Below are 143,624 nucleotides of genomic sequence, written 5' to 3'. Positions count from 1 at the left end.
AGAAAAAAGAAAAGAAAAAACGCAAACACCAAATAGAGAATTAAAAAAAAAGAAAAAGAACATAAAAACCAAAACTTCTTCTCTCTCATTTTAAAATTTAATTACCTCCTTCAACCAAAGAAAAGAATACAGCTTTTTGTTTTTCGCCTCAGAATTTTATTTCAAAGGATTATGTTTTCCATCAAGTTTCAAACAAAAGATCGGTAATTAGCCCTCAGGATTCTCCGGGAAAAAAAAAAAGAAGAACAAAATAATAATAATGGAAAAAATTGCTCATTAACTCGGAAATATTATTTCTCAAGTCGAAAAATCTCGAATTTACGGTTTCAAGGGTACTTAACGCAATAGCGTCGCCGTAAAAGCTGCGCTATAGCATTGGGCGCGTGTCGAAATTAGGGAACGGGAGGAGAATAACTTGAGAAAGAGAGAGAGAGAGAGCGAGTCCGTTATGAGATGAATTTATAAAAAAAATGAATTTTTAAAATAAAAAATAAAAAATTAGAAGGAGCCATCAAGAGCTCAAATAGCGTTGAAAAACATGCAAGCGTTCACCACACACATACAGAAAAAAAAGAATAATAAGTAAGAACAAGAGAAAAAAAAATGTTTTGTTTGAACTCATAAAAGCGGCCAAATTTGGTTGTTAAATACTTAAGCAAAAACGTCATCAAGCAAATCTCCTTCTTCTATTTTTGTATATTATTTTTATTTATTTTGATTTTTTTTTTAAGTTCTTAATTTGAAAAAAAAAAATTCTTTTAGCTTTTGTTTGTAAGCATTTGACGAGAAGAAAAGAACCTTTAGGGTATGAGAATAACTTGAGGATGAAAAAGAGGATCTTATAATTAAAGAATTAAAAATAAAATTTCAACGAAACCAAGAAGAAAAAAAAAATTAGAAAAATTATATTTTTCCTTCAACGATCATCAATATCGATTTGGTCTTTAGTCGTTGTTGTTTGTCTTCTTTTGAAAAAAGAAGAAGAATTATGTCGTAAAAACTTGATCAGGCAGTTTCAAGAATGTACTTATTTATTTGCTTATATATTTTTTTTATATTTGAGAGAGAGAGAGAGAGAAAAAAAAGTTTTAGTCGCGTTGAAGTTTTCGTTCGAAAGTCAAGATGTTTTCAACGAAGAAAAAAAATGTATATAATAATGATTATCACGTACTACAAAGTAATTTTTTTTTCTCAAAAATTAATTAGTGGTTCGAGTTTTAAAAATTTCGAGTAAATGAATCCTCTCAAAAGCAAGGACTCAGAAAAAAGAAAGAAAAAAAAGTGATAATTGAGACAAAATGGAAATAACTTTTTTTAATGTAAATTAAAGGACGTTAATTTCTTTTGTTCTGTCGATTATGCTCCAGGCAAAAATTGCAGCGAATCTTGAGAATTATTCGACGATGCTCAGGAGCGATTGTGCGTGTCATGATGACCATCGTCATCGTCGTTTGAGGTTATTTGAACATTCATTATAATTTCATTTCGGGATGGCTATAAAGAATTTTTTTTCTAAAAATCCCTTTTTTAAAATATTTTTTATACTTCTCCGAATTTCTCAATTATGCGACTATACATATGGGGGAGCAGGCGGGTCTGGTGCCCCGGGCGCTGAACCGGAAGGGGGCGCCAAACTCACCCTTTAACTACTTCTTCTACATTACAAGGGGTGCCGAAACTTGCCTCGGATGACGAAATGTCTATTTGCGGCTCTGAAACCCGATATGATTTAAATTAAGAGTTCTAAGATGTAGTTCGTAAGTAAAGCCAAGCTTACAGGCATTTTATGGGTTCTCACAAAATAATCATACAAAACTTCTATAAAGAGGAGGCTGATAATGAATCTAGCCTAGAGGACCCGGCATTATTCTTATTTTTTTTTAAATAATTTTGCTCTGCATATACAGTTTATACAGGATTAAAAGTTTAGTTTGAGTCTATCACAAACCTTGGCCTAGTTAGGAGATCCCTGTCTCTGTGTATGTTAATTGGTGTAACACATATTTTTTTACATTCTGTATAATATACAAGGTGCATATATCCTTTTCGCTCCAGAGGTACATGCATGTGTACCTTCATTTTTAACGGTTTTAAATGGCTTTAATGATTCTTTTTTTCAAGACCTGAGACATAACTCAAAAGTTCCTAGTAAAGACATCGACCTAAATATCGATAATTAATTAATTGATTCTTTATTGTTTTTAAAGGGCATTTGATATACAATAAATACAAATCAATCAATTTTTTTTTTGGCTCAGGTTTGTAGAAGTTATCAGGGAATAACTCGTGAACCGTTCATCCTAGAAGCATATTTCCTATTGGAAAAGCATCCAAATGACGCGTAGACCTCAGTATACGTCATTCATATTGGAAGGAGTTGTATAGTAATTAAAAAACAACCTTTTTATATTGTCACCGTGTCCCAAAAAAACCGAATTAGAAAGTTTTGCCCTGTATCTCCTTACTTCTAAAAATTCCGTTTCTAATTGCAGTATTAGATGAGGTATTTCAATTCGAAAATCACTGAAAACGAAGGAAAGAACAGTATAGGGAGTGCGGAATGAGCTTGTCCGGTAGTTTACACGTGGTTAGTGTTGTATGTGGTTCTTTCCTTCATTTCCAGCGCTTCTCGATTTTAAATATATAAACAAATATCTCACTTAAAAACTGATTTTTTTTCTCTTTTTTTCTTTTTGTTTAGCTCGACAAATATAGGGCAACAACTTTCTAATCGAGTTTTTAGGACAGACCACACACAAATAATAAAAAGTTAATTTTTATATTTTATAACTATGCAACACCTAGCTACATGAATGATGTATCTTCGGATACTTTTTCCAATCGGAAGTATGCCTCTAGCACCGATGATTCGCAAGTTATTACAGTTGTTCCTATGAACCCAGTTCTTATGAACACTGTTATATAATCAATAAATTGTTATAATTTTTAGCTTTTAAAGTATTTGAAGTCAAAATGAAATAAAGTTTAATGATGGTGAGTTAAAGGAGAAACTTAGATTGGGTCTAGTTCGAGGATTCTCGAAAAATTCTCAACTGATTTCTTATAAAGCAATATATGGTAAATCATTACTGTATAATAATTAGAAAAATATGTAGGTTTTTCGTATGGAATAGATCACCTCTTCGACATGACTTTCACATTTTTATCGCTCAAACAGAACTATGTAAATAAGATCTAAAACGTGTGAATATTATATGAAATGGCACCGTTAATTTTCCATGGAATAGTCGTAAACACTCGTCATCCGAAGGAAAAAGTGAGTATGATTACTTTTATGAGAAGATTCATCTGACATGAATATCTGTGCAGTTGTTGATCGAAGGTTTATTCACGATTCTTGAACGCCAGGCATATGTAATGTAGAAGTATATTGCGTGACTGAGACAATAATTTTCCGAATAATAACGAGTTGAGACGATAAGTGACTCGACAAGCATTAGAAGAGATGTGGGGTAGATATAATCATGCTCAGATCATACATTCTCAACCCATGGTTCGTGGGCTAAAGTGACCCTCGGAGTCATCTGATGTGGTCCGTGAACCTAAATTTTGGGAAATTAGGTTTGCAAGATGCACAATTCTAGCACATTTCTTGACCCGCGGTGAAGTTTTACATCACATGTGTGGCTTGCGGCCCATTACAGATCACTAGCGTGACTAGCGGCATATTCCACATTGCTTCATCGCTTGAGTGACTAACGGCATATGTACAGATCAATTGAGTGACCTGTGACACGGTTTCAGATTACCTAATCGATCGGTGCTTCAATTCCAGATCAGTTAGATGACTCGTGGCACATTTATACATCATCGCATAGCAGTTCCAGAGCATTTGAGTGACCTGCGACACATTTTCATATCACTCACGAAACCGGCGTTGCAGTTTCAGATCTTTTAAATAACCAGCGCTGCAGCTCCAGAGCACTTAAGTGATCCGCGGCATATTTACATACCACCTAAGTGACCCGCGCCACATTTACATATCACTTACGTAACCAGCGGTGCTATTCCAGATCACTGAATTAAGTGGCCCGCACTTTCCTAAAGGCTGAGCAAATTTCTGCAGTTCTTTTTACATTTCGAATAACAGAGGCATGTACGAACAACGTAATTCGATTGAATGGTTTTCGAATGATCATTTCAGAAATATATTTATGAAAGAAAAGTGTCTTCAGATAGAATATCTATCGATAATATCATTATATCTAGCTTGTGTAATGACCGCGAGAGGTAAAAATCAATGGCTACTCAAGTCACTCGGAGAACTCGAAAATACTTAAATGGAGTGATGCTCCTTTGATATCTCAATCTGCGATGTGAGGCGGGCGCAATTGGTTGTTAGTCCCCGTTTTGATAAAAGCCCGCAATTTATCCGCCTTTTCCTCATTTTTTCGTATTTTCTGTTGTTTTCTTTTTTTTTACACTTTCCGAAGCGTGTGTGCGATAATAAAAGAAAGTGCGAGAGAGAGAGAAAGAAAAAAAAAGAGAGGCAAATAAAACTTTAATTTTTTTTTTGCTCATTAAATGAGTAAATGATATGAGTGTGCACCCCTTATCTGAGCCCATGAGGTTAGGGTTGCATGCGATATATTTCTCGCCAAGAAATACCGAGATAACCGGCCAAGTATCCTATAAAACGAAAAATATTCAGTTTTATGAGTATACGGATTTCAACGTAAATTCACCGCTGCAATGATTTATTTCCGTCTCCGGTATATTTTACTTCCATTTTATTCCATAAAAACGGTTTTTCATGAAAAATAAACACGCAGATTTTTAAGTATTTTTGACGGTTTTGAACTTCTATGCAAAGCTGCAGCGAAGCTTCAAGGCATAAAAATCGAACGACAATTTAATCAAACTTAATTAGGTGGAATCACAGGGAAAATTTTGAATTAATCTTATAGCAGATGTTATCAATTTTCAGCGAAAAATGTTCAACTGTATAAATAAGTGTTTCTCAACCTTTTTCAGCCCTTGGTCCCTTTTGGACCATATTTTATTTCTTGGCTCGCCTGTGTCTTATCTAGGACCAGAGCAAGAGTGAGACCATTTCTATTTATGGAATTGAATTTAATCAAAACAAAACTTTTTATGGGCAAAAATTGTATAAGTAAGATCGATCGATAGGAGGGGGGGGGGCACGATAGCGAAGCTAGAAGGGACATGATGATGATGATGATGACGCCAATTCATATATACGCATATACCGGCTCTCTCATTGCCGCTGGGGGGGAGGCAGTATCTATACCCATGGATCGAGAAGGGTGGGTGAATTACGGGCCAGGCAAGGATCTAGAAGGTGGGTGATCATCCTTCACAAGAGCCGAATTATATGGGGAAAAATAGGCTTGCGTAAAATACGGTACAATGCAACGAACATACACAAAAAATCAAATCTCCAGACACATCACCCTGGGTCCGCGCCTACCCTGGGCTGGAAGTAACAGCTTAAATATTAACATACATTTGAAAATCATAATACTAGATCTCATTGTGTAGGCCCCGGGTCATGCCCACATGGGCCCATAGGTTGAGACGGCTCTGCTTCTACGCACTTCTGCTGGACTCCGAAAGTAGTCACGATTTTTCCCACCACATTTCCCTTGAAAGCTTTATTTCTCAGAGCACTCTGTGGCCCCTTTCACTACTTATCGTATTATTACCCTTTTATCATATTTTTATCCCCCCCCCAGAATACTCCAGGATCATTAGGAGGCCATAGGACCCCAGGTTGAGAACAACTAGACAATGTTGAATATGAAGAATACGAAATCAACGCACATTCAATTCATTCTCTATCAATATATACAATAAATAAATGAATGTATTGACATTATTTATTATCAAGAAAAAAAATATAAATAAATGAACGTTTAAAAAAAACTTGTGAGAAAATTTTCAGAACGAAAAAAAGAAAGAAATCGCTAATAAATTATAGATATTTTTTACCGCATCACAAACATATTGAAGATTAAAAATATCGGATAAAAAGAAAATACAATAATGAAAGCTATAATAACAAATGCGGCAGAGAAATAAATGGGAAAAAAATCAATTCGCATGATCCTCGAGAAATTCCTAATGATAATATTAAGAAAAGAAAAGATAAGGAGAAAAAACACAGAAAAGCCACCATTTTTCCAACTTTCAACTTCTCGAAAATAATTAAAGCTTTCTCTCTCTCTCTCACACACACACACATACGGCAGATATTTGTTGAAAATTTCATTTGTATCTCTCTCTCTCTCTCTCTTTTGTGCTGATTTCTAATAGTGTCTGAGAAGTTTTCCGCAGACTCAGAGGCGAAAGAAGAAAAAAAAAAAAAGAAAAATAAATAAATAAATAAAGGATATATCAGCAGGCGTCGTCACCCAATGAGGGAAAGCAAAAGGACGCCAAGCGATTTTCGTCACTTCGACCACCACCATCTCCCATTGTTCCTTGCCTATTTCCACGTCGAGCCTTGGCGTTTCCTCACAAAAATAATTAAATTGTAACGCTCCTTATTTGTAGCCTTGCCCTTGATTACGATCCCAACCTCCCTCTTCCTTCACGGAAAAGAATGAGAACAAGAAATACTGACGTAAAAAAAAAGAAAAGGAGGCGAAACACACGCGGAAAGGAAAAAGAACAATAATACAGAAAAAAAAAAGAATGCCTTTGGTGCAAAGGGAAGGCTTTCAGCTTGAAAAGGTGCCTGCCCGGCCCCGCTTTGCCGCGGAGCCCATTAGAGAAATTGAAATTTATCTATTGACAGAGGCGTTATTAAGGAAATTGGCGGCCAGCTCCGTAATTGAACAACGTTGTAACCCAAATGAATGTTCGTTCTAGGTACGTGCGGAAAAGAGAAGCCCTTCCAATGAGGGGCTCGTCTCCAAAAGATTGTGACGTTAATTCGTAGGGTCATTTGCATACGTATCCCATTCATTTATGCGTTCGTAGTGCGTCGTTCATTGAATAACAGAGCTGAAAAAAATGATACCATCAGAAAAGCCGAACAGTGATTCGGTTCGTAACTAGCGGAAGGTATTTTTAGGATTATCCGTAGTGGCGATTTGGTTCTGGTGATACTAAAATTTTAGGTGTGTGTGGTTAATGATAGAATATGAATGTATCTGACGAACGGGTAGCCTGAGCCTTTTTGACATTATCTGAAGACGCGTATAGAGGTAAAGAGACATGCAATTCAATACAGTGTTTGTCTTTTTAAAAGAAAAAGTTATTGTGATGTATAGTACTTCAAGATTGAAGAAAAGATAACTTTATTGAGAGGTTTCATGCATTTAATACGTTATACGTTTATACGTTGTACCAGTGGTTCTCAAACTTTTGTCAGCCACGATTCCTTTACCCAATTCATGGTTCATCTGTGACTCCCCCAGAATATGGTCGACTATGCCGAAAAAGCCCCAAATAAGAACCACATAAAAGCATAAATAGGTACACAAATCAATATTTCCTGCTCACCACAACGTCTCTGACAAAGGTTGGCGACGCGCACTTTGAGAAATATTTTTAACGTTTATATTTAAATATTAAACCGTTTTACATTTATATGTCATACGTTTACGTTTATACGTTTAATTTCAGTTATATTTGACATCCGCATTTTTTATGGGCATCTTTTGCCAGCCACCTCGTTGGGCAACTTGCCTGTTGTGCCTCCTTTGTGTTTGTATTTGTATTGCTGTTCAAAGAGTCGCAATTTATATTGTTGCTTTCGATCCTTAAATCCCGATCGTGTGTCAAGAATGCCTTATATTTGTCAAAACCTTAATGCCTTTGGCTACAGAAACAGACTAACTACTATTTTTCACTGAATTTCTGAATTTTTGAAGTTCACTATCTTGAAATCAATAGTTAATTAATTATTGTACCTTTCAATATAATTAAAGAAACTAATATACAGTATTTCTCAAGTTTTTTAAATCCAGTATAAATATCACATATATATATAATTATATAATATCAGTATCGGAGGTAAAAATATTTTACAGAGTTTATTTTTGAATGGCTCTGGAGCATCTGATTTCTACGAAAAAACGAAAGAAATTATATTCACCAATATCGAATGTCCAACACTTTTTGGCAAAATTAAGAAAAAAAAACAACCCAATGAATTGGCTGAAAAAAGGATAATACTGCAGAATGAAATAATAATAATGCAATTCATTGCAATATCAAACTCGCTGCTTATAATGGTATTAATGAGACCGCGAAGTTATGTTATGTATAACAAGATATCGTTAAAATGGAGGTTTTTAAGAAATTAGTATGAAATAAATATTGTTACGAAAATTACGTAAATAATCATTATTTATCATTATTATGTCATCTTTCATCTGCAAATAGTCTCATTTACACATTTCTCTGTAAATCTCTCTAAACTGACGGCAAACTTGGTGAATTTAGCGACACCTCCCCGATGATTTGGCGATGTGATAACGCCAAAAGATCTCTTTCCAGTAGCTTCCCGACTTTTCTCTGCCTAAACAAAAGCGCCAAGAGCTATGGAGAGTTTGAACTCTCCCATAGAGAAGAACTATGGAGAGTTTGTTGAGTTTTTGAATACGAGATCTCTGGTCTGCTACAGAAGCCGCTTTTACGAGGCTATCTGTTTAGCGTGCATTGTCAAATCGCTGTTTGTGAATACGTGTAGCTGTTCTGCGAAATAAATTTGTGTTATTCTTCAGATTGCTTCGTGTTTTTCCATCTCTAGTGCTTGTCAGAGACATTATTCGGAACAATATCGAAGTAGCTAATTTGACCTCTAATATAAATAAGGCAGAAATAAGGGAAGCTTGCACAACCTTCAGTTGCGATCATTGCATGCATAGAGGCAGAACACACCAGAAGACCATGAGTCATTTCACCATGGCCGATCAATGTGTGTGCACTCAATATTCCAGAAGTCCCTTACAAACAATGAATATATATGAATTAAGTGAAGCTTAGGATCCCGATTCCTGGAAGATACTATTTGCAGCATTTTCCTGTAGACACAGGCGAACCTTCAATACCATACTTACATAACATAAATATGCAGTCATTTGTCTTTTTCACTTGAAAATATTGAAGGCATATGTCAGCACCAGTATAACGCGAAACAAGCATAACTCTGACAACATAATACGCTAAGAGAGGCAGGGGTTCTGAAGCTGTGCACCGTGGAGCGGTGGCTCTTACAAAGGTTTTTTGAAAAGAGTCTTTGTTAAATTGCTTTAGGGAGCAGCGGATAAACGTTGATTAGGAAACGGGTGCGCGGAGAGAAAAAGTTTGAGAACCCCTGAACTAGGGCCACACGTATATACACACATGCACCACGTGTGGTTAAGTAGAAGGTATAACATTTCTATGGGCACGCACGTATACCAATAGAAATCTGAAGCCTCTAATAACTCAGCCAATGTTTCGAACGAATGGAAACTGAATAATCAGAGAGAATCGTGCAATGAGTGATATCATAGGCAGTTTATCAGTAGAAAAAGCGAGAAAAAAATTCATGAATTCCGTTAGCCAAAATTCTAAGAATTCACTGAAGAAACACCACAAAAATAAAAGCCGAAAGGCTGAAAATTTTTCTGTTATATCCGAGGTCGTTGCATTTCGTTGACATTAAAAGCAAGGCTCATTAGCATAATTCTATAAGGGAATCGGCGAGCACCGAGGGTTCTTTGATGTTATATAGCAGGTATCGCAACAACCGAGGTCGTTTGTGAGCCGAATTAGCCGTGTGGTAAAAAAAATAATTAAAGTGAAAATGGTATAATTCAACAAAAGCGAATATTACACCCGGAATTTGCACTGCACGATGTATATCATATGTATGCTTCTCGAATGAAATTATATTTTAACCCGTGTGAATACGTATTGTAATTTGCAAATGAGACATGATCAACAAAAGATTACAAGGTATTAAGTGAAATCTCCTACGCTTGATTGTTCAGTTGTTAAGCAGAAATCACCTATTTCTTTTCTGCACGATGCAGAGAACAATATATTAAGAAAGAAATACAACATAGTAAAATAAATAAATTGGGGAATTTCCATCAAATTTGAAACAATAGATATTCTTTTTTCATTTCGCCCATACAGTAATGCGTAAAAAGCATTGGAAGTATTAAACACAATAACTAGTACACTCTGTTCAGATATTTTGATAAAATTCTTAAATTTCCTGGCTTGATTCCTCAATAAATAAAAAAATAAAACTTATAAAAATAATCTCAAAATACCACATTGAATTCTCAGCAGGGGAAAAAGAATCTCTTCCTGCTTCTCATAATACTATAACTGTGATGAAAAAGTGAATTTTCTTGAAAAAGTATTTTTGTTTTTCATGAATATTAACCTTTTTTACATATATTCTTATTATTTATGATAAAATATAGCACTTAACAACTTCACAGAGAACGAGTTCGATTATTTCAAAAATAATATTAAAATTTAATGATTCAAGTGCAGTAATGTGATAAAGCAAAAACAATAAAAAATTAAAAGGGGAAAAACTTCGATTCAGAAATATTTCGATAAAAAAAAATACTTTAACAAATAATGAGCAACATCTGAGAAAAAAGATACACTCGCAAAATGGAATTTTATTTACATTAATTAAATCTAAATAAAAGAGAGATAATTAAAAGCAGCGTTTTCAACAAATTAAAATACAAATGCATGATTCAATTAAGAATTTTTATGTTTCCAATTTCTTTTATCTCTTCGAACTTCTATTTGATCACAAGCTGCTCGTGGCTTTTTTTTCACGTGTTTTAATTTCGGAGCATAATTAAGATTTTGAATCACTATTTGAATTCGATTTTTCTCGTTTGCCATTAATTAGAAAAAAAACAAAAACAAATAGGGCAATAATATAGAGTTGTATGATGATGCGCCCTCAAATTGAATTTGTGCATCGGAATGAAACTTTTAACCATTCTTAAATTTTTCATCTTTGAATAGCAATTACATAGAAAATACAGCAGTTATCAAATGTTTGCTAATCCCATGGGCTCTTAAGTCCCGTGACACACTGCCTGGCCAAAATACAAATCGCAAACTCGAATACTGTGTTGGATTACTTTTATGTAACCAATATATAATTTTAACCTAGCCTTCAGATGCTGCACACGCGTTCACCGTGGCCGTGCAATATCTGAACGCTCATTTCTAGCTATAGATTTGAATTGATTTCTCACTAAAATCCCAAAAAGAGGTGAATGATTCCGGAGACACCTCAGTAAAAGTTCCGTACGCTATCGGTTGAAATTAAGAGGCAGAATTTGACCAGGGTAACAAGTAGAAACGAAAATTCGCTATCATACATAATTTTTGAACTGAAAAATTGTAAATTCAGCGTCCTTGGTCCGGCTCGTTGGACGCCAGCCCCCTCTGCTCCCCTCTGACTTACACTATGATAATCCACCGCTGTGCGGCCGTGTTAGCATCGTGCGGGACTCTCATCATGAGTATTCAACGGGGTTCGAACTCCTTTTGGCGACCCAATAGTGGACGGCTTTTGTCTACTGCGGTTTTCCAATTTCAAGGCAAGAATGCGAGCCGGCCTCCCATTTGAAAAAAGTATCTGGTAGAGCTTCAACACGTTATACTTATATTGACTAAAAATTCAGTCATTTGTCATTTCACTTAAGAATATGGAAGCCAGATGGCAGCCCCAGTATAACATGAACAATATGACGTTATTATACTCATCATATATAATAACGGACAATGTATAATCATATGATATCAATTATAGTTTAAACGCCGCGCGAAAAAGAAAGCTCAATTAAATTGATTCTGAAAAGTCTAAAAATCTTAATTACCTCCATATAATTACTATATAAAATATACTGAACCTGAACAACCAAATATGCTCAGCTTCCAATGACTTACACAATTTCGAACCTTTCGAAGGATGGATGCAACTGGAAATCAGTCTCAGCAACATATACTACAATTCAGCATATAATTAGCTCGTTTAATTATTCTGACCGATAAGCTCTAATAATCCAATAAGTGTTTATGTCAGTTTGAGATATTAGAACTCCCCCCCCCCCCTATGTTTTATTTGTATTGACACTCTTGCATGTGTTTATACACTTACATAAATACGTTAATAGCTGCCACGAAAGATTAGAATATTCTCCTTGACATTGGAGAAATTCTCAGAACCCACTGGATGCCTTCCTAAGAAATAAGGCGGAATCGATGGTTCCGATAGGAGTGTAAAATTCACAGATATATAGAGAGTGAAGCGCTTGACATTAATTCGAGGTCGCCGTGGAACCGCATTTCCGATATGAATGAGATGGAGCGTTGGGAGGAAACCGCCCGAGGGGCGATAGAGATTTAGGCATCATCTGCAATGGTCACGCATTTAGGCGGTAAATAATTAAGTGGCCATATAATTACTGCTCCCTTAATCAAAGTGGTTCTTTTGTGAATCGTATGAACACACGTGAGGCCGTTTAATTAATTCTATGCATTTGCAATAAAGCTGAGCGGGGGAGAAATGCAGATTGAATGCCGAGAGAGAGAGGAGGAGATACAGCGAGATGAGGCGAATCTTCTCTCGGCTGTGGACATTCTATGCGTGCGTGTGAGAACAGAAAGAGACTTTTGCGACTCCTTTCGCCGCTTCTTCTATAAAATCTGATGCTTTCGGACGTCAAAGAGACTTTTCTCCGAAATTAGTGAAAGCTCCCTTGTGAGAAAATCTCTCTGTCTGTGTCTGAAAGCAATGCGCGTGTTGAAGCAGTAGTGTTGTTGGACGACTTCTAGTCCATGAATGCCGAGGGAAAAGCCAGAACCGTATCGGTCCGGGAATCTAAATTAACGCCGCTTCCTTTTCAGGAGAAGAGTTTCGGGACCATCGCGGACGAATGGGAAAAGACAGCTCGCCCTGGAGTAGGCGGAAGGGGTCGTCGAATACGAAATGCTCGAAAAATTTTAGGACCAGTGGTGGACAGAACCTTTATGCGTGTGTGTGTGTGTGTTATAAACTTGTAAATTTGAATTCCCCCATTCTTGAAATTATTTCGAGCATTAAGATGTTAGAGAGAATCAAAATTTCGAATCTCATTTCATCACCAACATTATAAAACTGTATTCTCATCTGGCTGTACGGGTTTTGATTTAGATCTTGGTTCGGCATAAAATGTATTATAACTGACAAACTATTCCCTGAGCCTACCTCGTAAATATTTAACACAAATTCACACATTTTATGATTTTATAACATATTCCGAACGTTTTCTCTTTTGTCTAAGACGCTTCGTTCAAAAAGGTGCGCGAAACTAATTACTTCTGTGAAATTTATATCCCAATTCGACATGTCTACGAGTTTTCTGATAACTTTAGCATAAAATTTTATTTCCAATAGACAAACTTTATCAAAATATTAACCAGTTAATCGACCTTAATATGTCTGACTGAAAGCTGGTTTTCACCGAATTTCTGAGGTTTAAAATCCATCTAAATCATGGAAAGTAGCATACTCAACAGTTCTGATATCTCATTTGGCATAAAAATGCACATATTTTTCGAGAATTCCAAAAAACGAATACTCGGGTCTGAAAGAGGTGTACATCAAAACTTTTCAGCTAATCGGAAAGTTTTTTTAAGCACAGTTTTTTCAGTCATTCGGAAACGTATTCGAGCGGTAAGTTGTGGTCCGGCGGTCTCTTAGACCTGGGAGAGACAATAATAAAATCATCACATAACCCATGTGTATAACAGGGAATCCCAAAAATAGGAAGAGACGGTTTAAAAAAAATGACTTTTCTGCAAAGAAAAACACTTTCAAATCACTCGTTATAGTGAGATTTTCGTTATAAGCTGTACTCGTTATAGCGGACTTTTACTGTATATGGAATTCAATACAAGACACCAAAAAGTTTTTGATTACTGATTAAAACTGTTAAAATGTTTGTGATGGTTTTTTCTTTATCGGTAATTAGGTTCATTATGAAACGAGATCAGGAATATCGCATATTTTTATGTGAATTTATTTAGCTTCCGCAATTTTCACTAATTACGGACATTCCCAAATTACTGAATATTACTTTCATTTAACCAATCTGAATTTTTCATGTATATTTTTTGTTCATCTTTTTACATCTCTGTGCATTCCAAGTGTTGGCGTGTTTATTTTGATAAAGAGTTTTCTCTAATAAAATACATAAAATCGGGAGCATGAGGGAGGGCACCCCCAAAAAAAATTTTAAGCCCATTTCCGTGAATTCCTTGAAGCAGTAGGAATTACGGTAAATAATGAAAAACCGTTTTTGATCGAGGCGAAAAATCTGTAACACTTTCCTTATCCATGGAAAAGAACGTGCATTGGGAGATTATTCAGCATTTCATAGTCGAAATTTTTTCCATCGTATTTTGTGGACGGATCCCCCGGTTTTTGTTCCATTTCTCCATCTTCGGCGGCGCTGTCCGCGGGGCGGCAAAGCCTTTTCCGGACTGTACGAAGGCCCGCTAAAAGCTACAAGGCAATTTCTCGCTTCAAGAAGTCCACGCCAAAAGAGGACCCCGTGTTCCTCTAATGGACAACGGACGGCAATTTCCGAGAGCGCCCTTCTCGATGTGCCCCCCCCCCCACTTTTTTTCCTTACTATATATATATTTTTTCTTTCTTTTTTTCGGATTTAGGTGGGCTCTTTCTGGTAGTAGTAGTATAAGGTTGCGGGGGTGCGTACGGGATGAGAAAGCAAGAGAGAGGAAAAGGTTTTTGATGGTATGGAATGGCAATAGGAGAAGGCAGGTCAGCAGCACACAACGGACAGCACAGAGAGAGAGAGAGAGAAGAGGAGACCTTACCTTGGCATGCAATCTGTTAGAAAGGCTGGAGGTAGAAGGTGGATAACTCGGATAGAAAGGTGGGCGGAAAAGCCGCAGCCAGAATTGATGAGATGTGAGAGCCCCTTTCAGCGGGGACATTGCATTGGCATCCAGAGCTGATGCCACGGGCGTTTTTCTAAGGGTACCAGAGACTTCGCGTACTATGAAGAGAAAGCCAAGAAATAATGTTGGAATAAAACGAAGCAATATAGGTCTCTTTCTCTCTCCGGCTCTTTTTCTTTTACTAGTTTTATATCCCCCCCCCCCTCCCAACCTCTTTCATCTTTTATGCCCACAAAATAATGCAACGTTAGACACAGAGAAGGGAGAAGAGCAGAAATTCTCTTTCAAAAAAAATGACCTAATGATTACATTTGCTTTTATGGGGCTTTATTTGGATTAACTTGTTCATTTGAAGAGTGCGGCAGTTTTTATTCCTCAAAACATATATATTTTTTCTTTTCTACTGAATCCTTTAAAACATAGATTCAATTAAGAATTTTCCTCTCCCTTCCATTGCAGTTAATTCATAAAAATGGATATGCAAGTAGGATAGAAATGAATTTGTGAAATGCTTTTAATCGTGTGTTTGCCCTGTTGTTATAAAGCGCACTTGAAGTAATCAATTTCCTTGGAAGTAGGATCGGAATACACCGATCCCAGCATTTTTGTAATTTTTCGGAAGCTTTCTGAAATGTTGCATGCAGCCCTAGGACATTTCTTGATTCCTTTCCAAGTCCCGAATCCACACTCGTTTCATTGCAATAAATGTCGGAAAAGTTAATTTTTGGTTATGACTTATAACACGAATGCGAAGTAACTACGTACGGAATGGTGGCAATATTGTCTCTTCTAAGAAACTGCAGACATTGAGGACTTAATGTATTCCATCTTCCCGAAGAGGCACCCAGTTTTTGCGCCCACGGCTGAGGATATTTTTGTCTCATCCGATCTCGTACACTAGTGATTTTAGGAGTGGGGGAAAAAAGGTGTGCGGTCATAATTAATTATAAACTATTTATTATAAAACATTTCTGTACTATTTGATTAAAATCTGCGGTGGGCCGGATAGTGAGAACTGGATAGTGAACCTCTAAGTGAGGCGTAGTTTGCCAATAACTGCCATAGACAATCAAGTACATATGTGATGGTAGCCTAGACGGATCTGAAACTCATACCCTCCATTTCCAGAAGGACTGAACCTGTTCCCTGATTTTCCAGACATTTTCGGGTGTTTGTACTCGTCGCAGTGATCCAACTATTCTTGGTATTCTAGGCTTTCAAAGCTGCTTTTAAAAGAAATATACCACTTAATTTAAACAGCACGTTTCTTTCAAAGCCTTTCTCAACGTTTCAAAATCTCCAACTGGGTTGCTTGATATAAAACTCTCACCCGCGCATCATCCGCATCATCATCATTTGGGCGTATAAGCGGCACCAGTAAAACGATCCGGAAAAATTGCAGATACGCCATGCGTAATATTGAGAAAGGGCAACACACAGGCAATTAAGTCGTTAAAGCTGTTATTCTGGGCTTATATCCCCTCCCCCACTTACGAGCACATATTAAATTTACTTGTGTTTCTAGCTGGAGAAACCGCGAGACGTCCAGGCTTTGTTGCAAGAAGCAATGTAAGCACTTCGCATCCCTCTCCTCCCCGCGGGCATCTCCGGCAAAACCATAATTTATTGATACGTTAAAGATTACATACAGTGCATTATAATTAAAATTATATAAATCGAAGAATAAAATGAATCAAGTGAAAGTCAAAGTGTCTGTGTGTGCGTGTACAACGGGCACCGATAATAAACAATTATACAAAGTTGTATAAAATCATATTGCAAAAGGCGCAATCGGAAGTTTGATCGATCAAAGATTGTATGACAGAAGGGCCGAGCACCCCATTCCGCTCGGACAGTTCAATCCCCCCAGTCTAATTCACTCTTGGGCACTGTTGTGTTTCCTGCTAAATATGCGATGAATCAGAAATCATAGTTTTCACTCTGCATTTATTCCATCGAATACAGTGGTTTCCAAAGTGTGGGTTGCTACCCTCCTCTCCTTCCCGGGAAGTCTCGTTAATGATTAATGAACTGGGGGGGGGGGTCACGAGAGATTCTCCAAAATGAAAACGTCTGAGAGAAAGGATTTTTTTTCGCAACGTAAGCGAAAAATGTGGCAAAGCTAAAGAAATGCCTCAACTCAGACGAACAGATACTTACCATCATATAATGTAATTTTATCAAATCGTACATTTACAATAAATCAAGTACAAATAGATCAAGTTAATATTTTTACAGGTTGGGGGGGGGAGAGGATTCAAAAAGAATCAACCGATTTTAAAACATTTTTATAAATTAAATACACAAAATGAATGAGTAATATGCGAATGTATAGAGAAGATGTCAACATTTTATATTATGAGCAATTAATAACTCTAGTGTGTCGTTTACGAAGCTCTTTTGATGAAGAAGTAAAGTCATTGAAAATATTGGGACGACTCAAAAAGAGGGCTCGACGTGCAAGATAGACATTCCGTCCTAACTTGCGGCTCTCTTGATGACAACTTTCGTAGAATTCAAAGCTAAGACACGTGTGGGTAGTTTGAAAATTCATAATAAAACTGTTCTGCTAACTATATATCGAAAAATAATTTGATTTTATTCATCACTCATTACGGAAATTAGTACACATGCACTAACAAAAAAGAAGAGAAATTAAGAATGTCCTGGAAAAACTGGACATATGGTCATGGATGGGGATCGCCGATATAATTCTTGTCAAAAGGGAGTCGCACTTCAAAAAGTTTGGGAATCACTAATCTAATACTGTACATTCATAGTTAGAATTTTTTACATAGAAAATATTTTTTCTAAATTTTTCTTCAATCATTTCTTTTCCTAACCCCTTGATTTTATGCCTCTCCTACAGCGGCAACCCTTTTGGCCGCACGGTGCTAGAGACACCTCAGATATTCAGTCAAGTTTTTTTGTAAAGTTTTTATTCATTTCGAAAGAATGGCAACACTTTCTCCTTCATAGATTTCCACAGAAATCAGCCGTATTACTCACAAGGGCATTGGTAAACTTATATTCCATCTTAACTCAACCCCTGTATTTTTTCCTTTTTAAATTAAAACCGTGATCCTCAGGTATTACCAAGGGATCAGCATGATCCTTCTAGGGAATTTGTAAGTGTTAGTAGACATCTGTGCCGGAACCGGGATCTGAACCCAGACCTGCATTGCGAGAGGCTAGCTCCCTAACCACTCGACTGGCAGTCCGCGGTTAGTTCGTGAGAGCAATTTAGGAAATTTTTAGACCTCATATTTTTTTTTGTATTGATAGTTCCACCGTATAACTTACTTTATAGAGCCAGATAATAGACGAAAATTTACCGGGATTTAGATAAGTTGAACATTTATATGAATCAAATGTTCAAATTGAATGATATCACGTAATTTATGATTTAGAGTTTAATTTGTCTTTCAATCTGAGCTAACTGTAACAAATTGCATCGAAATAAATATGGGATTTCAGTAGGGATTGTAATTACAGCCAATTTTTCGGAATAACAAAATTTTTACCTATATATTAACATTAATTTATGAAATATGGAAAATTATTTCTCTGAAAACGACTTTGGAAAAAGGTACGTAGCTACTAAGCTACTTCGTTTTAGGGGGACTTGATTGTTTCCAAATTTCTCAAAAAATTGTCAATAATTTTTTTCGTTCTTAAAACTAATTTGTCTATTCTACATAAATTACACTAATTACATTATAAATGCTAAATCAATATCTAAATTGAATAAAAACAGCGTTTTAAAATGCAAACGAAGTGAATTGCTTTTTTAAAAAAAAAGGCTTATTGGAAAAATTTTCCCCTAACTTGCGCAATAATGCGTATGGGTCAAATAAATTCATGGGGGCCAGTTTTTGGCTTTTTAAAATTCACGTCGCTCCGTTGGTGTCATTAAAAGAGCATTTTTCGGCTCGGCCTGCTGTCCAAGAATAAATTAGCGTCTCTTCTTTTATTAGAGACATCATTTTATGAGAGAGAGAAGAAAGAAAAAAGTGAAATTAACTCGAGTAATTTATTTATTTACGCCATGCACGGCCGGCTTTATGTTATATGGAAAGAGAAGCCCGTATGCATGCATGCACATTATTTATCGACGAGTTTTCAAATTCCGGAGTGGCAACAGTCTACGAAGAAAAGGCGTTATACATATTTGTGCATATGAATATGTTTTTTTTCACTGGAAATCTTTCCAGTGTTTGGTGTTTGACAATCGCTGTCTAGTTAAATAATAATTAGACAACGTCGTCTTTTATTCATTAGGGGGAAAAAAATTGGATCTTTTAAGATTAATTACCTCATCAGAAAATGATCAGACTTCGCTTCTGAAGGCATTACCCGTGCTCACACTATTTGTTTATTTATTCCCCAATATTTTTGCTGGTAAGTAATAACATATTAATTGGATAAGCAATAATTACAGTTTGATCTGTTTTGCTTCTCGTAAACATTACGCCGCCCCTATCTGAAAACTGTTTTTAAATACTTCTTCTTCTCAACTCCGACCCTTGTCTCTGTAATTCTTTTTTTCTTATTCAACCGGTTGTGATCGACGGCGGAAAATATGAAATATGTTGCTTTTTGGGTTTCCATTTTTCCTATTTCATGATTTAATAATTTTGCCAGGAAAAATGACGCTGTTACTGGATTTTTGAAAAGCCATCAAAATTCAATCTACTAAATTGTTAATTTTCTTTTTGCAATACTACTGAAAAAAATGAAAAACAATGCCATAATATATGAGATCCCTCACAAAAAAAAAACAAAAAAAAAAAACGGTAGAACTATTATGAATATGGAATCACATATGAAATCTTAAACATGAATTTTATTTATTTATTCAGTTTATCCAATAATTTAGTGTATCGATATCCATAAAATTTCTTTTCATATTTGGAAATTACACATTTACAAGTACGCATTTTAACGTGAAAAAAAGGCAAGATGTTTGTCAAAAATTGGTGCCCAAAAGTAGGGGGAGGTTTCTTACGCACACACACACAGTATTATAGATATTAACAAACTACTCAATTCTTTTCAATTTACGATGAGAGTGACTCTGATGATGATAATAAACTAGCTGATTGTGATGTATCAGATGAGAGTGATAAGGGGCTTAATGGTTTCTATGACGAATAAAAAATATGTTTTTTATACCTTAAAAAATATCTGAAATGAAAACTTTCTTTTTTTCGAAATTTTAAGCTGAAAAAATAGGGGGGAGGAGAAAGGGGGGGGGTTGGATATACACGTTAAAATGCGGTAATTAAGTTCTCGCACTTGTTTTATCAATTTTCTGGTTACTTACTGAGTTATACACACTCAGGGAAAGACTTAGGCATTTAGGCAAAAAAAAAAACAAAAAACATAAGTCCGGCTATGCAAATATTGTACGCTATTACTCAAGCTTTCTTCCTTTCAAACTATCCGCAATTCCGGTCAATCGCCATTAAGGCACTTTGCTACCGTTCTTAACTTGAAGAGGTGAGTTATGTCGGAATCATGTGTACTTACACTCCTACAGCGTTGTGTACGTAACGATATACTTACAAGGTGACTACTTAATTCTCACTTTCCGCAATTTACTGGCGAACCGTTGATTCTAGAGGCATACTTCTAACTGGATACTCTCAGATACGTTAAATTTACTCAGATACAAATACAAATACAACGCCACAACAGGCAAAATGCCCAACGAGGTGGCTGATAAAAAGATGCCAGATAAAAAGATGATAAAAAAAAGGTCATTCATGTTGCAAGGGATTGTCTAGCTATTGAAATACAGAAATTAACTTTTTATAAGGGCACCTTGTCCTAAAAACCCAATTGGAAAGCTCTATCTCGCCTGAGGTGGTGATAAAAATTCCACGTTTCTAAGTGAAATATTCGCAGAAGAATTTGAATTCAAGAATCGGGGGAAAGGTGGGAAAGAACAGCATAAATGAGGGGAAAGAAGCGTTGGCGGTTGGTTTTAGTTGTTCTTTCTCAACTTTTCTCTCGATTCAATTTTTTAATTCAAATGCCTATCTCTGCGAATATTTCACTTAGAAACTTGGAATTTTTTTGTTGACCTAAGGAGAGACAGAGCAGTAACTTTCTAATTGGGTTTTTGAGGACAAGGTCAATTTTTGTATTTTAATATGTATACAATTCTTTGCAACACGAATGACATATCTGAGGACTAGACGTTATTTCGATACTTTTTCCAATTAGAAGTTTGCCTCTAGGATCAACGGTTCGTTAGTAAAATGCTTCAAGGCGGAATTAAGTAATCATATGAGTGTTTTTTTGGTCATCAGTCATAAAAATAGACTTGTAGTGTATATGAATGTATATATGAATTGAGGGTCTGGTGCTCAATGTGGTGAGAATTTTCGAATGGGAAGTCGGTTCGCATTTGTAGTTGAGAACCCCAGAAAACCTATTCAGCACACCGGATGGTGTGCAACACGTGTTCACATGTGAAGTGATACTCGTTCACGTGCCCGAACACTGGATCACAAATTTTTGTGTGGTCAGGGGAAGTTCTTGCAGTGACACTATCCATCGGGGGTCACCTCAAGTTCAATATTAAAAGAACATTTCTCGCCATCGGGATCGAACATGTGGACCTTAAGGAAGCCTCCACGAGCATCTCAACATTTTTCCATTCGCCCTCCCCCCCCCCCACCAACTACTTAGCCGTTCATGCACCTTGTACACTTTCCCTTGCGAATTTCTAACTAATTGGTACAAACAGGAATATGTTGTGCGTGTTGATAAATCTGTTGTGTTATACATAATACCGGTTATTATGCAGACTCAACAATTGCCCTGGTAAGTTTGATAAATTTATCACTTTTACCGGCGAACATTCATGATGCCCAAGGTTGGTAAATTTTATAAATATTAAAAAAAAATTATCACTTTTACCGGAGATTATGTATAATAACAAAGTGTCGTTGGTAAATTTGATATATAATTGAAATTCATCGCATTTATCTGTGATTATACACAATACCCTAGTGTATTTGGTAAATTTCATAAATTTGAAAGAAATTCCAAAGAGTCTGCTATGTGTGATGAATCCAGACGGACCTCGAAATAATGATACAATGCATGTATGTATCAAGTGTGGTACATAATACGATCTATCATGTTTACCAACGACGCGACGCTTGCATATTATGCATAATGACCGGTAAAAGTAAATTTTTTTAGTACTTGTTGAATTATCCAATGACGCTTGGGTACTATGCATAATCTCAGGTGTAAGTGATGCACTGTAGTGGTCGAATGGTCATAGTGACGAGGATCCGGGTTCAGACCCCACCGTCGCCGCAGTGGTGGCCGGCTGAAGTTGGTTTTCTGCGGTTCCCAACTTCGAGACGCGAATGCGAAAAGTTAAAAAGTCTCACCACAGAGAGCAACTGGCCTACAACATTACACAATTATTCATACGTTATACTTCACTAACTACGAGTTGAGAAAAAAGGCATAGTTTAAAAAATTGATTGCAGATGACAGCACTACACATAACAAGCGTTACACAAAAACAAACTTCACGGAAGGTTCACTATACACACACACATTCCAACATGTACCAATTCATTAGTAGTTCCGCAGAGCAATATGGACGAGGTGCATGTCTGGTTTAGTAGTAGGTATAAGTGATTAATTTGGTGAAATTTATAAAAATTAACCAACAACGCTTGAGTAATATCCATAATCGCCGGTAAAAGTGATAAATTTAGGGAAATTCATCAAGCTTACCAAAATGTTTGTGGATAATGCATAATAACCGGATTTATCACATTTACCGTAATATATACATATACGAGTAGCCTTAACGTATTAAAGCTGTCAGAGTTTTGCTAGTTTCGTATAATACTGGTGCTGCCAGCTATCTTTTATGTTTTGAACTGAAAATACAAAATTACCAAGCTTTTATATTATGTAATTCCCATGCCATTAACTAACTGTGTAATTTTTTTTTGCAAACATCAGAACTGCTCGCAGTCGCATCTTGAAGTGGGAAAACCGCAGAAAATCAATATCAGCCGGCAATAAGTCCGACTTCCGACTCTGCAAAAACAAAACTACGTAAAAGATTTCCTAAGCCACATGTGGTGTGAAATTTTTTATTTCTAAATATTCAGACAGTCTTCCATTTTTCACGAGGTGTGTGTCCGTCATTGATAGCTTTCCGTTCTTTTTTTTCGAAAATCAGCGAAATCCTTGAAGCAAATAACAATAGTCTACAGTGTTTTCCTAACATGGAAAAGTTATCTGTTGTTGATTAATTTTTTGTAGGTGATTCTCCAGTTTTGACCTTAAAAAATGGCCATCATACCTAGTTTTTTTTTGTTATATGGTATTTAATTTTGAATATCTTTCAAAATTTACATATTAAGGCTGCACGTGTGAAATGCAGTGAAAAATCATATTTCTATTTTTTTGCTATCTAAAACTTGGGAAATGGCAATACTGATTCTATTCCTAATTGCAACTGGATATTCTCTGTCTTCTTTCATAATTTTTTTTTATAATTATTAATTGAAAGAGGAGAGAGAACACACGCGCTTTATGTTATGTACAACTTTTAGTCAAGAGAATGGAGAAATCAATGTCGCAGATGCATTAATGTTCCCAATAAGTTTTGCTACCATCATTTCACATCATATTAAATTTGGGCTGATCAGAGGTGTACACAGGGATGGAGGCTGGGGGGGGGGTGTTGTATGAGGGCTTGTCTTGTGCCTCTTCCAAGATGATCAAAAATCAAAAATATTGTGTAATATTTTTGAAAAAAATAAAATATAGAAAGACTAATAAAATACATTTATTAGTTATTTTATTCAATTTTTGTTAACGTAAATGTTCTCTGTAGGTTGATAACTAAAAATTTGTCTGGAAGAAAATCCTTGTAAATCCCCCCTCCAAAAACCTTTTGCGACCTCTCCTAAGTCGATTCTGAGTACTACCTGGGGCTGATAGAAAAAATTGTGAAGGCTATGGGCAAATTTGGCCCTGGTTTCTCACACCTAAAAGAAAAATTTTGCGAAACTAAACGAGACAAAACTAAAAGAAGGTAGGTCGTGAAATAAGAAAACTATCGAGTGATTTCGTTTTCACATAGAACTCGTTGCATGGCAATCATTAAATCTGCAATGAAGGGGTTTTTATGAAACCACTGGTCTGTTCGTACAAAATCTTGGATATTGAATGACCCCAGAAAGCCATTTTGATTTTTTCCCTGATAATCTGGGATCAGTCAGTGATAAACAAGGAGAAAAATTCCACCAAGACATTCGAACTATGGAGGAGGCAGGTGGGACTCTTCAATGATGAGTGATTACTCCTGTTGGATTTTGCAGAAAGAAGACAGCACGATACATAAGAGAAAGAAAAATGTATTATTTGTATAAAATACTGGAAAAATGCGCATAAATTTCGTTTTGAGTATATACTTGTATACTCCATGGATATTATATATATGTGAATGTGGAGAAAAAAATTTTTTCTTATTCCATATATAACGATGCATGAATACGATCAAATAACTATCGTAATTAATGTTTTATAAATTGTTATCAAGAATACGCCAATTATCTCCATTTTGAAGATGTGTAATATTTTCATAGTGTATATGTATTTCAAAAAATGCCCATCATATATACAAAAAAAACTGTACATGATGAAGATTTTTCACAGTCATTTAAATTCAGAATCTTAAATTATTCCAAAAAAAAACATATTTCACTCATGTTATTAAAAAAAAAAGTTAAGAATTGTTGACCAGTGTAATTGGAGTGACACTGAAGACACAACTATGGCAATAGCCTCTATTCTTATCAGTGTAACCGAAACACATGTATATTCTTCGGTATTGTGTTTTGAATAACGTTCCACAAAATGCATTGAAAATAATAGTCTAAAATCACTTTAAGGAAGTAAATGCCGGAACATGATAGCAAGTTGGAAGAATCAAATATCAAAGTATCGTTATCGTATTAAACAAAATAAAAATAGCAGGAAAGAAAAACGGAGAGTTCCATCTTTATTCTCCGCTTGGATGACTACGGCACTATGAGATCGGCAAACGTTGATAATAGTTCCATGCTCAATTACCTTGAGCACAAAATATACCGAAATACAATCCGAATTCTGCGAATCTCACAGGAAAAAAAATAATAACTGCATTCTAACGACCATTTTAATCATAATATCTTTTGGCTTAGTGATGCATGAGTTTCTTAAGGGCCGTATCCAGTTTCTTCTTGGAATTTCCATGGGTGGGCCCGGGTCCCACTCCCTTTCCTAGGTAACTTATTAGATTTCAAGAAAGACTACGGTATGCAGATATCGGATATTTTAAAAACTCCCTTGTAATTTTTCCTACAAATTTTTCTAAAAATGTAGATAAAAAATAAAATGCATTTTTATGTCTTATCAAAGAATATTATAACTAAGCGTCGAGTCTCACTGATCGATCTGAGCGATTCAGGTAACGCAGTCCCTGAAACTGCAGGTCCGTGACGGCATTTTTTTTTTATTCTCTCTCTGCAACCAAACAAAGAATCAAAAGTGAATGTGGCAGTGATAGTGGGGTATATAAGACACTTATACTTTGTTGGTTTTGTTTTTGAAACAACGGGCAGAAAAGAAAAATCGAAACCAAGTGACCGAAGAAAGAACCGCCGAATCCCATTGACAAAATAGCCTTCGTTGTGGAAGGCGTTACGTGCCATTTGGCCCGTAGCTTATGAGGGTAACAGCAAATGGCCACGGCCCGAAATTGCCTGTTCAACTCCTACAATTGGTGAGATTCAAACTGTACTATCTTTCTCTGGCACCTTTTATTCCTTCTCTTTTGTTTTGGCTTTGCGTTGTTCCTTTATTTCTTTCTACTGAGTGGTTCTCTGGAATCTTCACACCTTTTTTTTCCTTTTCGATTTCATCTTCTCTATTAAAGTTAGGTTTTTATATTTTTTATTTGTTCTCTTTCTTTTTCCGGCGCGAAATCACGCGAGAAGTCTCCTACAGAAAAATCTTTACTTATCCTACCAACTATTTTTACTTCAACACTCGGGGCCTCGAATTTTTCCTTTGATTTGGTTCATTTCTCAAGAATGAAACTGATTGTGTGTGTTTTCTCGTTGGAAAATTCAACGAGACAACGGTATACTTTTGAAAAAAAAAAAAAAAAATCTCTCAAAAATATTCTACCTCAAGAAATACAGTGTGTGTCAGAAAGAAATAAAAATTTTATGGTTGGATTCAAGATTAAAAAGTAAAATATGGAAAAATATCAGCATAGCTTAACCCTTTCTGACACATTGATCACAACCGATTTTGTCTTTCTCAGCCCATTCTTTGTGGGAAATGATACCAATTAGCATTGCATATAGCAGTTTCATTCTTTTCGGCTGAAGTTAGTTTTCTGTGGTTTACACTTTCGAGGCGCGAATGCGAACCTGTCTCCCCGTTGAAGGGTCTCGCTACACAGAGAAACACGTCCACAACGGTACAAATATCCAATCATTACACTTCACTCATAGTTCGAAACAGATGGCAGACAGAAGCACTATAGCAAGCATTACACAGAAACAAACTTCATGTTAGGTTCACAACACATACACACACATTCCAACATGTACATTCGCTAGAAATTGCATAGAGGAATATGGACGAGGTGCATGCATGGTGTAATAGTAGTAGTAGTAGTAGTTTCATTCTTTGCCGATAGATATATCAGTGGTTTACTGTTCTATTCAGATTGGTTGAGTGAGCTTCGATTTCTTTGATGATATGCACATTATCGTTCAGATTTCTGAATAAAACTTTCGAAAATTAGACATGTATTTATTGTGTATTTGAATGATAAAAATATATTTATTATTGTTTCTCATATGATCAGGGAGTGATACACATAAATTTTATTTCTGAATTTAAAATTATATAAGCTGAATATTTAGCTTAAAAATGTCAAATCTTGCCGATTGGAATCATTTCAGAATTTTACCACTGAAATGTGAATTTCAGTTTGACATTCATGTTTCATTGTACCAAAGGATAAAATAAACTGGCAGAAAAAAGACGTTTTCAACTGTTCAAAACAATTCAAGTCGGAAAGAGTAACCGTGATAGTTTGACTCTTGCAATATGATTACTAAGGAAATTTTACAAATTTTAAATATTCATGCTTTAAAAAAATAAAAAACCATCAATTAGTAATGTTTATGAGTCTCTGTATTGTACCGAAATAAATTTTCCCTGTAAAATTTGAATAAAAATTTGTTGATAGTTAAAATTATTAACTTTTTTTTTGGATAATTTTTGAGACTTTAATCATCAATATTTCAACAAAAATTGCCTTCAAGCGTTACAAGATAATTCTTTATTTCGTTAAAAGAGAGGGAGTGAAAGCTCTATACGAATTGAAATTTACTTTTTTTAAAGATACTACACATAAAAAATTTTGTTATTAAAATATTTCCTCAAATTATCATCTTTTTTGCGAGAAAAACTATCACGGCCCAATATATCCTCTTTTTATTAATTTTGGAATCAATCATAGTCTTTATTCTCCCGGATACTCGTTGTGACTACATTCGGAATGAGACTGAGCATATCTAAGTGATGAAAGGAAAAAATCCGACCGGGGTTTTGAGTCCATACATGGGCATCAATGATTTTAATAAAATATTTTTGGTGAGGAACAAACATCAACTTTTGTTTAAGAATATATATTTTTGAAAAAAAAATCTCTGATCAAACGTTTCCAAACTTATATACCATAGTATTTCGAATAATTTAAAATCTACCTAATAATTCGAGGAAACGTTTGAAGTTGAAACGATTTGCTTTTTCAAACCACCCAAATATTTATGATTTTTTCTATAATATCAATTACTAAAATATTTTTTTCTCCCCTTTCCTCTTTTTAATTTTCCTCATATTATTATTTTTCCCTTGGTAAATTGATTATTATTTTTCAAGTTATAATTCCATAAACGTTTTTGCACATTTCTGGACATTTATCATTATTATTAAGCCTTTACATATATATTTTTGTTTTTCGAGCAAACAACGATCACAGTTTTTTTTGTAAATGTAATTATTATCGTGAAGAGTAATAACAAATGGCGGCAGTGGCTGATTGATAGATCGTGATCTAGAATCTAGATAACGTTATATAATTTTATTTTGGATTTAATATTATGTAAAGTTTCCTCTTTTTTCTCTTTTTATTTCTCGGTGTGCGTACGTTGTTCGATAAATATCTATTATATGTGAATCCAGTATACAACACCATCATTTTCACGAGATGCTTCTATTTTTTTTGTTATTTTACTCTCGCTCTCTCTCTCTCTCTCATCGTTCGACCCGATTGGTCTTCTTCTCTTGTGATCACAGCTGACATCAATTTTTCACATTTCAGCGAATTTTTTTCTCTCTCTCTTTTATTATTATTCTTTTTCTCCCCCGATACACGGAATTGCTCAGTTTCTGGATTGTTCTCATTGTATTGTCACGCGATTTCTCCGAATGTGCTATTTATTTATTTTACTTTATTTTTTGTAGCTTCTAACCTTATTTCATCGTAGTTTTTTTTATGTTTTTGTCCTATCATCATCTCCCTCGTCTGTGTGTGTACTAGTGAGACTGATGTGAGCTTTGCCCAAATAACTTTTTGGGAACTTTTCGCATCCATCTCTTCCAACAGTAATGCTATTTTCGGTTGATAGTTTTCCAGGGAATACTCCTTCCTATAAAAAAAGTTCCTGATTTTTTTTAAAGGCAATCATCTGTAGAAGAACCATCTTATAAACAATAGCAGTTTGACATGTAGCGTGATGGAGGCAAATGAAAAATGGTAATAAAATAATAGCTACAGGTACTTCAGCTAATACAAATGTTTGAATGGTCTTTTTGAGGGTACGTTTTTTGTAGACATTGTTTAACTAATTTACTTTCAGGATAAATTAAAATAAACTTCGTGGCGTTGCCCGGACAGTTTGTCAACATTGACGCTCATTATTGTGTAATTTTTCGGTCTCGTAGAAAAGGTTTTTCTATTATATGCTTCTGTATTTCACTTTTATGCAAGTAAACTTATTCTTAAAAGGATGGTTACATTTTATCGATGTGCAATCCATGTTAAAACATTGAAATCACTATTTAAAAACATTGAAATCACTATTTAAAAACATTGAAATCACTATTTAAAAACATTGAAATCACTGTTTAAAAACATTAAAATTTCTTTATTTAGAAACTTGACAAAATTAATATTTTCAACGGATGCTTAGATTGCTTGCTATGGAAATAAAAATTCTGACATAAAATACGGATAATATGGTCCAATAGGGGTAATATAGTTCCAGACAGCAGTATATTAAGATTGTAATCGGTTTCCAAAATCTGTGTCTGACCTAAAATAATGGATTTTCGGAAAAGTGACCAAATTCAAGTAGAAAATATTCCAGATCTTACAAATTAGTTGAGCATATAAAATTGTTTTTTTCTGATTGTCTTCATTTTTAATTTATATTTGTAATTATTTATACATTCCGCAAAGAGGTGCAAGGGGAAAAAATATATATGTAAAGGTTTTTTTTCAACAGCTGGCTGATGCGAAGATATATTTTCGAAAGAGGGAAAATTGAACTGCCCCTGCGGGAAATCGAAACCATGTCCTTTCACTTTCCGGGTGAACGCCCTAGAACACTAGACTACAGAGATAACAAATATCGCAATCTTTCCTTGGATCTCGTGAGGGTACGCAGGATCGATCTTTGGAGGTGGGCGCAAAAAGCCCAAAGATTTTCTTCCGGGGAAATTTTGCGTCGCTGACCTTCAAAAAGCATTTCAATTAACAGAAATGATTAAAATCGCATATAAGAGGAATTTTATTTCAATATTTTTATTTTACGAAAATATTAATTTTTGTTTTTAAATTTTTATTCGGCTGGGGAGGGACACGAACCCTCTTCATCCCCCCCTCCCCAGTACGCTTCCGACAATGATTACCGATTGGTTTTTCCCAGCATTCCAGGGTGTCGTTAGGTGCCTCGCAATCGGTCAAGAATGACCGAGGTATTTGAAACTCCTATCTCATTCACAGGGGGTGTCGCAAATGCAAAATGTATATACTCTGATCACGGTCCCCCGCTGTGGGAGGCTGATAAGGTTATACGAAGTACGAAAGCCTGAATAATCAAGCGGAGATAAACATGAAGTTCGGAAAGAAAATTCATTCCTCGGTGTGGAGTCAAATCACAAACCTCTCAATGACCGGGTGCTCTACAGTTGAGCACCGGGTATTTTTAGCCATTGCCTCGGATGAGGGCAGGGAGTGTCAGTTGTTGTATTATGCATATAAAAATTACAATGCACCACAATAAAATACATTAAAAAATGTTACAAATAGTAAAAATTCACAATATCAATTAAAGAAGAAAAAGCATAATGTAAAATATAGGCTATAATTATACACAAATTGTGTAATTGCTGCAATAAAACGAAATACCCAGATTTTAGAAATCCAACGTGAATCACGTGCTCTATTAGATCTCTGTGAAATCCTCGAGAGTCATTTCACGGAGTCATTCCAATAATTTCTTCCAATGTTCCTCCCTGACAGTACAAACGGCACGTAGTGCTGCTCCCAGTTCGGTAACCACCCAGAATTCCAGCCGTACAAGAAGACATTAGAATTGAAATATGTCTAGGTACATAGAAATGCCTTGAAGAGCAGATGCCTGAGATGGATGATACTTTATCTTCAGTGTCTTAAGCTAAACGTATGATCTCATAAATTGAGAAAATTGTCGTTTATCCATTTGTCAGGGAAGAAAATCAAGTCACTCTCTCGTCGAATGTTGAATTTCAGACTGTAGTTCTTCACGGGGGGGGGGGGGGGGGGTTAACTTTTTTCATTTTTCAGCCGCGACCAGAACTCGACGGAGGGATAAGCTTCGCTACCCATGGAACTATTTGTTTTTGGAAGTCCGTAAAGCTAGTGACGCTATAAGTGAATTTGTAACATCATTGTAAGTGGATTTGTTACGAGCTTACACGAAACAAGCGCAACTCGACAACATAAATACGTTAGGGATCATTCAAGTATTTCGTCAGCATCGGGGGTGGGGGGGTTCGGATTTACTGACTTTTGATGACAAGGGGGGGGAGGGTTTGAAAGTTGCTTACGTCATCAACCACCCCTTTTTGAAGATATGAAATATTCTAAGCTGCTTACGAAATTTTGCTGACAGGGGGGAAGGGGATCAATGTTTTGCTGACTTTTGCTGACGGGGGGGGGGTTAAAAATGGCTGAAAATCTGCTTACGTAATACTTGAATGACCCCTTAGGGCCGCTCATACATTAGAACACACGTTCCGGCATATGCAGATTCATTAGAAATTCCGTAGAGGAATGTGTACGAGGTGCATGTTCGATAAAATACTAGTAGTACGATTCATCTTGCAAGCCCCTGAGAATGAAATTTATGTTGTGGCCCATAGCTCTCTCAAGAGCCCTTGTCTGTAAGTGGATTTGTACGACCAATTCCGGAAGCCTTGGCAAATCAAGCTTGGTCCATGGCCCATAGATCAACAATTATGGCTGCTGTGGTGGTCGATTGGTCATAGTCACGAACTCGCACCGCGGGGACCGTTTTTGAGCTCCACCGTCACCACAGTGGTGGTCGGCTGAAGTTTCGAGGTAGAAATGTGAGCTGACCTCCCCGTAAAACAGTCTCGCCACAGAGAGCAACAGGCCTACAAGCAGTACAAATATTTAATCATTACACTTCACTTCTGAAATATAGATGGCAGACCTGAAACATCAGACGCAATACGCGCTCAGGCTTCCTGCACAACTCACTAAATAGTAAATTGCTCATGGCGATAGACTTGAGTTGTGCTCGGTTTGAAAGAAAGATCAAGAATTCCTGGCTGTAAGTGGATTTATATGAACCTCTTCGGAAGCTCCTGTGAATCAAATTTGTGTTGTGACCCTTACCTCGAGAATCCCTAGCTGTAAGTGGGTTTGTACGACCCTTCTCGGAAGCCTGTGTGAATCAAGTTCAGCTCATGACCCATACATCGAAAATCCCTAGCTGTAAGTGGATTGGAACGAGCCATCTCGGGAGCCCTTGTGACCAAAGTCAGGGTCGCGACCCGTTCGTAAGAAGCCCCTGCTATAGTTTTGAGAAAGCCTTTTTTCTCGTGCGCGTTCGTTCTCTTCCGTTTTTTCCGCTGTTTTATCCAGTTGCTTTGCCTTTAGCTCGACTATCTTCTTCCGTTCGGAACTCTATTTCAAGTTGAGAAACCACTCCACCAACTATAACTGCACCCTAGGGAGTAGAGACCGAATTCACAATCCTGATTACGAAGGCGCTTTATTTGCGGACCGACCCCCTTTACCTTCCAAAATAAATAAAAAAAAAGGAAGACTTTCCTAGAGACAACCGAAAAGAAAAGCAGGAAAAATAATAAGGATGAGAGTAATAGGAAAGAGAAGATAACAAAAAAAAGTGCATGTGAAAGGAAAAAAAAAAATAGCAATTTTTTTTTTTTGGTTCGGTAGGATGCGGCAATTTATTTTGATCCTAATGCTGCTTTATGGGGCAGTTTTAATGAGAAAATGGTGCCGGGATTGAAGCTGGAATTGGTGCTGGAATGTTTTTTATGGTGTGTTTGTCAATGGCCATGGTTTTGTCTCTTCGATGTCCCGGTGTAACATTTTTTTTCTCTCTTTTTTCTCTCTCGTTTTTTTTTTTTTTTACCTTCCTTTATCTTTATTCGAGTGTTGGAAGAGCTAAATTTTTAAGGCATTAACTTCATCTTTATTTATTACTAGCACGTCAATGTGGCCATTAGTCCAAGATAATTACATTATACATAAATTTCGACTTACTGACGCAAGCTGTTTTCATCATTTTGGGGATGAGGAACAGAAAAAAAAAATTCTTTCCTTTACTACATTATATATATATATATAGATAGATAAATATAAAGGTTTAATTTAGAGATCCAGTAATGGATTTTTTTAGACGTAAAATCCGTTTTTTTGGGAGCAAATAACTAGTACCTGCAACGAAAAAAAAAAAGAAAAAAAAAACTAACAAACCGCTTCAACGTTGCGAGTGTTTCGAATTAGATCTTGATGAGAAATTCCAAAAATAGTTTCGAATACTTACACTCATAGACCTTTCTGATCATGAAAATTAGGATTCAACATCGAAGATTGAGTTAATGACCACGGAGGCCATTCCAAACGGATAAAAAAAAAGCAAATTATGATCATTTAACTTTCATTACATGTCATCATCCTCATATCACGTTTTAAAAATGAATCTCAATTTCTTTTCAAATCGCATGTATCTACGAAGGAAAATATCTGAGCAAAACGAAACATGAAAGACGTTTAAAGGGCTCCCCATATACATATATGCACAAAAAAGAAAAACGAAAATAAAAGAAAAAAAATTTCTACATGTAATAACTATAAAAATCAAATGCCTACATATCTCTAAATTGAAATATCTATGGAGTGCAAGATGATGAAAAATATTTATAGCACCGTAATCCGGGGCTTCCAACACAAGCAATATTAGTTTTTGATATTTTTATATTCAATTTATTCTTTGTTATTTAAACGATTCACCCTTAAAAATAAATGCCAGAACGTGAATTAAACATTTCATTCCGCAAATATTAAATCATTGCATTCGCAGCTAGAAATTCGACTGAATGTAATTTTTCAAATACTGTAATGAAGGGATACTTTGCACCTACAGGGGTAATTTTGCACCACCCCTGAAAGAAGGATTTAACTAACGTGACTTACAGTGTCTATTCTAATGAAGATTTCCAAACAGTTTCGCTTCTGCTCGATAGGAGACGCTATCCTGTCGAGCAGTGTACTTTACTCTTCTATGTTATTGTCAACTCACGTTTTTGTGTTATTGATGCATCCACCCATTTGGATATCTTGTGCCAAACAAATTTGTGCTGCTTGATTTCAGCTGGAACTTTTGTTAAGGAAAATAAAAATTATCAGTTACACAAAATATCGAATGTACCAGTAACTGAAATATATGAGTTCACTGATAATGTCTCTCTTGTTAAGCGGAATCAAAACCATTTGGAACTATTCATTAGAATAGCCACTCTCTAGGTTACGTTGAATCCTTTTTCCAAGAAATGGAACAAAATCACCCCCTATAGGAGCAAAGTAGCTTTGGATTCGATGTTTGAAAAATTATATTCAGTAGAATTTCTAGCTGCGAATACATTTTGTAATATTTTCGGAATGCGATGTTAATTTCACGTTCTGACATTTATTCCTACATATAAGATTGAATCGCTTACTAAATAAATTTAACTAAATATACGTCCCGGTACTAACGCAGCCTTTACACCTGTCCAAGTCCAACTTAGACTCAATGCTATTGGAGAGCAGTTATTTCTGCTAGGTTACGATTTGTAAATACGAGAATTTATTTTTCGAAACAGTAATTAATTGAAAATTTTAATCTTAAAAAGCCATTATCAGACAAAATATGGTGCGTTGGAAGACGGATACAGTATTAAGGAATCTATTAGGTTCCTAAAAAAAATGGGACAAACATGTTCATGCGAGATGTAATTCCTTTGAAGTATGTATTCCTCTTGTTTGCATGTGAATATGAGCATTCACGAAGTGCGTAGTAAGAGAAGCTCGAAATGCAAATGAGTTTTGGTGAAGCAGCCAGAGAATGATAATGAACTTATTTTTTCCCGCTCTCTCTCTCTCGCTCTCATCAGCCTTACAAACGAAGATTTCGGTGTCGCCAACTCAAGCAACCAAACACATGAATATTTCTCAACCGAAGCAGCAGTTGAGGTAGACTTAAAAGCATTTACTGCGGATTAGAACTCATATACATTACAATAATCACAGGGAGCAGAAAAGAAATCCCCAAAGGTACGTCGTCGACAAGGCATCACGGTACAGCAAGCGTTACTGATTATTCCTTTAAAAGCACGTAAAAAAATAAAATAAAATAATGCTAAGTAGGCGTATAATTGCGGCATGAATCTACCAAAACGGAAACCATCACGAAAAGCGAAGCCATAACAATTACGATAATGAATACGAAGAACCAAATTCCAAGAGATTTATAGACTTCGCGTGATTCTCGCGGCGTGACACTGTATAACATAACAGCCAGAGAGAGAGAGAGAGAGAGAGACACACACACACACTCACAAAAAAGGTCTTTACATTAATTAGGCCTTAGTCCCGAATGAGTTACACAGCGTCAAGCCCTTCAAGAAGAAGAAGGAAATTATAAGATTAGGAGAAATGAGGAAACGAAGATGTAAGACCTAAAGCGAGAGTTTCTTCTTCTTCTTCTTATTATTATTATTACAACAACACAGAAAAGAAGCCAAAAACTCTCAAGAACGGAAGGAAGGTGTCGGGTAAGAAAAAAAAAAGGAAGTTGAAAAATAAAGAGGCGAGATCATAGCGCAGAGAAGAAAAGACGTTTAGGGGTTCTCCATGTACATATAAAAAAAAAACGAAAATAAAAAAATACATTCGGATGTACAGAAGTTTCAAGTTTGTAAGACCAGAATACGTAACGAGTCACCGCAATATCGGCGAGAAAAGAAGCTCGAAGCAAGCGCCTAAAATGAAATGCTTATGCTAATAAGGGTTATTTCCCCTGTTTTGTAATACGGTAGTGTTTTTAAAAGGCAGTAGCTCGTGATTGCAATTCTAACGTAAAAGTGGTTATAACCCGAGCAGCGTGGAGTCGAATGTTAATTGTGAGATGTGTTTGCTATTAGAATAGATTGAAATAAGGTTTCGGCCGCACGGCGCACATAAGACCCCGCAGAGTCTTTTTCCGAAAAGCTTTTATGGCTCTCTCTCTCCTTGACTCGCTTTTACAGATGTCAGATTGTAATTTCTTTTTTATCTTCTTTTTTTTTGTTTACTATTATTACTGATCTTGTACGAGAAGATATAGCTTTCTTTCTCGGGATTTCCTCATTACAGGCAATATACATGCACCGTATTTATGCTATACTAATGTCCTAAGTGGCATCAGCACTGATCGTTTATCAGTGGGAAAGCGATTGATATTTCGAAGTCCTCGGTCGGTTTTTTAAGGCTTAGAGATGAGTTTCACTCCGTTACCATTTTCCTCTCTCTTCCAGAAAGATCCATCTAGTTCTTAGAATATCATGGGTTTTCGTTTTACCGTGCGTTACGTATTTTTGAAAGGTTTCCCTTCATGTATTTAGAATGAATTATATTCGTTTTCGAAGATTACTTTTTTTTCGAGTTATAATAAAAATTACCATGTATCAACATTTTTAAACTACATCTCATGTATATGCTTCATTACGCAAGCTTGATCTAATGAAACTATGCATAGATTAGATGGAACAAAGCTGAAAAAAAAAGATTCTGGTGTTATCAAATTTTTCTGTTCGCTAAAAGCAAATTGCTCATGACATTAACCTTTAAATGCACAATTTTTTTTCTTTATCTGATAATCTTTTTAATCGTAATTTCATTTTCACACAGAAAAATTATTTAAAAAAATCAGTTTCAAATTGTACTGTTTTTACAAGGACAAATACAACATAAAATAGATGTATTGCAGTAATATTACTTTCCATATATACAACTACCTTCTTTGTTATTCAAACTATAGGAAGAAAAAAAAAATCAGATTGTAAACTTCAAGGTAAAAAAGGAAATGCAAACAAAACATTTTAAGTTAGCAAAATCTCAACCGCACATGCTCTGCAAAGGGTTGTTGTTGATAGTTGGGACATCTGTCAGCAAATTCAAAGTATAAAAATGGGGAAAATACTACCTCACCTATGTGCAAAGATGGATTCTGAATTTTTATCTTCAAACTGGCAGCAGTGATGAACGTTTAAAGAACCCTTTACATATATGCATTTATCGGTTAAGGATTCTCAAATGTCAAAAATCGAAATACGGGTAACATATTTCTCGCGGATTCGTTTGCTTGAGTATAGATGGCAGCATCCACTAGCATGCATATTCACGTGCTTTAGTTAGAAATTAAAAAAAAAAATCCCCCCCCCCTCTTAAACAGATGCATTAAACACTAATCACTAAACTTTGACTTACAGCACTTTTATTTATAAATATGAATAAAATAATAATAATAATAAAAAATAATCAGAAATAATAGTAGGGAAAAACACTCCGCATACGGAGCCAGGTCGAAATCTTCAATAGAGGAAGCAAATAATTCAGTAAAAGGCGCATACAAGTTCAGATGGCAGTCTGTTCCATATTCTCATCACACGATATGTTCCCCTTGGAAAAAGCAATCTCTTCCGGCCGTTGATATTTTGGAAGTGATGCCTACGTATAGATTGGATCGTCTGTCCATGATCTCCAAGAAAGATTATCCCGATGGTACGGTAGAGGTAAGCCAATTGGACAACTAGTGTGTAGCACATCTTTATATCTGCAGAAATTCTAGACCATTCCAGAGAGTACAAACCCAGAAATTCAAGTCTCTCGCAATAAGATCAGCCGCTCATGTCAGCTATTCGTTTGGTAGAGGACCTCTGTGGCTTTTTAGGAGTTTTATGTTGTTAATTTTGTATGGGCTCCATACTTGTGAGCAGAACTCCAGTGTCGAGATAAAGTACGCACAGAAAGCATATAACAACGTATGCGCATCACATTTGCAGTATGCCGTGCATAACATGTATGAAATTCTATTACCATCTCAAACTTTGCCATGATAATGTTCAGTAAAATCCAGTTGATAATATTCAGTATCGCTATTCAGCATGTATAATATATGTAATAAATAAATAAATATATATCTGTATGTATATATATATATAATATATGATATATATATATCTATATATTTATTTATTATATATTCATAAGCACTATATTCATACGCATTGATCTTTTTGATGTTGAAATGGGGTGTTTACTGTGAAAACTCCACTGTAAAAGTTGTTGACATGCAATTCTTACGTCCCTAGTGTTTTCTGGAGAGAATAACTTCGTCATCAGCGAATTGCAATAGAGGAGGATGGGTGACACAGTTTGAGTGATATCGTATGATTATTTGTTTTAATCACATTACCTTATTTCTGGAATAAAGTGAATACAAGGCGTTTTGTTTAAACATTATATAACAAAAGTATATAAGAGATTTTGTAACCTTCTGTAAGCGATTTTCACCGATTAAAATTTGTTCAGTCTCTGAAAATTAGAACACGGGACAAATAAGCCCCCCCCCCCACAAAAAAAAACATTTTTCGCTTACAGATTGCAAATTCACTAACTTCACATATATATGTATATGGGAAAAATTGAATTGAACATTTACGTCGTATTTGTGTTAGCCAAAGAAAGTTCTATTCATTCACGGACATGAAGCATATTTTTTTAGTAAAAGGATAAATGGATTATGCATAGAAAAATTTATGTGTATTGTAGTATAAGAGATACGTCTGTTATTTTAGTGTCATCACAACTTCGTGTCAGTGTTAATAACAGGAAAACATCTGGCATTGTAGATAACCATGTATCACTCTGCATGTGAAATATTTTAAAGTTAGATATTTGCATCAACATTCATGAAACTCCTATTTCCACACATCATAAGCACTAATGAAAAAAATTGTGATCATGTTATTGTTGTACTCATTAATGAAATATGGGACAAAAAAAAAATTGAAAATAGGATTTCGCGATTTCTAGGACTTCCTCAAGCATTGCAATCGGAATCGGTTGATCTACCGTGTACTATCAGTAGTTTTGTACAAAATGAGTCTTTGCAATGCCATCAATGAGTTTCCATATCTATTTTCTTTACTATATCAACAACTGCAATTCGTTTACCACTCATTACAGATTTTGTGGTGGAAATAATCATCGGGAAAATTCTCATCATTTGATACGGTGGGGTTTGTGAAATGCCGACGCAAACAATGAGTGGCTCTGCTTCTGATGCGTTCGTAGCTAAAGAAGTATTAAGAAATTAGGCTACAGACGAAATCTTTGGCAAAATTTCTTTTCTCAGGGGGTTTAGAATTTTTTTGCAATTCATTTAATATCCTTTTTTTTTTTTTCCTATCTTTTGCAATTTCGGAAACAAAGGATATTCAAGGATATTCACAGATGCTCCTTCTGTTTGATTAAATACTACTGTATCTTTTTTTGTTTCTTCTTCTTATACCATTTCTTTTATTCGTTAACTTCTAAATAATAGCTTCGGGAAGATCTGAAAGTTTTATACGCAAAGATTCAAAGAATAAAGATAAAAAATAATATATATAAAATTAGTTATCCTAGAACTCATTCAGTGTAAAAAGGAAAAAAAAAAAAAAGGAGAAGAAGAATGCTGGCAGATCTATTATTCTCTATGTAGTTTACTTCCTCCCTAATTCAATTTTTTTTTTCAATTTCGTATTACGCATTCTTCCCGTTTTTTTCTCTTAAATTTTTTTCTTTTATTTTTCCCTACATTGAACCTTCCTTTTAAAATAGACTAGAGCTCTCCTGTACATGATACAATCTATAGAACAAGCAGCCCAAAAGCCACTTAAAGACTTTTTAGAATAAAGCGTTGGAGTTTTGTTAATTCCCGCAATTTAATTAACGTTTTTTGTTGCTTTAATTAACTGTCTTTTGTATTTGCGCTAATGAATGCGTTCGTTGTTTGATGTAAAATTACTCCTGTGCACCGTGAGGGGAAAGCGTACAAATTGAATAATAGTACTTGTAGGATATTCGTTTTTAAATGAATCGTTTATATTGTGTCTACGCGCGGTAAAACTTCTCATATCTGAACCTCACATATCTGGAGTAGCCGAAGTAATTGCTTACATATGAATATTCAAAGATACTTGCGGGGTGAAAGAATACTTGAGGTCATTAGCCAAAACAAAACTGCAAATATATAACTTGTGAGATAATTTTGGTAGGCATATGTAGAAGTGTTCCGTATGAAACTAGGATCACCAATTTGAGACTTTTGAAGGAATTTTTCTTTTTGAATTGACAAGCTGCTTAGGTTTTGTGAACATTGCTCCGCGAAGGTCAGAAAAGCAAATATAATGCTCGGTTTGATTATTAAAAAGTTTTCTCGTTCTCTTAAGCGTCATTGTTCTGCATTTCCGAGGCTTAGTTCTTCTTGTCCTAGAGTATGCTCTACTGATGCGGTTTAGGAGACCCTATCTTCAGATATATATACTTAGTCTAATTGATGTAAAGAAGCCACTAGAACATTAGTGAGTATGCAAGTCTTGAGGTATGAATAGGCTTGATTCATTGAATATGTTTTCTTTGGAATAATGTAGGCGTCGTAAAGATATGCTCAAAGTACGTATTCAGTGGGATCGATATAATAGATCATGACTTATTGGGAATTCATTCATTTACATCAACATTCAATTATTTGAAGCTGGGGACACTAGTTTCGGTTTGTAAAGAACACTTCTAAATTGTTGAGTAGCAGAGAATTTTTCTCTAATAGGGTGGTGAATAAATGGAATAGCTTAGCCTAGGGTGTATGAAAATTCTACCACAATCGACACATTCAAAACAATAATAACAGCAAGAATAATGTGAAATTAATATTTGAGTAAATCGAGAAGTTATCCATACTTAGATTGAAGACAACCACAATTTCTTATAGCACAATGCATATTTTTCTCGTAATTTTTATTTTTTCGCGGAAATCGCTTTTATTTATGGGTTGCTGAATTTTTAATGTATTTGACATCCATAATTTTTTGTGAGCATTTTTTTTTCAACCACCTATTTGGGTAGCTTACCTGGTGTGGCCTTCGTACGAGTATTTGTGTTTATGTAAGTAGAACAAACAAATTTCAAGAGTATTCAGATATGTATTAGTTGAAAAAAAAATGTTTTGGCACTCTATTTCTGTCTTAAAAATATTTATTCATATCCGAAATAGGTTCACCCTCTTTAAAATAATCCAATCAAGTCCAACTATAGTTACAGTAAAAATTAGTTTCCTGATAAGAATTATGCATAGGAGTTCTTACCATCCGTAGTAAAAAAAGTTACTGTAAACCTAGTCTCGGCCTGCATTGTGATCCACAGATATCTGACGAGCCTAAATCTCGCGTTGGACCGATAGACCGTGGGGCTGCTACCACTACCAAACTACACACGCCCCTCGTCCATATGCCCGTATGTAATTTCTAACAAAAGAGTAGCCTACATGTTAGAATGTGTAGTGTTTGAATTGTGAACTTAAAGGGAAGTTTGTTTCTTTTTAATGCTTGTTATAGTGCTGCCATCTGCCGTTTATTTTTTGGAACTATGAGTGAAGTGTAGTTCTTAATACATATTTGTATCGTTGTAGGCCTGTTGCTCTCTGTGGCTGTCCCTGTTACATTCGACTGGCATTCTCGACTCGAAGTTGGAAACCACAGAAAACTAAATTCAGACGACCTTTATCACTCGACCAACAAAGCTATAGGATATGAGGCGAATAAGTTATGGTCAGTCTAATTATCATTTTTTCCCCTTCTGCGGGGTCATTAGAGAAATAACTTGAAAACAAAATAATTTTCAGCATTATTACCAGAGGATTTTCAAGAAAAGCCTCGGGGTTATATCAAATACATCTATTATTTAGAATTATCGTCACCCTGATAGGAATTATGAGTAGATCATCCGTTTTCACGGAGGCTGAGTTCAGCGTGAACATTCTGCTCCAAATAATTTCACGTGGGTAATAAGTAAGTAAGCCATCACGGAAACTAATAGCATTTGAAATTTACATAAAAAATGCATAAAGAAACAACTTATGAGAGCTTTAAAAAATGAATTCACAATCAATGTATACGAGATTTCCGATTTCCCATGATATGTATATTTTGTACATGACATTTTAAGGAATTGGGGGAAAAAAAAACAACACAATTATTATCTGCATTTACGTCAGATAAAAATTCTTTCCTCAGTATAAATCCTAGTTATTAAGAGGAATGGGATATATATATATTTTTTTTTGTTCTTCCCGTAGAGAGAAAATCGCATTGCGAAAATCCATCCCTCCATTCTCATGTATAAAAGCAGCATTTTTTTTTTTTTAAACTGGAATTTATTATACATTTTTTTTTTGGGCTTTTTCTCTTTATATGCACAGCGTAATTGAGCATTTATTTTCTTTGTCAACCGTAAAAACAAGCGGATTTACTTTGTGATGCAGATCTGAGGAAATCGTCTTATAGCATGTGGAAGAGCCATCGCAGAATTGAGACATGAAGCCGGTTTTAATACAGAAAGACCATTTGACTGATTGCTTTAAGCTCCTTTGTCAGGCTCAATGAGATGATTTCCGAACTCACAAATGGTTAAAGAAAAATCGAACGAGTGGGAAGAAATGCACGCCTCGTTAAACCAATGTCCTTATACCAAGTTATTACGTGTATTAGAATTCAAAAACCATTTGTATTATTCCGTTGAACAGTTTACACGCAGAATAATACATTGTATGTGTGTGCGTGTTTCGACGTATTGCGACATTAAATTTAAAAACGGTCATTGTGTAAATATAAATTCGGTCGTTCTCGGATATCATTTAAATTCCTTTAAAAAAACATACCCTTTGGCAGTGTTTGCGCTTGGCGAGAAAGAGAAATGTTCAAATCCAATATAATTTTTGCAATTACATGAATGACACCAATCCTCGTATGATGGGAGGGTATTCCAGTGATTGATGGAGTTGTTAATCGGATCTGGTAGTCGGAGTGATATTGATTACTATCCGTAGGATTTTACTTGAAACCTTTGAATGCTAAAAAATTACCATAATTGCTCACAAAATAATATCCTTATACAGTATTTCGATTCCTCGGCGTTTCTTAGCCCGGTCACTCTTTCTAGAGAGTTGTGTGAAACTATCGCAAAGGGATTTGGCAATGTTTTAGAGCATGAATAAATGAACGTTGGACTTATCTCGTTGCCGAGATCTCTTCCAGCCCAGCTTCGTGGCAGTCTGGAACAATGTTCTAGAGCGGTATTTTTTCAATCGCCTGTGTTCGCAAAATATTTCACCGTATATATATAGCCATTACATAACTTTCAAATTAAAAAATAAATAAAATAATGTGTTATAAAATTTTTGATTTTATTTATGTTTTTGCCGTCATGCGGTCTGCGAATTATTTTTCCCTGTTTATTTTTGATGGTCTGCAAATACTTCCTCCTGTTTATTTATCTTCGCCGGTCCATAAAGCATTATTCCATTTATTTGTTGTTGGTCCGACTTACCCCTCCTATTTTTATTTTGCCGGTCCGTTTATATATGAATTTTATTTTTCATATTTTTTTTGTGCTGGTCCACCAATTGTTATTCCATACATATTTTTTCTTGGTCTTTATTATTCCTCCTATTTGTTTATTTTTGGTATGTTCCTATTCGGATTGGTGGTCCGGTCCGAATTATCCCTTTTATGGATTTATCTTTTGTCGGTCCACAAACTATTTTTCCTATTAATTTAATTTTTGCCGGTAAGCATAAATTATTTTCCATACATATATTTTGCTCGTCCGCAAATTGTTCCTCTGATTTCTGCCTGTCCGTCAAATTTTCTTATTGTTTTTACCGGTGACGACTCTGACAACATAAATACGTTAGGGGCGACACATAACCTCATAACACACATTACGGCATGTAGCAATTCATTGGAAATTCCACAGAGGAATGTGTACGAGTCGCATATACAGTTAACCTTCCAGCCATGGGCGGTTTATGAATTTTTTTTTGTACCACATATCGCTAGGCATTTTCATTCGCTATGCATATAGAACGCGATAATAGCGTGCGTCGCGAAATTTTACAGAAAACGTGAAACGCGATATATATATATTCGCATTTTTAAAAAAAAATAATAACGTGATCCTCATGTATTTTTAAGAGATTGGTAAGATCCGTCCAGGGAATTTGTTAGCGTTAGTAGACATGATTCGAACCTCAGACCTGAACAGTCAGAAGGTAGCTTCCCAGCCACTGGACTGCCAGGCGGTTATTTGCCCGTGGCTAGAGGGTTGAGTAGTAGTAGTAGTGCTTTCACCGGTCCGCAGGTGTAAAAAGGTTGAAGGACACTGTTCTAGAGAACATTCACATCGTAGAGGGTTCTTAAAAATCAGGGTATTGTTTTAGGGGTTTCACGAAGACTACAAGTTGGAAAAAAAACAAAAAACCGGAACAACTCTGTAATACTTTGTTGTTATAAGCTTGTATAACTCTATTTTAATTTTAAACGAATCAAAATTTAACAGAATGCGCTGTATATGATTATAGTGATGGGTTTGCTTTAGCGCTGTTATCTTAAAGCTATCAATATATTTCTCTTATACGATTGTCGTTTGTCAAATGATTTTTTTTTAAGAGGCCCTCTATTTTTGAAAGGTCGGACTCTCGTCAACGAAATATATGTCGCTCTTTTCCAGAAATCAGTACGCGTGAATGCGATGTGCATACGCTTGCTCATACCATGACATCCGGCAATGGAGAAAGAGATGCACAAATATATTATACGTATATATAAATTCTTGTTTCCCTTTTCCATTCAGAATTTTGCTCGTAAAATAAAAAAAAACTCGCAGGCTTTTTTCATGCTACCATCATCTTTATTATTATTATTTTTTCGCTGATTCCAACGGATGACATGCGTTTTCGGCCTAGAAATGGTATTTTTTGGGGTCCGCTTTCTATGCATTCTGATTCTACAAGCTGTCACGGTTTCGTGAGAACATCGACTAAAAAAATATATTATTATTTTTTTTTTTTCGTTCGGCCTTTTTATATATATGTGTGTGCGTTATCTTTTTTTTATATTTATTTATACAACTTTAGAATTTTTTTCCCTCATCCAAAAACGCTTCATGTATTTGCCATGCCATGAAAATTCTGGTGTCGTTTTTATTCAAGCGAAATTCCCCCCATTTCAAAGCAATAGCCCTGTGAAATATGATCGTCGTGGTTGCGCACATGGCTAAGCACGGTGTTGCCTTTAGTTACAGCACGAAATCGACAGGTTCAGGAAAGAAAGGCAAATACACACACACACTGAAAAAAAAAGAGCGTAAAATAAGCGAGATAAAAACAACCATATACTCTATAATGCTATTATAAAACGGAATGTTAGGTCTAAAGGTCACGTCGTCAAAATGCAAGTGGCCAAACAATCAGTGGTGCTGATGTGGAAATGCGATAGAATCGTAAGAAGGATAGAATTGAGCGCATAGTCGATCACGAAACTGTATATAATCGCGTAACAAAGAAGTAAGTTCACGCGAACGTCAGCCGATAAAAAGAGGCAAAGTAGTTCGACTAAATCACACTTTGACAATTCGCATATAATAATTCACGTGACGAGAGCATCATTTTCCAATATCCATTAAGGAAAGATAAGACGAATCGGGGGGTTATAGATCTTTGTCAGCAATGAGAATCAGCGTGATAGAAAAAATGGAGTAGGCTATAGTCAAACTATATTTGGTATATATCATCTAACAATATAATGCGAATGTTCTACCTTTTTCAGAAACTTGACCGAGTTAAATTCACAGTTGAAGGAGACTTCAACTGTGAATTTACAGTTGAAGTCTCCTTCAACTGTGAATTTAACTCGGTCAAGTTTCTGAAAAAGGTAGAACATTCGCATTATATTGTTAGATGATATATACCAAATATAGTTTGACTATAGCCTACTCCATTTTTGACTCCTCTCCTTCATGACATATCAGTAACAACCGATCGAAAACGCACACGATCTTCTTCTTGTGAATTTTGGATGTAACGGCAACATTCAATAACATACTACTTGAAAGCGATTTGAAAGCGTTTCATCGCCAAGAATTTGCTCAGAGAATGGGAATTCCTTGAAATAGACTAACGTAGTCTTTACCGAATTAAAGTCGAATTTTCCATGTAAATCTGGCATACAAAGAACAAGAAACTATTTTTTAAAGTTTGAAATGAAGAGATGATGCGCACATATATATATTAGGATCACTGACGATTCACAATTTTTGTGCACAACTAGGTATCAATACGTAATGAAGGATCGATGGTTATCGGTATTCAACTGCCCATTTGATTGTTCATGCACATGTTTCCACATTATTTTTTTAACTTGTATAGTGTAAAAGAGTGTTGTTAAATCTTTGGTAAACAGGAGTTCTTTGGATATATTCAACATCCATCATAAACTCATATATCAACTAGAAGTAGGCCTATTCTGCTGAAAAAAAAACCGAATACAAATACAACGCCACAACAGGCAAAATGCCCAACGAGGTGGTTGAGAAAGGTATAATACAAAAAAAACGAAAGGTATAATATAAAAAATAACGTATCTAGCACACAACGAAAATAATTTTTTAACTCTGCATATTTCAAAGGTATGTGCGGATTGAGAGGATATACATGAAGTCAGTGACCAAAGAAATAGTGTAAATAATTTGTGAGTTAGAGTTATGTAGGATTTATTTAAAGGTTATGTGAATGAAACGAGCTTATTTATCTTATTTATCTCTTTATTCGCTTTAAACCATGCATTTGAGCGATTTCACAGATACACAGAGATATTTACTCATGTTTCGGATTTTTGTGATCTGAAGTTGGTTCATCCAAAGCCTGCTACATAGACCAATAGTATCTGGGAGGCTGCCGCTGTGGTGATCGAGTGGTCATAGTGACGAACTCGTATCGCGAGGTCTAGGGTTTTAAGCCCACTATCGATACAGTGATGATCGCCTGAAGTTGATTTTCTGTAGTTTCCAACTTCGAGGCGCGAATGTGAGCAGATCTCCCCGTTAAAAAGTCTCGCCACGCAGAGCAACAGGCCTACAACAGCGCAATAATTAATCCAATGATTACACTTCACTCGTAGTTAGAAAAATTGACAGCATATGCATAACAGTACAGCACTACACATAACAAGCATTACGCAGAAACAAACTTCACGGAAGGTTCACTATACATACACACATTCCAACATGTACCAATTCGTTAGAAGTTTCTCAGAGGAATGTGGACGAGGTGCATGTGTGTGGTTTAGTCGTTGTAGTAGCAGCACCACACATAATACGCATTACACAGAAACAAATTTCACGTTAGGCTCACAACACGCGCACACACATTCCGACATGCACCAATTCGTTAGAAATTCCGTAATAAAATGTGTACGAGGTGCATGCACGGTTAAGTAGTAGTAATAGTATCTAGGAGGCTTTGGGGTTCAGCTCTTTTCATTTTCGATAACGGAAGCTATACTGCAATTATTTTTAAAGAACCAATCGACATACCGAAAATATTAAAAAAAAATCGTCTGTAACTTGAATTAGTTGCATGTTTTCATATACACTTTTTACACCTCTACCCGGAGTACAATTTCTAATGAGGGGAATATCGAATTAAATATTTTTCTTGATCGATCCCTACATTTTACTGTAATTTTCCCTTCAATCAGTGCGTTAAAGTATTTCATTTCTAAATTTTCCGAAAGATTGGTTTCTCATTTACGTATATGATTTTGAAATGGCAGGTGACTCTAATGGCGGAAACTCTGAGTATCTATTTCAATCACAAGTTCTTAAGTATTTTTTTTAATGTATAGAAACAGAGTAATTTTTTCTTCAAACGATGACAGTTCGAAACGGGGGGAAAAAAATGAAAGGAATAGCATAATTATTTTTCATGAGTGTTTTTTTCCCCGCTTCTTTGTCCATCTATCTCTTTTCGCACGGATTCAGGAAGATTCGTAAATCCGAGGCATCTTCATCAGCTGACGCGCACAATAATTTTTGCGGGAGTCCCGGTGTTACAAGGACAGTTCATCATTTGGCAACAAATAAGAAGAGTTTGGCGACGCGTTTGGCGCGAGATCTTCCTGCTCCACCGTGATAATCTCGGCTAGTGGCTATTCGTGTCGAAGACTTTCCTCGAGTTCGTATCTTGCGGAGCCGAGAATCAACATTAAATTAAAAAAAAGAAGAGAATAATAGTAATAAGTAGGAAAGTTATTCTCAGTCGCAGTTGTCAAATACATCAGTTATTGGCTAATACTAATACCAGTATCGCAAATAAGATAAGGACGCGTACCAAGTTACAGGGGTACTGTTTGTTTTATGTTTTATTTTCTTCTATCCGGTGGTGTTTTTGAGGACATTTTTCCAGCGAAGAGTGAGGAGATGCTGCTGAAACAATCATCGATGACCGGCGATCCTTCTTCTCACGTTTCCGTAACAGCTGGGCGGAAGTGTATTTAATAACATTAGCTCCTTCTATCTGTGTGTGTCCGGGACTCAATACGGACCGTCATCAGTGTGGACGATATTTCGAGGCCAGGTAATTGAATCTATTTCTCTATGTTCACATATTTCATAAAATGCCGGTTTGGTGTTGACAGGAATTTATAATGACGCACAAGGAGTAGAAAATATGTCACGTTAAAAAAAATTATATTCAACGCGAGTGCTTGTAGGGTATCATTCCAGCCATTGTTTACAATAATATCGAAAGGGGAAAAAAATGGATTTCACTGAAATTAGATGTTTTCTCTCATGATTATTAAGATCTCTATTATTTTCTCTCAATATTAAGATGCGGTGAATTTCATATTGGGTAATAATGAGAGTTTTGCATGTAAATTTAAAAGCGTCATGGGTGTTTCAAGAGAAAACGGGGCTTCATTGCACGTGTAGAAAGCAAAATAACAATTGTGGATGTGGTTTTCTCCAAAACGAAATCTTTCCGTTATTTTTTGGGTTATTTCGATGAATTTTTCCAGTAATGAGGTAGTATTTAATTTTTTTCTAGTATAGTAAAACAACTGAAACTACTGGGAAATCTGATAAATCAAACAAAAACCAAAATGAGAGTGTTCACAGTTCAAAAATCCGGCTCTACATAACACACGTGTTCCGTTATAGATCGAATCTCATCAAAACGAAGCATTAGAAAAATACAGTTAATGTAAAAATATGACTTTTTTTTATTGTATCTTATTGTCAGATGCCAATATCAGTTATAGATATTTCATGTATTCGTGCATATCGAAAGAATGACGAATGTTATCTTAACCTCTCGTCGAAAAAATTCGATATTAACCGCGAGTAATTTCATAGTTCCTCTTTCGTGTCACAAAAATACGTATTATTTATGATATATAGCGGGCATTATGTATCTATTCGGATATTTCAAGAACGGAGAAAACGAGAAAAATGTATTATATGTAATGTATCGGATGGGCGTTTTCACTGTGCTGCTGTCGCGGCTGATTCGGTCGCTGGATTTGTGATCGACCCCCGAAAGTTTCCACTCGATGGAAATCGATTTCGAAAGGAGCCGATTGTTTTCGGCGTGTGTATTCGAAAATGGGATAGATGAAATTATATTTGCAAGTTCATTACGCGAAAGGTTTGAATAAAGCGCTGCCACCATTAATGTTAATAAGTTTCGCGTCGCGCGGCTGATGATGGGAAAGCGTTAAATTTGAGAAAAATTTTTATTTGCTCAGCCGCGACCGACCAAAATGGTAAAAGGAGCTTTTGCTAATAATTCGCTATCGCCCGTGTTGTACGATGCCCGGCTCCTTAATAACGTTGGTATTGCCTTGCCTCCAAAAATATGATGTTGATGGGGGCGGGGGGGGGGGTGGGCGAGATGGGTATAGCGAAATTATGTTCATCGCGACCGATATTACGGAACGCTGTTACAGATATTTAGATGCAGCAATTTGCAGACTTCGGTTACTCCTGGACAAGAAATGAAGCACTATACTTATGCGATTAATATTTTGCTCCGTGTAATTCCTTCACTGGTCTCACATTGACATCGGTTCGTGCAGTAAAACGGAATGATGTGGATGCGAATAAATGACTTCATAAACTGGTTCTCCCTCCTGAAATATTTAAATACGAGGTCCTGGGTACTGTTTTATCGAATACATAAATGACTCGTGTGGAAATATTTTCGGCCAATTCACAAAAAGTTCGTTCTTTGACTTGATTTTTCATGTTTAACATCAGCTTGATAATTTGGTTAATCATGAAAGCTTAAAGCTTCTATCATGTTTTTATTTTTCCTCCCAGCATCTCCCATAAAGAAGCAAATTTCTCTAAATATTCTAATTCTAGATAAACAAATTCAAACTCAGATTTAAAACAGAAACAGCCCTGCCAATAAAGAGAAGTGGTGCAATCAATTTTTACAAGTAACGACTTATTTCCAAGATTAATGACATTGATGAAAAAAAAGGAAAATTTTGCTTATTATAAAATTAGATTCAAAAACTGAATTTAAAATGTTTCATTTCTTCTTTTTTGAATTAAAACGTAAAATATTAAGAAATTTTGGAACGGAAAGCTGCACAACACATCACTTTGAGGGCTTTAAAGTTATCTCCGACTACCTTTCTCAGCACTTTTCTATAAAAATGGTACTGAGTGAACTTTAATAGCATTTTTTCATGACATTTTCTATACATTTTTTCGATAGAAAGCACCTGAAAATAGTGAAAACAGCTACAAATTTTGGACTACTCGTGCCATTTTCTATTGTCAGATTTTAAGCAAAATTCAGGAGATGTTCGAAACATAATTTGCCAAGAATTATATTAATGAAATATTCTGGTATTTACACAGTACATTCAGCTAATAACGATGCAGGTTATGGATTAAAATATAAAGGATTGTATGGTATGCTTACATAAGTTACACCAAAATTTCTTGATGTACGTGTATATTTTTTGAAATTTCGTTCAGCATGACGTATATAAAACACTGTAATTAGACAGTTACATGTGATAGCCCATAGATTTTAGATCACAACCTTAAAAATATATGACAGAATATCATATTAAAACTTTGTGATGACACAATCGATAAAGCTTTAGAAATCATATGTAAAACTTGGGTAAAATGCCAAAAATATAATTCTTCGTAAAACGCGTTTAGTGTTTTTATTCACAGATTACTTGCATGTAGAAATTCAATACTAAAGTAAACGTAACTTCGGTTCTAAGTGTTATATAAACAAAACAAAGCCTATTTTAGAATCACAGAAAACGGCACTTTCGTAAAAACAGAAAAAGAAAATGATATTTTCTGCCAAAATGACATTTTGAACGTACTCGCATATCTCAAATGGTTCTTGTTCCTTTATATTGAGATATTAATATTGAGAATAAATAATCTACTTAATATTTGTTTAAGCAATTCCTGAACTCAAAAGTTCAACAATATCCGAATCTCTAAGCTTTCAAGGAATAGCGAGACATTTCATTAATGGTTCATTAGAATTGGTCCCATACTGTGTTGCAAACTTTTCATAAGTTTATAGAGAACGAATACGTCTTATTCAATGTATGCATACACATTCCAAATTGTTTCATAAAATGCTTCATAATTTTCAAAAAGATTCCATCTACGCTTCGGCGTCTTTACGTAAACAGCTTTGTTTGAAAATTTCATTCAAATGACCGAAATAAATTTTATCTATCGGGAAAGGGAGTGAGGGCCATTGATTGTGTGTACGCGTTTGTGAAGATTGAACTGATGCCAATATTTACATTTATATTAATTTCAGTTTGCCGAAAAATCTCAGTTAATTAAAGAATTTGAGACGCGTTATGGAAATTTTTGTTCGCTATTCAGGTATCACCGAAACACAAAAGTCAAATTTTCTCGCAACAGTATAATTAATCAACAACTTTTAAATTTGTTCAAAAATTACATTCAGATATATCCCCTTCTCTTACACTGTTTTAATTCCTTGCGTGATCAGCATATCTGATGATACTTTGTATTCGACGTGAGGCTTACTTTGTAAAGATCGAAATGGTACAAAAATTCTCGTGAATCGGTTTAATCCGTGGAAATAATTCAAGAAACCGTGTGTATATATTTATGTAAAGCAAAACTGTGTGAGCTATACACACACAATAAACATTTTCATCCCTCCCGCTTTAATAAATTCAGAAATTGTCAACATTGTATACAAATCTGATTTAAAAATTTCCGAGTTGTATTTGAGTATAATTTCGAAGACAAATGTTCGAAGAATATAATATGCGTTCTCAAATGAAAGGTATGAGAAGTGGGGAGGAACTAAAAGGAATCGATCTGACTTTATTGGAAAAATATGCAAAAGAGAGAGGGAGAGAGAGTCCTATTTAAATTTTTCTACAAGGCTTTCGGAGTTATACGCGGTGCGTTGAAACAAGTTACAGCATTTCTATGAAAGCCATTGAATTGCGGCCGTAGTTAGAAGAGGATGACGACGAGGAGAGGTATAAGTACAAGAAAGACCTAACAAAAGAGTATTGGAAAGAACAGGAGGAGTATGAGGGAGAGGCCAAAGATAATAAATCCAGAATTTAATTTTGCTACTATAAAACTTGATGTCATCTTCGTTTGGATGAGGCCGCAGCAAAGCACGAGGAAACCCATTTAGGTACATTGAAATACGGATAATAAAGGAGAGGGATTTTATTAATAAAAACCGGGGTAAACAAAAGAGATTTTGGAGAAGCAGATAGAGAAAAGAGAGGAACACTATTTAATTGGGAGAAGTTTTACGTCCCATTTAGAATCTTCGACTTCAGAATTAGCTTCTGTATGTGTGAGGTCGCTCGAAATTTTCGATAAGAATTTCATTTCACATAACCTTTCATCTCTTTCTCCACCACCTTTTTCTTTATGGCTTTTGAACACTTTAATGCGTGATCTGATTTTTAGCTACCGGCTGTGTGTGTGTGCATTCAAATTAACATAAAGCAAATTCCTTGCAGATGTTCGTTGGAAATCTTTGATGTGAGGCTGTTACGCGAGCGCGCACACACACGTCTGATATCAATCTTTTAGAGATAAGAATTAATTTCGAATTCTCTGTCCGAATTTAGTTTTGTATGGGATTACGCTCACATGAAGTAGAGAAGTCCGGAATTTTCCTCCCACAATATGAATTTGAATTGCAAACAGAGATTCAGTTCTTATGTCATGGATCGATAGAATATGATATGCGGTTCGATAGAATATGATCAAGTTTCGGTAAACTGGGACTATAGTATATTATAATGATGAATATTTCTCCTTGAATGTTTGAGTGCGATATTAGCAGGAAAATTGGGAAACTTTTTCGCGTGATTTTTTTTTCTCAGTTTTGTATTATAATGCATATTGCTTTTTTTGTTCCCATCTAGACACGTGCTATCTTACCAATAACGTCCGAATAGTTTCATTTCCCATCGTTCTGTTCCCCAAGTTCTGAAAGTCAATTTCGACGAATTCCATATTCGTAATTCAGACTTTAACCCATTAGCTGCGCGAATAATCGGAGAAATGCTTCTCTCTCTGCGAGAACGAAAAAAAATTAATTTTTTTCTTCTGTGAAAAACAGATGATAACGAAACTCAGACGTTGCAAATTCAATACAATAGAAAAGTAAATAGGTGATACAGAATCGGGGTGATACATTGAATCCGTTGTCACCGACACACTAATGATTGGAGGCAGACATTATACCACTACATCATCCCATATGTCCCAGTCCCATAAAAATAGATTAAATATATATATATACATAATCAAAGGATGATTTAGCAAGCTACTATGCTCATCCATCTATAGATGATGCGGGCGCTTCGACGGTTAATGAATATATTGCAACTCCGTACGCTTCTGCACTTTCACTTTTAGCATTTGCTCTCTGAATATGAAAAAAAAAGTCAAGCATTTGCCATTTTTTCATTTCAAAAATGGAAGATGAATGGCAACACCAATGTAACACGAAACATGCATAACTCCGACAACGTAAAAACGTTAGGTCTACACATATATACATGCACAACACGTTCCTGCATGCGTTAGAAATTCATAAGCGGGTAATAAGCGTCACGAAATTTTGATAGTCAGTTTTCAGTTTTTACTCTTTATTTGTTACTGTGTTCATACATTTTGCTTGCCTCATAAATAGGATTTCATTAGAGAACACGATTTCCTCTCGTGGCTATTCAAGTTTTATATATAAACACACGTACACGCAATCGCTTACGTTCCTCTGTAATATCAAGTGACACTTCATGAATCATTTTCATGGGAAATTTCAATGATGTATTAATTGATCATGAGCGAGGATTTCCTGATCATCGTATGTGACGAGGGAGAATAAAATAATAATAATGTCCACGACTAGTAGGTTATAAAAAAAAGACATGATTGATTCAAGTGAAGAGGAAATAAAACTTTCCATAAAATCGAACTGTTTTAATTAAACATGCAGTTATAGGTGACCGAGATATGCTTTGGTGCATTTTTACATATTTACCTGTTGTATAATTACGTAGTCTATATGTATATACATATTACCATCACGTGAACATCAGATGCTAAGTCACATCGTGAGTAAAATTTTACATTTTGGTGTCACTGGAAGAAGAGGTCATAGACCCTCTCTCTCTCTCTCAAATGATATTTCCATATCTAACTCATTCGTTTCTAAATTCGTGCCTGCTTTTTTGAGATAAAAATAGAATAACATGGCAAAAAATTTGAGATAAGATCGATATAATATCAATACTGATATTTTGGTTATTGTCTGAGTGTAATTTTTTTCGTAACTTCAATCAATTCAGCCGATGGAATCAGAACGTGGAATTTCATATCTCACTTTATCGGAATCGAAAGCATTAATTGGGAAAAAACGTCACATGTTTATAGAAAAGAGGAAATCGGCAGAGAGATGAGTGTCTCAGGTGTATCACAAGATAAGAGCGATTTTCCACATTGCTTTTATTTATCATTACGAGATACCACTCGAATCGAAGTTGTTATCGAAAGCGCTACTTGTCAATATTAAACTTTTTTTTTTTTTTTTTTTTTTACGGTTACACTTGAGAAAAATATAGATAAAAATAGCATAATGTGTGCTGCGTGATATATTCGAATCTCTACTTGACTTCATATGTAGCATAATGCCAAGTGAAGACAAACGACTTAAAAAATTCGAAAGAAAAGGTTTTACAATTTTTTTTTTACTTTCTTCAAAAATTTCTACATGTGCACCTTTAGTAACGAGGAGAATGTAAAACCTATATAGAGCATTTCTTGCAATGTTATTTGTAACATAGGTGTTACAAAGAATAAAAACAAGGATAGAAGTAAAATGAATGGAAATAAGAAAAAAAAACTTTGAAACCTTTTCGTTCAAATGCTTTAAACCGTTGTCTTAAAGCATAAAGATTTTTTAAAATAGTTTTTGTTAAAAGGACTAGACTTTTAGACCACCCACAATTTACTGCGAGTACAGATAGGTATGAAAATTCATAAATTCAATTAAAACGTTTAGTGGAAACAGACCAACAGAAAAACAACAATAAACTACACTGCTGGCCACCCAAATTGCAACACCAAGAAAGACAAGAGATATCGCAACAATATTTATTTTGTAGGTAACATGTTGACCAAGCATCAAATGATTAAATTTATAGACTTCTGTGAAGTGTGGTTCCTGCCAAAATCAGTAGCCAGAGTAGCCGCCATTGTTGGAGATCACCGCTGCCACACGCCTCGGCATTGATTCAAAGAGACTTTGGATGTGTTCTTGGGGTACAGCAGACCAAGCAGCTTCCACGCGTTGCCAAAGTTGATCTGGTGTGGCAGCTGGGGATGTAATCTGGGTCAATCGTTGAGCAACCATGGACCACATGTTTTCTATCGGCGAAAGATCCGGAGAGCGAGCTGGCCAGGGAAGCAATTCAATCTGGCGATTGACGAAGAATCTTTGGACAATGCGTGCCACGTGTGGTCGCGCATTATCCTGTTGAAATATGGCTGTGGGCAAGCCCTGAAGGTAAGGAAGGACAACTGGCTCCAACACCTCGGAGATGTAGCGCTGGCTTTTTAAAGTACCGGCAATGCGTACTAGAGGAGTGCGAGAGTGATATCCAATACCGCCCCATACCATAATACCCGGTGCAGGACCAGTGTGGCGGTGCATAACGCAGCTGTTCAGCATCCTCTCTCCACGGTGTCTCCAGACTCGAATCCGACCATCGTGGTGTTGCAGACAGAAGCGTGACTCGTCAGTAAAGACAATTTCATTCCATTGTGCCGTCCACATCCTTCTTTCATCGCACCATTGGCGGCGGAGACGTCTGTGGTTCTGCGTCAAGGGTAGACGAAGCAATGGACGTCTTGCGGACAGACCACTCTGCTGTAAACGGCGTCGAATGGTACGCGCAGACACTGGATGATGCGGTACAGACTGAATGTGCTGTGCTATGGTTCGTGATGTGGCTGAGCGATCCGTCACTGCCATACGCACAATACGCCTGTCATCACGTGAAGCGGTGCACTGAGGTGGATGCGATCGAACACGTCGGTCCGTCGTACCCTCCTGCATCCAACGATCACATATCCGCATTACAGTTGTTGGGTTTCGTCCAACACGACTACCGATTTCCCTGAAAGATAATCCACAATCTCGGTAGGCCACTATCCTTCCTCTGTCGAACTCGGATACTTGATCAAAAGATGATCGCTGTTTTCTACGAGGCATAATTGATCGTTTTTTTGAAAAAACCACAAGAAAAACACAATTGCCGTACTTCAAATCGTCGAAATCTCCAAGCCTTAAATAGCGCTTTGAAGTGGCGCCACAGGCGCGCGTGATGTGCGTCTGCGCTGAAATTCTAATCATTTGCATATCTCACCTCCGCTAATGCATGTTGTAAATTTCATATTATTTGCATGCTTCCTTCAGCGTGTTGCATTTACGGTGGCCAGCAGTGTATTTTAGAAAAACGACAAAAAATTGTTTTTTTATTTCTCATCCATTTTACTTCCATTCTTTTTATAACATCCATGTTACAAATAACATCGTAAGAAATGCTGTATAAGCTAAACATCCTCCGCGTCGCTAAAGGCGCTCATGTAGAAATTATATAAGTGAAAAAAAAAAAAACTTTAAAAACCCCCTTTCTTTTGAATTTTTTAAACCGTTCGTTTCTATTTCTAACAGTTTTTTTTTTAAATACCTTTTTTGATACAGGTCAGGACTTCTGGACCGCATAAAAATATCAATATTTTTTCATTCTTTTTTAGAAAAAGTTTTGCCCTGCCCAAATATATTCCTGGTTATTTCCTCCGTATTGAACTAGATCAACCCCAGGTATCAGTCATAATGAAAAAGTTCTTGCTCAAGTTCTATTTGCTAATTGTGTAAACATAAAAAGTAATAGATTTCCGATTACATTTGCTTGAAAAACCGATATACAACCAGCTTCTCCGATACTCTGATTACGGTACCAAACTCAATTGGCTAGCAAAAATTTTGGTCGTTTTTGACGTGAGTGGTTAGTTTTTTAAAATTCAACCGTGATCCTGCCGTGATTAAAGATTACATACCCTGCGTCCCAAAAAGGTTGATTTTGCAAAGTGAACAAAAAGATATGCAGCTTTTACGAACTTGCTATTTCGCAATGTGCTATAGATCAATTGAAACATTTTCATGTATGGGAGACTATCTAATGATCAATTCAGAAATACATCTTAAACACGTATTAATGACAGCTTCGTTTTGGTTTGCCAGCTAATTAGACAGAGAAATAAATATTTCATACTTTTTAGCCTCCCGACATGTGCAGCTTTTGTAATCTGCGTAGAAGTGAAACCTGGGAACACGTGTTTTTCGAATGTCCAACTTACACAACTTTTCGAGATAATTATTTGCTCTGGAATGCCATTTTCAATTTTAACCAAGTACTTAGCGTGAATAATTCCAAAATTAGACATACTTTATTTTTTTATTAACTGCCGTTTGAGACACTGAGAGGGAGAGCTCCGAATAATCCAGTCTTCTGCAAATGTAGTTTTGTTTATTTTTCTTTTGCGTAATTATTCGTTGCGTATTTCTACTTAAGTACAGGGTGGGCAAAAAGTCCGTAAAAACTTTAAAAATTCATAAAAACCGGAAAAATAACCAAAATAAAAAACGGTTTGCAGGGTTAGCATTGCAAGGTCACGAGAATTTTTTTAAGACAGGGAAAAAAAAAAACTAAAAAACAGCAGATAGGTGGCACAGACGTACAAAAGTCAAAGAAAAGATACGCAAATAACGAACAGAATGCTTCGAAATCGTTTATTACAGCAGTATGTGTTTCACATGACCACCACTACAAGGGATAACACATTTTTTTCAAACCGAGCATAACTCAGGTCTATCGCCTTAGGCAATTTACTACCTAGTGAGTTGTGCCAGAATTGTAAGTGTGTGTACCTAACAGTCTGAGTGCGTATCTAGTGCTATGTATGATTTTTCAGTGCTGCCAGCTATATCTCAGAAGTGAAGTGAGGGATGTGTAGTGACTGAATATTTGTACTGTTTGTAGGCCTGTTGCTCTCTGTGGCGAGACTTTTTAACGGGGAGATCGGCTCGCATTTGCGCCTCGAAGTTGGGAACCACACAAAACCAACTTCAGCCGACCACCACTGTGGCGACGGTGGGACTCGAACCCGGGTCCCCGCGAGGCGAGTCCGTCACTATGACCACTCGACCACCACAGCGGCGGGATAACACATTGCAGGCGAGTTACAAATCCAGCAACGGCAGAGTGCGGCAGGTCCACATACACTGTTTACAACGGTGAACTGGTTGCGGATTAGGAGCGCGCAAGTTCTTTTAACCATTTCATTTGCATATTTCCACCGAAGTCGCTCGTACCTGCACCACCTATCGGCTCTTTTTGTTTTTTTTTCTGTCAAAAAAATTGCTGTGGCCTAGTGGTGCTAACCCTGCAAACCGTTTTTCATTTCGGTTATTTTTCCTGTTTTTATTCATTTTTAAAGTTTCTACGGACTTTTTGCCCACCCTGTATATAAAAACCTGTATGTTTGTCATTATCTACACATTATGTCCCCCACCTAGTACAGTCCCACAATTTTTTTTTTTAAATTTGTGCATTAAAATACAATTGTATACTTCCGCCTTTGAAATTGGCTCCGCCAAATTAAATGAAATTCTGATTCGGGACTTCTGGACCACACCCTGTGTATTGATTAAAAAAATATCAATATTTTTCAATTGAAAGAAACGAACTAATGCATGTGAGAAATCTAAAAGAACTCGTGAGTTCAAGAAATTCTAAACTTGTTAGTTGACCTGTAAGAAAAGACGAGAAAATACATCAATGCCCAGACTCATTAAAATCAGTTAATTCAGAGAGTAGATTATTATATCGTCCCTCAGACTGTAGATCATTGCAGACTGAAACATGATTTGCAGAATCGAGTACTCATTTGCAAAGCTATGAGGGGAAAATAATAAGCTGTATTTGAGTTCTCTGGAATAGACGATGTGAAATCATTATGTGATACATGTTTCGTTCTGGTGTTTCAGACATTCTCTCTAAATATGCATAGGTACAGACGCATTGCAAAGAACGTAATTTAATTCCACTACTACTTTATACATCTCGAATTAATTCGATTTACTTGCGAAGTTAAATTTACCGATGCGTTGAAAATTGCGGAATAAGATTATAAATTTTCATCTCAGTCAATGCTTTCGAGTTGAAAGAGTCGAGAATTCCGTATTTCTTAGCGAAAGAAAAACTAGGATGTAAGCGCCGTGATCGAAAAACATCGAAAATTTCATTTAATTTGCATGTAATAGTAAATGTTCATAGAGATAATTACTAGTATGGAAACAGATTTTTATTTCAAAATTTTAGCTAAGTACTCACAGATATACTTCTGAATAGCCGAAGTACGATAGAGTTGGTTGATATTTAAATGTTACGATCAATGTGCAACCTTTTTGTTGTGGTGATTGTTTTTTGGTTTTTTCAAGAGACCACGAGACTTCGAAATTATGGTGTCTTATAGACACGACTACAACGTGTCGGATAGTTTAAGAAATACTGTAAGTATTATACAGAGTATTGAAGAAGGTTCTCCTAGGCCTCAATTTAAGTCCAAACTGTTCATCTTAGTAGCGTACTTCCAATTAGAAAAAAGTATACAAATAGCGTGTAGAACTCAGATACGCTATTCATGTAGACTGAAACATTAATACCCCACATCCCCCTATCTCATATATAAGATTATATCTGGGAGGGGAGAGGGGGAAAGTCGAAATCCAACATGGTTGTATAGTTATTAAAATACAAATAGTAACATTTTATACAGGCACCCTGTCCTCAAAAACCCAATTAAAAAGTTGTAGCCCCGTCTCTTCTGAGGCCAACAAAAAAATTCTACGTTTCTAAGTAATTCGCTGAGATATTCAAACTCAAAAACCGCGAAGAAAAGTTTGAAAAGATAGAAGTGTTGTCCGTTAGATTTTGTTGTTCTTTCCCAATTTTTATTCAATTTTTCAATTCAAATCTTCGGCAAATATTGTACTTGAAAACCGGGAATTATTTTTGTTGGCCTGAGGAGAGACAGGAAAAAACGTTCTAATTGAAAGTTAGACGACAGGTGGACCGCATAAAAAGTTAGGTTTTGTATTTTAATAATAGTATAAACCTTTGCAATACCATGACGTATCTGAGTTCTACACGTTATTTGGATACTTTTTTTTTCCTAATTGGAAGTATGCTTCTAGGATCAACGGTTCGCCAGTAAAATGTGGCCTAGAAACTTTCCTTAAAACCTTGTAGATGAAGACCGCGGGTGAAATGTGGCCCTCGTAGCTTTTTGCCGTAGCCAGATTATCATTTTTAGAAAATATCGGTTTAACAGTGAAAGGAGATTCAATGAAAAATGATAATTCGACAACGTCCTCTGATCACTAAGAGCTTAAACCGCAGTATTTAGAATTGTGAGATGTTTTCGAAGTTCACCAGCACTGCTGTGTGGCGCTAAACACAAAAAGTGTTTGCTTCTCCCTCCCACCCGATTTCATATATATCGTGGAGGGGTGTGTGAAGTCGATATCCAAAAAAGGTGAATAAACACTTCTATCAAAGAAATAGTTTCAAGGACTATTGAAAAGATTTTTTATAGAATTACTGAGTGAAAATAATTACATAAAGGAGAAGAAAAAAATCAGAATTATTGGAAGAAATAATTCCAGAATTAGTTAAAAAAAGCATAACAATTTTTATGTTTCATTTTGTTTTTATAATTGATTAGTGAGAAAAATAATTCTAGAATATACCTGAAAGAAATGATTTTTCGGCATAAATGAAAAAATAATGATACATTTTTTCTGAATTGTAAAGAGAGAAAATTTTAGAGAGAATTTAAAAAAAAAGCATATTTAATTAAATTAAATTATTTTAGAAGAAAGAATTCATATTTAATGAAAGAAATGAGTTTGAGAATGAATGAAACAAAGATTCCTTAAGAATCTTACATCTCCGACATCAGTTCGACATGAGTGAATGAATGATCGACTGAGCAACTGAACGAGCGAGTGAATGATCCACTGAGCAAGTGAACGAGTGAGTGAATGAATTAGTGAAACCGACCTGTTACTAGAGCTAACTCGCTCTCGCTCACTCATACACAAGGTCACTCATTCAATCACTCATTCACTAGGTTGCACAACATATCACTCACCAGGTTGCTCATTATATCACTCACTCACTAGGTTGCACAACATATCACTCACCAGGTTGCTCATTATATCACTCACTCACTAGGTTGCACAACATATCACTCACCAGGTTGCTCATTATATCACTCACTCACTAGGTTGCACAACATATCACTCACTCAATGTCGCTCACTAGGTCACTCCATCACTCTCTCAGAAGGTCAGTCACTCACTTGATCTCTAGGTCGCTCAATAACGCCCTAGGTCACTCACTTTGCCATTCACCTACGAAGCCACTCCTTCCATCATGAACTCACTAGGTTGCTCATTCTAATATATACTCAATCACCAGGTCGCTCACTCTGTCACTCTCTCACTAGCACTCGCGTACTCACTAACTAGGTCGTTCATTCTATCACGAACTCACCCAGGCCACTCACTCTGTCACACACACACTTAATCACCTTGTCACGCACTTGCTCACTAGGTCACTCATTCTAATATATACTCAATCACCAGGTCGCTCACTCTATCACTCTCTCACTAGCACTCGCGTACTCACTAACTAGGTCGTTCATTCTATCACGAACTCACCCAGGCCACTCACTCACTAACTAGGTCACTCACTCTGTCACACACACTTCATTACCTTGTCACGCACTTGCTCACTAGGTCACTCATTCTGCCACTCGCTCACTCAGTCTACCACTGGTCATATCACTATTCACTAGAACACTTACTCTATCTCTAGGTCGCTAACTCACTAGTTTTTGCTCACTCGCCAACACTAACACACTGTGACTCACTAACATGCTGTCTCATTTACTGATTAGCTCACTCGGTCTTTTCTCGCTAACTTACTGGCTCACTGACTCGTGTTGAACTGATGTCGGTGAATTTTACCAGCGGTGAATTTTCCGTCGATGAATTGTTGGTCGGGGAATTTTTCTAGCGGTGAATTGTTGCCAGTGAATTTTCCGTAAACCTTTTTTCACAGCTGTGGAGGGTGAACGATCGTCTCTCAATTTGCAATGAAAACGCAGCAGTCTTCAAAGTACGCAGCACATCCCGCCACTTCATTTCTGAGCATAACAACTGCAATCACGAGTCAATGTTTGAATATGTCCGGCCCGTAAAATTTTTTTATTTCGATTTTTTTTGGCGCACTTCTAGAAAAGTTTGTCCATAACTGGTGTAGAACAACATGAATTATCGGCATTATTGTAGTGAAAAGGTCTTCATAAAAAATTTCGAAACAAAACACGATGCATCAAATTCCTTTTTTTTTACATCGGGGAAGAAAAAGAAAAATAAGTGGAGATTTTTTTTCTTTTTTCATTTTATTCTCACAAAACTCTCAGAAACGGAAATATTTATGAATTTCAAAGATATTATGCTAACCTCTGAAAGTCGACCTTTTTTTTTCACCGTTTTTTGATCTACAAATGGATACCATGTTGAGAACATCAAGAAAAATGGCCGCTGAAACTCCTCCACAAAATGTGCTTTTTTTTTTTTCTCTCCCTTAAAATAAAAATAAATATGAAACATCAAGTTAAAAAAATCGAAATGGAAACAATGCCACTGATGGGAAGAAAACAAAAAAAAAAACGAAGATTTTTTTTTTTAAACAAGATGGACGTCAGTAATATCACGTGAAAGCCTTTCCTATTTTTTTTTTTGTTCTTTCTCTTGTCCTTTCTGGAAAATAGTAAAAAAAACAAGGGAAGAAAGGGTAGGAAGAGAAAGACGCGAGCTTGTCCAGAGATCACGTCCACTCTAAAAAATAACAAAATAACTTTTACAATATCGTTCGATTTATTGCATCTTTCTTTCAAGAGAGAGAAAAAGAAAAGCAGCACACACATACGTATATATATATATATATATACACACACACACACATATATATATGTATTTTTCTTTTTAAAATTGATGCTTTCTAAAGTGGAAAAATAAAGAAAAAGCCATCCTAAAAATTCGTCGAAAAACACACTCAGTCAGAAAAGTCTCTATTTCTGATTGAAACACGATTCTTCTCTATGGACGAAGAACTGTGGATGAAATGGGCAAGTTTAAAAACATAGTCTCGGAAATGCTTTCGGTATGTCGATTCGCTGCATTTGCAGAAATGAAAACCCCGTTTTTTCCCTTCTCTATACGTATACAGTATATATATATACGCACACACACACACCAACTATATGTTTCTTTAAGAATTTTTTTTCTCCAAATACTTATATATATTTTTTCCATTTTAGAGAGCAAAAAGATTCTTTTTCGTTATTCCGTTCTTGAGATAAATATACTTCTTGTTGTAAGAAGCAAACCTTTCTACACTCTTTCGCTAAGCTATTGTTTTTCCCCTTTAGACTTTCTTTACTTAATTTTTTTTTTCTTTCACGTGGAATCCTCCCCATCATTTCTATTGGCCTAAATATGATTCTAGATTTTACGATGAAAGGAAGAAATAAAGAGAATAAGGTAGAAAAAAGTAGGCACCTTCCCTCCTCCCCTTCCGAGAGAAATACATAAATGTATACCGAAGAAGGGAAATTTTTTTTTTTTGAAATTTTCATTCAATTTTTGAAAAAAAAAACCTCCACAAAAAACTGTCGATATAAACTGCAGTGATTACGGGACTCGATAACAGTAAATCCGTCGCTAGTTATTTGGAATTCAAAAGAGAAGAACATGCCATAAAATGGATAAATTTTGGTACAGCCAAATCTCGATAAGTCGAATATGCAGCGGCCGACGAAAACCTTCGTTAGAGTTATCCTTAGTTCGTCTTATCAGAAATTCCGATTTCAGAGTGGGAGAAAGAAAAATTTATTGAAATAACAGCGCTATTATCGTATTAAGGAAACATGTCATACTACTGGAGATGAAGAAATTCGAAAAGATAAGTTACTCTAATTTAATCATATTTAATTACTGAATGAAAATTTGCGGAAATAAACTAGACGTACATATTGTGTTGTGGAAACGGATGCACACATGGCACTCGTATAAATGAAACAAATTATAAGTAAAGTGATACACAAGATTATTTTCCGCCAAAAAATGCATTGATTTTTGACTGTCTATCTCTGTTTTCGTGAGAAAGTCATTCACATTTTTCAAGCGAACAAATGAATCCGCTAAATGAATCTGCTAAATTCTGTTGCTAAATGCTAAATTCCATTGCTAAATGCTAAATTCCATTGCTAAATGTTAAATTCCATTGCTAAATGCTAAATTCCATTGCTAAATGCTGATTTCTATTAGCTAAATTCTATCGGTAAATCTATCGGTAAATAGTAAATTCTATTCCCAAATGCCATATTCTATTTCTAGATAGGCCGTGTTGTAAAAACATCAAATTAGAGAGAGAAAAAATACTTCCAGGAATCTAAGATGCTCAAAACTTATCTTGTTAAGAGTAAAAAAAAATTATTTTACATCAAATGACAAATACATATTTTATCGTAATTTTTCCTCCGAAGAAGGGGTATAGTAGTATATTATAAGGCATAAAAGTAGTATTTTTCACAAAAAAAAACAACAACAAAAAACCATTATACATATTTATACCATAAAAAATATTTTTTTTTCTTGGCGTAAACTTTACAGTAGAAGAGTAAAAGGGCCAATTAAAGCCAAAAAAATTGTTAAACTCAAGTGAAGTTGAAATTAAAAACGAAAAAGAGCTGTCAAAGATGAGTAGTGTTAATTTTAACCAAAAAAAATAAAAAAAAAATTGTGTGAGTCAAAAGCTGTCTATTGTAGCCGAGAATTGTCAAAGGCAAACAAAATTACTAATTGAAGCCAATAAAATTATCGAAAGTTTGTAAAGTTATCCTGCATCGCTAATATTCCTGAAAAATTAGCAATTCGGGAAATAAGGTTACTTCAAGTCGCAATGGATTAAGGTGGAATTCTCCAAAAAGACGTATAGGCCTATGTTACTCACGCTTACGTTATATAATATATTAATACGACAATAAAAAAATTGATTATGATAGTCATAATTATCACATAATATTATCTATAATTCATTGAAATATTCTTAATTCATTATTTCAGTAAAAAGTTAAAAACTCAAGCAAGCCTCGTTGAAAAAAAAACGGGGAAAAACAAAATATTTTATAAAAATGTTTAGATGGCCAAAATTACGGAAATATCCCGTAAAATAGGACCTTACGTTCACCATTATATATATAGCCTATATACAAGTTTCTGGTCCACGAAGAGCAAAAATACCGTGTATCTGGCCCGCAGACTAAAAAGATTGTGCACCCCCGGTGTACTGCCGTTTTGAGAGATATAACTTAATTCTCTCATAATTACTGTTCTCTTGCATTCTACTAACACAAATTTGTAAGAAAATGTTTGTTAACCCTTTATGAGGCAATTAGAAATCACTAACCTCCCTTAACCTCCTTTCAAAATGCCACTCTTTATTAATGAAGCAGGCTTTCTTCCGATTTCTTTCCGGCAAAGAATAAGAGGCTTTTATCGGGAAGAGATAACTCGTCATTGCCGCTTAAAGGGTTAAATGCTTAGGAAAAATTCTGAATAACTAAAAAGAAATTAAATTAGTTAATATTTGAATATATAATGCCGTCAATTTAATTAATGTTGTGATTTTTGAAACAAAAATATGTGTGACAGCCTCAAGCCTCCAAAATTACGTTCATAACGTAATAGCCGCGACAGATAGGTCAAAACGATGATGTTAAAAATTCAACAGTGAATGCTTTTCCTTGTACGATATACATAATACAATGAATTCGCGATAGCTTGAATTGCTGTTTGAGTCGAAGTTTTCACTCAGTCCCCCTGTACTTTTTCCGTATTTTATAGTGATATATTTTCCCCGTAACTAAGTTTTCTTCCTTTAAGTCGAAGTTTTTGTGAATGAGAGAAATTAAAAAAAAAATAGCATTTAGTAGAGAGAGGTAGAATTCAGCATTTAGCAATAGAAAGCCGAGATGCTTGATTGCAATACGATATACACGGTGTTGGTTGTCATCCCCTTCATGTATGAAGAAACAAAAAGGAAGTGACAGATGCGCGCGTTCGCAGAAAAACATGTCCCACCTTTGTTTTTTTCATGTTTTTGATCGGTGATTGTGAATTGACATATTACGAACAATCGATTTGTCTGAGTTTCATTCCTTTCAGTTTTTTTTATATTATTTTTCTGTTATTTCTCTTGCCGAATACAATCGAGCACATTATTTTCTTTCTCGTTTTGACATATCATCGAATCGCTTTCCTGGAAATCACTTCCATTCTTTTTGGAAACACGTATGGGAAAAGGGCTAACCATATATGGCAGTGAAACATCCGTATAACGATTTTCAAGAGACCAGAGAAAATTTTCGTTGTAAAGTATTCATCACATTATAGACGGAATCGAATTCAATGTACATTATCGCTTCGAAAAATCTTTCGTGCTGAAGAGCAATATCATCATATATAACGTTATCGTTATATTGCAAAGATATAATTTTAGCATAAAAATCTGAAAATCTGTGTATACACGGTGAGTCCATAACTCCTTTTGCCGCATTTTACTGGCGAACCATTGAAAATCCAGAGGAATACTTCTAATTAGAATAAGTATCCAAATAAAGTGTAGAGCTCAGATACGTCATTCATGTTGCAAGGGGTTGTATAGTTATTAAAATAAAATAAAAAACTTTTTATACGGGTACCCTGTCCTCAAATACCCTATTATAAATTGCTGCCCTGTCTCTCCTGAGGAAAAGAACACCCCACGTTTCTAAGTGCAATATTTGCTGAGATACTTTAATTCAAAAACATTGAGTACAAGTTGGGAAAGAACAGCAAAAACGAGAAAAAGAAACGATGTCCGTTAGTTTATGCTTCTCTTTCTCAACTCTTCTTTAATTTTCGAATGCAAATATCTCAGCGAATATTGCATTTTAAAGTAAAGTTTTTTTGTTGGCCTCAGGAGGGACAGGGCAACAACTTTCTAATTGGGTTTTTGAGGACAGGGTGTCCGTATAAGAAGTTAATTTCTTTTTTATTTTAGCAACTATGCAACCCCTTGCAATATGAATGACGTAGACTGCATCTATCTTAAATTTACATGTTATTTGAATACTTTTTTTGAATTGGAATCTAAGATGACTATAAGATCGACGGTTCGCCAGTAAAATGTGGCAAGACGAATTACAGAATCACCCTGTATAACATGTAGAATTATTTCTTTTTAATAACGAAATTTATTGTTTGATACTGGTTATGTGTAATTTGCTTATTCGTTTGAATCTTTTCGAATATCAGCTTCAAAGCAGAAAAAAATATTTTTTAAGCTTTAAATTGTAAGTCACATAAATATGTATTTGTATCTTCTCTTATTAGAGAAATTACTCTAGAAAGATCTTATTAATTTCAATTTAATTTATAATCTGCACTTGAAATCTTTATGAAAAGTTCCATTAAGACGACGGAACAAATGCGGCAAATATTAAAATAAACTGTTTAATAACTGCCTTTTTCCTTAAAATTTAAGTGAAAGTAATTAAAAGTAAATCATACCATAATTATATCAAAACAAATTTTCTATGCGAAGCGCACACATTTATATAAATATACGTTATTTACTGTGTACTACGCCTATCGATGACTCAATTTTGTGCATTAAGTTTGCCATTTTATGTCGGATTATAATCCTTTGGAAAAAACGGGGGGGGGGAGATTTTAAATTCGACAGCAGTATTGTAAATTGAGGAAGAGAGAGAAGGGGAAAAAAATTTCAATTAAGCAAGGTGTAGCTGAAAGTCGTTTCCTATCGAAACCTTCTTATTACTTTATTGTATATATTTATTTATATCGCATTATAACAGTAAACACGAAATGGTAATAGCTACAAGCGTAAAATTGTTTGGAAAATCGAATAACGAGAATGTGTAATTACGGGGTGCGAAGACGAGCGAAAACATCATGGCTTAGCCATGATAGAAAATTTCTTGGCAACACATTCAATTATTCATTTTTTTTTCTATTTCATGCTTATACTTTCCATAATTTTCTTCGGTTTGCAAATAAGCTCAATAAATTTAGGTATTTTGCATTCTCCTCGTTCGCTTACGCGAGGGGAAAAATAAGAAGTAAATAAAAGAGTTTCGTTCACACATTTCTATGGTTTCATTCGCAGACATTGTTTCGAAAACTGTTTCTTGTTATGAGTACATAGCACACACACACACACGCAAAAAGAAGAAAAAATGTATATTAAAGGTATTGCAATTTGCGAGCGCAAATAATAACAATAATAGTTTGAATGGGTATAACTTAATTGAATACGCGTTATTATGTTAACAGGCAAATAAATGGGAACCTATTATATGATGAATAAAACATTAATAGCTTGGGAAATGGAATTCGTCGTGGCAGACTCGTTAACGTGTGAGGGAAGTGTTTTTTTTTTAGAATTACTTCCGATAATTGCGTTCTGCGCTACATACATGCATATACATATACGCAATATATCTCGAAAGGTACTTTTTTTTAATGCTATAAATTTATGGAAAATGATTTTTTTAAAAAAGAAATATATCATTTTGGGTAGTTCCTCGGTTGACGATAATGGAATGAAATCGATATGGATGCATTATTTCTTCTCCCCGCTAAAAATACAAGTAGTTTCATCAAAACACAAATTATCATGAGGATATGAATATATATTAACTTTTTATTTTTATTTTTGTGAAGCAGAGTAATAAAGTTATTGATGGTTTTTTGTATAATTAGCTATCGATCAAGAATAAAGAAACCATTAGATCTCGCTATCTCCTGAGACGTCGTGGATGACACTGAAAAATAGAATTAGTGGGCTACTAATAAAAGATACCGGCTTAATTTTTCTTATGAGTATTGTAACTTTTTGAGAGTGGCACTATTTTTTCTTCAAATAATTCTTTCTCACCAATACTTTGATATATTCTAATTAGTTGAGATCTCAATGCAGAAACCATATCATAATGCTGGTTACGAAGAAAGGAAACTTTTTCAGAATTTGGTTCTGAAATGACAACAAAAAAAATCTGTAGCATGTATAATAATGATGATAACTTTTTATATGCATATATAAGTCATTGGCCCGTTACGAAGATTGCTAACACTACAATTGTTCAAAGATGCATCATAATTGTTCCAGAAAATATTATAATAATCTTAATTGTTCAAAAAAGGAAGAAGAAAAACAATTAAACATCAATATCAAATAAAAGAAACTGGATATTTTTAGAGAAAAATTGCGTATATCCAATAAAATATTTCTATTGGATGAGTTGGTATTTAATGATTGCATTAATTCATCTTCGGTATAATTGCATACAATCAAAGTGTGGCAAAATATATCTGTTACAATAACTGCGGAAAAAGAACAATGAAATACCATATGTACAATATTACCATTGAACTCAGAATTATAAAGCAAGCAAATGTAACATGTATATGTTACTGCCAGAGCCCAAAGTTGGCCACTTCGTGAAGTGGACAGCCCAGTTGATCCGGCCAATGTAAGAAATTGGGGATTTGGCCGGTCCTTATATGTTGATCCATATACACCCATGTACATATATCACTAAGATACCGATATTTAGATTCCTTTGATCGTTAGGGGGTTGCCAGCTAACCACAATAATTACGGTTACCTATGACTAATTATAAATGGCCATAATTATGACAAAAAAATACGCCAATGTGGCGCTGATTGAGCCGGCTAAAGCTCGGAGGAAGAAAACCTTTTCCGAACATTGGCCGGGTCAACTGGGCTGGTAACTTTACGGAGTGGCCAACTTCGGGCTTTTGCAGTAACATAATATATATATATTCAACTCATTTTCTATCCTTTCTAAAGAATTTTTCTTTTCCCAATATATTTGGAAAAATAAAAGGATAGATAATACTAATTTCAAGAAATACTTATATAGGGAAAATCAAAACAGCGACGATATGAAAAAAAAAAAAAAAAAACAACAACAACAACAACAACTGAATTTTTAACTTTATGTAAAGAAAAAAGATGTTAGAAATGAAAAAAATCGATTTCTTAAGTCAAGTTCTCTAGGAATGTTTGTGTCCCATTTCGTGCTCGCGAGGTCTTGATCGATTACCTCAGTTAAGTATTTAAACACCCCATTTTTAATCGGCATTATGCATTTCGATTTGTTTGAGTAAGAGCTTATGTGAGAGTTGCTTAATGGGTGCTTTTCTAATTTTCTGCTGCTGGACATAAATGGTGTTTGTGTGACTCGCTAGTTTCAAAGGCCACTGTCATTTTTTTTTGTTATGTTTCACGTTATACAGTGTACATGTTTTATTTTCTTGTAGCTTAAAGTTCAAATCAAATACCTTAAAATAAGAAAACAATAAGTCAAGTATGTGAATAAGAAAATATTAGTTTCATTCTCCATACTCTCAATATACTTCAGAAGTTTTTCACGAAATTGGTACATTTCAAAAAAAGTATGAAAGATGAGAAATAAGTTTGAAGCAGCGGTTTCATCCCGCAATCCCCCCCCCCCCCGATTGCAGTTAAAATTACTCTCACGCACCCTCATGGATGTCTATTTGTTGGAAAAATGTGTTCTTTTCAACTAATGACATTAATCATCCATCAATTAATTGTTGTAAAAATTCTAAACTTAAAAAACAATCAAAAATTGATTTATTGAAGGAAAAATACACGCACGTGATCGATTTTTAGTGACCAATTTGTTGTTGCTTTTTTGAGTATAAAGTAATATTATTTTTTATTTTTTTTTCAATTAAAATGACATACATGTATGTCCTTAATGCGGCCATTCAAGTACTACGTCAGCAGATTTTTAGCCTTTTTTGATGTTCTGGCCCCTCCTGTCAGCAAAATTCGTCAGCTCTGCTGCCTACCTCCTAACGCATATGGGATCAGAGACCTTACACTGGATGGGAGGGGGGAAGGAAGCGTAGTGGGCTCGTGACCCCCACCCCCGATGATTAAAAATTATTTTTGATGCAAAAAATATAAAATAATATATCGGAAGAAAACACCGTTATACATTATATTATAACCAATTTCTATAAATTTCCCCTCCCGTTCGAAGAGCATGTATTCCCTTATGTACGGGAGTCCAGCTAATCAGACATGAATAGCGCATGTGACGCAGTGAGTGGACACAAAACCGTTTAGCCGACTCCCTCTCTACTTTATAAGTGAGACAGGACATGGGGGAGGGGCGTCTGTTGTGGTCTGAGAGGTCTACTAGGTCTTTTGAGGAGTTATAAATAGGGAAAACAGGAATGTTAGTTCAGGTGCCCACAAACTAGGGAGAGAGAGAGAACCAGAACGTTTTTCGCATTCCTAAGTAAAGTGCCACTAAGAATATTTCATATTTTTGTAAAGTACGGTTGATGACGTAACCATCATTCAAACCCATCCTCCCCTTTTGTCATCAAATTCAGCAAATCCAAAAATAACAGTATAAGTTCAAGTCCCTTTGAACTGGGAACATAAGAATTTAGTGTAATAAATTTCTGCGAAAGATGGTTAAAAAGTGTGCTAAAATTTTGAACGAATTATATTTTTTTACAGATATGAAAAATTAGATATTTTCCCCATAATTTCAATTTTCCTGGATAATGAATCAAAATTTTTGCAATTTGTTTTCGTCTCGCAAACCCCCCCCCCCCACCCCCCCAAAAAAAGGGGAAAAAATCTCTGGCACTTCTGGTTGAGAACCACTGATTTAAAGTTACAATATGTAATGAAATATTTTTGATAAAATAATTTGTTGTCTGAATAATATTTTTTAATAGAATGGAATATAGAATTTATTTCCACATGATCGCACATGGGTATATAAAAACATGAAATATGACACACACAATTTATATCACTCTGAATCATATCGTCCCCCCTTATGTCAGAAGTATGAATGTGCAAACTCTTGGGGGGGGGGGAACGTGGGAAATGACGTTTGAATGTTTATGCTCTACCTATATTACTCTATGGAAGTTATTTCCCTAAAATGTTTTGTAACGCATTTCAATTGGGATACACATTCGCGTTTCAAGCAAAACTTGAATAGCAAAATAAGGTATTCCACCAGCTGATAAAAAAAGGGAGAATTTATGCATTCGTGCTTCAAGCATGCGGGAACGATGTGTAATTCACAATTCATTCGCAAAAGAGATGAAAATCAAATTCATATTGGTTAAAAACCACTGGGGGGGGGGGGTTAGTGGTTAAGTTACAAAATATGATGAAAATATTTTTGATAAAACCATTTACCTTGATAACATTTTGTAATAGGATGGAGTAGAATTTATTATTTATTTCCACGTGGTCACACATGGGTATAAAAACATGAAATATCATGCATGTAATTTACCTTATCATGCATCATATAAAATTCACAATTCATTCTCAAAAGGAGGAAAAATCAACAAATTCATATGGACGAAGACAATATCTTCCATGGAATACAACAGAAAACTCCAATGAGAGTGAGTTCCACGGTATCATTGCGTAGTTTCTTAGAAAAATCTGTGAAAATAATGCACAAAGTGTCAGTGATAATATAACCGCGAACAGTTTTATTCAAAGAGACACGAATCATGACTGATCTGTCTGTCGTTGACGATATGAAATTGTTGCCGAAATTAAGTTATGATAATCATAGGAATGGATCTATAATAGGATCTCATAGGAATCGATTCCATTAAAAAATGCAATTTGTCTGTCGGAAATCTGCCAGTTTGTATTCAAATCTTTTCTGGGGAAATGAGACACAAAATAGGAATGAAATATTTTGCTCGCGTGTGCAACGAATAATGATATTCTCTATAGATATCCTTTAATGAGTTATGCCTCTTCAACCTCAGGAAGGAAGTATCTGATTTCTAATTAATTCACGTGTCTTTATAATATAAAGAAAAAAGAAGACAAGGAAAAAGAAAGGCATTATGATTTGTAGAAAATTTCCCCGAGGGTTGAAAAAAAAAAATTATGCAAAACGAAGGGTTTTCTTGCGAAGCAAAGCTCGTAATAACCGAACGAAAACGATTGCGTGCGGCTTCCTTCGCGGTTGATTTTTGCTTATATTTTGTGTCTCTCTCTTACGGTCGATATCTTTTCCAATTAATTATTATCGAACCCTATTAGAAGACGAACAGTCACTCGATGTTTGGGGCCGTGCTTTTAATTAATTACCCATAATGAGGTAGTGGCAGGTCTTAAAACCGGTAATCAGCGGATCAATAGATCGGTGTTTGGTCTTTTCCAGCTGCTCGCTTTATCGCCGGAGGTCGTCCCGAACTCATTAATTATTCGACTGTTGGTCGCTGAAATTAATGTTCGCTTTTAAAAGATGGATGGAAAATTTTATAAAAATGAATTAACACCCGGAAGGAGTTGCTCATACGTTGCGTATGTTAAGTATTTTCTTTCGCCCCCGTCAACCGCTTATTGCGTTATTTTTAGGTATAGACGGAGTTGATGACCAACGGGGTTCTTGTTAATTTATTCAGCCATTGAAAAAGAGAAATATACATAAGAATATCTCGTCAAAAAAATTATGGCGTAAGAAACTGAAAAATTAATGAATTTTAAATCGTCAGTGTTGTTATATACACATTTAAGCTATCTTATAGGGCCACCCTACATTCTTCAGAAAACTTTCATTCGGATAGGTGGTCTCTTGATATACGTGAAATAATATATATTATGTGCTTATTTATCAGAAGTTGCCCTGCAAGTAGCTTCTGATTAGGGACACCATTCGTCATTCAGAAATTCAGACGGCTGGCCATTTAATCGAGGTTAACTTTATTGCATATGAGAAAAATTCCGGATCAGAGAAAATCGACCCTATGGGATAACCCCCCCCCTTTCCCCTCCATATGATCATTTCCATATAGGCTAGATGGGATAGGACATTGACGGATTTCTCTAGAGGCTAGATAGACTGCAGCCTAGGTCCCAGAGTTCTGCAGAGGGCCTGAAAAATATCAAACTGTTATTTTGGAGAAATTACTCTAAAAGATCATATTTTAACGCGTTGACGTAGGAAGTTTTGTTACCTCGCATTACGAATGTTTGAAATGCTTTTGATACGTATTAGGACCATAAATTACCATATATCATTTTTTCAACACAAAAAAACCAGTGACAATTTGTCGTTGACAAAGGACAGCTGGAGTTGAACTTTCTCGGGTATTATTGCCTTCAAGCTTAAGGCCCCATTAAACCTAAATCCGGCCCTGGGAAGAGAATGCCCTATTTGTATAGGTGGCCACTTCAAAAATCAGTGGAATTGATACATGAGAAACCGTTCTTGCTAAGCTCTGAATGAAGTTGATTTGGAGAAATACTGGATAATGGCTTTACTAATACTGAATAATACTTTTTAAACAAAGAATATGTAGATGTTAGTTCCTTATTAATGGATTAAACTGGAATAGACGTATTCACATGCCTTCGCAGGGAATCAACCATCAACCTCTCGCAGTCCTCACGAGTGCTCTACCAAGAAAATTAATGGTTCCACTTGGCGTTCATATATGCTCTTAGGAAAGAAAATGTCAGTGATCCTGTAGCTGAATGGTAGAGCACTCGTTCGAACTGCGAGAGGTTGCTAGTTCGATCCACCATAAAAAGTATGTGAATTTTCTTTTCGAACTTCACTAGGTACCTACTTCGCCAAACACCAAATCTGGCATTATTGCAATTTACTGCCATTAATGATATGATTTGGAAATGAAGGCATTATCTATCGGTGGTCACCTCAAGCTCGTTAGGGAAAATATCGTATCTATATCCTTCCTCGGGTTTGAACCTGGGACCCTGACAGCAATCTTCATGGTAGTAGACGAGCATCTTACCACCACGCCACTCGAAGTCTCACTTGGTATCTTTTGTGTTTTGTACAAAAAATCTTAATTTTCATAATTTTCCGAAATTATTATTCTTACGGAGATGAGACTATCAAAGCTGAATTTCCTTCTATTTTCGTTCATAATTTTTCATATTTTATTTTGATATCAACAGTCGAGTTTTTTTGCGGACACTCTTCTTGAAACACCAGGTATATACCGTATTTATGTAAATAATGGATCGACCGAAAATGTTTCCTAATGTTTTTTTTAGTTACGAAATTCGTTTCGGTCTAAAATACGACTTCATAACACGTAGGACTGGAGATGATAACCATGTATTGCTTTGTTTTTATTTATAGCAGAAACCAGACATGATGCGTATAAGTCAATAAGTAATTGGGTGATTTCACGCTTTCAAAAACGTTCCCTGCAATTGAAAAAAAAAAGAAGAAAAAACAGAAAGATGTTTTGGTTACGTCTGGAGTTTATTAGACGAACCGAGAGACTAAGCTCAGCGCATGTTGAAAATGAATAAATAAATAAATTCCGTCCAAGAAATGGAACCATGAAATAAAAGGGAGGGGAAAAAAGTAAACTGCAGTTCAGAGTCGAGTGAAAGCCGGATGTTAAGACATTTCTGTGATGTCCGGGAAAAGAGGAGAAATAGGAAATGGAGAGCATTTCTATACTCGGAGCGTCCACGTGGTATCTTTCCCATTCCAATATAAACACGGGTATATGTTATGTATACACATACATATATTCTCAACTCTCTTCCTTTCATATAACATTTTTGATTTTTTCCCCCCTCTCTCTTCCATGTCCATGTGATGCGAAATTTCTATGGAAGGGAATTATTTTCGCGGCTCTGGCAATGCTTCGTAGTAAAAATAGTGCTAGGGTGGATGCGAAATGGTGCGTGGATGCATTTCTCGCCGTGGCCCGGTCTGGCAAATGGACACGAAATGGGAAAGGATATAGAAAAGAAGGGAAGTAAAGGCACAGGCAAGAGAGAGAGAGAGAGAGAGAGAGAAAGAATATGTGGCAGAACACACTTTTTCGTTCCCCGATGTCCACCACCTTCTATATAGCAGGTCTGTCTCTCTTTCTCTTACGCATGCATTGACCAATGCCTTCTCTTTATGCCCATCTTTTTACTTTTTTTATTATTTCCATGCCTATTCCTTGAATTGGGCGGAAAAGGCACGGGAATAAAGCGGCTGAAAGCAAAACGGCTCCAATTCAAACACGGAGCGATTTGTGTTATGGGAAAATGGGAAGGGATGTACTACGCGGGCATTTTCCATTTTCCCCAAAAACGTCCATCTTTTATTCATGGAGTGGACGTCCAGGAATCAAAGCAAATGGATTTCATGCGCCCCTACAAAATTTTTCTATACCTTTTATTTTTTTTTATTCCTATTTTTATCTCTTTTCTTCTTTTTTTTTTACTATATATACATTCTACATTTTCTTCTTCATTTCTTGTCATACATATCGATTTGCATGAGATGGGATTTTAGTTCCGTTCCATCGGAATCAACTGCGAAATTGCTAGGCGTTTCTCTCTCTCTCTATACATTTTTTTTGCTATATTATTCTCTTTTCTCTGTATCGATTTACCGAAGGTATAATCGACGTGCTCATCGTTGCGCAAAACGATTTTCTTCTCCTCTTTCATTATGTCCGAGATTTTATTTATTTATTTTTTTTATTTCCATTTTTTTCAGAAAGAATAAAAGAGTTTTTATAACTGTGGAAAAATAAGTGAGTGAGTGAGAGAGAGAGAGAGAAGTGGATGGTTGAGATAGTGTTATAAAAACTTTATCGATCGCTCGAAACAGCATTCGGTCGTGCTAAAAGGGGTGCAAACATTTATGCTTTTTCATTTTGTTTCGCTGGATCAGCGATTCTTAAAGAGGCTCCTTCAACTCTTTCTTTCCCACGATGATCTTTCTGCAATCATTTCCAAGTATCTCGGACTGTAACTAATTTACTCAAAGCAAACGAAGACTTGATGCCGACGACTCGAGGAATGGGAATGGCGTAATTAGTGTGTTATTCATCAATTTTTGTTCTTTAATATAATCTACGAAGCTATTCGCAATGTTCTTTACGAATCGAAATTAACCTCATCCATATACTTTTTCTGTTCACTATCGCATACAAGATACCGAATTTTAATGTCTCCGGTACGGAATTAAGATTTTTGCAATATTTCTGAGGAAATCAACTTTAATTAGACTGATTTAATTGGCAAAATATATCGTTTTCTTGAATATAATTTATTTGTAATAATATTTGTGCTTTGTATTTCCACGGTTTATGACGTCATTTGAGAAAAAAATCAGTTAATTACAGAAATGTAAATTTTGTTATTAATTTAAGATTCTTGTGGAGTACATTTGTTCAACATATAAAAAGATGTATTCGCCTTTACAATAATTTAACCTTTTCATTGGCAAGCATTGAAATATCCAGAGGAGAACTATAATAGACTCTCATTAAAATCTTGCACATACCCGGCAAGGGTTAAGCCGGATTACTAGAGGACAATTAAAAAAAATTCATTTAAATAATGCACACTAATCGCATAGACACGCACAGACGCCCGATTTCCACACGGGCAAGTAGGGCATTTAGCCAGAGCCCCATGATTTTTGGGGACTAAAATTTGAACAACATATATTCATTAATTCATAAAACAACTTTGACCTTAGTAGCAGGGGGGTCCCTTAATTTCTTCCGTGCCTAGGGTCCCCTGATATCAAAGTAAGGCCCTAGACATGTTCTTCCATGCACAAAAGAAAGCTCTAGTCTGAAAACGCCGGATTACTCGAACGGGCTGGACCAGTGCATGGACGGCTTATACTAGGAAGTCTCTACTGTTTTACTCGTTATAGTGCTGCGATCAATCAGGGAGTCCAGTCAGTTTATGGTGTGATCGAAGTGCCTCGAAATCGGTCAGTAATGCTGCTACAAATCCAAGGATGATATGAACGTAAAATGTTCAAGTATTTTTGAATATCCCTTACATATCAAGGAAACAGATATTTCCTTGATTTTATGCAGAGGCGAACTTGGAGAGAAAAGTCATCTGGCCCTCCACCCGGACTCGAACCTATACCCCAAAAATCATTGTTAATATTTAAAAAGTTTATATTGCACTTAAGGGAACACACTGTATTTATACGATTTGCATAGAATTTTAGTAGCATGAAAATGTGTCATTCTTTGTTTTCCAACTTAGTTTTCTATCATTGTTAAAGAATACACAGCAATATGTCTCCTCCACACATGGTATTTCCCTCCAAAATGCAAGGCTTAAAAATCGTTCTTGCTTGGCTTGTCAAGAAATAGGAGACGCGTATCTTTCAGCCATTCGGCTGGTAATTATAAAAACTTTATGAACACCTCAAAAGTAAAAAATCGAATGTATAGGAATTGCTTAGAAGCATCAAATCCGAAACGTGCTCAAAATGTGTATGATGTCTTTATTCAAAAAATATAAGAACCTCATGTTGCTGGAGAGCAACATGGACAAATGGGTCAAGATACGTTTATTGGATGTCTACTTGTATATATTGAATATTCTGTCCTGACTGTATTTGCATTTAAAAAAAAAAGACGCGTGGGTATTTTTAAAACATCACAATAGAGGAATAAACTTATTATTGTGATGTAAATTATAACATTGTATGACACAAAAAAGAGGTGGTCATACAATCACCGTTAAATCACCTGATCGAAGTGCAGTGCAGTCAGCAGGGACGCCGGAAGTCAAAAATGTTTGGTATTGCTCGAGTAATGAACATAATGTATGAATGACCATACGTCACACATCCAACAAAAATGTCCCGTTTTTGGTAAATCTCCCATCGCCCGAACTATGGGGGGGGGGGGGAAATGAGCTATATTTGAATGGTGATTGGTGTTGCAGCAACATGAACATATATGTTCCGGTGTCCCTGACAGTCAGTATTAGTCTTAGGCAGTAGAGAATGTGCCATTTCCACTTCAAAATATGGAAGACAGATGGCAGCACCGCAAAAAACTAAACACGTCTAACTCTGACAACATAAATAAGTGAGGACCACACATACATTCCGAACACTCATTCCGGCATGTACCGATTTGCTAGGATTTCCCTAGAGGAATGTTTACGAGTTGCATATAGTAGTAAAAGAGTAAAGCGAGTAAAGTAATTATAGTAACAGCCATACATCGCACTTTCCTTTCTGAATTGGCACGATTTAGCTTTGATTGTGATAATGACAAGTATTCTAACTTATTTCTGAGAATCAATTTCAGATGTTTGGCTGGGAGTTTCTACCTTTGTCTCAGAATGGTAGACCACCTACGGTCAGCTGTTCCATTTTTCGTGAGTTAAAAATCTGGTTGCCCTAGTTTAGTGAGAAGTAAACTACGACCCGTGAGCCAGATGCGGCCCGTTTAAGGGTTCTATCCGGTTCGTCGAAGATTTGAAATTAATAGTATAGAAATGGATGATTCTATCCCTGCTTACAATACATCAAATCAAGAGGCTTTTTGGATATTGTGCCACACACAAGGTGAGTTGGGAATAAAAATTTGCCCTCCCCACCGGGAATCGGATCCCGGGCTTCGGGCAAACCGGAGAAGAAAGAAAGCATCAATTTGATGTATTGTGAGCCAAAAAAAAAAACAATCATTTCTACGGCTGCCACCTGGAGGCCAATCGTTGAAGTTTAGAGGCTGTAATGTCTTTACTCAACAAGTCGTTTTAAGGAAAGAAAGGTCATGTCTCTATGGTATAATGGTCAATGCACTTCCGAGGTTTGTAAGTCTAAGGTTCGATTTCCGGTGGAGACAACAACAAACTTCTCTTCCTAAGTTCAAATCAGAATAATAACAATGAAAACCTCTTGATTTGGAAGAGAATAGAAATTTTCAATTTCAGTGCTTCGAAAAAATTCATTTGGGGGGTAGGTGTTACACACTTTTTTGCGTATGCAAAATATATCTGTGAGAATTTTTTGTTTTTTCGCCAGAGAAAAAAAATTGTACATGCAAAAAAAGAAAATACATCCTAATAAATATGCTCAAAATTATTAAAGTATTCTTATTTATATTCACAGTTGTGAAGGATAAACCATTGTGTCTCATTTGCTATGAAACCATGGCCTGTCACGCCACTTCACTTCTAAGCATGAAAATTCCATTATGAATCGATGTCCGAATATGTCCTGCCCGCCAAAATTTTTCCTTTTTTGTTTTTTGGCTCGCTTCTAAAAAAGTTTGCCCATTACAGCCGTAGTTAATAATTTATTTATGATTTGAAATGTTTCGGATATATTACAGTAAGGCTTCGTGATCGTATTTTCCAATGCCATCGTTGTGCAATTGATTCTTCACGAAACATCGTTGACTTAAAAGCTGAGAAAGCATTAGAAAACCTGAAGAAGAAAATAAAGCTGTTATGATGACACTTTTTTTGTCAAACTTTATAATTTTTCGACGTTATAGTAGCTGCAAGTGTTGTGTGTAAGTTTCCACTGAGTAAATATGCAATTTCCAAGTGGGAAGACAGACAATTGCACAGACTAGCTTTTAGACATAATATACAATATCCCGCGTTGAATAAATTCCCGGCAGTCGTTGGACATAAATGACTATTTTTGGTCCCCAATAATATTTGCCTGCCGTCTAGAAATTTGTGCACCACCTGCCAAATTACGAGTCACACCTGCTTCTTTACCGATACATCCTATACAAAACACGTATAAATTATTACATTTTTTTCAATTTTCTCATTTGTTTTTCCTCGGATGACGTCTGTAGATACAATATTTGCTGGTTGCAAAGAATTTTTTTTTTCCCCCCTGAAAAAGTTGTGCTCTTGCTGAAGTTGACGTCAGATGATAATCGAATCGCTATTGGTTCGACGCGTTCCAATCCCTATTGGTAAATTTTTCATTCCGTTCTGATCGTTCGGACGCGAAGAGACTTAGTTCAACGATATAGCGGAAGAACTACAGGATCCAGGTAATATTGTAATTTGGCATGCCATGTAAATTACTCATTTTGCCATTCGTTTCACGGCAGCACACATGTTGTTAATGGGCTTAAATCGATATTATCTTTCCAAAGTGGAGCTATTGCTACAATGAATATGCGGCCTCCCCGTGGATTTAAATATCCCATCTTCGTGGGAATTACGGAAAGTAGCCGAAAAGCGTGCCCACAGTGTCGGGAAAGAAGGGGGAGAAATGGTGTTTTAATGCAGGGCGGGAGAGATGTTGGTCGTACTCAGCCATCTTTTCTGTTGCCCTTAAAAGGGGCGCATTAAATCCTTCCTTCCATTTGTGCCTCTCTTGCATTAATAGCATTTTGCATGTGAGAGTGTATCCCCGGACCACCGGCATATGATACTGTATTTCCTCTCCTCTCTCTCTTGTGCCAAGCCAGCGGTTTCCTAATCAGTGAGTGTCGGCTACTGGAAAATGCTGCCGGGCAGGCAAGGCAGCATGCGATATTTCCTCGGGGATAATGGAAGCCGAAGCAAATCGCCAACAAGAAGGTCATTCTTTAAACCGGAGAGAAGTTAGTTATATACTGCACTGGAGCGGGCAACTTGTGCAATCACGGCCATCAGCGGAAAGGAAATTTCTGAAAGGGCTTTCAGGAGCAATTAGCTTAAGACATTTTTGCTCCAGCTCTCACGTTAGTCTGAGATTCGGTCGTTTCATTCGCTGGTATTTACCATAAACTACTCCTTTCTCTTTCGTTCTTCATTATTCGCAAATAAAAGATAAAGGTAGATTCAGGACAAATTTGTGATAAACCGGGTTAATCTAACGGTATTGTTAATCGTAATTTGTATCACTATTCGTGATTTTCAGCCACGAGTTACAGCAAAACTGCAAAGTTGACTGCTTACATCGCTTTCAGACCCGGGCATTCATTTTTTTGTGATTTTCAAAATGTTTTTGCATGTTTCATACTCAAAAAAGCATTAAAAACATAATTATGAGCAAATCTTTATTTATTTATTTTTTTTTTTATAAAGAAATAATTCTCTTCGTTCAATTATTTTTTTCAGCCAAGATGATGTGTGTGAAGGGTATATTCATCTTCAAATAAAATTTTTTCTAGAATTTTCATTGCTACATTTTATGTAATAAATCTTACCTTTTATCTGGAGGCACTTTCTCCTGGAAGTCATCCTAAAAAGCCCCTGAAAATTTAACTTTAGGTGCTGAAATCCCATGAAAGCCCCCGAAGTTCATATTCACCACATTTCTAACTCAAAATCCTTTGAGCAGTGAGCAGTGCAATTCTGCAGTGAGAAAAAGCAACCAGAACATTTGTGGCACCAGCGTATGAAAGGGGAAATAGCATTGTATTGATAAGTTTATCCATATCTGACAGAGCACTGAATTTTTATGTGGTGCACTTTTCACAAAATGTTTCGTAAAAATTCAACCCTCTATGGCGCACCCTATAAAAACGCACTGATTTTTTTACGTGCGGATTTTAAATACGAGTGCAAATATGTGCTGTTCGCATATTGTTTATTGTAACAATACATCAGCACAGCAAGTTAACGAATTGGAGTGGCATTTGTTTTTTCAATTAGCCGGTTAATCAAGAGAAAAATATACCGTTTGGCTTTATTATAATGCTATTTAGAAACAGATAAAATATTACATAGCAAAGTTGAGTTACTTTTTGAATTTTATTTCCAATTTCTTCATTTTGATGCGATTTTATAAATCTTTAAACACGTAAAATTTCAAAGGCTCTCAAAAAATGACACCAATTAGGAATCAACCGTTTCTATGTAAAAATATATTGCACCTATATAACCACATTTCATACTGAAATGACGCTATAATGTTTATCGCTATAATGTGGATCTTCATTGCAGTAAATAAAAGTAATAAGAAGAAAAAGTGGATTTATAGACGCACATTACCAGCTCTATACGTAGATAGATAGAACCGCCCACAACCCCGGACTGATGCAAAGCACCTGTCCGGGGTTGTGAGGACACTCCATTATTTCATACGGGAAAGTTTGCTTCGTCCCACAAGAGTTCCCTCACGATACGAATAACTACTCAGGAACGAATTAAATTCGTAACTCGAGGCAACACTATGCAATGATTGCTAGTGTAAGTGAATTGCGCAGAATGTTGTTACATTGAAGTTGTGACTTGAGAAATTTCGATACCAGTATTAGAATGTGTTTGTTATCTTCGTTCAGGATCTCTTAGAGAGAGATATCGAGTTTCTCCGAGAAGAGTATCACGATTTACTAAATAAATAAATCATTCTGTTCGCGTGAATAAGCAAAATAAACAAGCAATTTTGGAGCATTTCGAGCTCTCAATTTTGTGATGTATACGTTCCCTTTGCTTTCTGGTGATTATTTCGGCACAGGAAATTGTCAAGCAACAGCCAACCAGCCAATCAGAATTGCATCCCGTCCATTGGCTTGACATCCTTTTCCTCTCATTTTCTCTTTCCTTTTTTTTCCTATAGAGAAAGACATACACATGAAGTATTAACGTTATAGTAAAGGAAGAAGAGAGGGGAAAAAAAAACATTTATTAGAGATTACGTTATTCCGATACAGCGCTTGTCAAGTGGACAACTGTCAAGTAGGGCGACGGGTATTACACAGACAATCCTTTTCTCCCTCCTTTTATACTAACTTGTGCCTTCCTCTCTCGCTCTTTATTCTCTTCCCGAACATTTTTCCTGTCCCGTATTAACTGAGATCAATTCTCACTTGATCTCTTTCATTTTTTGCTGCACATTTTTTTTAACATTTTCTTTTAGCATTCTCTCCTACTTTGTTCATTACTCCTGCACGTACGTACGTGCTAAAACTCCGAGGGACGGGGGTGGAGCGAGCGATGGGAACGACTGTCTCTCACAAGAATCTAATATTGGAAAATTTGTCTGTCCCGTAAAATACGGGATGGTTTCAAAGGAACTCACACAATTCACCCCCTTCCCCGTTGCATCGTCCTATATCCGAGCCTAATTAACGCAGGGGTTCTTAAGCTTTTCCGACAGAGATCCAGAATCAACAAAAAGATCAATTCCGAGAACCACGGGACTATTTTCGAAATTAGTGAAACCAGTGCCGCAATAAGACCATTTTTAACAGGACTGTAAGTGGATTTGTATGATTCACTAGGAAGCCCCTGCGAATCAAGTTTGGGCCGTGACCCATAGCTCAAGAATCCCTGAGTGTAAATGGATTTGTACGACCCATCTCTCGGAAGCCCGTGCGAATCAAGCTTAGGTCGTAAATCATAGCTAAAGAATCCCTGCCTGTAAGTGAATATGTGCGACTCATCTCGAAAGCTCCTGCAAATCAAGTTTGGGTAGTGATCCATAGCTCAAGAGAACCTGGCCGTTTGAAGCACCCATCTCGGAAGCCCCTGCGACCCTAAGTTCAGAACCCCTGTACTAGTGATTCATGTTTTGGTTACGACCCCTAGGTTAAGAACAAAGGAGTCGCGTAAGAACGTGTGCTAAGTTTTGGCGCCCGTTGTTATTTCAAGAGACACTTTCCGTCCACACTGGACGTGACGAGAAATACACATACTAGTGAAAAAGCAAAAAAGAAAGAAAAAAAAATTCTTTTCAGCGTTTTTATATAAAATTTGACCCGATGATTGAAAGCAATTTCGTTCTTTTTCTTTTCAAAAAGCACGTGCTGGTTTTATGACCTCGAGTTAGTGCCGCTTTCACTTGAACTCGCGAATGCTTGAGGGAAATAATGGCAATAATATACAGTACTTTGAAGATCATTTCTCTCCCGAAGTATAGGAAGAAGACGGTGAAATTGGCAATAAATATGATTCTTATTCGCTCGGCCTCTATTTTTTTTTTGCTGTCCATCAGCGTGTTTCGATTTTATTTTGTAATTCGGCCGGAGTAATTTTTGAGAAAGTGTCAGTCCTTCGAAACTTCCAAATGGCTCCGCACGTAATGCATCTTGCCCCTTATGGTCAAGACCCAATACACACACACGACACCGATAAAGTTTTCCCTTCTCTTCTCTATTATGGACATGGTCCTTTGTTTTTTGATGGTGTTACTATTATTATATCAATAGTAATTTTAAGAAGTTTACGTGCTTAGTTTAAGACAGCGAGAGAGAGAGAGAGAAACGCCTGTGTATGTGTCAGAAAATATAATATAAATAATCTGATCATACGAGAAAATAAGATTCCAGATTCAAGACTTAAATTTTCACGAAAATTATTTCTATTACGTCATTCTCTATTTATTATTCGACAGATTTACTAGAGCAGCGGTTCCCAAATGGACTTCCAACGGCCTTTTTACTGTGGGTCCACGGCCAAATTGTGGAATTATAAAATAAATTAATTCTAAGTTGGAAAAAATAATAATTCCTAAATTACTTGAAAATAAAAGTTTTAATTGAATTTACGCGCAAAAGCACCACTAAAACTTTGGTAGATCGCAGCAGTAATATTGTTAGGATTTGACAAGAATTGTTCTTGGGGTTATAGACAGTGCCATCTTAAGGCATGGGCCCACTCGGGCACGGCCCGGAGGCCTCAAGCGAAGAGGGGCCTCACAAAAATGAGATCTGGTTGAAATTTTCGAGAAGTTGTTTGGTAGGGCCTCAGAAAAATCAATCGGCCCGGAGGACCATGATACTCTTAAGACCGCCCTGGCTAAAGCTCTCGACGGGAGGAGGGGGGAGGTGTTTTGAACGTTGTTGCAGTTCTTTTGCAGTTCAGTAGATTGCGTCGTTCTCGCATCACCTTTACTAGTTCTTCTACTACTACTGAACCGCACATGCACCTCGTCCATATTCCTCTGTGCGAAATTTCTAAGGAATTGGTATATGTTTGAATATGTGTGTGTATGTGTAGTGAACCTGACGTGAAGTTTGTTTCTGTGTAACGCTTGTTGTGTGTAGTACTTCCATCTTTGCCATCAAATTTTCTAACTATGCGTGAAGTGTAATGATTGAATTGTATTGTTGCAGGCCTGTTGCTCTCTGTGGTGAGACTTTTTAAAGGGAATATCGGATCGCATTCGCGCCTCGAAGTTGGGAACCACAGAAAACTAACTGCAGCCGACCAACACTATGGCGATGGTGGGGGTTAGAACCTGGATCCGCGCGATGCGAGTCCGTGACTCTGACCACTCGATCACCATAGCGGCATTTACTTGTTCTGGATAACATGTCCTCCATTGTTCGAGAAGATTCTCGCTGGCAGATGACTGTAGCTTCTGATGCTATAAATGAGGGTCCATGGCAGATACCAAGATTTCCTGAAGGGGTGTCTATACACGACTCAAAGTATTTGGGAACCGTTTTTCTAAAGAATTTAGGTTGCCGATTATTATAGGTTGCCTGATAATTTTATCTTTCAAAACATTCCCTAGACGGATCATGCTGATCCCTTTTCAAGGACACCCATCCTTCGGGAATGCTTTGATCTCTCTCTCTCTCTCTCTGAGATATGATGATGGTGTGTGTCCTGCCCTTGAATGTTCAATGTCCGAAAATATTCAGCGATTCGTTTGCTGTATTGTTATGCAAGAAGAAAGCACAAAAATGAGTCATAAATAGAGTTCGGACACAAAAGATGTTAACAATTTCGAAATTCAAAAATTATTTGTATGTTATATGTGTAAAATAATTATTAAAAAATGTAAAATAATATAAAAGTAAGTTATTGTAGGAATAATTATCCCGCATCGGCAAAAATTGAAATATATATGAAAGGTAATATATATACGTATATATTCTCCCTTAAGCTATTCTTTATGACCTATGGAAGGATCAGCCCTTTGGGGCCAAATAGTGTGTGTTTCTGTGATTATCTTTTGTCTCGTTTGGTTTTGTGCTGTTTTGTCTCATCTTGTCTAATAAAAATAAAATAAATAAAACGTACTTAAATGGGCTTATTATAGGCCTATACATTTTAGAGATGTTTTCTGGGGTGGAGGGATTAATTATATTCTATGTGTAAACTTAGTCTCTTGGCAGATATAATGCATTTTTTTTCAAAATATATTGGAATATATCCCTATCAGCACTCCTCATAGCAGCTATAATGGGGGAGGTGATTGAAGATAAGTACTTTCCAATGCGTTTTGTTAAAATCTGCATTCTATCCGCCGGGTTGAGTGGCTACAGGTTTTTGCACTTAAAAATTTCTGTAATAAATTAATAAATAAAACTTTTAAATGAACTAAAACGCCAATGCACAATTAATTTTCACAATACTGTATATGTGATATTTATTTTTATACGGAATTTTGAAATTGTTTATTTCTTTTATGCTCGCTCTCTATAATCAAATAACGATAAGAGTTTCTGAGAAAAATATTCGTATATCTACTGTATTTCTATGTAAATATTGAAGAAATATTGACTTTTAATGTCCGTATGAAAGTAGAAACGATTTTTAATATCATCCATTATTACCGTGTACCGTCTTTTTTTTGGCTTATCCACTTTTTTAAAACCTAATTTTGGAGGAGAAATTCTAGCGGCACTGATGCGGTGTATACGTTTGTTTTGTTTTGAACAACTGAATCATTAAAAAATCGATTACAAACATTAATCAGTATTTATTGTAAGCATTGAGTAATATTTTCAAATAAATATTTGCATGTAGAATGAAAGTAAATAGTAATGATATGATAAAGTCGAACTTTATCCTAAAAAATGGTGACGCGTACTTCAAACATTTTTTTCCCCCCACGGTGGTGCATATGCCCATGTGGTGCTTAGGCTGATGAATTTAGCACATAATTTTAGGTATGGAAATACATACTGTATTCATGAATAATGGCATAAAGTATCAATTGGCAAAAGTCCACTGCATGCACTCAATTCAATCACGTGAATTTTTTTCTCATTGTTTTCCAATGCAATATAGTTTCAAGGAAAAAACAATTATACTGTGATCGCGCATTCATTTTCATTGCGTAGATACACAAGGTGTCCTATAAATTCATAAATAGTTTAAAAATTCATAAAAATTAAAGGAGTTGGTATATTTGAATGCGGTTTGCAAAAAAAGTTATTCTCACGAAGGGGGATTTTTTTAGTACAGGGAAAAAAGTCAGTTCGAAATTCACAGAGGGTGGTGCACGAAAGCAAATGATTCGAAATATGCATTTCAGAGTCCTATAAAATGCAGGGAGTACGATTAATAGCTCATTTATGGATATTTCGTTAACTGGAGCTTACATTAGGTTTTCATTGTCATGTGTACATTTATGGATATTGTATTGTCAGTGAAGTCGTTTTACCTCTGCTTGGAATCACCGGATAATTTATGAACGTTTCGGACACAGAAGAGTTTGAATAAAAGTGCAGGTCCAATTACTCCTGTCAGACTTTCATGCAGCGCTATCTATTGACAAAAATTTGAACTAAAGTTTTTTCTGTATAAAAAAAATATCCCTTTTGTACGAATAACTTTCTCGTAAACCGCATTCAAATATGCACATTCCTTCAATTTTTATGAATTTTAAACATTTAAAATTTTTTATGATACATCCTGTGTAATTTATTTTTATTTTACATGTGATAACGCGTTTTGAATATCATTTCAAAGAGTGCATATGATTGTTTCCTCTTATTTCGAAATTTGAACACAAATTACGAAGTTTTGCATTGCACAGAGACTGGTGAAGCTTCACTCAGTTTCAAAGGACGGAGGAGTTTGATGTAACAATTCCCACATAACATGAAGCTACCTTCGAACGACATGTTATATATGTGTGACTCTTCGTATAATGGTGAACGAGTCTACCTTTGTCTCTAGCTTCGTCTCATCTCTCCCACTAGCTTCACTGACATACAGCGCATGTATGCACTGGTACACAGACGTAGAATAGCTCATCTGTTGTTACCGTTGTTAAGTGAATATAACAACAGCCTGGGTTAGAGGAGTGGGGGGGGGGGAGAGAACAGATATGCTGTCATAACATCGACTAACGATTACTATGATTTATGCAATATGGAGATAATTAATACGTGTAACCTGTAAGCGGGTGCACTGATAGTTAACGGTAGTTAATTGGCGTTGTCACATGCACAGTGTGTTGGTAAATTTAGGCAAATCCGGGTGAATGATTGCGATAACGGAATTCATGTAATTATAACGGCGTAATTATAATTAGATAACAGGACGCGCGCCCGCGCGCGCACACGTAGCTTGAAGCCTTGGCATTCTCCCCGCATCCGCCAGAGCGAACTACTGATGTTGCTTGTTTGCAGCGCGCGTTTGTTCCCGACCCGTTCTACTGTTTACCATTGGGAGCTAACTACCCGTCAATGCTTCCTCTATCACCGTCAGCATCATCGTGCATGCATGCATGCTTGCTGTATATACGAATCGCCTCCACCTCATACATACGTTTGTTTATTTCTCTACAACGTGTTACAATGCTTGTCGTATCTTGGATTTGACAACCTCGCCCCGTTGGGGTTATCATTCAATCTAGAATACATACTTGCAAAACCCCTTACGAAATTATTGCAGTGTCAGAGAAATACCAATTAATATCATTAATGGGAATTAGGAAAATGCTTTATTCCGTTGCTAGACACGTTATGTCTTTGAGATTACACTTTGACAATTTTATGATCCATAAATACGCTGAACATTCCCCGCACTGTACGTCCGATCTATTGTAGACAAGGCAAATCATTGTAGACTAGGCGCGTAAATTAATATGGTGATGTACCCTACGGTAGTCAATGATAAATCATACCGTAATATTTTGCAATTACCCCCAATATGCTAATAGAGAACGAATTCCTCGAATTAACTCCAAATGTTATTTGAAGCATATTTATGAAGCATTATCGTTAGTTATCACCATGTGCTCCAATCTTATGCTAACAATTAATTCGCATACTACTCCAGTGATTCTACTGGCATTCGATCAATTAAAGCGTATGAGAACGCACTTGCATATTGAATTGGAAGTTATCGAATTTCCGTAACGCTTGTAAAGAGACGTAATACGAGTGCTGGAGTACCGTGTATGGCGTGTCTACCAGTAATTGTATTGAGTTTCAAAATTTGTGATTGTAAGCATATTGCTTGACATATGATCATAAAATTATACCATACATATGAGAACTCACGTTTGTTTGGTACACTGTGATAGCTGGGCATTTGCCCCTTGAGTGATTCTATAAAAATCAACTCTGCAACCAATAATCGGTTTTATTTTTCTATTTATCCCCCCCCCCCATGGAGGTATGATTGACTTCTCCCGGACAAAACTTCTCGCCGTTTTGAGGAGGGGGGGGGGGACAAAAATTTTCTTCCTGACAAAGTTTTAGTCACCACCATTCAAAACGCATTTAAATTAACAGAAATCATTTAATATATCCTATAAAGGACAGTTTTTGTTAAGATACTTCAGTTTTTCTCCGAAACATTTTCTCCAATTTTTAACCAGCTGGGGGAGGGGCAGCGCGGGTTCTCTGAGCAGCACGCCCCCCCCCCCCCCGCTGTTATGGCCTCTGCTGCTATGGTTAGAAAATCCCAAAGTATATGCACAAAGCAACTACACCGTTATTACAAAATTCACCTCTACCATGTTTTAGAGACATGTCTCCTATAGTGGTCTGTTCACAGAGTTGCTGGAAAACAGCAAACGCTTTCTCGTTGTTTGACGCTATTTCACTGAGTGTAAGACTGCCACCAACTATTCGCGACAACAAACAAAAAAACACTATATACTTTGAGCTTATTTTGTGTTTTTAATGCCAAATTGATTCACCATAGCTCTAATATTGCTACCATCTAAAACAGAAAAAAAAAACCCACAAAAGTGTGCTGCAATAGGCAACAACGAGGAAAAGTTTTATGATTGTAAGCATACGCGATACACTTTCCTTCAATCATTTCGCCAGGGAAAAATTCCTTAACCTTAAGAACAACTTCGTTGAATTTAATATAGCGAAACCTCGCTACAACGATACTCGATATATCGATAAATCCTTCTACAACGATATTTTTTTTCAAATCTTGTTTGGAATCACCTATAGTATAATGACAAACTTCTCCCCATACAACGATATCCTTTATTACGATAAACCCCTTCTATAACGATATGGTATATTTTTGAGGAGATTTTAAACACTGCTAAAAGATATTTTTCTCATATTTCCCTCGATAAATACCCTTCAATACATTTTTAAACTCGTCACATATTTTAGTTCTTTTGAGAGGACGTGTAATAATAACGGTATTCGGTACCCACCTGATCACCGGAAGTGTTGATGAAGCTTTCGATATCACTACTTTTACCGTGATGCAACAAAGTGCGTTAAAATAAACCTCATTACAGGGGCAAGACATCTACTATAACAGAACTTGCTGCAAATAAATACTCAAAAGGGCGTTTGGTGGTGGTACTAAGAACGCCGATTTAAAAAAGATGTCAACAGCAGCAAAAACTTGATGGCACGTGATGATAATGTTGTCTCTCGGTGTAACAGTAATCCCTCTATAACAATGTTTTTCCTTGGTCCTAAGAGTATCTTTATATCGAGGTTTCACTGTATCTCAAATTTATTAAACCTATTTATGAGAAATTATTCGGATTGGAATCTTGTATATTGTTTTTTTTCTCTTTCAACCGCATACACTGTCTATATGTATAGTATGCATCTCACCAAATACACTTAAACTCGGTTATAATGACCTACATTTTAACGATACCTCGGCTATTCCGTCAATAATTGGCACAGTCCAGACTTTGATTCCCAAACAGAATAATTTTAATGAATCGTGCTTATAACGTTGATGAAAGGCAGCCCCCCTCGAATGTAACGAAAATTTTTTCGTGACTTTTGTTTCCGTTTCAATGACATTTTCCAAAGAAATTCTCAGTATTAGAGCTTATCTTATCCAGGAAATGCTTTTCTGTTCTATTTATAGCCTAACGTTGAAAAAAATATTTAATGCATGTTTTACGTTCCGAATTGCTTGCTCACTGACATCACCACCATACGAAAAAATTCCCGTATTTTGCTTTTTTTTCATAAAAATGACCCATTTTTTTTAACTATGCTTGCTTTAGTTCCCGATCTTCACTAAAATCAGGAATGACGGTAATTTTTACATTATTTATAATTTGTGTTATAATGAATTTGATTTATAAACACTCTCACATGTCACATACTTGCCAAAAGTTTAATTGTTTTCCCCCTGTGAAATACATTTTAGGAGACATGCAGTAGAACTGTATTACTCGATAAGGGCCATTTATAAGTAGAGAACGGAAGTTTAGGCACCAGAAATGGTCGAAATAGCCAGGCAAAAAGTTTTATATTGCCTAAATAGGCACTAAAAAAAGCATTTATAATTTTTGGAAGGAAGAAAAAATAACTAAAAACAAAGGTATTAAGGGTCCAAAAACTATCTGAAAAATTCACGTCATTCGATAAAATGATTTGTGGGCTCCTTCGAGTCGCGAATAATTTTCGTTTATTTGGAATAACCATTATCATTTCTATAGTTGAATCATGGCTATCTTGTTCTATTTTTTCAAAAAAAATTAACTTTTTTTTAAATATCACCACGTATTTGGAAGTCTTTTAAGCGTGGGGTCCTGTGTGGCCGCATTTGTCACTCACCCCTGAGGGCGACTCTTGTCAATTTAATCGAATACTAAATATGCCTGTTTAATAAATAACCATGGCTGTTTGCAGTGCATTTATGTTGCAAAAAATAAAATCAAAACAACATGTGCCCCAAAGCACTGACCGCTCCTACCACCGCCTTGTGTGAGACATGACGCCGATTCGTGACCTCTTAGGACAGTCGTCGGTCAGCTATACACAAACAACGCAATCCATCGGCTGAGCGAGACATATTATGTGAAGTACGTGGAGAAACAAAAATGTCTAATTTTCCTGTGCTTTTCTAACACGGACTGCGGTCATCTGAAACAAAATCATTCACGTCTAACGTCATCCGGTCAAAGCTGATTTTTTTGGTCACAAAATTTTGTTTCAATACATGGCTCCACCAATCTCTCAGATCACGTATTTACGTCTAAATGGGGTGGAAGGAGGGGGGGGGGGTGCGCTTTCTGATGATAATTAATACCGAGAGTTGGAACATTTTAAAAAGAGCAATCCTTTTGAAGTTCTCAATACTCAAAGTATCAAAGTTTTACAGATTATGGTGTCTGAATTTCACGAATACATTTAAAACTATGTTGAAATAGGCACATATTTAGGCACGAAAATGTCTAAAAAAACATTTTTATCTAAAAGTTTGAAAATAGGCAAAAAAGGCATTTATGGCATTTTGCCTGAACTTCTGGGCTCTATTTATAATAATATTTGCCACCTTCACCGACATTTGGATACATGTTTGGTGAGAATCGCAGCGTACCGTATTTATTAACTCAATTTCCCGTATTTTTCTCGATAAAATATGGTCACCCGAATCATAATCAAATAAAAACTTCATACGCAGTATATGATTGCAACTGATTATATCTTTCGACGGAAAAGGTCTTGAAAAAGCCAACTTTGGTTGTAACGACACCTCGGTTATAACGACAAAATTTCGTGGAATGTTCGACGTCGTTATAATCTAGTTTTAGTGTATGACCCTCGTCATTTCGATGCGAAATTCCGGGAAAAAAAAGTGCAAGTAGTATACAGACGTAACACACAAGAAATAATAACAATGATGGTGAGTAAAGGAAACGGATGCTCTTTCCCAAATAAAGTGAGTTACGTTTCCGTCAGACCGAAATTCAAGTCACGTGAACCCGGGACGTTATTATCCAGCTACAGAACAAAATTGGACCAAGCCGTTTCGGATCGAAATTTTCGGTACCACCCGTAAATTGGTTTCTTTGAAAAAACATTTCACTTTTCAGACTACCAGAATGGATGAAATATATCTCTCTTTACTTTTATTTATATATATTTATTTATTTATTTTTCCTCCTCTCTCTCTCTTTCCAAGAATCCTGTAAAGGGTGAATTCCCATTTTTTTTCATATACATATTTTTTTTCTTCAAAGAATTTAAAATGTTGGAAGTGAATCCCACGATATTTCAGCTCACTCATTTTTCGTATCACTTATATAATGGAAGTGAGAGAGAGAGAGAGAGTGAGATAACTTCTATACCACCCCGAGAGAAGAGTCTCTTTCTATCTCCTTCCCTCATTGAGCTTACTTTGGGTTCAGATGGGAGGCTATCCAAGACTCTGTAATAAGATTCTGTCCTCCCTTTGTTACCTTTTACCCCATTCTGAGGCCTTACCCAAGATACGAAAAAAAAGCATATAAAACGCTGTATGCATGTACGTGTGTGTATGTGTTCTCTCTCCTACGCATACATAATATTACACAAACAGCCCAAGTGTGTTTGTGAAGCATTTTGAAAATGCTTTGAAGTGTGTCGTCCAATATTCTTGGTGAGCATCGATTATGTTATGTGTGAACGTCTCGATTACGTATTCTTTTCCTTGTTCACCTGGGGATGAAGCTGGGCTAGAAGCTATGGGCACTTACATCAACCTATTTGGCCGTTTCTCGTTTTACCCCTCTCCCCCACCTTTTTGATTATGCGATGCACTACTATTCCTGATTATTCGTATGATGATTATACAAGTCAATCTATCTACATGACCGAAGACAGCGAATTTTCACGTTAAGTGGCTTTATATTATTCAGTAACCCTTGCAGATAAGATAAATTTTTTTTTTAATACCTTACATCCACCTATGCCCGATCTCAAAGCATCAAAAAGACAGAATAAAAATGCTTTGACACATTGGTTGACAGTCATATTACTACTTTTGATATGATTGTATTCCCAAAGTATCTCACGTCAACTTTGACTTTTAAAATGATTAAATGCGCCATGGAACACCGTTTGGATGTCACTGGTATTGGAAGTAGATCCCGCGCTGAGAAGTCGTGATCTAGAATGCAAGTTACGGGTATTTCAACTGTGAGGTACGACCGGGAGTATGTTACAATGCAATTGTCAGTGATAGATCGGTTATGTATAAGTAATACTGTGCATTTGTTTGTGTACAGGGCGAATAAATGCCAGCTAGAGAAGGGGAGAGAATTATGCAAATAACTATTATCTTCAATCTGTGCAACCACTTTTATGCTTGTTTTAGATCGGTGTTTTCAAATCAGCATTTGTCCGAGAATCCGTTGGTTAAAACAGATGGAGCAAAGGATCCGTTGGCAAAAAACAGAGTGAGCCAAAAACCCATTCACTACGGCGTAGTGCGATTCTCTCCACCTTCTCTATATTTTATATTCTGTATCAACAAACATACCCCTTATGCATATAGAAACGTCCTCTCCACTTGTCAATACAAGATTCATCGAAAGACTGGTTATTTGTGGAGATGATCACTACCCCCACGGGGTAGTGATCATCTCCACTTTGAATGAATTTGATGAATTTTCTTCCTTGTAATCTTCATCTCCACAAATAACCAGTCTTTCGATGAATCTTGTATACCCCTTATGGTCCACGTACTACCTTTTGTAAATCACACATTTTTAGAAAAGCAGAATAATTGCAGTGTTACGGATAAAATCTTTAGAAGAACTTGAAACTTGACCACGAACAATAATCCTGGTATGGTAACCAGCTGTAAATGCGCACATCCATTATTATTCACGTTTCCTTAATACTTGATGGCATTGATGAGATGTCTCGCCTCATTAAAAGTCTCTTATTTCAATACCGACAAGCTCGGATATTTTGTAAAGTTGAGTTTTCCTTGGAACACTTTTCCCCGTACCCCTTGGTATGTAACTGCTGAAAATTGGAAAATAAAGTCTATTTCATTTTAAAAAAATCCGTCATTTCGAAGGCGGGTTCAGTGATTTCTGCAGTGCCACTTAAGGATTAAAAACAGGCTAATTTACATTACTAATATTGCATTATTATAAAACAAAAAATTAAATTTGAACATTTTCAATATATATATACGTACACACGTTCTTTCTTTTCACTAAAATTTTCCAAAATAGTTACCCGTGGTCAGTGATACGAAGTGCCAGGTTTTCCCGCGTCTTCTACATCATTGAAATTCATAATTAATTTTCAGCTAAAACAGACATAGCTATGTACCAATTACTAAATATTAAATGGACATACGTTCGTAATAGTTACCAGTGCAGTACGTAAACTGTTGTTGAAACTAAAATAAGATAATTTAAATTTCGATTCAACAAAAAGAAGAGAAATATTGGGCTGCTGATATCAACTGGATATAAAATTTAAATTACGTGATTTAAGTTATCTTATACATTTTGAGACAGACAGAACATTTAAAAAAAGAAAAGAAAAGCTGTAAATGCTTCGTAAACAAAATGGTCTTTTTCTGACCGCGGTTATCTTTCATCAAAAATATTTTACGAAATTCGTTCGAAACAGGAAAAAAATCACAAACAAAAAACTTCACTCAAATAAATTGTCATTTCAATTATTTATTTATTTTTTCAATTTCACGTAAGCGTGCGCACACGAACCCTTTGAGCCCGAATGTAAACATCGCCAAACGTCTCTAGTGTCGTATCTCGTAGGCCCCCTTTTTGGCGGCAGGAAATTCGAAAGCGGAGTTGGCAACCTTTAGGGTCGTTGTTTTGCCAATGAATGCGATTAGGGAGTCCTTTTCTCGGTGTTGGTTGTGCCTGACCTTATCTGCCAGAACCACCCGTCTTCTTTCACATACACATTGCTTTGATATCTCGTTCGGCACCCACACACGCACACACACACACGCGTTACACAATTCATCCTTTCACTCACTCTCACTGAGCGCCACGTGCTCCTTGATGCAACGCGCACGCGCTCACGAGCGGCTCCCTTCACCACCACCATCATCATCATCCAAAGTGAAACTCTCTCTCTCTCTCCTCCCGTTAGCCCTTTTGTACACCATTTTCTGCTTTCTCTCTCTCTCATCCGCCTTCTATTATTTGTTTTAAGTGGATTGAGGGACAGTACACTAGCTAAATATCTGAAATTCTCGGTGCAACATCCTGGCTTCGTCTATTAGCACAAAACGGAGGCCTGTTATTGCAAACGATTTTTTATGACATTTCCCACGTGTATGCGTATTATATTTTCGGATCACTAGAATTTGAGCATTTTTTGAGCCTTTTCCAGCTTCTGCAAAAAATGTCGTTAGAACCGAATTAAAAATTATATTGAAAGTGATTTTGAGCGAAATACGTATTCTACATTATAAATATCGTTGTAGCAGAGCAATTCCAAACAAGATTTGTAAAGTTATTGCGTGTTGTAGAGGCAGTGCCGTCTTAACGCATGGACCCCCCCCCCCCCGGGCACGGCCCGGGGACCTCAGAAGAGAAGAGGGGCCTCAGAAAAATGAGAAGTAGTTGAATTTTTTGAGAATTTTCCGAGTAGGGCCTCAGAAAAATCACTTGGCCCGGGGGCCCATGATGTTCTAAAGACGGCCCCGTGTAGAGGGATTTATATATATCGGCATATCGAATATCGTTGTAATGAGATTTCACTGTATTAATGTAAGCAATACAAAACAATGGAAATTTTTGAATGAATGAATTTTTTAAAATACCTATATGGACTACTTATTACACTCTGCACACTATACCGGTTGACTAATCTGTTAACCAGCCTAATAGAAATCATGATACCTCCAGTAAAACGTCATACCTTTTTTATGAAGTAGGCTGCCTTCATATTTTCAGAAGGTGCAAAGTAAGCGGGATTAAGAAAATGTGTTACTTCAAAAAGAAATTTTCTTTACAAAATATCTGTGCTTGGCATTGTAAAAATAAAAGACTGAAAAAATGATTCTACCGTTCACGCTAAGGCCAAAGAAGTTTCGATCATTTCGATATTTTTTCAAGATGAATATTCTAATAATCATGAGAAACAATTGAAGTTCTTTCTATGAGTCAGTGGTTCTCAACCGTTTTTTTGACTCGCGGAGCCCTTTTTAGTAAAAAAATTCTATGGCGCAGCCCCGTAGGAAAATTTTTCAATTATTCATCAAAGTTACTGATTTATTTTTACTATTTAAAAATATTTATAATTATTTGTTTTAAATTTTACTGGTTTTTTTTAAATTTTCCTCAAGCTGCCGCGGAGCCCCTGGAGAGTGCACAAGGAGCACCGGTTGAGAACCATTTCAATGGGTGAATAAATATAAAACTCCACCATTGCAGTCTAGCATACCAGATCTATCAGAAATCTCACCAATTCTGGTCAGAAATCTGCTCCAACAGTCGGTCCTCATGTGCTTCCCATCAGTTAAATTCACAGGCGTAGTTCACAGAAAACAGTTCATTATTTTATCCGAAAATAACTAAACTAATAAAGAATTCAAACAAAAAATAAACGCAATTAAAATTTCTGTAATATGGCTAATTATTCATATTATCTACATCACCCTCTTAATATCACAATCGTTGAATTTCCCTTTCGGTAAAAAAATTAGTTATTATCATATCGATGTATAGTTTTCTTTTAGATGAGTCACCCCTGACCACGAATTGTTAACTTTTGTTGGTGAATTTTTCTATCGATGAATTAGTGTCATCAATCTAAATACCCCTTGTATTCATTGAATTATTGTCATACTATAGTGATTAAAGTGCTTCGGCCAGCACAATAAATAAATAAAGTAAGTAAAAATGTGAAAAATGAAATAAAAAAATGTAAAAAATAAAATAAAATAAATTAAAAAATTAAATTAAAAAAATGGAAATGGAATAAAAATGAAAGAAAATGAATTTTATTCTGTAAGTGGGCCTTTGTGTGTGTGTGTGTGAAGTGAAATTTCCGATGTCTTTAATTTATCGATCGATTCGTCTTTTCGAGACCTTCACCCAGCATAAACTGAATTTTGTGGTCGATCCCCGTCGTCAAAGAGGGTTTTATATTTATAAGTATATATATATATAATATTTTCGCTCCCGCGCATCCCGTGGGCCCCAACCGACGTGGATTACGAGAGGCAGTCACCATGTCCATCGTATAGACCCTTACGCATCGATGCCCCTTTCTTCTTACCTTTGGCTCATTTTTTAGATTGCTTATGATGCTAACAAAAAAAGAATACATACAAGAAAGAGAGGCTTGTCTATTGCACGACCGAAGGGAACGTATAAAAATACCAATACGTGTATGGATTTTCTTATATTTTTTCGCTTTTATCCGTTCTCTATCTGTCTATACCGCTTTCCAGAACCCATTTCACCAAGAGTATAATTCTTCCGCAGTATTCAGTGTTTGACCCGATCTTTGATAATGGGAAAGATATTACTATTTTCATTGTAAATTACGATTTTATCATTTTGATGACGTCCTGAATTCAATATTATTTTGCAACCGATTCTTCTGATTATGACACAAAGATATCATTTTTTTATGATATGATTCTATATTTATTAGAAAATTCTTGTTAACCCTTTCAGACCCAAGCATTAATTTTTTGGAATTTTCAAGATGTTTTTTTGCATTTTTGATACTCAAAAAAGGCATTAACAACATCAATGCCATCAAATATATATTTTTTGAAATTTACTTTTTTTTCTATAAAAAATATATAATTCACTTCGTCTATTTTTTTTCAACCAAGATGATGCAGGGCGTATTCATCTTCACAAACAATTTTTTTTTGAAAATCATTGATAAATTTTATGAAATAAATCACACTATTCTCGGAGGCACTTTCTCCTGAAAGCTATCATAGAAACCCCCCGAAAGTTGAATTTTAAGTGCTGCCCTCTGACGAAAGCCCCAAAGTTCATATTCACCGAATTTCTAACTCAAAACTGACCTAATCCGTTAAGCCAGGACTTAACTACCTGAGGTCGAGAAGAAAAAAAAATTCTACAGCAACCCACACATCTCCCCGTTAAAAAGTCCCACCTCAGAGAGCAACAGGCCCGCAACGATGCAATTATTCAATCATTACACTTAACTCATAATTAAAAAAACTAATGGTAGAGAGCGGCACTACACATAACAAACATTACACAAAAACAAACTTCGCTTCAGGTTCGCTGTGCGTACACGCGCATTCAAACATAAATGCTCAGGACCGATCTCATTAGTTTAAATACAATTTAATTGGTTGTGATTTTGATATTATATGATAATGTTAATGATAACTATCTTTCATGTTTTTCCGATTAAAAAAATAGATGTAGGCGCTGCATCAGCTCAAGAAAGCCTCCAAAATCGTTCTTTTATGGCTATTTCCTGCCTTCGGGTACTTTTTTTGTTTTCTTTAAAACAGGCCATTTCGGATGTGATTTGGATTTAGTTTGAATATGGTATAACATTAGGAAAATGAATGTTATTTCATGAATATTTTGGCAATATAAATTTTTACTGCCAATTTTATGTATAAAATTAGCATATTTTCAGTACTTCTGCTAGACATCATAGATTAAAAACTAGGTACTGATTGTATCAACATGTTCTTCACACAGATCATTGCTCTGACAATTTCCTTTGCAATGAACTGAAAGTTTTACAATACTGTGAAAAATATTTAAAGATATGATTGCTTACCTGAAAGGTTTCACATTTTAAAAATTCTTGATATTCTCAATTCAAAATCACGTAAATCAAAAAGTGTGAAACATTTCGAGCAGGTTTTAGATCATTGCACAACAAGAGCGGTGGGGAAATTTCATAGAGATATTTTGAAAAATGCTTAATAAATCAAGTTTTTTTTTTGTTAATGTTAAATAGCAAAAAATAGGAACCTTTTGTAAACGCATTCAAAGATTTCCTTTCTAGACTAAGAACAGGAAATTCATTTTGCTTAATCGGCGATAACTTTGCTTATATTTATTGTAGAGATGAAAATAAAACTGTTTTGGATTCTACTAGAATAACTGAACTTTCAAATGAACAAATAAAAACTTGTTTTCGTTCCACTTTCGAAAATTTCGACAAAATTCGTCATTTGAATGCAGGCAGTAGCCTCATACGCGTGTTGGATAGGCCAAGAAATGCGGTATAGGAACTCAAAAATGTTGAGCAGTTCTAGTTAAATTGCAAGTACTTCTCTCTCAACTGTATCGGTGGATTTGAGCTTCCGATTACGACTTATCTTTCAGAGCATTCTCTTAATCTAGCCTGCATTCATTTCTACGTAAATAGCTATCGTCGTTGAGTAAGTATCCCGATGCTCACGTAATTTAGATGTAGAGCTCGGGAAACATGAGCCGGGGAAGTGAGATATGCCGGCCACACAAAGAACTAAACAAACCTCCGGATATCTTTCTCAGTTGGATGCGACTGTTCGTGTCAGTGCATGCGTTTTCACAGTCCGAACGATAGGAGGTTATTTATTGCGAATGCAGAGCTTGACTTTCGGCTGAAAGCAACTTACCTGTCACCGTGACCGTGTATCCTCTTCATCTTGCTGATGGGTTTTCTGGTCCCGATTTCATTAGGAGATAGAGTCTGCAGCAGCAAGCGAGCCATTTGCCGTTAAACCTCCTGTTATACAGTCTGGTCGTCCTTTTTCATGCACAGGGGCACTAAATCAGCTTCACAGTTTTATTGCCCCTTTAGCTTAATCAGGGTAGTGCAGAAGCAGAGTTTAGCTTTTATATGGATTTCCCCTTTTTTTCCAAGGTTTTAATGGAATTTACTTTCGAGACTCGTTTTCCGAGTCTAGTGATGGAGTATCCGCGTTCCTGGAGGTTTTCTCATTCAACGGAGACCCCAGCGAAAGAAAAGAAAAGAAAAAAACACTTTCGAGCGAAACCATTGGTGAATCTCATATTGTCATTTAGTCTATTGCTTTCTTACCCGTACTCATTATTCTTTCGGTTTCGGCAAAAGCGTCTTGGAATTGTTTTTGTTGACGAAATAGGCAGGCTCAACGTAACGTTATGAATTAATCGGTTCGTTTGGAATGTGCAATCTATGTTGATGGCATTAAGTATGAAATCATTTATGAATTTGTACATTTCTTTTATTCTCAGACATGGGTCAAATAACGTCTTTTATGCTTGTGATTCTAAACCTGGGACCATATTCCCCCCCCCCCCCGTGGCTCTGGGCTATTCAAGGGGGCGGGGGGACACCACGGACTAAAATCAGATGAAAGAGTGGTCCCGACAAGGGGTGAAGGTGGCCACAGAGAGCTTTAAGAGAAATCTTGCATGACGTAAAAATAGCTGTCCATAGAAACAACAGCTACCTTAACTCATCGTGCCTCTTAGAGCAGGGCCAGGAACTAAATGTTCAATGTCCAATGTCCGTAAGAAGTCTACATAAGGTGATCTAGTACTATGATTTTTAAGTGTAAGTATGCAAATATGCAACCAGTTATTCCCAGCTGCGTATGGGCCTCAGAAAATAGCATTGCCTAGGTACCCATGATGTTGAGACGGTGATTCATAAACCCTCCCTTCCCAAGAAGGAAGCTTAATGGACTCTAGCCCAGGGGGGTAAGCACGGACCCCGGGTTAGGTGGTGGGAGGGGCCATTTATTGTCACTCCCGAGGTCCGTTGGAGATCGTCCCATATTTTTTACACAGACCTATAATTCATTTCTTCGGAGGGAAGAACCTCGTTAGCAATTTAGTTTTGGCTAAATTAAATTCGAAAAGTAGAAAGGGTCTCGCTCCTGGATGAGGGTAGAGGGGCCCTGGATGAAACAGTGGGCCACTAGAAGAAAATATGCTGCAAAAGGGCTATGAGCCAAAAAAAAAGTTGAGACATACTGTTTCATGCAACTCCCTGCAATGATCGTTTCCAAGCATTACCCTTGAGTCGATTGGCTTTAATCTCTTCGAGCTATTTCCATTCTTTGAGCTAACCAAACGATGAATGTAAGAGTCGATCCTCTCTCATTCTTCTTCGATGTGTGATTCGTGTGTGTTTTACTCTGTACCCGTGAGTTACTCCACTGCTTCAGGTTGCCGCCCTAGCGTATTTTTCCTCTTTAACGACCCTTTTTTTATCTTCTCTTGGTTTTCATCCTTCATCCACCATATTGGAATTGATATGGTGGTCTCGACCGCCAGCGTGTTGTTAACCTTACGCTAAAAGGATGAAGAGTAATGGGTAGGGATCAGGTCGCTTTATGTGGATTAATCTCCGTCCGAAACAGGGATCCCTCTGGGAGCAATGCTATTATGAACGCGAAGGACATAAACATTTATTCAGTTTCTGTTCCCTCTCCAGCTACACAAACCCATCACCCGATCTCACTCTCTCTCTCTGTCTCCTTATATATACGAGTATATATATTGGATTTAGTAAACAGGATCTTATGGCATCGAAGAAATATTCCACGAAATGAGCTCGAAGGATGAGCGGGAGAGTCGGGGGTTGAATAAATTACTTCAGTGACATTTCCCGCATTACTTTATTACCTCGTAGAAAATTGATTAGTTGTTGGGATGCACTACCTAAAATTATCGGAGTGGTGATATGCGTACGCGCGCATATTGTGGAACGGGACACAAACCTCCTTTTCATTACAAAGGCACGTGTACGTTATAAGACGGGGGAAACATAAATAATGTGCCACGTGGAGGAAAAATTTCCTGATTGTATCCAGCTTCTGACCAGTTTATGTACAAGGTATTTAATCCTTTATTTGGTCGTATTGCTTTCAAGCGCAACACGAGTTTCTTACATTTTTCATTGTTGTCATTGTACATTGAGTCTGTTCATTTTGAGCTTATTTCGACATTGATATGTTTCTCTTTAAGCATCTCCTAAACATTAGATTTTTTACTTGTGAGCTGTTCATGAAGTTTCTATAATTACCAGCGGAATCGCTCGAAGGTACACATGTCTCCTATCCCTTGACAAGCCAAAGGAGAACGATTTTAGACCCGTGTATTTTGGAGGGAAATACCATGTGTGGAGGAGACAAATTGCTTTGCATTCTTCAACAATGATAGAAAAAGTAAGTTGGAAAACAATAAAGGACATTTTCATGCTATTCAAATCACTGCAAATCATATAAATACAGTGTGTTCCCCGAAGTGCAATGTCCCATACTTTTTCTAAATATTGACAATGATTTTTTTTGTTATTTAGGGTACCCCCATTTGCTTAATATGACCCTTCAAAATTGTTCTCGTTTGATAATTTTTGACGCACCACGGTCATTTTCTGCACACGAGGGCTAATTAGATTATTTATGCCAATTTATTGCCGATTCCGAACGGCAGCCTTTTTTATACTCATCGGGAGGTTGGTGTGCTAACCTCTTGGTGTGGGACTTCCTGTGGTAGAAATCTTTATCTGTGGTCATATCACCGTACCTGTTGTACCCCTGTGCCAGGAAAGTTTCTGACAAGGATGACCCGGGTATCGAACTCGCGACATCTCTAATCCTTTGGCACTTCATGCGAGTATCTTATTAACCTGGGCCCTCACATGGATATTAAATATTAAGTTTTATGTACATCTACATTTGTTGTTATTATGGTTCAGACAAAACCATACAGTAGAGATTCTTAACTTAATGGGCACCTTGAGGATCGTTGGAAAGATTCCAGAGGGTTCGTTAGCTTTGCTGAGGAAACAAAAAAATTAATTCGTTACCTTTATATTTTACACAGTGTACTAAATATAATTCTAAAAAAGGGGGCATAAAAAGTCACACATTTTATGGACACTAGGGATCCGTGACTTATATATGAAGGTATTCCGTTAGCTCGGTCAGGGAGTGCCAAGACATGTTTCGGGGACAAAATAACATTAAAATAAAAATTATATAGGTAAAAACGGTTCAGTGGCTTTCATTATATAGGCATAAGGAATCCGTGGCATTCATTTTGCTGGGACAAGGAAAGTCCGTTCGCCCTCCCCCTCCCACACACACACACAAAAGCCCTGCTATACGTAAATTTTTCTTACTTAAATTAAGAAACAAAAAACAAAGATTATATACACACATTTTTCAGCGTTTTTTTCTTTTTAATTTTCTAATGGGAGTTTTCATAAGAGAGAAAATCCAGTTTCATTTAATATTTACAATCTGCATCTCGTAAACCGGGTCGTCACGTCAGTGACATCGCACAGACGCAATCGGGAACACACCACCCCGATATATCAAATATAAATTAATTTCTCATCAAGACAATTATAGGAGCACATTGCGGAAGAAATACACGCGATTATGTGTCTTAGATTTTCCTGTAACGAGTAAAGACTGCAACCTTAATTTTCTCACGAATGTAAATGTTGCATTTCCCCCCTTCTGACTAGGAAATTGACTAGCATTACGTACACGTCACGGACGACGATTTTAAAAATTAGAAAACTATCAAGTCCTTTTTTTCCATACATACTATTTCCGTCGCATTGATTCCGTCAGCGCTCATTTAAACAAAAAACTGCTCCTTGTTTTTTATTTGCAGGGATAAATTTTTTGACACAATGTTATTCTTATTATTATTCATTTATTTATTTTTTTACGAGGAGGCGCACGTTCTCACTTTAACCTTGCAGCTCTATTCACCAATCTCTGGTAAAGGTTTTTCTGCTCCCTCTTTACATCGTGCCTGATTTCCCCCCCCCCTTTTTTTAAAAAAAATTGTTTTTTTACTATAGTTTTTTCCCCTGTTATTCTATCACCCGTCAAAAGCCATATATATATAAAAAAGAAGAAAGAGAGAAGCGTATAAGGGTGGCCATTGCGCAGAGTGAATGAGTGAGGTATAGGATATGGTGGATATAATGTGGTGTCAGCGTCTTTAATGATACGGAGAAGGTGGATACGAGGGATCGAAAAATGCTACTACTACTGGGTTTCCAGAAGAAACAAATTTCGGTGCGCCTCATTTGAAGCGCTTACACCTTCCCAAATCGGTCTTTCGATTATTGGCTCTTAGACGCTTCTGAAAAGGGATATAGAAGGTGGTTGTTGGGGGAATCGGGGGGCTACTGCAAAAATGGCCCTGAATGATGCGGAGGGAACGTATAGGAATTTCAGAATGTACATAGTGAAATATTTGCGTGAAAATCTCCTCAACTCTTTATCTGGCGACATACAGAGTGCCCACAAATTCTAAATAGTTTAAAAATTCATAAAAATTGAAGGAATTGGTATAGCTGAATACGGTTTGGAAAAAAAATTGTTTTCACGAAAAAGGCTATTTTTTGATATATATTTAAAAAACTCAGTTCAATTTTTGCCGATAGATGGTGCTGCACGTGAGCAAAGTAATGGAAATATGCAAATCAGAGTCCTATAAAATGCAGGGTGTGCGGTTAGCAGCTCATTTCTGAATTTTCCTGTTACTGGCGTTTACATAAGGTTTTCATTTTTATGTTGACATTAGTATGAAAAGCATTATTGGTGAAGCTGTTTCACCTATGCCACGAATCGCCGGCAGAAGCTTTACGAACGTTTCGGACACAGAAGAGATCGATGAAAGGTTCAGGTAGAATGAGCTCGATAGTGAGTGCTGCATGCACCCTCTATCGATAAAAAATTTGAACAAATTATTTTCGAGTATGAGAAAAAATTCCCTTTCGTGAGAATAACATTTCCGCAAACCGCATTCAAATACACCAATTTGTTAAAATTTTATCAGTTCAACTATTTGTGCATTTATGGGAGACCCGTATATGAACGTTCTAGAAGATAGTGAGAAAGATTTGAAATTATTTATAAAACTTGATGAAAAATTACCGAATTATTGTAAAAATATCAATGAACTGATGGGCTATAGGGAAAAAGTTTCCAAATAATGTTGCATATTGCGTAGAATTGAATTTACATGCTCTGTGTTGCTGTAGCCATCTTCGTTTGCGATACGTGTCGTTGTAATTATTCCATATTGAAGTAGTTCTAATCCACTTCGAATATTTCTACTACCCACACTGCTGAAGAATATTAAATATTCATAAACATAAACTAAATACGGGAGAAAAACAATTAGTGAGATAAGAAAACAGGAAATACACTTGGAATTGAATAAAACTGGAATTCGAAAAGTATGCAATTATAAATTCACAGATTAAATGATTCAAATATTTTTGAATGTGTATATCGACTGCCGAATTTAAAAAAAAAGCTACAACTCAGAAAATTGAATTTTTGAGTTATGCACACCATGAGAATGGTGCAAAATGTGTCTACAAATACCAAAACAGCAGTAACTCTAGACCCCGCTTATACGCTCCCTACTCTAATTAACTCTCAGCTGTGTGATTCCCATTCAGTTCCATATAAAGCGAATCTTTAAAATCCAGATACCATTTCAAAACATAGAATTTTGAGTTATTGCCTTTTTTGAACTGGGCCGTCGATATGCTTGCAGACGAAATGCCAAACACATACGTTTTAATATAAAAACAATATTTTAGCTTTTCAATATATGTTTATACTTGAGGTATAAGTAATTTGGGTACTTCATGTGTGCTGATTAATTATTACCACATTTGTTGGAGTATGCGATGCAATCAACAGAAAACATCGATTTTTTTTTTGTTCGATACAATGTAAACATTAAATATAACGAACCGCCATATTTTCTAAGATTATACAAAAATGTTTGCGAAAATATTGTTGATTTTAGTCCAGTTTAGTTCGTTCATATTTGAAATACGATAATTTTCATAGTCATCTCTTGAAAAAAAGATGGAGTTTTTCGAAACCAAAACATTAAGTTAGTTAGGCGTAGGCATCAGTGTAAGCACCATAAGCATTTGTGTTTTTTAATTCTTTCACATCAAAAGTATCGCCCTATGCACCACAGAGCGTAACTATAGATTATAGTACAATTAGCATTACAGTGGAAAACATACTGTAGAATTTTAGATACAACAATAAAAAAAAGAATGGAAGGGCTGTAAAGCCTTTAAAAATTTCTTTTTAAAAACGTAAGTGCATCGGGAGATAAACCGTAATATTTGATAACACGTATAATGCACACATTTGATGCATAATTACATCTGATTATGTTATAGAAAGCTATAGCGTAGAAGAATAGTGCTTTGTAGATATTGAGGCAGTTGGCAATAAGAAAAGAAAATAGTTTTCTGTCTACTCCCCCGAAATGCCACGGAGAACGACTTAATCAAGAGTGATGCTGCCTCGTCTTTTGGTCTTATTACAGCTTCATGCGCTATTCGGAAAATCAATATCACGGCCATCGATTAATTGGGTAATCCGATTGAGTTGGCTCAAACGTGGCAATTTCATTCTTCACTTTATACCCAACGCTCTGTCCCACCACTCCCCACCGTACTCTCTTATTATTATTGTTATATTCTTTCTTCGATACTGGTGGAGTGCTGTAGGATAGGAGAAGAAATGGAAGAATCATATTCTTCGACGCGTTTTCCGAGCCGATTGTGCGCGATATTAAGCCATTATCCAAACCAATGTTACGTGATTCTCAAGTATCCTCATAACTTCTTTCTACGACCTTCGAAGCGCGTGTTGTTAAGATTTCACTGCTGATAATTACAACCAAAATGTTTCTATAATCAGTTTTCAATATTTATTTTAATGTTTTTCAGTTCGATTCTTTGATCTCGCGAAACTTCCAGCCATGATCACTAACTCGATGGGTGAATACCCAGCTGAAATTAGAAATATTGAAAGTCTGAAGATGAACGGCAATCGCGAGGGAAAATTGGAACCTTTTATCGTGTTTAGGGTTGGGGTCTCGTTGCAAGTAAATTTTTGCAAGGCTCCCTCTGGGCATCAGTTTTAAGTGGACGCCGTTAAAAGCAACATTGCGGGACGGAGATGGAAGCAAGCAAGTATGTTAGTAGTTTGAAGGTATGTGTGTGTGAGAGAGAAGACGAGTCGGAGGATCCTCTTCTCAGTGAATCCCTCGTATTAAGGATGACAGGCGTTCGACCGTTTGCATATATCATCCTTATCAGACCTAGCAAACCTTTACACTGTTCACACGCTCGCGTCTCCCTGTATTCTCCCTTCCTTAGCTCTTTACACCTCTTCGGCCTTACCTCCAGACTTACTCTCCCACATCTTTACCAGCTCACACAGAGTTGTGTGTGAGAGAGAGAGAGCCATGGTACCACTACTGCAGGAGCAGCGAGTCTTTAATCTCTCTCACTCATTTCATCCCTAATACCAAATTTTACTTGCTTCAATAGAAGCGAGAGCGATGGCGTCGCTTTAAACCCCGGCCATACCCTTCCTTTTACCTCTCTTATTACATCCACACACACTCTCTCTGATGATGATGGTGGTGGTGCCTTCAAACCTTATAGGGAATTGCGAATCTGAATTGATGAGGTACGATATTTGCGGCGTGTAAACAAAGCCTCGTAAATCTGTGAGATTTTCGGGATGTTCGTTACGAGTGGACTCGTAAGTATTAAGGCCCCCACGGCGTGATTCCTCTACTACCAATCAGGGCCCCTAAAGAGGATCGTTTTAACGTTCCTACCCCCACCCTCACGCCCCCGAAATGCTTCGAAAGTGGTGTGTTGTTGGGATGGATGGAGAGATGGTTGCGTTGAAATGAACGAGGACTCATTGGACGAGATTAACTCTGATAGTCTACCGTTTCCCATTCGTTTTATGGTTTCTCATTACGGAACTTAACGTTGACTTTGAGATTATTACAGCTGCAATTGTGCTGATTGCTCATTTATGGTTTCCTTCGCTGGCAAATCCGGGCTCGAGCAACTCTGGCTCTCGTCACCATCTCTCTTTCTCAGCATCATCATCTTTGTGTTCTATGGTGTGCTTTTATTTTGCGCTCTGTATGTTCGCGAGGAAATGGCAGCGAACTTACGAAAATGCTTCCAATTTTTTTTTATCCAAATAGATGGGAAATTTTTCTCTGAAATATAAGTTTAAAAGATATCGAGAATCACTATTATAAAGAAATGGCAAAAAATGCCATCGTGATTACGAGATAGATATTTTTCCACTTTCAAAGATTTCTGTCAGAAACTTCACATCGCATCAATGTAATCACCAAGGAAAATGAAACCGGGCAAAAATGACCCGAAATGATTGAGATGTTGATTGACAACGTGCATAGACTAGGGCTAAATAAACGACCAAAAAAAGTAACATTGTTTTTATGTAAATATTACCATATTTTTCCTCTCTCTCTCTCTTGGCATAACCCTTTCAGAACCAAGAAAGGTTTCTTCCTGTCGGGCAGAATCGGAACTGTTTGGAAATCATTAGCCTTTTCAGACCCGAGCATTCATTTCTAGGAATTTTCAAGATTTTTTTTCATTTTGGATATTCAAAAACTACATTAAAAGCATAAATGTCAGCCAATCTTTTTTTTTCAAATTTCAATTTTTTTCCCCTTGTGTAGGAATAATTCACTTCATTTGAATTTTTTTAGCCAAGATAATGCAGGGTATATTCATATTCATACGCAATTTTTTCATGTGATAAATCACACTTTTACCGGAGTCGTTTTCTTCTGGAAGTCATCTTAAAAAACCCCACACAATTCAACTTTAAGTGTTGTCCCCTGATGAAAGTTTCCAAAGTTCATACTCACCATATTCCTAACTCAAAACTTACACAATCCTTCAAATTTGACGTTTACTCCCTGATGTGAAAAAAAAATCCATACTGAGGAAATGGCAGCCACCACATTTGTGCATGCAGGATCTGAAAGGGTTAGAATAGCCACTAGGAAACGTTGAAATTTTTTTTTCTGCCTTGGTGTAAAGCAGTGATTCCCAACGTGGGTGCTAACGGCCCCTTGGGGGGAGATGGAAAGTTCCAGAGGGCCGTATAGCATAGGATCCTATGGGTTAGATTGCGTTGGGGGGGGGGCGGTGGGAGGAAAAACATTTTGAAGGAGGGGGCGATGGGGAAAAAAATGTTGGGAAAATGTGGTGTAAAGTCACTCCCTGAAAGTGCAAAGTTTCGTCATATTACGGAACTAATCGATTATGTATGAATGCATTTCTTGACATAAAGGACTGCTAGGCTTATAGCAGCACAATCGGAAAAAAAAGAAGCATATAGACTTTTTTAAACATGAGCATCACATCTTTCCAGAATGAAATTCGTGACTATTTCTTGCATTCTACTAAGAAATATTTGCAAAATACTACCAATTCTGAAGCAAAAATGAAATTTAATTGATTGGTATTTGAATATTATGCAATAAAATGTTTTACGTTTTTTCTTGAATAACGTATAACGTAGCGCAAAAAAAAAAAATATATATATATAATAAGCTCCTCGATTTACAGAAAAAGAAATCCGATAACCCCCGCCCCCCTCTTTTTCTTGACTAAATATGACTAAATAAACACATAACGAAAGAAAAATTCTGAATTCCGATCGGACTTGAACGCTATTTTTGACGTTATAGCGAAAGTTTTTCAATTTTTTACTCGGAATTACCGAACATTTTTTGTACATTAGCTCCTTCACAATCGCTTGAGTATCACTCGTTATAGCGAGATTCTAGATTAGAAGTCATTCCCGTTATATCGGGCTTTTAATGTTAATCGGAGGATCGTATTTTTCGTCTAAAAGAATCATTTGACATAATTATATAGAATGCGGAGGGGCGGGGGAATAACGAAAAATTCGTCCTCAATGACAGTTGATTTAGAAAGCAATGGTCACATAAAACGATGAATAGTGAACGTAAACTGATGTGTATTTCGAAAACTGTCGAAACTGTAGATTTATCTGTATCTAACTCACATTGAACAGATTCAATGCCTAATAATTCAATTAACTGCGTAATATAAATATATTAAATTTCCTTTTAGGTAGAGGAAGCTTCAAATTTAATATGCCATTTGATAAATGCCATCAGTTTGAACCGAACTCAGTGAGTATCATCTGTGTTGAGACAGTATACAGCTGTTGGTTTCGCTCTGATCTCATTTTGAACAACTATTTATTATACCATATATAAATTATAAGTATACCTCTTTGTTATAATATTTTGAGAACCCCGAATATATCGCCCTAAAGGGATCAGTTACTATTTTTTTTGGTTCGAATATATAACACTTTCAGACTCTTGTGCCACATTTCATTTCATACCGTGCACCGCCCAGGCTCTATCGACCATTGCCAATTTTAGCCATTGCCCCGGATGAGGGGGCTGGGCAGTGTCGGGTGCTTTATTGTGCACATAAAGTACATGAACATGAATATAAAAACACATTATTAAAAAAAAAAGGAATATACAGATATTTTTTAAATCTTTCTATTATACAATATTCAATTTATTCCGATGAGCTCTTCTGATGTCTTTTAAGCTCTATTGAGCTTGAGCCCTTTGTTTTTCTCTGTGGCCAAGCGCCAGGTCCTGAACCACGTTTTCCCTCATTGGCTTGTTGTCTCGGGTGAGCCCTCCGCCGTCGCCAGGCCCTGGACCCTTGTGCCACAAATGAGTGGGCTGCTTTTTCCTCACTGTGGAATTTTTTATTTTGACCTCAGGGAGTTAAGCCCAGATTTAAAGGACTATGTGATGACTCCTACACACGCTCAGTTATACCTGCGCAGGCATAACTACAGTTATAACGAATGGAAAAACCATTCCCTTCAGTCACCTGTGCAGGTCAACTGACGGCCCCTACATACGCTGAGTTACGCCTGCACGGTTGGCCTGTACAGGCATAACTGCGCAGATTGAGCGTGTGTATGGACCACCTCTAAGTTTTGAGTTAGAAACATGTTGAATGTGAACTTTGGGGCCTTCATCAGAGGGCAGAACTTAAAGTTGAATTTTCCGAGGTTTTATAAGATAAGTTCCAGGAGAAATGCCTCCGGTAAAAGATTTATTACATAAAATTTAGCAATAAAATTCTGAAAAAAATTTTATGTGAAGATGAATATACCCTGCAACATCTTGGCTGAAAAAAAAAATTGAGAGAAGTTAATTATTTCTTCAAAAAAAATTGAAAATTTGAAAAATAAGATTTTCTGATATTTGTTTTTAATGTTAAGTTTTTATGTTTACAATTGTTCTGAATTTCTAAATATCTACTCTATAATGTTGCAATTGCCAGTACGGGCCAAATCGGTTTCTTGGCAATTATTCCCCTCCCCGTTTCTTTTATAATATATATTTTTAAAGAATAAAATATATTGATTGAAAAAAATGTATTTTTTGAATATTAAAAATGCAAAAACATTTCGAAAATTTCAAAAAATGATTGCTGGGGTCTGAGAGGGATAATAAATAATACAGGAAACTACACTGTTTCAATATTTTATTTTAGATTATTATCATATATCAAATATTACAATAGATTCACATTCTATTGAATTATCCGTGAACTTGAAACTGAGAAATTTCGTCTATTTTTTTTTAACAATTTATAAATTTCTCTTCAAATCTTTCAAAATTCTTATGATGTTTAATTAGCGGATTTCAATAGAAACTATTTCTCAATTATTGTCTGATACAATTTGAATTAGGAAAGACTTTCTATGCAAATTGAAATTTTTTTTAAATATATCAAAGTTTTTCTTTGCTACTATTTCCCACGTAATAACAACTTGTACATAAATACAAAGAAATTTAATTGAAATTTTTGAAATTCATTACAAATCCTAAGTGAAGATTCGGAAGCTCTTTCATATGTATAAATAACATAAATAACATCTAATAATTTCCTATGTACAATGTTGGAATTTAGAATAGAAATTTTTCTCCCACTGAAAATTAATTAATCACTTTGCCCAATGGCTCTAGTTGGGGCAGCTCAGGAGTGATTCTTGGGACGTGCGGTTGAAAGGGGAAATACAATTTGACAAAAAAAAAAAAAATATGGAAAATTATTTCTGTCCACTCTAGGTGGGGGGGGGGGGCACCAAATATGTAGTGTAAGGGGAAAAAATGTTTTTTTTTTTGGTTAAGAATTGTTGGAACGGGGAGCCAAAAATAGGCACGGCATGGTAGAGATTTTTTCTGGAGTCACTTTTGGGCAGGCCGATAGCTTTTCAATCTTGGGGGGGGGGGGGAGGTTGGTAATTATAGTTAAATCCTAACTTTTTTTCCAAAATATAAATTTCATATACAGCGCAACTTCTATAACGGCCATTGCTCGTTAGCGGATAACTCACGTTTACGGATAATTTTGAAGTCTGTGAAATAGGTATTCGTATATGTCGCTATGTAAAAAAAAAAATGAACATACCCACGTTAGTGGAAAATTTTTTTTCTATCCTATGATGCGTGTTATCGAGAGTTTCCACTATACAAAAATTCTGTTATGATGTAATTAAATTGAATTTCCTATAGATCTCTAGGGGAGAGTTTTTTATTTTTCCATTGATTATTTGCTATTATGAAATAATTAGTTAGATTGTGTATGATACGGTAAATGTGATAAATCAGTTATTATACATAATAACCGGTTATTATTTGTACTTACCAATCATCTTGATAGATAAGTTTGATAAATGTATCTCATTTACTGGCTAATATGTATAGTACCCAAGCGTCGTTGGTAAATTTGGTAAAATATTATAATTTATCGAATTTATCCGTGATTATGCATGATAACCTAGTGTAATTGGTGAATTTGATAAATATGAAAAAAAAATCCAAATGAGTCTAGTATGTGTGATGAATACAGTCGGATTCCGATATAATGATAAATTTTACGATTGTATCCCTATATAATGATAACAATACATGTGTGAATTACCACGTGTAGTATATCGTATAGTACAATTTGTCAGGTTTACCGTTATGCGACGCTTGAGTATTATGTATAATCGCCGGTAAAAGTGATAATGTTTTTAGTACTTATTAAATTTACTAACGACATTTGGTAATCACCGGTGAAAGTTATGAATTCCCCTAAATTTATCACTTTTATCTGCGATTACGCATAATGCCCAAGCGTCGCGTAATGGTAAACACGATAAATCATACTATATGGTATACTATTATGCATAATAACCGGATTTGTCACATTTACCGCGTAACATATATATTTTCCCCGAATAAACGAATAAACGAATTAGGGTGATAAAATTATTGAATTGATAGGCATGAGACCGATGGAATTTCTAATGCGGTGGCCATTTTGCGTTATGCACCACGTATAATAAAACAGATTCTCGTGGAAAAAAAAGCTAAAAGAAAAAAATAAAGAAAATAACGCAACCTGCATGTTGTTTGACGCATCAGTAATAGTAGGGGAGGGTCGGGTATCTCGGATCCAGTTTCTGTACACATATCCATACATCTATATTTCGCTCATGCGTTCCCAAGAACATATTTGCATTTTTAGTTCGAAACACATTTTTCCAACATATTGCTCCAACATCAAACTACCTTCCAGGCTATTGCATCACATTTTTCTATCGGCATATGTATATATGTACATACGGGAAGGGGGGATGAAAAAAAGGTGGGGGGGGGGGAGCGTGGCATTTGCCATATTTGCCTTTACGCAACGTAGCCAATATTCTACCTTATTTCTCGTCGTTGCCCCCTCCGACTTTCTTGGGACCCCATCGCCTTCTTCTTTGCCTTTGCTACTCATATATGGACGACATGATGGAAACCGACCTGACGGAAGTCCCGGCCCTTATTTCCGGGAGAACGACCACTCACGGCCATCAATTGAAGGGGGTACATAGGGTTGCTACGTGTTCGTCCTCTTCCTAATCCCTCGCCACGTCGCCAATTTGTCGCCAAAGTACGCAAAATTCCGTGGATGACCACATCACGGGGGAAAAAAAAGAATTTGATCTCTCTCGCAAGCGAAACTACGCCTTCAAAATTTCTTTTAAAAAAATTAACGCATTTCCTCGCATTCAACTCGAGGGACACCATATATATATGCATCTTGGGGTCTGGTCCGTTTCCAGCATGCCGGGAAAAGTGAGGTTTATTAAAGATAACAGTATGCATTCAGCCAATTCAATAGGTTTTTTATAATAAAAATATCTATAAATTTTGCAATATTATTCGAATATGTGATTTACATTTTCCGGCATGTCGGGATACACGGGTATTCCTGACATGGTCTCCCTCGCTGTTTCTCAGCATGCCGGCTAATACGGTAGGTATTTAAAAGGTGTTAGGATTTTTTATTTTAAGATTTTTTTATATACGACCGCAAAATTTCACACATAGTTTATTTTAGGACACATAGCGCTGGAACATGTGTGCTCCCCCATAGAGTGATTTTGCAATCAAGTTCTTCTCATGTCTCTAACAAAAAACCATTGATGATGAAAGCCAGAGGTTCCGGTAGATCAGCTGATGAATGATATATAAACAGGCCCGTACAAAAAAAAGTGACAGAACAATAGACTTAACCATATTATTCAGTACATTTCAACTATTTTCTTACATTTAGGAGGGGATAGGACACCGGACTCCCGTAGTCCCACTCCCCCCGTCGCTACGGCCTTGCATACATGGCTTTCATACAACCTGCAGGGAAAAAGGTGCAGAAGGTTGAACTGGGGGAGGACCTGGAGGCCATGACAACAGTTGATGATCACTATTCCCTATACGGCCCATCCATTGTTTGGTACGCATTGGTACATGACGGAATGTGTGTTCTGATTGTAGTGCGTCCCTAACGTATCTATGCTGTCAGAATTGAGTTTTTATCGCGTTCTGCTGGTGCTGTTATCTGCCTTCTATATTTTGAGATGAAGATGCTGAAATTTTCATGTGATGTAAGTATTTATTAACCTTCGGAAAGGGCACAAAAGCTTTGGGAGGAGGGGCACAAAAATTTTCTTTCCGAAAAGTTTTGAGTTACCCGTGCCCTCAAAAAGCATTTAAATTAACAGAAATTGGTTAATATAGATGAAAAAAGGGTTTTTTTCCAGATATTTAAATTTTTTCACCGAAATCTTTTTCTTCTAATTTTTGGTCTTCTTTGGGGGGGGGGGGGACGTGTGGCCTGAGCACCCTCCTGTATAAGTCTCTGATGGGAGATCGGCTCGCATTTACGCCTTGAAGTTGGAAAATCGCAGAAAATCGACCTCAGAGTTCGAAGTTCAAAATATTACTACTGCTAATTCCATAGACTTTAAGCAGATTATTCTCACGATTTTGTTTTTGAGAATTATTAGTCACTGAATATATATATATATATATATATTTATTTTTGTGTTCTTAACTCATTTGTTATTTCATATTTTGATTCTAATTGTATTTTGTCATTTTTGCTGTTTGACTTCCAAAGCTTGTTTATCGCAAAAATGTCGGGGGAACTGATGGTAATTTTATGCCTATTAGGCTTACCATCATTAGAAACATTTTTGCAGTTTGGAGCAATGGGGGGTGGGGGTTCCCCCTTGAGAACGACTTCCTCATTGATCCATATTTTTCCTTTTTACAATTTTTCAATAACTTCTCATCTTTCGCCTTTTCATTATATATATATATAGATAGAGAGAGAGAGAGAGAAAGAGAATAGAATAATATAGAATAATTGATCATATTGAAGAAAATTTTTTGTTTTCCTATCACCACAAGTGCACCTATCACACATCCGTAAGAGAAGCTCTAATCGTTACTCTAAGCGCAATTTGAAACCATTGTTTGATTTCCAATTGCGACGAAACTTGATTCTTTCGTTTATAGATACATACAATTGCAGTTTTTAGGTAGGGAAACAGCGCGCATCCAGGAGAATGAAGGAATCCTCACGTCATTAAACTATTTTTCCGACGAGCTCTTCCTAGCGCATCATTAACCAAACGAGTTCAATGTACAAAATATCGATAAAAACGCGCGACGATTACGAAATGCAATAAATGTTTTGGAGAAGGGAGTGTCGAGAGAGCTAATGCTGCGACCAATCGCGTAATCCAAAAGCGTGGCATTTTCGACGCGTGTCGCAATATTTCTAAGCGTTTGCTTCTAGGAACAGCAGTAATCATTGCCTATCCCCAGATCACGATCTATGTGGTAAAATGCCGCCTATACAAGCTATAAACTCGATCGTCATCCCTCTCCGTTCGACGGATAATTGGTATCGAGTAAACAAGATGTCTCCGAACCGATAAGAAAAACATTAAACATGAGACGCGTTATTGCATATCGAATCGATTTCATATTCGAAGAAACCAAACATCTGAGGGCAGAATACATATGCGCGATAGAATTCGTATATGGATGTACTTGATTCACGTGCTCTTTTTCATGCAATACAGTGTTTTCTTATGTCGCAGAAACAACACCGCGATTAGGTGATGCAAACAGCTGCTTCTGTTCGTCTCCTTTCCCTCGATTAGTCTCTGTAAAAAACAACAAAAAACAGCTGATTCCTCATCATCATCGGAGAGATCGATAGAGAATGTGTGTGAGAGAACTGTTTATTCTACTTTTAAAGGTTTAAGCAATTCTCCCTATCACGACGGGGAAAAAAATTATACGAGAAAAACTACGTGGTTTGTGAAGTGTGTGTCACTGATCGAATGAAGCCAAGTATTGTGACATGATCGGCTTACCGATCGGTCGATATAACTTCAAACTAAATCCACAATCCTCAGACTGAGATGATACTAAACAAATTAACTACTACTGCCCTCCTAGGGTTGTCTACCACGGCACTTAATTTTTTTGAAACAAAATTTTGAAGGTTCGTGGTGGTTACTCACTGTTGCTGTGCCTACGCTAATTTTGGTTTCAAAAAACATATTTTATCGTGATATAAACTAATTTTGTCAATTTCCATTGAAATATTTCAAAATCTCTCTCTATACGTTATCATTTTTCCAAAAAGATTTATATTATTCCAATAATTAATCCAATAACTTATTTTCTTTTAAATATCGAAAGAAAGGAAGTAGTAATTTTATGAAAAAGTTAAATTTCATCATTAAAATGTATGTGTGCTGCTTACCCCCCCTCCCCTCCTCCCCATTCCCGCGTTGATCAATTTCTTTGTTTCGATTGTGGGCTTACGTTACATTTGGCTATTTTTTTTTTTTTTGTTCGATTGAGGTGCTTGCGTTAAACATTTTTTTTGTTCTGATTGAGGTGCTTACGTTGAGCAATTATTTTTGTTCGAATTAAGGAGCTTGCATCAAGTAATATTTTTTCTTTTGATTGAGGCGCTCACGTTAAACAATTCTTAGACTGTGGCACTGGATTTAAACCATTACCTTTTATTATATTATCTACTATAACGCTTACATTGATTTTTTTATTCTATACTTTTGATTGCGGTACTTACAGAAACGCGGTGGGTAAGAGTTCTCCTAAACTGGCGAATGATATTTAGAGGTATCGCGAGTTCGATACCCAATTTGTCATTACCAATAACCTTCCTGACGCGAGGGTACAACAACAGAAACGGTGATAACACCATCCCACACAAGACGAATGCTACCGCAGAGAGTCCTCCACCGAGCGATTAGCGCACGAACTTCTCGATGAGTATAAAAAAAAAAACAAATTGCCAAACGCTGCCGTTCGGAATCGGCAATAAATTGTTGGTCCCGGCCCAATTAGCCCTCGCGCGCAGCAAATGGTTGTGGTGCGACAAAAATGATCATTGATCAAATGTTACATTTCATGAAAATATATGCTATTTATTTTTGATTTCGCTGAAACATCAATATTATAGACTGCAGCGTAGAGGAATCTTGTATTTTGATGGGGGAAAAAAAATTCTTCGAACAATTTTTCCTTTTTTTTTTTTTTTCTACCGCGTTGCTTTCGATAAGAAAAAAATATGACGGAATCAAAAATTTCATAAGTGTACATTAAGTTGAATTTTCTAAAGCGAAATATTAATAACGGGGCTATAATTACATTAAAAAATATATTTCGTAAAAATTTGCATCGTTGGTTTTTAATTTCGTTAAAAGACTAGGTTCCGCTCTAGATTCGAATTTGTTTTCGATTGTGAAACAATCTTGGACATTGGAATAAATGGAAAATTGCGATAGACCAGGATTCAATCAATCAGCAGCCGGCTGGTCGGTTTCGTCACTGTTTCCATCTCATTTTAGAGAAGCTCTCTAAATTGAAAGATGCTTTTGAAACAGTTGTTTTCTGACGATATCGAATTATTTCGTCGAGACTTGAGTGTGTAACGAGAAAAACAACAAAATCTCTCTCTCTCTCTACGTCTCTCCATTCAAATTTATCGCCAGCCATCGAGCGAGAGGAGGATAAAGTGCCAATTTAAGTAATAGAGTCACAACGTTTTCGTTATTGGCGCATAAAGTAAGATAAATCGCCATGGGATTACAGCTCCGGTTATTTTCTTTCATTTTTTTTATTTTATTCTGGCGAAGAATCGCAATATCTGCCGATTGCTGGAGTGGACAGGGTCAGGCCTCTCAGGCATCCCTCTTCTTCCACGTAGGTTGGGGCGAGCGGAGCTATCACCGAGATGGAATGTACAACGTTGTATGTAGCATGATATCGTTTATATCGGGAGCAGAAAAAAAAAGGCACTCCAATAAATGTCATAGACCAAATCATGGAGAAAAACAGCGACGATAGCATAAAAAAAAAAGGAAGAAACACGGTGTCTGGTGGTATAAAAAAGACAGCAAGGGCGGGGAATACGTATTACATACATGCGGTATACCATATGGTGTTGCTGGGTAGGTGATGGTGTTGGTGATGGCAGTGGATGCGTGTTACGTTGCGTTCGGGCCGAATACGGTCAGTGCATAACAGGACGGACATCTCTTCCCACCGGCCCTCCATTGGCGTCAATCTAGAAATGGAATGGGATAGAGATTGCCTCGAGAATATTTTATGTGTGTATGTTTATAACAAAAAAAAAAAAAAAAAATCGTGTAGTATATACTTTTGGATGTGTATACACAGTATGAGTGTGTTACAGTATTACATATGTTTAAAATATACGGAAGCTTACACTGTGCATGGTCTGCGAAATTTAAATGCAATTGGGACTGAGCGCACTCAGACTATTGGAGAATCGGACGGATAGAATTTCGATACTATATTTTCAATTACGATGGTGAAATGCGCAATTTGATTTGATATTGACAATTTGCCATCGTAAAAAATTACTTTCCGGTACCTTAAAAGAGTGGGCCGTATATCATTAGGGGGTACGGTTCGGTTTGGTTAGTCTCACAATTTTTTGCTGTTAAATTATATTGACAGTGTGGTCTCTTCTTGATCAATTTACATATCATGTGGCACTGAAACGTCTCGAGATCGAGCAGGGTCGTTGAGAGGTATTCTGATCTCGTTCTCTAGGCTCTCGAGTAACATTTTTCAATTACTGCATATACTCGTGTATGAGCCGATCCCCGAACTTGTGGGCCATCAAATCGATAGAAAATTAGACCTGTGTATAAGCCGATGCTAAAAAATTAGACACATTGTGGAGGGGAAAAAAATGTATATTTCTAAAGCTAGGATTACACTATAAAAGTTTTATGAAAGTTCTTTTATAAAACTTGAAAAATTTGACCAATAAGAGAATCGTTTACATTCGAGCGAATTCAACCAACAGACTTATTGGGTTTTTTTTTTCAAGTTTTGCAAAAGATCTTTTGTTAAACTTTATAGTGTTGTTTCTATGTTGAATTTTTTAAAGTTTTATAGCGTAATCTCTTGTCCTAACATGTAAAAGTGGTTTTTAAGAGACAACGGTATCTTCAAAAACAATTTGCACACACGCAATCAAAACACTCCAAATATTTTTTCTCCTCCCATTAAACTCACTCTCCACTTTACGAGAAGCCATTAAAACTTTTTCTATCATATCAATGACTACAGCATAGACGAAAAAGCATGGTTGTACAAAATGTTCGGTCTGCTGGCCGGATATAAGAGATGGCTACCGTTCGCGGGCCACAAATTATTGTAATTATCGTGCTGATTGATACTTCTGTTTTGGAAAGCCCTTTGAACGTCTTAATGCAGGGGCTCACCTGGACACTTCCCGTGGGCCTCTTGGTGCATGAGTGGTCTTAGGTGACCTTGCATAGCAATTACCGTAAATTGAGTCCAATTTGTGAGGTTCTCAGGCCAGATGGCCACCACTATGCTTAAACGTGGCTTTGTTTTCGTAGACCAAGTTGGTTCCAGTTTGCGGGTCAAAATTAGTGTCCTTCGCTTAAGGGGTGGGGATGATGAAACTCGGGCTGAATTTTTTTCTTCAAAAACTCACCTATATGCATAAGCTGACCTTCCCGATATGTGAAAGATTTTCTAACAAAAAAAAAAGAAAAAAGAGAACAACCTCGGTTCATACATTAATATATATACGGTACTATTTTTCAGGCAGGACCTCTTGGTGCCAGAAAGAGAGTTCTTTCTAGGGCTTTTACCTATATACATAAGGACAACTGGGGCCTCTCAAGCGCCTCCTGAAAAGAAGGGGAGGACACATTATAAGCTAGTAATTATTTGTAAGAAGATTATCACCGGGCCCTTTTGAATCTGCTTCGGTGCCCCTGTAGCCCACGGATCGACACTGTTAAGTCACGCCAGTTCTAAACATACTGGTGTATGGTTTACGAATTATGCGTAACCGTAATTAGAAATTGCTGAATCTAAATTACTATCTTTAAGGAACAATGACAATTCGTTTCAACGTGTAAACAAATTTGCAGTGATTCTTCAAAATGAGCCTTCAATATCGAAATCAACGTGAACCCCACGAGAAGCTTTTTTTAAATCTATACTTTCCCGAAATTTTTGCAAAACAGCTCCGAAAGCTCCAGCGTAATTTTAAACAGTTCATTTCTCCATCGCAGATTCTGTATCCATTCATAAAACTGAATTGATACGCCGAGCAGCATTTACGAACGACAATATGGATACATTCCCCAGGTAGAGAAAAAGTTAAGTTTGTTGTTTACAACTCTGTCGATAGAGGACACTACGGGTACAACAAACTCAAAAACCCAGGGAGATTCAAACAGGAGTTGGAGGCATGCTGTCAGCGAGAAATCGTCGGATGAAGTTTTATTTGTTTCAGTTAAGGATACACACACACACACACGATCAACATCTTAGATTTAGAAGGGAAATCTTCTTGATACGGCAGATTGCACATTTATGCATTTATTATATTAATCTGATCGACGTAAATAAAAATTGAAAAAAGAATTGAAAGAGGTTAAAATGTCTTTCTTTGCTCTTTTGATCTCACTTCATCAGAAAGATTTATTTCTAGATTTGTCACAGAAGTTTTCAGTGAATAAATGTACTACTACTCAGAGCCGCCGCCCTCACAAGACGCGGCACCGCTCGCAACAATAGCGGGGCACCAAAAATGTTTAGGAACCTCTTTGCCCCCGATTTTATATATTTTTGGGGGGGGGGGATCAGCAAAAATTATTTCAGAATCTACAAAAATGCTGAAAAATATCCATAAAAAAAATAAATAAATGAAAAAAAAATAAAACACGTAATTACATGCAAATGAACATATACATTGATGAAAATTCACGACTGAAAGTAATTTTAAACTACTGAGAGAGAGAGAGAGAAACATTTCCTGAAACAAAAAAATTTAAGACGATGAATTAAAACAATAGGAAGGAAATAATTTTATCACCAAGGAAAATCCAGAATTGATGAAAGAAATTATTCCAGAATTCATAAAAATCAGAGTAATTTGAAGAAAAAATTCCAGCATTGATGAATATTCAGAATTAATGAGAAAAAAAAAAAAGATGGGAATTGGTGAAAGCCTCCAATAATTTAGCGTTTGTGCGAGGCCCGGTGCGACCACACACTCCTACGGGCGGCTCTGCTACCACTCAACTGTACATGCAAGTCGTACACATTCCTTTGCGGAATTTCTAACCAATCGGTACATGCCTGAACGGGTTGAGTGTGTACATGCGTGTCAAAGTCGAGGTTGTTTTGTGTTCTTGTTGGTGCTGCCATACTTCCGTAAACACTGCCGTTTACTAAATACTTAAATTACTCACATAATGCTATACTTTGAATAATAAAAACACGTTTTTCTTTAAAACAATTCCTCTCAGATTGTATACTTGATTTAAGAAAGTTGTAACGCATCTCTCGAATGAAAAATTAGGTTCATCCATTGAATACTGAATGTTAATAAAATTCTATCGTAGAAATTGTTGTAGAATTTTGATGGATATAATATTACACGAATAGTATAACATATTACAGGACCTTTTTTTTTTCTAAACGTAAAAAAATTGAAAATATCTTAAATCTCAATCTTTAATTTACTCGAAACGTAACTTTTCTCATGAGAAAAAAAAGATAAAAATAAAACAAATAAATACACACATAGATTACGTTTTAGTATCCGAAATCGTACCTGCTTTGAAACAATATGAACGTAATATTTTATGCGAAGGTTTAGAAATTGACGCATAAATGTGTTATGCGTGTATGCTGCACTTATACGTTTGGTATGTATTTCAGATAAAATCAAAGTCGTACTCAACGCATTATTCTTTATCAATTGTACGACCGAACAATATTGCATGAATAATAAACAAAGATGAAACATTTATAGCATATTATTATATTATTATTATATTTGGGTCCTTCAGAAACAACTCCCCGTGTTCCACAGAGTATGCCACGAGACTTACAAACGTAAGTAACAACAACAAACATATACGGTTCAAGAAACTCAAAATTTGCAATACAGCGTAATACAAAAGAAAGGAAAAATCAGATCAGTATGTACAATAACAATATACGAATGCACTTCAAAGCGCAATATTGCACCAGTGAATGCCATATGGTATCAATGCAATGAAAAAAAAAAAAAAAAAAAAATTCAATACACACACATGAATAGAAAAATATACGACCACACATAAGTATATATATATCCACACACCAATACATACATACAAAGATAGTGAGGAAAAAAAAAAAAAAAAAAAAAAAAAAAAAAAAAAAAAAAATAATAATAATAATAATAACAATAATAATAACAATAATAATAATAACAACAACAACAATAATAATAATAATAATAATAATAATAATAATTAGTACTTAAATGGAAATTTTGATTAATTATTCAAGAATCGAAAACAGCACTTGCAAGGAAAATGAGAATGTACACATTGTATATACAAAAAATAAAATAGAATCCAATTATTTTTTCGCAAAGATATTTTGTACATATATTTTTAGAATGCGAAGGACTTCCTTTGATTTGACCAAATCGGACAATGCAGGCGGCCAAGAAATAGACAATTTCTTAAGTTCTTTTCTAAAATGAACCCTCTCCTCCGTTAGATTTTTGCACGACAGAAGAAGATGCATAGGATCTTCTTCATTGGTTCCACATATACACAGCGAACTACTGGCAAGTTTCATTCTCGCGAGATAACTTTGAAAATTCCCATGCCCAGTAATAAATTGGGTCAGATGGAAATTTGTGGAGAAATGGTAACACTTCCTTCTCGCCGGAATCGAAGGGAAGAATTTCTTTACCGGCCTGGCATTTTTGGAACTGACATATTCTGTGTTCCACTGATGGATTGATTTGTGTCTATACACATATTTATAGTGAGATTTTGGGACTTTCACATTTTCTATGACATTAAGAAGTGTAGCAGACCGTGCGAGATCATCTGCCCTCTCATTCCCAGTGATGCCACAGTGACTTCGAACATGTGTGAAATCGATTATATATTTTTTCTTTTTAAGATCATTTATAAGACATTGTGTCTCCACCACAAGTTTTCTGTAGAATTTATATCCTGTAGACTTTGCAAAGAAGAGAGAGAATCTGAACATATCAGCGCGCTATTATTATCGTTTTCAACACAAAATGAAATCCACTTGGTGGCAAGATTCAAGCAGAGGAGCTCAGCTTGAAAAACAGAACAGTTATTTTCTAATCTGAATTGGCGAAACAGGAGCTCATTCTCTTGCTTATAAACAACGTAAGCGAGACCCACTTTGCCATCAATTTTACTGCCATCAGTGTAACAGATGAGATCGTACTTAGGAAAAGACTCTTCATTGTAATTTACAAGTGCGATAGCAGCTCGTGTCGCTGGGTGCGGAAGAGATGAAAAAGGTACTATACCCGAAAGGGAATTGTCATCACAATTTCTTGAAAATATGTTCTTGGCCTCGTTATTGTAGAGGATAAGGATGTCAATAGGTGTTTGCCCAGAAATAGCAAATAGTGCCTCGTAGCTAACTGAACGATATCCTCTAACAATTCTCAAAAGAAATCTCCGCTGAACTTTCAGAATATTCTTACGATTTATTTTCTTTTTCAGGGAATCACCCCAAACTCTGGAAGCATATGTAAAAATAGGAACGATGGCCTGATTGTATATTAAACACAAGACATCAGATTTCAATCCAAATGTATTCTGAGATACTCTCAAAAGGCCATTCAAAACACTTTCACATTTCCTAGAGAGGTATGTGATGTGTTTTTTCCACTGGAATTTTTTGTCGACAATGATTCCTAGATATTTCATTTCTTCAACTTCTTCAACTGCCACGCCATCCAGAGTTACATTGACTCCACCTCCATCCGGACATTTTTTATGCACCATCATAACTTTAATAACCATCATAACATATTATTATATTATACAGTCTTTAGTTTTTATGATTGCACTTTAATTGTGTTGCTGTGGTTTGGAAATATATGACATCCACATTTGTTATGTGCATCTTTTCTCAGTCACCTCGTTGGTCATTTTGCTGGTTGTGGCCTTGTATTTGTATTTGTATTAGGCGCGATGATAGAATTTTAGCTATACGTTGTAAGTATTTCGAGAGACGAATACGAATTAAAAATGATTGCGCTAATTGTAAAAGTATGATAAAATATAGTAGTTGAAAAAAACAACCAATAAGCCTATTGATTACATTTGCTCGAATGTAATCGATGCGTTTATTTGTTGAATTTTTCAAGTCTTATAAAAGAATTTCATCAAATTTTAATTTTGTAATCCCGGTCTTAGAGATAGTATTTGTAAAACTTGGTTAAAGAAATATTGAAACCATTTATTAAATTTTTTCCACAGAGGAATTATTTTTAATATTTTCCGTTCTCTACATAGAGCAAATGTGAATCTAGCGTGGAATAATGATAGTTTTTTTTTTGATAAAAAAGACTAGAGTACTTTTATTTGACCGAAAATGAGCCATGAAAACGCACGAGCGCTATCGAATACTAAAAATCGACAAATAGAAGAATAATACAGGTTGGTCAAGAAGTCCTGACCTGTTTTGAAAAGTAAATATTGAAAAAACAAGCTGTTAAAAATAGAGACAAACGACTTAAAGAACTGGAAAGAAAAGGTTTTAAAGGTTTTTTACTTACTTTAGAGTTTTTTTCTAGATGCGCATCTCTCTATAATTTTCGCGGTGGATGTAAATCTTATAAAGCATGCCTTGTAATGTTGTTTGTAACATGGGTATTACAAAGAATGGAAGTAAAATGAGTGGAAATATTGAAAAGTTTTTTTTTCACTTCAATTTTTTTGCGACACCTATATTTAAACAACATGGCAAGAAATGATTTATAAGCTTAACATCCTCCTCGTCACTAAAGGTTCGCATGACATGTAGAAATTTTGTGGTTGAGTATAAAAAAAAAAACTTTGCCACATTTCCTTCCAATTTCTTTAAAGCTGTTTGTTTCTGTCTTTAACAGATTTTCGTTCAAATATTTTGTTTTTCAAAAAAATCTGAACTTTTGCACCACTTGGTGTAACTGGACTATTCGTTACCCCGCATAAAAGGACAAACTAACATGCCCGTGGTTAATATTGTCTGAGGCTTTCATGGCCGGCGTTCAATGACTTGCAAACGGTTTCCGGGCTATTAGGCTATGGTCCAAGAGATTTCCTTCCTGACGTTTCGCCGACATCTGCGGCAACCATCATCTGACGTTATTCGGAAGTAAGTCTCCGCTGCAAGCGAGAAAGGCTTCGTACATCTACTGCCATCGACTTGTTCTCTATATGCACTTCTGAGACTTGATCGGCAGTAGAAAAAACGCATTGGTTGGTGACACATCCACACAAGCCAACCAATGCGGTTCTTCTGCGGCCGATCAAGTCTCAGAAGTGCATATAGAGAACAAGTCGATGACAGCTTGCCGAGGAGACTTAACGTCCAAATAACCTCCGATGATGCCTGCCACAGATGTGGGCGAAACGTCAGGAAAGAAATCTCTTAGAACATGGCCTAATAGCTCGGAAACCGTTTGTAAGTCATGACCGTAGCTTTTTCTTATCCCTTTCAGATCCTGGTGCCACTAAAGTGTGGATTGCTTTTTTTCCTCAATGTATAATTTTTCTTTCGATCTCAAGGAGTTAAGACTTGAATTAAAAGATTGGGTAAGTTTTGAGTTAGAAATATAGTGATTATGAGAACGTTGGGAGCTGTCATCAGAGGACAACACTTAAATTTAAACCTTCGGAAGAGGGGATGGGGTTTAAGAAGGTATCAGCAGAAAATGTCTCTGAAAAAAGTGTGACTTAATACATAAAATCAGGTGATAGAATTATGGAAAAACTTGTATGTGAAATTGAATATATACCCTATATCATCTCAGCTGAAAAAAATTGAACGAAATGAATTATTTCTTAACAAACAAATTATAAAAAGTTAAAAAAATGAAAAACAAATATTTGCTAACATTTATATTTTCGATGCATTTTTTGAGTATCAAACATGCAAAAACATTTTGAAAATATTAAAATTCGACGCTTGGGTCTGAAAGGGTTATACATCCTTTGGATTATTTGTAGAGAGAAATTTTCTTATTTTTCTTGGCTGGAAAAACCCCGTACAGACTCATGTTAATGACATTCCGATATGATTCTAATGCTGAACTATTTTGGCTGGCAAATATCCGACCTGCGAATAAGCGTCGGCTGCATGGTGTGCTCAGCCCTATCTTCCATTCTCTTGCTTTTAAACAGATGCATATCTATCTACCCGGTATTTCGCATGTGTATGTGCGCACCCCCTCTCACTCTCTCTCTCTCTCTCTCTCTCTCTCTTCGCTATTTCCCATAATTACTTTAGATTAAAAAGGATGGCCTATCTCAATTAGTGCCGCAACTGCCTCGGCGTGCTGTTATTTCGAGACTCGTGCTATCAGATTATTAATTTAGGCCGTCGTTCATCATAATTTCACGTCTCTAAGTAGTAAATTGGTTGAGCGAATCAATGGCTGAAGAGAGAGCGCCAACGGGGCAATGGAAGGGGGGCAATCTTCCTAAATGGGCGAACGAATAAGCTCTCTCTCTCTAGCTATGCATCTGGATGCTTTCTTGGAGGATGAGCGCTAAACGTCGTTAAAACGTCGCGCCCATTTTCATATGGGTTTTAGGTAAAATGTAAATGGATTAAGTCCTCCACTTTTCGTGGGGTTGTTGATGGTGAAGAGAAGAGGCGAGAGCGTGTAAGTGTTTCGAATGGACTAGTTTTAGGTAATAATTACCAAAGCCGAAATATGGGAGAAATGAAGCTTCTCTCTCTCTCTACCCTCTCGCCATATTCAACCTAGAAATTCATCGAAGAAAAATTTTTCTCTTGTTTTACTATTTTACTTTTTTGTTTGCTCTTTCGTTCTGTTCGTTTTGATGGAAATCAAATTGCACTAATCAACGGATGTGCTGCTCAACCAATTTTGGAAATGGAAGAGAAAATCGCATTTTATCGAAAGATGTTCCTCATTCTCGGGATGATGATGCTTTTGCTCTTCAGCCATTGATTTTTCCTCTCGAGCATCTCCGTGCTAATGAAAATAGACAATTTTATGCATTATGATTTGAAAGCATCCGAGTTTGAACTTTCGCGTTAAAAGAAATAATAACTGCGGGGGGACGTGTAAAAATTTGGATGACGCATCCAGGAATATTTTGGCGACGAATTCGGTTAAACAAGTGGTTTCTTAATCTATGGCCAGTAAGCAGATTTGATAATTTAATGGAAGAATTAGACCTACACACTCAAGTGACGCACTCATCGCGAAAAAAAAAAATTGGATATTTCGATTCTATGGGAAACGGCTGACCGTCACCAAAAAAATTCAATTTTCGATAAAATTTCTACTGATTACTAAAATTGGTGAGGGGAGGGGGGAATTGAAGGACTTTTTCGAATCGCAGTAAACAGAAATGTAGTTCATGTAAAAAAAAAAGAGACGTTCACATCACCACGGTGCTCATTAATAATATACTGGAAACTGGGATTTTAAATACAGAAAAATACGGGATATTTTCGTGGATCGTAAATATAGAAAAATACTGAAAATTGCCAGTTTTCACCTGGATCAATGCGATAAATCATCAAAATTACCAGTTGTTTTCTAAAATTGCTGAAAAGTCATAGTGGTCTGGAAGTGAAGGTCTGTTAAAAATCTCACCAAACTGAAATTAATTCATTCAACATGACAAATATGTGAGATCAGTATATGTATCAATATCTCTGCAATTATAGTAAATCATAATACAATTCATCATTTATGAAAATTGTCCACATTCACAACTTTAATGAAAATTACAAATTAGAATGAGAAAAAATGACTTTACTCCCAAAAATACAGGAATGTGCTGTAAATTACGCTTAATATACATGTAGTCGCATCACTCGTGATAATTAACCGTACACGTATCACGTCCTCTGGGAAATTTTTAACGAATTTCTACGTGTAGGAACGTGCTGTGTGTGCGTATATGCGTGGCTCTATTTGTGCTGTCATAGTTATGCTTGCGTATTTTGAAGTGAAAAGGACAAATACTTGAATTTTTACGTTATGTAAGTGACGTTTTGAAGGTCTCCTTGCTCTCTGTGGAGAGACTTTTTGAAATGGGAGACAGGTTTATATACAATTTATGTTGGTTGGTGGTACGTTGTTCCAGACATTTTACTGGTTCTCGGATTAAGAAATATTGAGGAAACGCTAGTTTTTTTTTATTTTTTTTATAGAAATTACGAATTTGCTATTATGAAATTATGCTATTATGAATAGCATATGATTCTGTCGTGTTTGCGCATCAAGTGTCCATAAATTCTTATGAAAAGAATAAATAACGAAGTCGCTTGAATTTATTTGAATGACTATGTTGAGTAAAGAAATATACAAGAAAAACTTTATGTATATATATATATAAGACGAAAAAAGGTTTCGTTAGCTGTCTGAGGCGAAAATAAATCTCGGAAAGAAAATTCAACTGCACTGTGAGGAATCGAATCCACGTCCATTCACTTGCCGGGCTACCGCACTAGACCACAAAGGCAACGATTCCTGTCACCTTAGAGGTCGCGTGCGCTGAATGTGGCCATACATGGACAGTCGGACATAACTCAGGCCAAAGCTCATAGTTGCCAACGTTGCCATCAGATGGCGACTTATCCGAAGATGATATCCGTCTCTGCTATTACTACAAAAAGGCTTCGACATTACTCTTCATTAACCCCTGGTCTTATGTACGATCGGGCTATCTTCTGAGAAAAACGAAATCACAACCGGGCCGCGGGGTTTTAGAAGTTGAGAATCACTGGACTAAAGGCTCTCACGCGGCAAGTGAAAAGACGATTCCCTGCAAAGGCGGTTGAATTTTCTTTCCTGAATTTATCTTCGCATCAGAAAGTTGTCGAAACCTTCGTAGTAATAGCAGAGGGATGACATCATCTTCGGAGGATTTCATAAGGTCTGAATTTCTCAGATAATATGTAATAACGTAGGTAACGCACCAATACGTCCCCGTCTATCGAATTTATCCATCATATAGTGTATAAAATACCCACTTAGGAATGACAAAATTATCTATCTTATTTTGCAAGTATTCGAATATGCATCATTATACTAATAAATGTGTGCTAAGAAAGGAACACAATTCATTTTATTTAGTTCAATTTTTTGGTTTTTACAGGAATATGGAGTTGAAAGCCGAAGTCTCGCAGAGGAAGCGGACTTTAGCTTCGAGTCTAGGGTCGTCGTCTTTGGTAACATCTAGAGACTCGAATGTGGACTGTGCCTCCTGCCAAAAGCCTATCCGCGAGCGTTTCTTGCTCAAGGCTCTCGACCAATACTGGCACGAAGACTGCTTAAAATGCGCCTGTTGTGACTGTAGGCTCGGGGAAGTCGGATCCACCCTGTTCACGAAAGCAAATCTCATCCTGTGCAAGCGAGACTACCTAAGGTAGAGAAAAATTGTTATAATTTCAAAAAAAACCCCAAAAAAAACAATCTTATTATAGTAGCGGTCATACTTTCCTTTGAGTTTTGAATAAAAAAAGTGGCATGTCATGGTACACAACCCCCCATCAGAGATCTTAATTTTGTCAAAAAAGTCTTAATTAAAGTGCAGTAAAACTTCGATAAGTCGTCACTAAAGTTATCCAGAAATTACGACGGTTTAAACTGCCGTCAGTTTCAATGTTTATAAATTTAAAATAATGCACCATTCATCAAAATATGAAGTAAAACTACAATATTAAAAGAATTTATGGGTAATAAAATACATAAAACGCATTTTTGAACTTTTTAAGCGTTTAGTATTCAACTCACCGTATTATAGTTAAATACACTGGTAAATTTACGATTTTTACCAGTTTTTTTTTTTTTTTGATTTACTCTAATCAGAGCAAATATTAGAATAACATTTCTCTACAACACAGTTTAATGCACATCAGTTTTATATGTGCATGACACATTTAATTTCAGTGATTTGAATGTTTTATCCGATGGTACAAATATGAAGTAATTTCGAACATAGGGCGAAATTTTGACTCTAGGGGTCCCTGGGCAGGGAAAACAGATATTAGAGAGCCTTCTCAAGTGGAAAAAAAATATCTGGTTTATCAATAAAGATATTTTGTTTAAATTGAAGCCCTAAATTAATGGAACCCATGCAAGAATTATATCTGGCGAGTTAACCGAAATTAGTGACGAGTAACCGAGGGTTTAATAACATTGTTATCTATGGAAGACAGACGAGACCGAACTAAAATGACGACTTACCGAGGTTTTACTGTAAATGTCAATTGGAGCATTAGTAGATGTGGTCGAATTGTTCAAGTGTGGCACAAGTCTGATTTCGAAAACATTTCTATGTAATTTTACTCGGGAAAAATGCCAAGAATATGATATGACACGAATGCGATAACTCTCATGAGAAATTATGATTAGTTTCTTCAAATTTTTTTTTTATTTGTGACAACAACATGACAAATTAGTACAAAAAGACGAAAACAATAACAGAACAAAAGAAAAAATATACACATATACATAAAAATACATAAAAATAAAATTAGGAATATTAATTTTGTGACCCCAAGGAACTAAAGTGCCCTTCCAGCAGGTCTATAAGAATAGTCATCTGTTAGACAAGTTGCAACTGTCGTTTCTTTTTTCAAAAATTAGTAAATTGGTTAGGGTTTATGGAATGTATTTTACTTAAATGTTAATTTCTTGCAATATACCAAAATTCATAGAAATAACTAGGGGATCTCACAGAAATATACCATATACATCATATATATCAATGCATCCAGCTGATTGAGACAATCATCGTAATTATTGCATAATTGCTTCATAATTTGTCTCTCTAGCAAATGAATAAATGTTGAAATTGGAATTCTTATTATTTTTCGTGTGGTTCATTGAGTGAAAAAGATTTAGTATTTTAGGAGCAGTAAAACAAAAACTCTTTTTTTAAATAATGTTTTATTGACTCTTGACACTTGATAAATATTTCTATATCAAATGCAAGTTGATTCTATTATCTCGATTTCATCGGTATGGAAGTATCAGAACTGATCGTTCCACATAATTAATGATCATTGAAACATAAGTAGCAGCCCTAAAATGTTTGTGAAAACGAAGGCAATTTTTTTTCACATGATAGCCCTGAACCGATTGGCGAAAAATGCACTTTTATTCGTGTTGCACCATTTGTATAAGTTCTTTTACGGCTGACTTGCTGTGATTTTGTTCCGTATATTGTCATTAGCTTGATCAACTTTGCAACTTTTCATCCATATTCCGTTATTAGCTATGATCGTCGCTGCTAATTTTCATCCGTATTCCATGCTCTGTCTCTCTTTCAGTTTTGAAACTTTAAATAAATAATAATAATAATAAACCTTTGCTTGATATAGCATAAGAAGAAAAATCCAACTATGGCACCGACAAGGTAAAAATAAAACTGTTTCTGATTGGCTTAATATTGGAGAAATTACAGTTCTCATTTTTATTTATTTCATCTGCGAGGCTCTTCTGAAGTGAAAGGCCTAAGCATATGCTTCATCGCACCTTTATGTAAGGCCACTACTGCGAAAAAGTACTTTGCCACCATATTGTAATTGTAATTGAAATACACGAAATTTTCGGCGGGCACATTATTAATACATCACCCTCTAACGCTCAAGTTTGGAAATAAACGTTTTTTTTTTTTATAGTACGCAATGCAATTTCAAAACCGCTTTTGGAATTATTTAAACTTTAAAAAATTATCTTTTCTAATATTTTTCGAGTGTTTCTCAACTTTTTCACGACAGCGAATCAGAAAACGGGTTCTGACTCTTTTATATAGTTACAAGTACGAAGTGTTTTTCTTATCTTAGTCACAATAACACCATTAAAATTCTAGAGGGTTGAAAAAATAAAAGTCTAAAGAGAAAGAAAAATAATAAATAGACATTAAATTTAAGCTCTCGAACTGGAAAAAAAAATAGAAAAATGTCTTATACAAACATACTTTTATAACGCGCATCACGCATCACACCTACAAAAATCTCTTTACCCGACGCACACGTTACGCCCTCACGCAACGCAGAGTGTGTGTGTGTCTCCTAACACTAGACGCAAGGTCAAAAACCCCATTCTGTATGGTCTGTTCTTCTCTTACCTAGTCAAACACTTCACAATACACACTTTGCACATTTCAATTTGCACACAAGAGGAAGAAAGAACATAATTTAAAAAAAAAAGATTTACTTCACACACATACTCTTCTGTGTTTTCGTTACCAACCTTTATTTTTTTTTACCGTATTATAACCATTATTTTTTCTTTCTGTTTTCTCTGTTATTCAGACTTTTTGGGACGACGGGGCTGTGCTCAGCATGCAACAAGACAATTCCAGCTTTCGAAATGGTTATGAGGGCCAGGGGCAACGTGTACCACCTAGAATGCTTCGCTTGTCAGCAGTGCAATCACAGGTAGGTCCTTTCTTCTTCTTCTTCTATCCACTCTTTATTCAAACAACAATTTGCATTTTGTTGTTTCACACTCGCACCAGTCGCCCTCGAGCAGCGAGGGGAAAAAACGAAAGCTCGTTTTAAAAGAATTTTTTTAGTGAATGCTTTTGTGTGGTTTTGGTTTTAGTTATTTAAGTACTCTGTTAGTTCTGAAAGAGATCAGTGAATATTCTAAAGGTCAATATTAAGCAACTCCCCTAACCCCGTATCGCGTTTCACGAGACACCTGCAGAAACAGTCTAACAAAATATGCTTTTGAAGGTGCTTACATCATTATGTGTTTTGAATAACAAACCTTTAAGATGAAACATAACTGATATTGCGCTCCGTTTATTCAATTTACGACTCGGTACTTCTTTAGGCAGTGTATGAGATAATTTATGAAAACTAAAGAATGAAAATTAGGTAATACGAAGGTCAAAATATCTTTGGATTCTCCGACTCAAACGTGAAAAATGCAACCAATAAGCGTATCGGTTACATTCGAGTGAATGTAACTTAATAATAGGCTTATTAATTGGTTTTTTTCAAGTTTTGTAAAATATCTTTTATTAACTTTTATTGTATAATCCCGGTCTATGGACAGTTCTGCTTCATTCTGAAAGTAGGCGCACTTTTCCCCACCATATTTCACTAGAAGTTTCATTTCATTGCATCTGATTTTTTTTTCACAGCTCTTTGTAGCTCCCCCCACCTGGCAGCCTGTCATAGCTCCCCTTAAGCTTGACTTCCACCCATGGTTCCCTTGGAGTACCTCAGGACAACAAGATGGTCCAGGTTGAGAAACACTGCTCTAGTATATTTGACTCATTAATCCTGTCCATTGGCTTTCCAGCCGAACAAATTTGCAAATTTCCATTAATTAGTCATATTTTATACATTAAATAAGCAGATTTTGAGCATTTTCTTCACGGTGCTGTCAGAATTTACTGCTGACATCACTTTGCATTTTTGCTTAGATAAATTATTCCTTTTCATCCTATTGTATTTCTAATGACAACATGCGTTAAGACAATAATTATGGACACGTGTATGGGTTTTTCATTCGTAATACTGTATTTTTATCTTGACTAACTATGTTTCGAATACATGACTACTCGGAATTCTACATGGTTGACAACATCTGCCGTATCGTAATCATCTATATGTATCGTAGCACGAGGCTACTTTGCACCGTTGGCAACGATGATTCTTTTTCCTGGATTGGTGCAAAGTAGCCCCAGATAACAGTATAAAATATGAGTGAATCAAAGTGGACAGAGGATTTTAAAAACTTCTAGAGTCATCGTCACTAGTTATTTCTTGTGTCTCTCTCTCTTGTTAGGATTTCAAAGTCGAGATAGATTCTAATCAGCAAACGTCGTCCAACCAAGTGAGGAATGTGTTTTCGCGTCTATTCCTGACATAAATATTACGTCTCGGATCATCGTAAGATAGAAACAACCTTAATAAACAAGTATAAAGAAAAGAGGTCGAGGCGATTTGTTTTCTTAGATAACGTACTAGAGCACCTTTCATATTTCTATAAAATACAACTTTTCTTTCAAAGTTTTATCTATTCTTCCAGACGGACAGAAAAAAAATTCTGTCTTGTTCATTCCTAAGTATACAGCATTTATTTTTCTAAGCTTATCACCACAAAACTCGTTAATTTTTTTTTGTCTCTAAGAAATCTTTTTTTTAAACATATTTTGTTAATATTTTTGTTGTTGCAGGTTCTGCGTCGGTGACAGATTCTATCTGTTCGACAACAAGGTCCTGTGCGAATACGATTACGAGGAACGTGTCCTTTTCGCATCTCTGCCTTTCACATTCGCCAGCAGCAATAGCAGCAGCACCACGAGCAGCAGCCTGCAGCAGGATCCCTTACAACAGAGACAAACGACAGCCGAAAGTCTGACACCGATGTCGCCGGTCGACGACGCATCCAGCGGTTACGACAGCCCCAGTTCACTTATCAGTGATGGTCACTAGCCTAGGGCTAACGGACTCTTCCGGGCGAAAAATAATAATAATAAAAAGACCATTATGTAGATAAACTGAACTGAAATAGCCCTTACGAGAAGAAAGTAAAAAAAAAACAAAAAAAAACTGCCGGTATAAACACGTCTTGTTTATTTTCGCCAGGAGGTTCGAAGACATGAGAACGATGAAATTTCGGCCACCCACGAGACATTCGCGCTTGAAACTTCAAGCAAAAACTTAAAACGGCCGCACCGTGATCCTCTTTAACCTCTTCGTTTATTTTTGTAACGCTTCCTTGTGCGCACGAGCAACGCGGTCGATAGAAATCGAAATATATATATATTATATCTATACAAAAATAATATCACCAACAGTGGCTAATTAATTAATATATATATATATGTGTGTATGTCTGTATGTTTCTTTACTGCCTGGTGACAGTTATCATACTGGTATGATGCTGTGTGGTTTCAGATTTCACGCGTATCAGAATTACTATATGCGAGTGTGTCATGCTAGTCAATAAAACAAATTTATATGCATTGAGTCACTGGAATCACTTCGAACTGATCTGTGTCTGATCGCGGTGACGTTGAAGTTTGGAATTCACCAGGATACAAAAGAAAAACTCGAGATGTTCGAAATGTTACGGATATGATCGGACTTTGGTTATTAATGCGTGGCACGAGAGCTGATGCTGCATCGAGAAAAAAGTATATTTTATCCAAAGATGTTCGTTCGATTGTCCATTGGAAAATTTTATTTCGTTGCGTGTTTATTGTGATTGAAGTTACCGTATTGAGGCCCTTCTGTTGTTATCATGATATTTAGTCTAAAAAAATATATCGTTAAACTTGATGAATCTACTGCTTAATAAACTACGATAAATGCAAAAAAAATGTCTTTTTCTGAAACACGTTTGTTTTTCTACACGTTTGTAATAAATCAAAATATTAAATCTGAAACAGTAACATCTGAGGTAATTAATACAGTATTTATACTGACGGCACTTGAATTGTCTTGGTGCTTTTTATGATGTAACAGGAGTAGTAACGATACTGCATGACTTTAATAGTGGTCCTTGCGCTAAAATATCAAAATCCTATATCATATTCTTAACAGAATAATTCAAATAAAACTAGGCATATATACTATAGGCTGACATGGAAAAGGGATTTACGGCTAAAAATATAGTTGAAATTATCACCAATAGGGGAAAAACATGGCACTGAAAGCAAAACCATAAGATAGATGGTCACAATGTTATTGAAAAAATAAAATTGATTTTTTATGAAAGCACATTGCTGACCGATACAATGCCCCATAGAAAAACGTCTCAGTAGTTGAGGTTTTAGACATCATCGTATAACATTTCCCTCGTAACTGTATATCTCACAAGAAGCCTAGAGAAGGCAATCGACAGTGAAACCAAGGAAAACCATCGCTGCATTCAAACAGAGAAACATTTTCCAACTAGTGGTGATAATATCACCTGTTTTTTATTCGTAAATGCCATCCCCATAATCTGCATTGAACATAAAATTTCATTCGGTTCATTAGAATCGGTACCACAACTGTCCAAGCTACTTAAACACCAGATCATTTAAGTTTAAACCGCCATATACATAGTTTTTTAACAAAGTAAATCACAATCACAATTTTTCCACAACAAAATGAACTTTCTTAGCAACGTTATTAGAAATTAAACGTTCTCAGAAAAAAAACATGAATTTCCTAGTATCAAAACTAAAAGAGAATATGGTGTCTGACAGTTATCGTTTTTTTTTCTACGGTCATTTATTTAAATTCTTCCCCCTTGATTTATGGTGTTAGCTTATTTATTTTCGAAAAATCTTGTTATGTAATTTACACTAATTTTATTCATAATTTGTGCAGAAAACTAATTAATTGTCCAGACTTAATAGTAGTAGTAAAAACCAAGTAAATGAAAACTTTGGTGAAGTCTAGCCGTAAAAAGCAGCAAAAAATAAATGCTACTAATCTCTGAAATAAAAATCAGATCTTTAACCTGCAGATACACAAAAAAAATAAAATAAAATAAAATAACTGCCAATTTACAGTTATAACTGCAGTACTCCCCGAGCACATCAACGGCATCATGGTTTATTGAATACAGTCTTCAACTCAAAAGAAAATCTTAAAAATTTGCTCACTCAGCTAAGATTTGTGATATTCCAATGAGTAAACAAGTGTTCTCTCCAAGTGCTCAAAGAAATTCTAACATTCTAAGAATTACAGCAGTTGTCTTCAAAATTAAGCTTATGTTCACTAGAACTTCGACCAAATTGTACCCGTAGAAATAAGTGGAGCTAAAGCAAAATACATAAATTTTAGAAATTGTGAAGATAATTCTTCTCGCATAATTTTACGAATGTTTTATAAAAGAAAAAAAAATTTCTCCGCCCTGTTTAATCCGATCTCTTTCAATAAAATAGGATAAATATTCAATAAATTTTAACAAATACAGTTAAACAGTCTCTCAAATGCCGCCGCCATCAAGGGGCGTTTATTTCTGTACTGAAATTTTCCCCAGTATGTTAATTCATCTCTTTTGGGGGGGGGGGGCAGGAGGTTTCCGAGGAGTGAAGGGTGGCACAATTAGAGAGGTTCATTAAGTAACAAATACTTCTATTCTGCATTTAATTGCAAGGAAAATATCTTAATACGCATTGCCGTATTACATCAACATCAGAATCGATTGATATCCAAGACGGATATATTTTCAAGTTGATTAATAACTTTGATAAACCATGTAATATCAACTGTCAATCCGCATCTGTATAAACTGCATAAGCTTTTTGATTTGCGTTCATTTTAAGGCTTTGGTATCTTTGGTATAAGGGTATGAATGGATATTTCTCATGCGATTCGACTGACGGTATATCGAATAACGAAACAAATATATTTTTAAAAATTTTTCTACTTCACGATAATTTGGTGCCACGTTCAATCGTAATCAAAATAACGGCTGGAAAAGCAATTTTCAGAGCTCTTTGGAACCTCGATGGTTCCGATTTATTATTGCTGGTGAAGGATATGAGTATGTGTATATTCACGTGTAAAAAAAAAAAAAAGAAGAAGAAAAGTTGTGCACCGGGAATGTTTGTGGTTGAGGAGAAGAAGTTCAATAGTGCCATATGATATGTAAAATAAAAATGTAAATGAGAATGTAAAAAAAACAAAATATTGCTTTTTTTTGCGTGATAAATTATGTATATAAGAGAAAAATGCTTGATATGGGAATTGTATAGTTTAATGAGTTGATTATATGAGACGGTGAGAATCTGTTTTGTTCGTATATGTGCTCACTCAGTTCAATAAAATGTATGAAATATTGAATTTTGTTTCGTTAATGACTTGAACATCGTGTGTGAGAGATACTATAACAAACACTACTTGAGATATTTTTGTAATTTCAGCTGATCAAATTCTGTCTCCTCTTTCTGAACTCATTCCATCTGTTGGCGCCCTAGAATTCGAAATTTGCGATTAATTAAAAGCCTTAATTAGTGCTTATATCTTTTCATCCTTGGATAGTCATAGGAACTCTCTGATGTTGGTGGATGGAGGTGGGTGGGTGATGGCAGTTTTGAACCAGTTGCCATTCAATGTCTCGTCCGTAAAGTCAAAGATTTTTGGGTCCTGGGGCGAGTTGTGTTAAAACTTCTGAAATTACTTCTCGGCAACGAAAAAGAAAAACCAACGGCCTTAATTATAGGGCCGATGAATGATGGTTATCTATCGGCAATCATTAAGTGAGCCACTGGATAAGGATAATTGTTTTTTCTTCCCATCCTATAAAGCCAATTCTTCGAAAACTTCGCTTTTAATTTCAAATCTTATTACCACCTGGAGAATTCACAAACTGGTAGGGGAGTAATAGTAAATAGTTCAGCTGAAAAAATATTTTCCCCTTTTACTCTCGCAAACCATTGAATTATCCTTTTCCATTTGATGGAATTTCAATCAATTGCTAGACTTTATAATCAGCCTTTTCTTCGTCTCTGAATCCTCAAAGGCATCATTACAAATTTGACTCGAATTTTCGTCACGAGTCTCTTGAAACGAGTCAACCGAAAGTTGATGTTCTTGAATAAAGTTCTTAATGATAACGCGATAAAGGCATTGATTGAGATTTTGAAGTGTTCAACCTGTCCAATAATTGTCTTAATAATTTTCGAAAATTTGTTGTTCGGTATAGTGATGGTCGACTGAAGTTGTTTTCCTTGCTGTTTTCCCAACTTCCAGGCGCGAATGTGAGCGGGTCTCCCATTTGGAAAAGCCTTTCCTCAGAGAGTAGCCAGACCTCACAACACTTACATCTCATGAAAAATTCAGAAATTTGAAATTTTTACTTCAAATATGTAAGACAGATGTCAACACCAGTAACACGGGTCATGAGTGTCCAACTGGCGCAGTGGTAAGTTGCTCGTCTTCCACCATGAAAGTTACGGTCAAGGTCCACGGGCTCGAATCCGGGGGAAAAACGTAAACAAGAAAAACATCGGAACAAGTTCTTTACCTATTCAGCCTGGGGGTAGATGACGCCTTCATTTCCCACCCAACTCCACTGATTGGAAATCGCAGCATGGTGATATGACCGGAGTTGGTAAAGTAGTAACCCGAAACAAGCTTTACTACGACAACATAAATATGTTTTGGCCACGCATATATATATACATACACAGTCAGTTCCTGCATGTAACAGATTCGTTAGAAATTACTCAGAAATGTTTACGAGATGCATGTACGGGTGAAGTAGTATAAGTATTAAAGCTATATACTATATATATCCGTAAATGAAATCCTTCCAAGAACTGGAAAAGGGGTACCTCAAATCTTAAATAATCTAAATGCACGTTAAAACGGGTGAAAAAAACTAAAATAATGATGTAACTCTTTGCTACAGATTCAGATTTTGATTAAATTGTTAATACGACAAAATCAGGTGTTGATCAGAAGTACTCAGGATTGATGTATTAGAAGTCAATCAGGCGAAATATTTTAGAACACAAACAATTACAAAATTCTATATAACGATACCCTATTAACGACACATTCCTAGAGTAATTAAAAGATCCGCGGCCCCCTTACCAAACACTTAATGTGACCTGACCAGCGTTGCAAATCACTCAAGTGGTCCGCAACACGTTTTCAAACCAATGAAGTGTCCCGCACTCCCCTAAAGGTTGAGCACCTTAGGTGCACACAAAAATACCATAACACACGTGTAGATTTTAGTAGAGAAATGAAGTTACTTCAGGTTTTGTGCTCTATCTTTACAAATAGAGAATGGCGAAAAAGCTGAAGGTAAAGCGTTTTTCTGTCAGCGATACAAATGACAATTTCGACAGAATTTGGTAAAAATGTTGGATGTACCAAATAAACTTCTCTCAAGCAATTTTTTCATGCATCCTGACGTTATTCAGTTTATATATGTATTAAAAAAATTGTGTTTGTCAGAAATAAGATGTATCGGAACATAAGGTCGTCATTTCAACTTTTTCCAGTGGGGGGGGGGGGGGGTTATTTTTCTTTTCTTTTTGTTTTTTTAAATATTAGTAGACCTTACTAAAATTAGACAATAACTAAGATTTTGATTGCATTTGATAACATACACGGTACGTTATGCGTATTATCACGAGCACTGCTACGTTCATGCCCAGGCGGCAGCGCATAAAGAAGCTGTAAGATGAACGAGGCAGGATCGAATCCTTCCCGTGTTATCGTTATCGGAGAGGGGAGAAGAGCGACCATTTATCACTCTTACCCAGGAGAAATAAATATCCCACAGCATATATATAAACGATATATTCCACCGAACTTTTAAGAGTATATGCCTAAAGGAAATAAAAAAAAATATCGCAATGTCGCAATTTCTGGGACGTCACACGTGATGTTAGCTTTAAACTGGCTACTTTGAATTCACAACAGCGCGTGTGTGTTCATTCCTCCTCCATATATATATATATATATTTTTTTTTTCTACCTTCGTCTTAGTACCAACAACTACCACAAGTCGGAAGGGCTTCTGACCACGACACGCACAAATTTATTGCCGGGCGCAATTGTAAAT

General features: G+C 36.1%; 1 protein-coding gene across 1 annotated transcript; it reads left to right on the top strand.

Moving 5' to 3' along the window:
- Positions 1-47,921: 47,921 nt before the first annotated feature.
- On the top strand, positions 47,922-137,591 carry LOC149086415 (LIM domain only protein 3-like). Its single transcript, XM_089255495.1, has 4 exons — positions 47,922-48,347; positions 132,232-132,501; positions 135,398-135,523; positions 137,278-137,591. Exons 2-4 carry the CDS (start codon positions 132,236-132,238, stop codon positions 137,534-137,536), a joined length of 651 nt encoding a protein of 216 aa, XP_089111621.1. The 5' UTR covers positions 47,922-48,347; positions 132,232-132,235; the 3' UTR covers positions 137,537-137,591.
- The last annotated feature ends 6,033 nt before the right edge of the window (positions 137,592-143,624 follow it).

The sequence above is a fragment of the Pholcus phalangioides genome, unplaced genomic scaffold (genome assembly GCF_987345545.1).
Source record: "Pholcus phalangioides strain wild (caught in Gottingen) unplaced genomic scaffold, Ppha-v1.0 ptg000004l_1, whole genome shotgun sequence".
Taxonomy (NCBI): Eukaryota; Metazoa; Arthropoda; class Arachnida; order Araneae; family Pholcidae; genus Pholcus; species Pholcus phalangioides.
The sequence above is the reverse complement of the archived record's forward strand: the minus strand, read 5'-3'. Positions and strand labels throughout refer to the sequence as shown.

Coding starts and splice junctions, on each gene's coding strand:
- LOC149086415 (XM_089255495.1), top strand. CDS start 132,236: ATGGAGTTGAAAGCCGAAGTCTCGCAGAGGAAGCGGACTTTAGCTTCG. Junction 132,502..135,397: donor TGCAAGCGAGACTACCTAAG/GTAGAGAAAAAT, acceptor TCTGTTATTCAG/ACTTTTTGGGACGACGGGGC. Junction 135,524..137,277: donor TGTCAGCAGTGCAATCACAG/GTAGGTCCTTTC, acceptor TTGTTGTTGCAG/GTTCTGCGTCGGTGACAGAT.